This window comes from Labeo rohita, chromosome 2, assembly GCF_022985175.1.
Source record: "Labeo rohita strain BAU-BD-2019 chromosome 2, IGBB_LRoh.1.0, whole genome shotgun sequence".
Classification (NCBI taxonomy): Eukaryota; Metazoa; Chordata; class Actinopteri; order Cypriniformes; family Cyprinidae; genus Labeo; species Labeo rohita.
In genome coordinates this window covers 38,793,198-38,901,545 of record NC_066870.1, presented here as the reverse complement: position 1 = coordinate 38,901,545, position 108,348 = coordinate 38,793,198, and the positions used below count along the sequence as shown (strand labels likewise).

Genomic DNA, 108,348 nt, shown 5'->3' with positions numbered 1-108,348 from the left:
GATTCTTAGATTAGAAATCAAAAGAATTGCATAGATCTTAGTGCAATAAATGTTATTTTTCCAAAGTTTGCGTGCCTGTAACTCAAGACGAATTAAAGATATCTCAATAAGATTTAAGAATCCAGTTATTAACTAATGTTTCTGTCGATATGTTCATTTTTAAGGCGGTTCGGATCCATAGTTATGGCATATTTAATGACAGCATGACTGCTGTAAAACATGATTTGTTGTGGAAATGTTTCTGATGAGTTTATCTGACCCTTTTTTTCTCTTTTATAAAATGATTAAGCAATCTTTTCTTCTATATAATGAAGTATGTCCGAGCGTAACGGATTATCAAAAATGGAGTAAATGCAGGGCAGGACTTGGTTCTATCGTCAGATTGGATGTTGAGATGTGGGTGTGGCTCTCAAAAGTAGAGCTGATTGGATTGTAAGAACAGGGGGGATTACTTTAGGTTACTCTTGACCAACTCATTTATCACATTGATTAAACTGAATAAATTTGGTATAAGAATATAAAGTGAAAGAAAATATATTCATTTTGTTGTTATTAATAACATTAAGTGTTGTTGTCTAAAAATCCACAGGCCCAAATGTGGCCATAGTTGAAGAAACGTCCATGTATAATGGTTAGTTTTAACATTTGCTTCTCTCAATCCAATGTGATTCAGTCAGTATAAGTTAGCAAACACACATCTTTGGGATCCATCAACTCATTCCCAGTGTGACCCAAAAGCGCCACAATTACTTCCATAAGTGCCGTTGGATTGCGGTTGTTGGGCGAAAGAGAATTTCTCCCAGATCTTTGAGCCTGAAGGCACATTTGTGACGTCTCCAGCTGGTCTGGCTTGCGGTGGAAGATTGTAGCCTTCATATATAAATAAAAAACTTCCCTCATCCGACAGTTTACTGTAATGCTTTAGTCCGTCCTGCGCGCACACACGTGTGTGTGTGTGTTTACGTCCATGTTTCCCTCCACAAACCCCTGTCCCGAAGCCCCTGTTGTCATGGAAACACAGTGTTTTCAACATAAAGCAATCATTACCATCAACCCCAACTTTCCAGAATCATACAGGAATCTGATGTGAAACAGACCAGTCAGACCTAAATCACTATTTTATATTAATCACATTATTGCCTCTTTAGATTAAGTTGTGTATTATTATTGTTATTACTAATCAAGTCAAACATTTTGAAATGCTTACATCAATGTGAGATCATTTATCGTGTATGGCACAGTCCATTGAAAACTCACATTCAGATCTGACTCCAATATGTCTGTAAAGCACTTTACACATCAATTACTAATGGATAAAACCATATGGCAAAAAAAAAAAAAAAAAAACTGTCACTTTGGTTTTTTGTTGTTTTGGTTTTAAGTTACAGTTATGAGATTTAAACTCATAATTCTGGGAAAAAAGTTACAGTTGTGAGATGTAAACTTGTAACAAAAAAGTTACAGTTGTGAGATTTAAACTCAGAATTCTGGGAAAAATGTTACAGTTGTAAGATTTAAACTCAGAATTCTGGGGGGAAAAGTTACAGTTATGAGATGTAAACTTGTAACAAAAAAGTTACAGTTGTGAGATTTAAATTTGTAACAGAAAAGTTACAGTTGTGAGATTTAAATTTGTAACAAAAAAAGTTACAGTTGTGAGATTTAAACTTGTAACAAAAAAGTTACAGTTGTGAGATTTAAACTTGTAACAAAAAAGTTACAGTTGTGAGATTTAAACTCAGAATTCTGGGGAAAATGTTACAGTTGTGAGATGTAAACTTGTAACAAAAATTTACAGTTATGTACACATTTTATAATGTTGTTCAGTGTCAGTGTTTCTAATTTCTGTGTGTGTGTGTGTGTGTGTGTGTGTGTGTGTGTGTACTTGTTTTTGCTACATTGTGGGGACCAAATTTCCCCACAAGGATAGTAAAACCTGAAATTTTTGACATTGTGGGTACTGGCTTGAGGTCCCCATGGGTACAAAAGCTTATAAATCATACAGAATGAGATTTTTTGAGAAAGTAAAAATGCAGAAAGTTTTCTGTAAGGGTTAGGTTTAGGGGTAGGGTTAGGGTAAGGGGATAGAAAATACAGTGTGGACAGTATAAAAACCATTGCGCCTATGGAGAGTCCCCACAAGGATAATAAACCAGACATGTGTGTGTGTGTGTGTGTGCGTGTGTACCTGGTATTTATCACATTATGGGGACCAAATGTCCCCACAAAAATAGTAATACCAGTAAATTTTGACCTTGTGCACAAACACCATATTTTCTAAGAACAAATACCAAGCTTATGTAGAAAATAAAAAAAAGAGTACTTTTTTTATTTCAGTGGTCAAAAAGTAGATGTCCCTTTACATTCATTCAGCTCATACATATTTCTTTCAAAAAGGAAAATTTCAACAAACAGTGTTGATATTAGATTAGAAATCAAAAGAATTGCATAGATCTTAGTGCAATAAATGTTATTTATCCAAAGTTTGCGTGCCTGTAACTCAAGACGAATTAAAGATATCTCAATATGATTTAAGAATCCAGTTATTAACTAATGTTTCTGTCGATATGTTCATTTTTAAGGCGCTTCGGTTCCATAGTTATGGCATACTTAATGACAGCATGACTGCTGTAAAACATGATTTGTTGTGGAAATGTTTCTGATGACTTTATCTGACCCTTTTTTTTCTCTTTTATAAAATAATTAAGCAATCTTTTCTTCTATATAATGAAGTATGTCCGAGCGTAACGGATTATCAAAAATGGAGTAAATGCAGGGCAGGACTTGCAGGGCAGTTGTGAGATTTAAATTTGTAACAAAAAAGTTACAGTTGTGAGATTTAAGCTTGTAACAGAAAAAGTTAAAGTTGTGAGATTTAAACTTGTAACAAAAAAGTTACAGTTGTGCGATTTAAGCTCAGAATTCCGAGGAAAAAAAGTTACAGTTGTGAGATTTAAACTTGTAACAAAAAAATAAAATTGTGAGATTTAAACTCAGAATTCCCGGAAAAGTTACAGTTGTGAGATTTAAATTCAGAATTCTCACAATACAGTTGTGAGATGTAAACTTGTAACAAAAAAGTTGCATTTGTGAGATGTAAATTTGTAACAAAAAAGTTGCAGTTGTGAGATTTAAAATTGTAACAAAACAGTTACAGTTGTGAGATTTAAAATCAAAATTCTGGGAAAAATGTTACAGTTGTGAGATGTAAACTTGTAACAAAAAAGCTGCAGTTGTGAGATTTAAACTTGTAACAAAAAAGTTACAGTTGTGAGATTTAAACTTGTAACAAAAAAGTTACAGTTGTGAGATTTAAACTTGTAACAAAAAAGTTACAGTTGTGATATTTAAACTCAGAATTCTGGGAAAAATGTTACAGTTGTGAGATTTAAATTCAGAATTCTCGGGAAAATGTTACAGTTGTGAGATGTAAACTTGTAACAAAAAAGTTGCAGTTGTGAGATTTAAAATTGTAACAAAAAAGTTACAGTTGTGAGATTAAAACTCAGAATTCTGGGAAAAAAGTTACAGTTGTGAGATGTAAACTTGTAACAAAAATGTTGCAGTTGTGAGATTAAAACTCAGAATTCTGGGGAAAAAGTTACAGATGTGAGATTTAAACTTGTAACAAAAAAGTTACACTTGTGAGATTTAAACTTGTAACAAAAAAGTTACAGTTGTGATATTTAAACTCAGAATTCTGGGAAAAATGTTACAGTTGTGAGATTTAAATTCAAAATTCTCGGGAAAATGTTACAGTTTTGAGATGTAAACTTGTAACCAAAAAACTGCAGTTGTGAGATTTAAACTTGTAACAAAAAAGTTGCAGTTGTGAGACTTAAACTTGTAACAACAAAGTTACAGTTGTGAGATTTAAACTTGTAACAAAAAAGTTACAGTTGTGATATTTAAACTCAGAATTCTGGGCAAAAAGTTACAGTTGTGAGATTTAAAATTGTAACAAAAAAGTTACAGTTGTGAGATGTAAACTTGTAATATATAAACAAAAAAGTTTAAACTCAGAATTCCGGGGGAAAGGTTACAGTTATGAGATGTAAACTTGTAACAAAAAAGTTACAGTTGTGAGATTTAAAATTATAACAAAAAAGATACAGTTGTAAGATTTAAACTCAGAATTCGGAGAAAATAGTTACGATTTCAAGAGGTATAATATAAACATTTTTATTCTGTTATTTCTTATAGAATGGAATATGGCATTAAACTTTGTTTATTCTGCATGCAATAAACACCTATTTATACAGTATATTATATTGCAGGATTGATTAATGCTCATGACTTTCAAAAAAAAAAAAAAATAATAATAATCAAAATGACAGTACAAAAGCAAATAAAAGTATTTTTCCTGAAACTCTCTGTAGGTGTTTGAGGTCACAGAAGCTGCTGAAAAACTACAGTCAATCTGATTCAACTCCTGTTGAAGGTTTTGAAGCATTTTAGTCACTGTGTGTCTGTTCTTTTAGTGTCGTAGAGGCCTGAAATCAAACATCAGAGACACAGAAGGGCATTGTGGGATACGCTGGAGAGACAAGAAGGAGACTTCCCTCCACTTTGTTCAGGTGAGACTCACTTTTTTCTCATTTAAACAGATATATAGTAACATGTGGAAAAACTGACTTCAAGCACTAAATAAGCACAAATAGTGTATTTCTCAAACCAAACATGGTCTTGTTTTGATGGAGTACGATATAAATGAGCGCAAGAGAGTTAACGTGAGGTTAATGACATTTAACCACACAGCTGCTAATTAACTGAAGCTGCGTCTCATTGAAATAAACTCGTCTTTATGATTATGATTGATGAGAGTCATCAGCGCTGTGAATTACGGGCTGCATTTGAGCGTTGTAATTATGAACAGATATAGACGGGCGGCAAAACGCAAAATTATGCACATAAAAAAAACAGCAGAATCATCAAAAACATTAATTAAAAACAGAAGGATGAACCTCGACTGAGGGGAGGAATGTTTGGGGATCGTCGTCAGAGAGTGACGTTAATTAATAACAACAGACATTTAAACGCTGACAACCTTCTACATATTTATCTCAGGTTTCATATTTATGATCATCTGAATTCATCTTGCTGGATTCTACATGACAAACATAGTAAGTGATCACAGATGTCATTGAAATAAAAGATAATGAATGTGTATGGTCTGAGACTGTGTGTGCTTTTTAATAAAAAATGATTAAGCCTGTTTCCGCCCCAGGATAAAAAAAATAAAGGTAACTGCGGCTTTTTATCTCATTATTCTGTCATGTTTCTCACCATTCAGAGATGTTCTCAAAGATTCTCATTTGAATTGGGAAAATCTTAAATTGCTAGACATAAACTCAGAATTCTGGAAAAAAGTTACAGTTGTGAGACTGTTCAAAAAACTGTTCATTTGTGAGATGTAAACTCTGAATTCTGGGGGGGAAAGTTACAACTGCGAGAGAATTCTAGGAAAAAGTTATAGTTGCGAGATGTAAAGTTGTAACAAAAAATGTTACAATTGTGAAATGTAAACTTAGAATTCTAAAAACAGTTACAGTTGCAAGACATAAACTCTGGGGAAAAGGTTAAAATTGTGAACAAATGTAAACTTGTAACAAAAAAATGACAATTGTGAGATTTAAACTCAGAATTCTGAGTAAAAAGATACAATTGTGAGACGCAAACTCAGAATTCTGGGGGAGGGGTTGCTTAAAATTGTGAGATGTAAACTCAGAATTCTGGGAAAAAAGTTACAAATGCGAGATGTAAACTTGTAACAAAAATCAATTGTCTTACAATTGTGAAATGTAAACTGAATTTTGGAAAAAAAAAAGTTACAAGTGTGAGATATAAACTTAGAATTCTGGGAAAAAAGTCACAGTTGCGAGATGTAAACTCAAAATGTTACGATTGTGAAATGTAAACTGATTTTTGGGAAAAAGTTACAATTGTGAGATGTAAACTTGTAACAAAAAAATTACAGTTGCGAGACATAAACTCAGAATTCTGAAAAACGTTACAGTTGTGTGAAGTAAGATTGTAACAAAAAATGTTATAACTGTGGGATTAAACTCAGAATTAAGAGAAATTTGTTAAAATTGTGAGATACAAATTAAGAATTTGTAGAAAAAAAGTTACATTTGTGAAATTTAAACTCATAAATCTAAAATAAAAACACTAAAAAGAAAAACAGAATAAAAAATATTTTTAATACGTGCTGGAAACAAGCTCCCACAGACATTAGCCATAACATCACAGTAACTGTTCTTTAAAAAATGTTTTTCAGAATCAGATATATGTTCTTTAAATCCATTGTTTTACAATTATTGCAAGTCACTTATCATAGTAGTCAAGTCTTCTTGCACCAAAATTATAACTGACTTTATTCATGCTCATTTTTCTCCCTCTGTAAGAAGGCGGCATGTCTGGGGTACAGCTCTGATGCCTCAACACGCCATCTGTGAGGCTTTGATTAGTGAAGAGAGAAGGTAAACACACCTTCATCCTCACATCTGAAGAGCTTTGATGGATAATCCTCCTCTCTCCAGGACTGCTGTTCCACAACCGAGCTTCAGGACCAGAGTCTGGGAACGCAGAGAGAGAGTACTGAAGAGGAGACGACAGGAAAAAAAAAAACAGTGAAAGAGGAAAGTAAGTTAGTGGAGCGCAGCCATCAAGATTAAACACAGCAGAGAGGGAATACCGCGGTAAACTCCATGGTAACACAGCAGAGGAAAATCCCCCAAACAATGAGAGATTAATGAGAGGCGCTGCTGAGACGCAATCAATCAGACGTCAGATAAAAAGAGAACGTGTCACGGTTTTATGTGCACATTCCTTTACGTTTAAAATAAACGTGAGTCGGTAAATATGGATGGTTCTTTACAAACAGCTTATTGGCTCATGCTTAAGTTTGTAAAAACAAACATACATGTTGCTTTAACGTAGTCTTACTACAATTTACATTAAGCTCTTATTTGTTAGTTAATGCATTAGTTAACAATAACTAACTGTGAGCATTATGTGTTTTTCAGGATTAATAATCTTTGTTAATGTTAATCAAAATATAGTTATTTATTGTTTGTTCATCTTAGAAACAAAAAAAAAAAAAAATAGAACTGTGAATTCTAAGTTCTAAGGGAAAAGTTACAATTGTTAGACATAAACTCAGAATTGTGAGAGAGAAGTTACAAATGTGAGATTTAAAAGACAATTGTGAAAAATGAACAAAGAGATTCAGAATTCTGGGGAAAAAGTTATAATTGTGAGATGTAAACTTGTAACAAAAAATGTTACAGTTGCGAGACGTGAACTCAGAATTCTGGCAAAACATTTACAATTGTAATATGTTAACTTGTAACAAAAAATGTTACAATTGTGACGTTAATGAAAGATTTTGGAGAAAAAGTTACAATTGAAAAACAAACTGAGAATTCTGAAAAAGTTACAGTTGTGTTATGTAAGATTGTAATAAAAATGTTACAACTGTGATATTAAACTCAGAATTAAGAGAAAAGGGTTAAAATTGCGAGATACAAAAAAGACAATTGCGAATGTAAAGAGCTTGCATATATATATATATACACACACAAGTTTATTTGCAAAAACAGAGAACTCCATTTTTTATTTTCAAAAATCATGTTTTTTATTATATCATGTTTGTACTGTTTTATTGTGTTAGCTGTATTTTTTATTTTTACTTAATCAAAATAACTCAAATAACTTTTATTATAGTTGTATGTATGAATATTATAGTTTTCATTAATAATATTAATATTAATAATAATAATAATAATAATTATTATTATTATTATTATTTATTACAGTTATTTTTTCATTTTAATTTTGGTTAAAGTTTTATTCATTTTGTTGTGTTTGGTTTGTTTTATACACATTCATATACACATTATACATGTATTATACAGATGCAAAAGCCTTTAAATCCAGCTGAAGTTTTTCTTTAAAAATAGCATCTCTTTCTGGCTACTTTGTATAGGTACTGGTACTTTTGATTGGCTGGAATTGTAGGAGCATTCACTATATATAATTCATATATACATACATATACTTTTTTTTCAGTATTTTTTAAATTATTTTAGTTGGTTAGTTCACCATGCATTAAATAATATTAACTAATAAAGCTTTTTTGTTTTTTTAGTAGTACATGCTGAAATGAACTAAGTGCCTTGAAAGTACAGTTCATTGTTAGTTCATCTTAACCAATGAACTTAGTATAAAGTGTTAGCAGTTAAAATGAATAATGCACGGTGTGGTTTGATCTGTGAAACTGGTGTTGGTTAGCTACTGTTTGTTTTGCCACTTTAAAGAGGATCTGCTGGACAAGGTCACACACACACTGAGGTCAAAGGTCAAAGTGTGTTCTGAGGGCTGATTCTGGAGGGTTTGTGAAACCGATAGTGTTTCTCGCTCACACACGGATCTCTAACGAGGCGTTACACTCCTAAAATCAGCTCCAGCTCTTTTACAGCATCTCAAACACATCAGCTGCTGTAAATCACCACAGTAAACATGATTCTGCTCGCTCTTAAAGCATCTGTCTTTGCTCATCAGAAGCGAGGAGGAATCGCAGAAACCGACAGGCAGAAGTGTTGCGAGTTTCTCTCGAGCTGGAGTCCAGCGGTTTCACAGGATGTGGCTTTCCAGAAAACATTCAGTTCGAACAATAGAGACAGGAAAAGTGAACAACAGCGTTTGAAAGCAGCGGATCGGTATGAAGTCACCACTTCAGAGGCTTCGCCAACATCTCTGTTTCCACACATTCACAGCTGCCAGCGGGCGAGAGACAGGCACACAGACTGAGGGAGAGAGAGAGACAGGAGGAGGCGTCTCACTCCCACTCAAATCCCGTCTGATTGTAGCCAAACCAGAAGATTAAAGTGCTTTGAACTGAAACTCAAGCCAGTCAGCGTGCTTAAAGCTCGCCTTGTTTAGCTTTTTTTATCTCTCCATATGGTGACACCATTTTCATTCCTCTGCGTCTGTGAGACGCAGCGTTTACAGACTTTTCTGCATCTTACAAAGACGTGTTTTACTCTGTAAATAGCATGTGGATTCACTTTAACACGACTAATGCACGATGAAGTCAGTAAAACATTTTTTAAAGGAATAGTTCACTCAAAGCTACTTTGATCAATATTTGTTTACATTTGCATTAAAGTGATTGCAGCGTTGCATACATTTAAAATGTGCAAAATCAAAATAATGCAAAGCAACATAACATCCGTTAAGAACTAAAGAACAGTGTAAAAGTTTTTTTGAACTGCTCAGACATTGTGCTGAACATCGCGGTTTGTGTTTCACGGAAGAAAGAAAGTCATGTGGGTTTGCAGGAACATGAGGGTGAGAAAGTGATGACAAAAGTGTCATTTTTAGGTGGGACGATCCCTTTAAAGAACGGCGTCTCTGTCTCCATCTGGATGAGAGCTAAAGTGAATCCACATGCTGTTTCGACAGTAAAACTTCACTGAGAGCCTTTGTAACATGTAGAAAAGTCTTCGCAAATGTTGCATCTGACAGATGGAGTCTCGGTTCTTCATTTGAGAGGAATGGAAATGCTCTGGTCATATTTATATGTTACAGACACTTTTATCCAAAGCAAACATGTGTTGCATTGAAACATGCATTTGATCAGCTCATGCATGGGAATGCATTTAAAAGTTATTATTGATAGTCATTGCTTGAAGGCTGATTGTAAGACTTGCAAGATACAACTATTAGAAAATCTGGAATCTGAGGGTGCAAAAAATTAAAATATTGATAAAATTGCCTTTAAAGTTGTCCAAATGAAGTTCTTAGCAATGCATATTACTAATCAAAATTTACAGTAGGAAATTTATAAAATATCTTTATGGAACGTGATCTTTACTTGATATCCTAATGATTTTTGACATAAAAGAAAAATTGATAATTTTCACCCATACTAGTGCTACTTAAGACTGGTTTTGTGCTCCAGGGTCACATAGCTTTTGAAAAGACTTACAGTTTTCCTATTAGATGAAACGGAAATTAGATTCATGTAGAGTTTTTAAATTTAAGTTTTAATATTTTGAATCAGTTTTTATTATTATTATTATTTTTTTTTTTTTTCATTTTAATTTTAATTACATTTTTAGCAATGTTGCTCTGTGTTCTTGTCATTTTCAGTAGTTTATAGTATAGTATAGCATATAGTAGTTCAGTTTTATTTAACTAATAACCCTGTTTTATATGACAGGTGATTAAACAATAAGAGGAACTGGTGACATCAGCTGAAGAGCGAAGTGGTTTGAGAGCAAGTTACTATTTAAACATTATGAAGTAAAACATTAAATGCATATATACAAACATATGATGTCTGTGTGTGTGTGTGTGTGTGTGTGTGTGTGTGTGTGCTACTTATATGTAATCTCCAGAGCTGCGTAGTAACTGATTACATGTAATCTGGATTACGTAATCCAATTCCAAAAAGTAAAAAATCTTATTAATTAGATTACTTTTTAAAATGACTCGTAATCAGACTACAGTTACTTTTTAATGGATTGCATGATTATTATTTACACAGTAGCAATGAATTATTTATAATTTATTGATTCTCCCTAATTCCTCCTTTGCATTTTTAAATTGTAGTTTGTAAAATAGCCTACTGCTTATATGCATTTATATAAGTCTTCAAGTTTTGTTGACATTCACACAAAGATCAGTCATTATTCAGGAGGCAACACAGCATTTGACCACTGGATTTACAAAAATCACTTCATGTTTATTTATTTATTTATTTTTTGTATTTGAATTATCACACTGTAGGTTAACCAAATATTTCTATGTCTTTGGAAAGCTTTTGTCTTTCAAAAACATTCAAATGCACAAATTTGCACAAAATGCACAAAACATTTTTTGTCATCTGATCCTCTTTCACCTAATATATTTACTTAAAGTAAAATAAATGAATAAATAATAATAATGTTCTGTTTATGGTCAGATGACATGCAGGCATACAAATAAAATATTACCTTTTTTTAATTCATTTTAAATTTAATTTTTAATTGATTTTAACTTTTTTAATTATTTAATTGATTATTAGTTTTTCATTCAACTCATAAAACCCCTGCAGTTTCTTTACAGACACCTGTTTGGGAAAACCTTGATGTAATATGTGACCCTGGACCTCAAAACCATGTGATCTTCAGACCAAAGAAACTGCTTTTTTGGGTTATTATGCACAATCTGTGTTCTTCAGTTCATCCCACTACATCGAACAAGGTCAGAAATGAACCAGAAGTGACATAAATGCAACTTATATTCACTATTTTAAGTTCTTTTGTTTTTATAGCTGTTATGCAACATTTCGTATATGTGATCCTGGATCGCAAAACCATAAGTATCATGGGTATATTTGTAGCAATAGTCAAAAATGCACTGCATGGTTCAAGATCATGTTCCATGAAGACATTTTATAAATTTCCTACTGTAAATATATCAAAACTTAATTTTTGATTAGTAATGTGCACTGCTAAAAACTTCATTTGGACAACTTTAAAGGCGATTTTCTCAATATTTTCCTTTGTTTGCACCCTCAGATTCCAGATTTTCAAACTATACATCAATGTAAAGCTTATTTATTCAGCTTTTAGATGATGAAATTGACCCTTATGGCTGGTTTTGTGGTCCAGGGTCACATATATATCATGTTGTTAATGGAATATGTTTGCTCACTCTTATGTAATATGGTACAATATTACACTATTTAAATCAGTTAGGTCAAAAGTCATCTTAAAGTAATCCAAAAGTAGTCTGATTATATTACTTAAAATGTGTAATGTAATGGATTACGTAATGTAATTTGGAATCAGTAACGGATTACACTTGGTAAGTAATCTACCCACAGTAATCACACAAAAAAGTAAATGTCCTCCACAAAATACCATGCAGGTTCGAACAGGAGGAACTGTAATCGTTCTAAAATCAGGATCTGTTTGATGTGGTCTGGATTTGAGAATCCTAATGGAAATCAGATCCGAGTCCAAACCTCGTCGACCCTCCCCTCTCTCCCTCTCTCCCTCTCTCTCTCTCTCTCTCTCATATTTCTCCAGTGAGGCTCGGCGCTGGATTCTCCTGGAATCTCCGTCATGGTTTTCCGCGGATTGCTCCATGATCTCCTGTGGGAGCAGTAACTCCTGCTCTTATATGAATCGCTGGAGCGCGACTGTTTCAGATGTTTCTCCTCGCGCGTCGTGCGCGTCTGCAGCGCGCGGCGGCTCGGATGGATGTTTTCGGACTTCAGTCTTAAAAATCTGGACAAATGAGAAACTTCATGTGTGATTAATCTCAGGAAGGAAGATACTGAGGGAAAACTGCATGCATTCTGCAGGAATAATGGCTGTGTGTGTACTGACGACGATGATGATGATGGCGTTTGGTGAGTGTTTTCAGTCTTATTACCTGCTGTTTATGGTTAAAGATTTCATAAGAATGTGAAAATACTATGGAGTTTGAGAACAGAATGATAATATCATGATTATATGACGTAAAAATGTCGTCGTGCTGTCTATTGATACATGTTCAAAGAATAAAGGTTACAGATGTTTATAGTAGTTACAAATGTAACTTTAAACAAGTTCTGAAACTGACTTTACCTTTAATCTTAACTCGGCAGCTTTTGAATGCTTCGTAAAGATTCAATGAGAATAGATCAGAGTTCATGTTAATGTAAGGATTAAATCAAACATGGGTTGTTTGTTAGAAAAAAAGTGTAATAGAGTTTGATCTGGAATTAAATTCAGCAACAACAGACCTGAAAGATTTGTCAAAACACTTGTTACAGATTCTGTAGAAAGTTAATTAAGTTCAGTTTTATGGACATTAATTGACTAAATCTTAATTAGAACGCTGTCAGGAATGAACATTTCTTATTAAGTTGCAATATTTGCGTCCTTTGATTTTCAGATTTTTATGTTTCAAAAATAAAGGTGCTTCACGATGCCATAGAAGAACCTTTTTTGTCTAAATGATTCAACAAAGAACCTTTAACATCTGAAGAACCTTCAGGTTGTGGCGAAAGAAGGTTCTTCAGATTATAAAAAAAAAAAGGTAAGAAAGAGATGGTTCTTTAAAGAACCTTCTTTGTGGAACCGAAAATGGTTCTTCTATGGCATCGCTGTGAAAAACCTTTATTTTTAAGAGTGTTTTAGTGTTTCTGAGGGCAGTAATTAAAATCTAGACAAGAATGTTTTAAAAATATGTGAATCTTGACCACAAAACCAGCCAAATTTTTGAAAATGAGATTTATACATCGTCTGAAAGATGAATAAATAAGCTTTCCGTTGATGTATGGTTAGACAATCTGGAATCTAAGGGTGTAAAAAAACTAAATACTGAGAAAATCACCTTTAAAGTTGTCCAAATGAAGTTCTTAGCAATGCATATTACTAATCAAAAAATTAAGTTTAGATAAAAGTTTTAATAATAGCTTATAATAATAGCTTTAATAATCATATATACAGTACATATATATATATATATATATATATATATATATTTATTTATTTATTTTTTATTTTTTTTTAGGAAAGTCTGATTAATAAAATATAATAATTTTTTTTAAAATTAAGTTTTAATATATTTATGGTAGGAGATTTCCAAAATATCTTCATGAAACATGATCTTAATATCTTAATTTTTGGCATAAAAGAAAATTTGATCATTTTGACCCATACAATGTATTTTTGCAACTTCTGACTGGTTTTGTGCTCCAGGGTCACATATATGAAATGTTGCATGACAGCTATAAAAACAGAAGAACTTGCATTTCGTCACTTCTGGTTCATTTCTGACCTTGGTAGATGAAGTGGCATGAACAGAAGAACACAGATTGTACTAGTCAGAATATAATAACACGAAAAGCCGCTTCTTTGGTCTGAAGATCACATAAAGTCTCGCTGGACTGCAGTTGACCCGTTTCATCAGCTGGAAACGTTTGGCAGCGGCTTCAAACGGAGGCCGGAGATAAAAAAGATATTTTCATGCGCGCTTGATTCTCTCCAGTGTGTTTAAGAGAATCTAACGTTCAATTAAGTGGCGCATTATAGCAGCCTTTCCCAGCAGCCGTAAAACCCCGCCGTCAGGCCAGATTAGAGCCTGCTGTAAATTTATAGGGGGAAAAACCTCAGGATCGGGTCAAAGACGAGCCAGAACGGCACGCTCGGCGGCCGCTCATGTGGAGTTTGTTAGACATTAAACAGCGTCGAGCTCACGGTGAATGTTATCTGAGCTCGACCAGAACCGCACTTCATCACATACTGAGAATGTGCAGAACATCTTAAAGAGACAGTTCACTCAGAAATGATGCACTCAACCTCACGTCTTTTAGTGAAAGTTTAGACCCCAGTCATCTTTAGAAAATACTCCTTTTTTGTGTTCCACAGAAGAAATTCATACAGGATCATTTTTAAATGAACTGTTCCTTTAATGCATCTAAACTTGCATTTATTAATTTAGCAAATGCTTTTATCCAAAGTGACTCACAAACGAGCAAAACAACAAACCTTTGGTACTTTCTGACATCACTCATCAACATTTACATCTATTGACTGGTCAGAAACTCAGTCTGTCCTTCACTGTGAGACAATTTGGAGGAAATCAGATAGATGCTATTAAACGGCAGTGGAAATTGACATAAAAATATTGTTTTTGGCACAGAAAATTGGCTAAAATTAGATAACATTATCTGTGAAAAATAAATAATAAACAAAAAAGGGTTTAGGATGACATAAAGAGTTTATTAAGTTCAGTTTTATGTATAGTTTCATGTTAGAAATGAAGATTTCTTATTAAGTGTCAATATTTGCCTCGAGGAATTATTTTTGGGGTCCATTTCATTTTTACACTACATAATAAATACATAACGTCCGTTAATTGACTACGGTAATTAAACCACTTTAAGATGATGTAATTATTCCTTTTCAACCGTCAATTAAACGTTAGATTTTTAATGTTTTTTAAAGAAGTCTTTTCTGCTCATCAATGCTGTGTTTATTCACAGAAAAAAGGGAGAAAAAAACTGTAATATTGTGAAATGTTATTGCAATTTAAAATATTTTTTTCTATTTAAATATACTTTAAAATACAATTTATTTCTGTGATAAAAAGCTGGATTTTCAGCATCATTACTACATTTCCGATTATTATCAATGTTAAAAATAATTGTGCTGCTTATTTATTTATTTATTTATTTATTTATTGGAAACCTGTAATATGTTTTTCAGGATTCTTTGATGGAAAAAAAAAAAAAACGTTAAAAAGAACAGCATTTATTTAAAACAGAAATCTGTTGTAACAATATAAATTACAATTCAAATGTTTGGGTCAGTAATTTTTTTTCTGCTTTTTTTCTTCTTAAAGAAATGATTACTTTTGTCAGCAAGGATTTATTTTATTTTGTTTTATTTTATTTTATTTTATTTTATTTTATTTTATTTTATTTTCCTGTGGCATAAAAAAATAATAATTTAATATAATAATAATCATAATAAATATAAAGATATTTTTTAAAAAAGTTGGAAAGTCTTGTTTCCTCAATGGGATGTTTTACAAAAAAAAGTTAATTTACTTGTTTAATTTTTTTTTTTAAAGAAATTATTACTTTTGTTCAGCAAAGATTTATTTATTTTTTATTTTATTTTATTTTATTTTATTTGACTTTATTTTATTTTATTTTATTTTATTTTATTTTATTTTATTTTATTTTATTTTATTTTATTTTATTTTATTTTTCCTGTGACATAAAAAAATCTTCCATATAATATAATAATAATCATAATAAATAAATAAATAAATGATTTACAATACTTATGTGTGTGTGTGTGTGTATATATATATATATACACACACACGCTTTCCAACTTCCCCCCCAAAAATATATATAATGTTAATTTAATTTAAAATATATGTTAATTTACTTCTTTGATGAATAAAACTAAGAAACTATTATTTTTGTTCAGCAAGGATTTGTTACATCGAAAAAAAAGAAGATAGTAAATACTTGTATTATTAAAAAACATTCCTGGTTTTAATAAATGCTGTTCTTTTGAACTTTTTATTCACCAAAGAATTCTGAAAAAAGTATCAAAAAAATAAATAAATGATTTCTGAAGGATCATGTGACACTGAAGACTGGAGTAATGATGCTGAAAATTCAGCTGTGCATCACAGAAATAAACTTTTATAAACTACATTTTAAAGTATATTAACATTTTTTCTGTATTTTTGATCAAATAAATGCAACTTTGTTGAGTATAGGAGACTTCTTTAAAAAAACATTTGAAAATCATACCGATCCCAAGCTTTTGAAGAGCAGTGCAGTTTTGCGTACAGAAATGAACATTTCATATTAAGTGTCACTATTTGCCTCATTTTTACGCTTTATATTAGATAGTGTAGATAGAATCTAAAAATCAATCAATCAATCAGAATGACCCCTTTAAGATGACAAAATGCCAAGTTTCAAACAGTCAGTTTTTATGTGTGTAATTTGATGTTATGTAACAGCATATTTGTTATTAATGTCTCCTGGAATAGATTTTCAGGGTCATTTTTAGGCTTCATGTTAATTAGTGTCTGCAAACTGGCTAAAATGATCTAAAAATCTGGGAATAATAAATAATAAATGAAAAAAAGTATAGGGAGGCGAGGAGTCATTATCCTGGTCTAAATGCGTGTGCTGTGATCTGCTGTGCCAGTCTATTCTTATCCACATCAAACCCCTTTCCTCCATTGAATCATGCCTCCATTAAAACGTCTACAAGCTCATAAACTTGTATATATAATGGGAATTAACGAGAGGGCAGTTAAAGCGGCCGTCCGGAAGAACGGCGCAGACGAGGCCGTGTGGTAAAACGCTTTGAGATGGAATGATGTTGTGGACCGGATCCGGAGCGCTGTGTGTTTGTCAGGCGGCCCGGAGCTCTTACCTCATCCGTGGGCTCCGGCCAGCTGGAAATGTTCTCGCGGTCGACTCTCCGGAGCGCTGCGGACGCTTTGATTGAGATACAGTAGAAAAGCGGCGCTGGGAACCAAACGCGCTCCGCGCTTGGCTTCGCCGGGAACGACGGAAGGATAAAAATGCCATGAATTAGCGTGAGAAAAAAGTCCATTCATTGATCCCACTGCAAGAACATTAAATCCAGAACTAGTTTCAGTCGTCTTCTAGCACTTCAGGAACAAATTAAATACATTTACACTAGCGTTTGAAAGTTTGATGATTTTGGAAGTAGTCACTTCTGCTTACAAAGCTGCGTTTATTTATTTAAAAAAATGTTTAAAAATTATGAAATATTTGTAACATTTCAAACAGCTGTTTTCTATGTGAATATGTGTTCAACTGTAATTTATTTCTGTGATGCGCAGCTGAATTTTCAGCATCATTACTCCAGTCTTCAGTGTCACATGATCCTTCAGAAATCATTCTAATATGCTGAGTATTGTACTATATATTATATTATATTATATTATATTATATTATATTATATTATATTATATTATATTATTATATAGTGGCAATATTTGCCTCCAGGAATGAATTTTATTTTATTTCATTTTATATGTATTTTTTTAATTGTATATTTTAGTTTAGTTTTTTATCTTGTGGTATAAAAAAGCTTCCATATAATTGAATGTAAAATTTTTATGTGTGTGTGTACATATATATATATATATATATATATGGACTTTTTCTTGCAATTCTGAGAATTTTTCAAAATTGTCAGAAAAGAAGTCTATAGATATAAAAGTCTAAAGATATAAAGTTCTGCAAGGAAAAAAGTCCAAATTATGAGGGAAAAAAAAAAAATCTTTTATTTTATTTTATTTTATTTTTATTGTATTTTTTATTGTATTGTATTTTATTTTATTTTACTTTTTATCATGTGGCATAAAAAAGCTTTCATAAAATTTAATATAATAATAATTATAATAAAATATATATATATATATATATATATATATATATATTAAAAAGTTGGAATGTCTCGTTTCTGCCAAAGGATAATTAAAAAAAAAAAAAAAAAAAGTTAAGTTAATTTACCTTTTTCTCTTCATAATTTGTTTTTTTTTCTTGCAGTTCTTTGAATATAAACTATTATATTATATTATATTATATTATATTATATTATCTGTAAAATTGCTAAAAAAAAAAGTAAAAAAATAAAATTATGTTAATAATAAATAATAAATGTAAAAAAAAAAATATTTGGTCCCTTCAAGATGACGTAATTACCCAGACAATTATGTAAGTTAATTAAGTAATTTGTCATGTATATAGTTTTGTGTTTTGTATGTAACAGCAGAAATAAACATTTCATATTAAGTGTCAATATTTGCCTCCTAATAATAATAAAATGTGTCCTTTCTGAATTAAAGTATTAATTTCTTTTTTAAAAAATGATTTATTCATTCAGCTTGTAGAGAATAATTCAGAGAACAGATAAAGTGGTTTAAACGGCACATCAAACCTGATCTCAGATCTCAGAGGTTTAGTAACTTGAGAAGGACTTTAACCTTTATGGGTTTAACTGTAACAGCAGCTGAAAATTCAGCTTTGTTCACAGAAATAAATTGCATTTTATTATACGTTCACATTGAAAACAGCTTTTTGAAGTTGTAATAATGTTTTACTGTTTTTTCAGTCAAACAAAGGCAGCTTTGGCGAGCAGAAGAGACGTTTGAGCTCCAGTGTATTTGTTTTGCAGGTGTTGAAGCGTCATGCGAGAGGTTTTGTGGATCAGAGTGTTTTAATCGTCAGGTTCTTCACTGTCAGTGTTTGCGTAACAGGACGCTCTGGGTTTGGGGCGTCTGCGAACATGCGGTCGGTCAGAGCTGATCTGCGCGCAGGTGCAAACGCAGCTGATGTTCTCAAGCTGCTGCTGCAGAGAGAGAGAAGGAGAGAGAGAGACTTAAATATGAGAGAAGCAGTGGAGCGTTACTAATGTTTCCAGCTGAGCCGCCTGAGTTTCCCTGGAGAACAGAGTGTTGTGTTATGATCTGTACAAATAAACGCCGCCAAACAAGCTTTTTCACTGGCACTGACACTTCCATCGAGAACTTTTAACATCCAAGGAACCACTAAAGGTTATTTGCAGTGGAAAAATCCACCTTAGGTTTTTCTAATCTTCTTTATGCTAAGAAAAAAAAGGTTCCTTTAATAACTGATCACTGAAAGGTTCTTTGGGGAATCCAATATTAATATTATTTGTTATTTTATAAATATTTTTTTATTATTTATCATTATATTATATTGTTATTATTATATTATATGGAAGCTTATTTCCACCACAGGATTAAAAACAAATGAAAAATGTGATTGTGGCTTTTTTCCCCTCATTTATTTTATTTTATTTTATTATTTTTTTATTTCATTTTTATCCTGTGGCATAAAAGAGTTTTCATATAATTTAATATAATAATAATTATAATATATATATATATATATATATATATATATATATTTTAAAAAGTTGGAAAGTCTTGTTTCTAGTCTTGTTCCAATCATACTTTGGACTTTTTTTAACTGATCGCTGAAAGTTTCTTTGGGGAACCCAGTATTAATATTATTTATTATTTTATCTTTTTTTTATTATTTATCATTATATTATATTGTTATTATTATATTATATGAAAACTTATTTCCACAATAGGATTAAAAACAAATGAAAATGTGATTATGAATTTTTTCCCCTTATTATTTTATTTTATTTTATTTTATTTTATTTTATTTTATTTTATTTTATTTTATTTTATTTTATTTTATTTTATTTTTATCCTGTGGCATAGAAGAGTTTCCATATAATTGAGTGTAATAATAAATATATATGTTTTATAAAAAGTTGGAAAGTCTTTTTTCTAGTCTTTTTCCCTCATAATTTAGACTTTTTCTTGCAATTCTGAGGATTTTTAAAAAAAATTGTGAGAAAAAAGTTGGAAATAAACTCAGAATTGCAAGAAAAAAAGGCCAAATTATGAGGGAAAAAGTTGCAATTAGCTTTTAATTTTATTTTATTTTATTTTATTTTATTTTATTTTATTTTATTTTATTTTATTTTATTTTATTTTATTTTATTTTATTTTATTTTATTTTATTTTATTTAAAAGAGCTTCCATATAATTTAATATAACAATAATTATAATAAATATATATTTATTGTTTCTGCCATAGGATGAATTAAAAAACAAACAAAAAAATTAATTTACTTTTCCCTCTCAAATTTCAAGAAAAAGGTCAGACTTGTTGAATATAAACTCAGAACTGCAAGAAAAAAAGTCCAAAAAATTGCAGTTAGCATTTTATTATTCTGTTTTTTTTTTTTAACTTTTTAATTTTTATTGTCCTGTGGCATAAAAAGCCCCTATATAATTATACAAATTATTATATAATAATTTAATAATAAAAAATAATAATTCTTAACAACAACAAAACAGTTAATTGACTTTTTCCCCCTCATAATTTTGACTTTTTATATAATAATAAATACATTTTATAAAAATAATAAAAAAAGAAGAAGAAAAAGAAAACAGTTAATTGATGTTTTTTCCACCCTCACATGTGGACCTTTTCTTGCAATTGTGAGAATTTTTCAAAATTGTCGGAAAAGAAGTCTATAGATGTAAAAATCTAAAGATATAAAGTTTTGCAAGAAAAAAAGTCCAAATTATGACAGAAAAAAAGTTACAATTAGCTTAGTCAAGAAATTAGAAAATCAGAAATGTAAGATATAAAATGTAATTCTGAGTTTATGTATCACATTTCTAACTTTTTTACATCTCAGAATTGCGAGGAAAAACTCTGAATGGTGAAATAAAAAATACTAAGCAAAAAATGCTAAGCACTAAACGGTTGGGTTTCAATAATATGACATTATTTAATTATTAGTGGGAGTGAAGGCAGATGGTGATGCTCTGACAAAAGTTTGAGCTCTTCCTGATGATTGTGAGATTGTTGTAATGGAGTTTGTGCGAGATGTGAAGTGTTTCGTGGTGTTTGTGTTGCAGCGCTGGAATACGGAGCCGCAGCCCGAGGCTGTCAAAGACTTTGATTTCCGAGGCTTTAGCGCTCACATTCTGGAGGTTTTTCTGCTTTCATCTGGCGTCCTCATGCAGCTCCTGATCGCCGGCCAGAAATCTGTTTGCTGTTATCCAGCCATCCGCTTTATTTGCCTCATGTGTCATTATATGAAATATGAAAATGAATTATAATAGCTGATCTCAGTCCAGCAGCGGCTCGTTCCCACATTCATTAAAGCGCTTTATGGGCTGTAATGTTGGTCTGTTTCTGCGCGCCTTCATTCCTTCATTCCGCTGATGTTTTTGAAGGCTGATCACGTGATCTAAACATTGTGTAGGAATCACTGCGGTGTTTATGTGCAGATGTTTTTGGACAGAAAGAGCAGAGCTGCACACGTGTGTGGAGCGAGTGAATGTTGTTAACCCTGTGTTGATGTGATCAGGTTGTGTGAAGGGCTCGTCTGACGCTCGTTCTCCTCGTCTGGCTCTAGAGAAGAGTCTGGTCTGGCCGTCCAAAGACATACAGTGTCTTCATCTGCTCAAACACCTGCATAACGGCGCCCGCATCACTGTACAGATGCCGCCCGACATCCAGGGACACTGGGTGTCCACCAGGTCGGATTATACAGCTTTGATTAGACTAAAGATTTGTTTTTTTTTTTATTTGGGAAAATAAAAACAGCACCTAAAAATCCTCTTACAAAATTCCAAAAGTCATTAATCAGCGCAATTCTTTTATCTAAACCCCTTTAAAAGCAACATTTACATTTAAAAATAAATGTGAAAAGTTGTAAAAATTTTAAATTTAAAATACTTGCTTACTTGTCTCTGAATGGCATAAAACCTTCTTTATAATTTAATATAATAATAATATTTAATATGTATATATATATATATATATATATATATATATTTTAAATTGGAATGTCTTGATTAAAAAAACTTTTTTCCCCCCTCATAATTTGGACTTTTCCCTTGTAATTCTTAGAATTTTTCATAATTATATAGTACGAAATATAAACTTAGATTTGCAAGAAAAAAGTCCAAATTGTTTGTTAGGGAAAAAAATAAATAAATTGTATATATTGTGTATATATATATATATACACACAAAATATACATTTTACATGTTTGCTTAAGAATTTTCTTAAGATGATTTTTAGATGCTATTTTAATTCCCCTCAAAATCAGTTTCCTCTAATTGTAATTTGATAAATTTTATTGGATATTTGGTAGCTGAATTGTGTTTTTGAGTGAATTATTAGCTATTTAATATTTATAATTTATTTTACATAATATAATTTAGTATTTTTCAGTATAATTATTTTGTAAATCTTTATTTATTTATTTAATAAATTATTATTTATTTATTTAATAGAATGTGGAATATATTTAACATTACTTTATATTATGTTATAATATATTAATATATTATATATTATATATATATAATGAAAAATCATTTCTTTATTGTTATTTTTGTAAAAATATTATTTAATATTATCCTTAATTATTGATTTATAAATCATATTTAACATTTTGTATTATTTTATTAAATATTATTTGGTATTATTTAATGTAATTATTTTGTGCATTTTTTGTTTTATAAAATGTTATTTAATATTAATTTATACTATCCTTGTTTATAGTTTTATGAATGTTATTTAATATTATGTTATAATATTTTATAAAATGTAATTTAATATTACTTAATGTTATAATTCTTTACTCTTTTATACATTTTATTTAATATTTAATTATTTTATAAAATATTATTTGGTATTATTTCATATAATTACTTTACTTTTTTGTTTGTTTTATAAAATGTTATTTAATGTTACTTTATACTATCCTTGTTTATAGTTTTATGAATGTTATTTAATATTATGTTATAATATGTTATAAAATGTTATTTATTGTTTCATACATTTTATGTAATATTTAATTATTTTATAAAATATTATTTTATAAATATATCATTATTTTACTTTTTTTGTTTTATAAAATGTTATTTAATATTACTTAATATAATAATTCTTTATTATTTTATACATTTTATTTAATATTTAAGCATTTTGTGAAATGTTATTTAATAGTTTTTATTTTATAACATATTATTTTAAATAAATGTGAATATTAAATATAATGTTATATAATTATAATATTAATAGTGAATAATGAATTTTGGCATAAATCAGTGTATTTTATGTGTCTCGTGGCAGCTGTGAGGTTCGTCCCGGTCCGGAGTTCATCACGCGCTCGTACCGCTTCTTGCCCAACAACACGTTTCAGGCGCATCAGTTCTACTACGCCGACAACCACTGCACCACGCCGAGCTACACGCTGCTGGTGCGGGGCCGCGTGCGTCTGCGTCAGGCGTCCTGGATCGTGCGCGGCGGCACCGAGGCCGACTATCAGATCCACAGCACGCGGCTGGTGTGTCACTCGGCCTCCGTGGCCCGAGATCTGGCTCAGCGGCTCAAGCGCAGCTGCGGGGATGTGGGCTCCTGGCTGCCCAACGTCAGCTACGAGCTCTGGAGCGACGAGGGCGGCTGCGATTGTTCACGAGCGCTGAACTTCGCCATGCACGAGCTGCAGCTGCTGCGGGTGGAGAAACAATATCTGCACCACAACCTGGAGGAGCTGCTGGAGGAGCTGTACCTGGGCGACATTCACACCGAACCCACGCAGAGGATGTTCTACAGACCGTCCAGCTACCAGCCCGCGCTGCAGAACGCACAGGTCAGACCGTTTAGCTTCTTACAAACCGTTCAAACTGTGAACAGCCTGCAGTTCAGCTGTGTTTAATTAACCAGTACTGGTTTTTGGACGCTGTTGTTTGAGATCTTGAGAGCAGTGTGTGTGATGTAACACTGATAATGGTTCCTTAGATTGTCCAAAAAGTTCTTTAGATGATTGAAATGCTGTAGGGAAAATAGTTTTTTTTTTTTTTTTTTTTTTTTTAAGAACGGCTCACCGGAATGGGGATGGGAACCAGAAATGAATCTTTATGTTTAAATGCTATTTAAAATAATTTAATGTAACTATTATGTATTATTTTATAAATATTATTTCATACTAATGTTATTTATTATTGTCTGAAATATTGAATATTATTATATATTATTTTTAATGTTATTGAATATTAATATAATTTCTTGTCATATCAAATATATGTAAATAAAATATATATAAATATGGATTATTTTAAATTATTATTTAATATCATTTAATATTAGTATTGTTTATTACTGCAAAATGCATATTATGCACTATAATTATTTATATTTTGTATCATTTTTGTTAGACTTGTAGTGACTTTTTTATTAGTTTCTGGGGCTTTTTTTCCAAATAGTATATATATATATATATATGATTTTTGTTTGGTTTTATTTATTAATGTCTAAAATATGTAATATTATTATTAATATCATTTTATAAATATTGTTTAATATTAGTATTATTATTGTATAAAATATTTAACATTTGTATGTATTATTTTTAAAATGTTATTTAATATTAGGTATATTTGTTTATTTTATATGAATAATATTTTATATGCTTATGTATTCATATAGTTATTTAATATTAGTATTAATTATTATTGTTTAAAAAGATTGACTATTGTTATTTATTACTTTTAAATATGTGATATTATTTAACATTAGAGTTTAGAGAATTTATTATTGTATGAAATATTTAATGTTATTATTATTTATTATTTTCTAAATAATATTTTATATTTTTATTTATTAAATATTTAATATATTTTTTATAATTTTAGTTCAGCTTGTAGTTTTTGGATTTGTATTAATTTCAGTTTTTTATAAATTTGTGTTGTTTTTTTTGTTTTATTTGTTAATGTTTAAAATATTTAGTATTATTTATTAATATTTTATAAATATTATTTAAAATTAGTATTATAATTGTATTTAATATTTGTATGTATTGTTTTTAAAAATGATTTTTTTTTATTAAACATAATTAATACACTTTATTATGTATGAATATAGTTATTTAATATTAGTATTAATTATTATTGTTTAAAATATTTACTGTTGTTATTATTTTATACTTTTAAAATACTTAATATTATTTTATATTAGAATTATTTATTGTTGTATGAAATATTTTATGTTATTACTAATATTACTAATATTTAATTTACAAAATATGTAAAAAAAAAAGTTAAACTTTTGATTTTGTTGTGTTTTTGAATTTTTATTAATTTTTTTTTTTTTTTTTTTTTTTTTCCCAAATAGTACATATTTCTTATTTATGAATTGAGTTTTTTAGTTTTATTTAGTTTAGTTATTGTAGTACCTTAACTTCAAATGAAAATGAAAATGATTGCCTGGGCAGCTAGTTAAAATAAAATAAGTTAGTTTTTTTATGTTTTATTTCAGTTAATGTTTTGTGTTATTTCAAGTAACAGAAATATTTTGTATGATTTTAGTTTTAGTTAACAATAATAACCCTGCTTCTTGTGTTTTTGTTTTGCTTTAAAAATATGAAAACATTTTTAAAAGTGCATAAACTATACAAAAAGCTTTCAGCATCACATTTTCGGTTTTTTGTCAAAATAATTTACAAAATCATCAAATGTTTATAGATCTAGTTGTAAACTGACTTTAATGCTTGTTGTCTCTGCTGGAGCTCACGGAGATCCGAGTAGGTTTGTTCTCTGAGCTGAAGATCCGGTTACGAGCAGATGAGATGAACTTTGAGCTGGAGGTTTGAGATTTACGAGCTGTTGTGAACGGGCTGCGGTTTAAGTGCGGGTCGGTGATCGGCGGGTTATCGCTGCACGTCTCTGTTTACATCTCAGACGGAGCGCGGCTTTCTCTCGCTCTCCATCAGGATGTGATGTGAAATGTTTAGCTTTCTGCTCGAACGCTCCTTCGTTTGGCAAAGCTTTACGGGGAGACTCGCAATAATAATGATAAAAGAGAAGACGGCGGCCTCGCTCTCCTCTCGCATAAACCAAAGCTCATTCTGGATCAATTAATGTGGCAGCGCTCGACGTAGAATAAATATCAGTCACATCTGAGGCTCAGTCTCAGAAGAATAAAGCAAAAAACGGTCCATTTTGTTGATCTTTGTCATTTAGAAGCAGGGTTGGATGAAATAGTGGATGATATTAATATTGATTATAGTGTAGATGAATGTGGAAAACCCGTCTGTTTCCGCTTTCTAGACTTTGTGATCAGAATTGATGTCTGTTGAAAACTAGTCCGGATGATTCACAGACAGAACTACTGTAAATATACAGTACTGCGTATGGATGTATCTAGTTTACATGATGCTAATCACCTTTAAATAAACTCTTTTAATGATTTACAGCTGCTAAACACATCCACAACATTACACTCGGGCCTGATTTTTAATGCTTTAGAAAGAAGCCAGTTTGAATGTTTAAAAAGTGTCATTTACAGTTGGTAGAAGTTGAATGTATCATTTAAAGTTTAAAAAGTATCATTTACAGTTTTTAAAATGTGAATGTTTTATTTACAATTCGAAAAGTATCATTGACAGATTAAAAATATCATTTACAGTTGTTAGAATTTAAATGTTTCATTTACAGTTTAAAAAGTATCATTTACAGTCTCTCACATCAAAATTGATGCTGCTAAAAACAAGCATATATTTTAAATGTTTTAATGCTTGTGTGTGTGTATATATATATATATATATACACTACCGTTCAAAAGTTTGGGGTCAGTACATTTTTATTGTTTTAATTAATACTTTTATTCACCAAGGATGTATTAAGTTAATAATTAAAAGTTTATTAAAAGTTAATAATAAATAATTTACATTGTTATAAAATATTTATATTTTGAATAAACACTGTACTTTCTAAACTTGTTATTCATGAAAGAATCCTGAAAAAAAATAAATAAATCACAGGTTCCAAAAAATATTTGGCAGCACAACTGTTGATATTATCCAACATTGATCATTCTAATAATAAATCCACATATTAGAATGATTTCTGAAGGATCATGTGACACTTAAGACTGGAGTAACAGCTGATAAAAATTCAGCTTTTCATCACAGGAATAAATTCTATTTTAAAGTATGTTAAAATAAAAAACATTATTTTATACTGTAAAAACATTTTGCAATATTACTGTTTTTTTTCTATATTTTTAATCAAATAAATGCAGCCTTTAAAGACTATTACAAGTCTTACTGACCCCAAACTTTTGAACGGTAGTGTATATATATATATATATATATATATATTATTATTTTTTTTTAATTATAACTTTTTTGAAGATGAAGTCTTCTGCTCACCAAAGCTGTATTTACTTGATTAAAAGTACAATAAAAACTGTAAAAATAGTGAAATATTATTATCTTTTCGAACAGCTGTTTTCTATGTGAATATCTGTTAAACTGTAATTTATTTCTGTGATGCGCAGCTGAATTTTCAGCATCATTACTCCAGTCTTCAGTGTCACATGATCCTTCAGAAATCGTTCTAATATGCTGATTTGCTGCTCAACAAGCATTTGTTCTCTCTGTAGCTCTCTCAATAAAGTCCTTCTGAAGAGAATTAGTGGTGCTGGGCATTAACGTAAAATGTTTTTTGTAAAAGAAGCTTTAAACAGAGCTTTTCTGTGGATCAACAGCACTTTTAAGAGAAGAGAGGACACGCTGCTTGTTTTTGTGACACACAATGAAATTTTAATATAGAAATTCCTCTTTATGGAAAGATGTTGGCTTCTTTGATGTGCTGTTAAAATGGTTTGCAGAATCAGCCACAAAGAGCTTTAAAAAACAGAAGAATCAGCCGCAGTTTTCCTTCAGAATTCAGTCCCATCAGGCCGCAGACGGCGCGATGCGTGACGTGATGGGAGTCTGACTGCGCTCGTTAACGGGTCGCTCCTTATTTAGCCGCTCGACGGACGTGATTGCGGTTCCCGCTCCTGTCCCAGAAATCTTTGGGAGTGTCAGTGAGCTGATTGGTGGTTTTCTGGGCGGATCAGAGCCGGGCGTCATGTGATTGGTTGTTTTTTTGCACACGTGTTTTCAGTTTGTGTGCGGTTGTGTTTTATTGATTGTGTATTAATAGAAACATAACTAGTTTAGTCTGTTCATAAAAATCGAAGTGTTTTGCGGGGAAAAAAAGCTCTTTTTGTTGGCCATCATGAGGACGTTTCAGAGACTTTGTATTTATAAAAACACTTCACTTTAACAGTATTCATGTCCTTTTAATTACGCTTATACAGAATACTATATGAACAAACTGTTTGAATCTATCAGTTACTTTATTTTTTTACCATTTATATAAAAAAATGTATTTGAATGCATTATTTACAGTTTGAATTTTTCACTTACAGTTTAAAACGTATCATTTACAGATTAAGAAATATCATTTACAGTTTTTACATTTTGAATGTATCATTCACAGTTTAAAAAGTATCATTTACAGATTAAAATGTATTGTTTAGTTTTTAACTTTGAATGTATCATTTAGAGTTTGAATTTATCAATTACAGTTTAAAAAGTATCATTTAGAGTTTTTACACTTTGAATGTATCATTTAGAATTTGAATATAAAATTATTCTCTCTCCTCAAAATTGATGTTGCTAAAAAAACAAGCATAGATTTTAAATGTTTCAAATGTTTTTCATTATCTATTTATGTTTTTATATCATACATATCATACTGTAACATTTGTAGCATTTATTTTTTCCAAACATAAAACATAAATTCTAAAATAAACCTCAGTATATCAGACTGGAAAAAAAAAGTACCAGATTCTCACATGTAAGCATGCATTTAACATGCCTTGAAATTGACTGCTTAAACCGCCTGATTCTGTTGAATCAGCTGGATCAGACTGGTTCATTTAAAGCGGCTGAAGCTGATTATCAGATCAGATCATCTTGTCATGTGACATGTAATGGCGTTTCACATCTGTTTTCAGAATCACGATCTCAGCTGCATGGCCTGCCGTATCATCTCTCGATCAGACGAGTTCCACCCGCCCGTCCTCCCGCCGCGGCCCGACCTGACGGTGACTCTGACCGGCCACTGGGCGTCCCGCCGCTGCGAGGTCCGGCCCGAGGTTCTGTTCCTGACGCGCCACTTCATCTTCCACGACAACAACCACACGTGGGAGGGTCACTACTATCACTACTCTGACCCGGCCTGCAAACACCCCACCTTCAGCCTGTTCGCCCGCGGACGCTACAGCCGCGGCCTGCGCTCCACGCGCGTCATGGGCGGCACTGAGTTTGTGTTCAAAGGTCAGAGATTTTCACTCACTTAACAGCAAAACTGTATTTTTTTAAATTATGTTGCACCAAGCATTAAAAATCTGTATCACTATGCAATAAAATAAATTAATTAAAAAAAGAAAAATCTTAAATCTTAAACATAAAAAGTCTAAATTTTAACAGTCAAAAACTAAGAGATTTATAGATTTAGACATATTTTATTTATAGATTTTTATTTATATATATTTCTCTAAAAAAAGTTTTTAGAAACGTATACCATGATGTAAAAAATAAATAAATAAATAAAGCATCTTACATCATAATGGTTCTATACATAATTCAAAAATCTTAACCATCTGAAATATAGTTATTTATTTGTAGATTTTCATATTTATAGATTTTTTAATAGATAAAATGCAAAAAAAAATGGTTGTCAGAAAATTAAATCTTAACAGTCAACATAGACTTTATTAAAGAAAATTTGTTTTTTAATTATCTTAAGATAAAAAAAATTGTCCTGAAAAAATATCTGTATCCACTATACATATAATTTAAATGAATAATTAAAATTATATATATATATATATATATATATCAATTTTTACACAAATATTTTACACAAAATATTTGTTTTTAATTTTTTTTTTTTTTTTGGAGCCCAGGTGTTTTTATTTTTTTATAAAAAGGTACATTTATGCTAAATAAATATCTTACATCATAATGGTTCTACACAGTAAAAAAAATCGTAAATCTAAAATCTCAGATTTTGAAACATATTGAATCATATTTATTAATAGATTTTCATAAATATTTAATAGATATTTGTTTATAGATATATATAATGCAAAAAATTTATAACAGTTCTAAAAAAAACCTAACAAATATAACTAACAAAACAAAAAAAACTAACACAGACTTTATCTTAAAACAAAAATATTTTATAAAATATATTGTATATATTGTATATAAATATATATATAGGTATATATAAATGTATGTGTGCGTGTGTGTGTGTGTGTAATAAATAGAAACAAAAATCCAAAATGCAAGCGCTTCATCTTAGTTATCTTATTTTATTTATTTATTTGGAGCCCAGGTGCGCTGCCTTTTTGTTTTGACAAATGTGCATTTTAAAAATGTATATCTAATAAATAAATAAATAACTAAATATCTTACATCATAATGGTTCTACACATAAAAAATCTAAAATCTGAAACATTTCAGATTTTGAAACATATTTATTATTAGATTTTCAGAAATATTTTATAGATATTTGTTTATGGACATATATATAATGCAAAAAAAGTAACATTTCTAAACATTTTTTTTTAAAAGCTAGCAAAAAAATTAACACAGACATCTTATAATATATTGTATATAAAATACATATAAATTATATATATATAATAAATAGAAACAAAAATCAAAAACGTAAGCACTTTATCTTAATTATCTTTTATTTATTTATTTTTTATTTATTTTTGGAGATCAGGTGTGCTGCCTTTTTGTTTTGTTTTTTTACAAATGTGCATCAGTGTACATCTAATAAATAAATAAATAAAAATTGTAATAGTTGTAAATATATTGTTAACTAATTGTGTGTGTGTGTGTGATGTTCCAGTGAACCACATGCGTGTGATGCCGATGGATCTGGCGACCACGTCTCTGCTGAATGTGTTTAATGGAAACGGCTGCGGCGTTCAGGGCTCGTGGCAGGTGGGCGTGGAGCAGGACGTCACTCCGACCAACGGCTGCGTGGCGCTGGGGATCCGCCTCCCGCACACCGAGTACGAGCTCTTCCGGATGGAGCGGGACGCCGAAGGCCGATACCTGCTGTTCAACGGCCAGCGGCCCAGCGACGGATCCAGCCCCGACCGGCCCGAGCGACGGCCCACGTCCTACCAGACGCCAATGGTCCAGTGCTCCGCCGGCGGCCCCAGGTCAGAGGTCGGCGTCGCGCATCGGTCGCAGCGCCTCAGCGACGGTTGCCGGGCCGGTTGCCGTGGCGACCTGATGGCAACATTAATGGCAGCTGCGGTTTGGAGTTTGGCGTTTTTGGGTTTCTTCGGCTGAGACACGCACAAACCGATGTTTGTGACCCAGAATGCACTTGAGATTTCCGTCAGACGGGACGGGACGATTGAGAACTGCTGCACAGGAATCGCACTTTATGAGAACAAAGCACTACGCTTTCACTCCCGACGGGACTTTACATCCTAAAACACGCCTGTACATGAGATCTAATGGAAAAAATCACCCAGAAATAAAGATTCTGTCATTATTGATTCATTTGTTTATAAAAACATCCATAAAATGATTGTAATGCATTCGTTATGGGGGAAAAGTAATAAATATAGACGTGTGCTGGTTTGTTTCCATAAATGTTTGACAGAAAATGAACAGGTTTGAAAGGACAAAATGATGACAGATCTTTCATTTCTGTGTTTTTCTTGTATGAGTGACACGTGGACGTTCATATATGAGGTATTTTTATACGTGAGTGAGTTTGAGACGACGATATGAACATTTTAAGGGCTACGTGGAAGGAAAGGGAAATATTATAACTGTAGATAATCACTGCTGACTTACACTTCAACCTTTGCTATCGAAATTTCAAAAGTCCTGAATCACAATGTAAAAAAATAATAAAAAATCAAGGTTGAAAAAATAAAAATCTCAGATCCTTTCCAAGCCAAAGACCAAAGATTTGTTTTTTCTCTCCCAAAAACATTTCTCTTCAGATACTTTTTTTCTATCACCAAAAAAATCTCTGATCCAAAAACTTTTTCTTCTGTCGTCCAGAAAAATCTTAACGAAACATTTCTCATCCAAAAATTTTTTTAATAAAAAAAATAATCTCATCAAAAAACATTTTTATGTCATGCAAAAAATTCTCATCAAATTTCTTTTGTCATTAAAAAACACATTTTATCAAAAAAAAAAAACTTTTTCTAAACATTATCTCATCAAACATTTATCTCATTCAAAAAATATATTAATGGATTTTTCAAAATCTCATCAAAACATTTTTTATTTCATCCAAAAACATTTTTATGTAATCCAGAAAATTCTCATCAAAAATCTTTTTTAATCTCATCCAAAAGATTCTCTTCAGAAACATTTCTCATAAAAAAACTCATCCAAAGGCATTTTTTCTCATTAAAAAAACATTATCTCATTCAAAAAAATACATATCAAAAGCATTTTTAAAATCTCAACAAAAATATTTTATCCAAAAACATTAAGCAATCCAGAAAATTCTCATCAATTTTTTTTCTCATTAATAAAACGTTTTTAATCTCATCCAAAAAAATAAAAAAATAAATAAATAATAATAATAATTTCATCCAAAAACATTTTTATGTAATCCAGAAAATTCTCATCAAAACCTTTTTTAATCTCATCCAAAAATTATCTTTAGAAACATTTATCTCATAAAAAATAAAATAAAATAAAAAACTAATAATAATTATAATAATAATATTAGTAATAAATTATCTCACCCAAAAGCGTTTTTCTCATTAAAAAACATTATCTCATCAAACTTTATCTCATTTAAAAAATATATCAGAAGCTTTTAAAAAAAAAAAAAAAAAAAAAAAAAAAATTTCATCCAAAAACTATGTAATCCAGAAAATTTTCATCAAAAATCTTTTCGTATTAAACACCTTTTTTTTAATCTCATCCAAAAAAAAATTGTCTCACCCACATTAAAAAACATTATCTCATCATTATCTGTAAATTATCTTATGCCTTTGGTTCAGGAAGGATCCGAGACGCTGATTTTTCCTCCTTGACATTGTGGTTGAGGTCTTCTCAGAGTTTGTGACTGATGCTGTTTAGGCCAGTAGACGTGGACCATCACTGACCCTTCAGGAACTTACTGACGCTCATCCCGTCTCAGTCGCAAATGATGAAGTGCTCAAATACCATCAACGAGGAGTTTGCAAAGCATTTTAGCTCACAACCTTTCTACAGACAGTTGAATTACACACTGAGACTGAAATGAGAATCACTTTTGGCTCGTTTCTGTGAAACTGATGGAGATTCATCCAAACTCACAGCACTTCATGAATCGATCAGGATTTACTGAAGGGTCAGCTGATGTTTAGTCGTTCTAACATTGTTGAGGATCATTCTTTTTCATGTTTTCGTTGTGTATAATGATGATGAACTGCAGTGTTTGTTTCAATCCTGAGAGCAAAACAGGAACCAGAAAGAGAATTTAACAGCATAAAAGTCTCTAGTTTTATTTTGAAACTAAATGCACAAAACACTTGTTTGAGAGTGTAAATAATGTTTTTATATCTGCAATGTTTTGTTTTACGGTGTCTGTTAAACTCAACTGTGTATTAAGATCCACTTTTATCAATCACACAGTCCAAAAACTGGATTGTACAAATGAAATAAAGCAAAGTGTGTTTTAATCATTACATTCTAAAAAAAAAAAAAAAAAAACAGGATGAAAGTGACAAATAAAATTATGAAACTTAAACATGACTGTCTGTCTCTGAATTTGTGCTAAAAAAAAAACTTTTTTTTAAAAAAATTTAGAATTTAGAAGTTTAACTTTTACTCGATAAATAAATACTTTTTTAAAAGCCTTTTGGCAATACAGATTTCCTTTCTATGCACCAATATATAATATGTAACAATAACAAAATGAATAAATATTTAAATAAATGAAAACAGGAAGCACTAATGTGCTAAAATTACTAAGTGGACATAAAAAATAAAACCAAACTAAAATTTTAGCCAAATAATATGTATGCGTGTTTTTTTTTCCATATTATGATAACTGAATTGAAATAAAGCTTAAACAAAATATAAATATTAGATGAAATATTTTTCAGTTAGTTGCCAAGGCAGCATTTCTAATTTTCAGTTAGTTAAAGCACAAAATTACACACTGGACATAAAGAAAATATAAAACGGAAATAAAACTAAAAATAAAAATGAATTAAACCTAAATAGTAATATTTAAAAAAAAAACAAACAATAAAAATGACAAAAGCACATTATAAAAGCACTGAAGCACTAAAATTATTAACAGGACAAACATAGAAATTACAACTATTAAAAAAAGATCATAATAAAAAAATCGAATTAAATTAAGAGAAAGTACGTTAATAATTAATAAATGAGATAATCAGTGTATATATATATACACACACACACACACACATATACATATGTATCTTTTTTATGTATCTCTTTTATTATTATATTATTATATAATTGTTTTTTTTTTTTGTTGTTGTTTTTTAATAAATAGAAACAAAAATCAAAAACACAAGCACTGTATCTTGTTTTTTTTGGGGGGGCCCAGGTCTGCCAACATTTTTCTGTTTTCACAAATGCATATTTAAAAAATGTATATCTATGCAAATAAATAAATAAAATAAAGTAAAATAAAATAAATTAAAACAAATAAAAAAATAAATATCTTACATCATAATGGTTGTACACATTAAAAAAAAAAAAATAAAAAAAAATAACATTTTAAAATCTTGAAAGAGATTTTATTTATTTATTGATAGATTTTCTTGAACACGTTATAGATATTTGTTTATAGATATATATAACGCACAAAAATCTTAATGGATCTAAAAAGACTAAAATCCGAAGTCAATGTAGGCTTTATCTTATTACAAAAATATTTTTATGATATGTGTGTGTATGAATATATACGAAAAAAAAATAAATATGTATACCAGTTAAATGTGTATGTCTACATACATACATACATACATACATATATATATATATATATATATATATATACACACATTTTGAAATTGCAGTCTTTTATTTGTGATTTCATATGTATATAGATAACATAATTCTAATTTATTTTTAATAATGTTCACCCATCAGTACAGCCAAAAGAGAAATTTTCTGCATAAGTTTGCATGGATTCATTACTAAAAGCAACACTAAACGTGCAGGTTTGAGGAACAGACGAATGAAACACACACAGACGGGAGGTTTAATTTTTTTCTTTTGTTTTATTTCTTGAATGTGGTCTAGTATGAGACAGTAAAGTGAAGACATCAGTGAATGTCTGTGTGGATAAATGCTGCTCTGAGAGAAATTACATTAATAATATAATTAATAAATGATAATTACAGTAATAAAACAGTCTGCGTTGGTATTGTTAGGAACAGAAACAGAACGCATGTACAGAAGGAGGCACGTGTGTCTCTGGTGAAGAAGGGTCGACGCGTCCGGCGTCCACAAACAGACGCTCGAAGCTCTTCCTTCGTCTGGACGAACGATTAAAACCACATTTACACTTTCCATTGAGTTTGAGTGAAACGAAACGAGTTTGAGGGAAGACTTTCAGATCTCGCTGGATTCCTAATCAAGCAGTTCATGGCTCTAACATCCGTCCGGCCGTCCCTCAACAGAAAACAGCAAATGAACCGAAACAAAGAGAGATGGAGTCGCCGGCCGCGCCGACCGCCCGTGACGCTCCCGTCCTCCGCCTTACAGGACGAACTTGCCCAGGAAGAATCCGATGAAGATGGCCGCGATCACCACCAGCAGCGAGGGGAGGGAGCCGGCCTTCGACTCGCGGCCCATCGCCGAGCTGGAGTTGCTCGTGACGTGTTCGCTGCGCTGGAACTTCCTCAGTCTCAAACCCTCGTCCTGAAACACAGAGACAGAACCTCCTTAGTTCCTCTGCTAACCAGTGATGCACTGATCTCTGAACAGCTCATTCTCCAATTAAGAGAACAATTAAGGGAATTTTTCCTTTTTTTCATATTGGAACTAAAAAGCTGAAAGTACCAATAATTTGCACAAAAAAAAAAAAAAAAAAAAAAAAAAAAAAAGTTATTACTTATTTTTTATTATCATAAACTAAAACTTATAAAATATTTTTGTTAATTTAAATAAACATTAAATAAAATATAAACACGATGACAAAAAAATAAAAAATAAAAAGAAATAAAAAAATCAGTTAGCTTTTCAATTTTTCATTTTAATTTGTTAAAGCATTAAAATTACTGACTGGACATAAATAAAGCTAAAACCAAACTTTAAAATAAAAATCAATCAATCAAACAAACAAACAAACAAACAAACAAACAAATAAATAAATAATATACTGAAAAAAAGAAAAAAAATTAAAAGAAAAGCAGACTGGATATAAAAACCAAAGTAAAGATAAAGATAAATTAAACCTAAATAATAATATTTAAAAAGAAAGAAAAAAAATAAAAATAACAAAGTGAGTAAATATTTAATTAAAATTAACAAGAAAATTGAAAGTACTGAAGCACTAATATTACTAAGTGGACATGAATAAAAACTAAAACCAACCTAAAAATAAAAATAAATGAAACCTAAATAATAATTATTAAAAACAAATACAAATGTCAAAAGTACAAAAAAATTATGAAAAAATAAAATGAGAATTTAAAGCCCTAAAATGACTAGGTGGACATAAATAGTAACTAAAACTGAATTAAAAATGAAAAATAAATTCAACCTAAATAAATAAATAAAAAACTTTTTGCCAAAAAATAAAAATAAAAAATAAAATAAAATAAAAATGACCAAACAAATAAATAAAAAAGAAAACTGAAAGCCTTAACAGCACTAAAATTAAAAACAGGACATAGATAAAAACTACAATTAAACTAAAACTAAAGTTAAAAATAAATTAGCCTCAATAATAAAAACAAAAACTAATAAAAATGACAAAAGCAGATAACAAAGCTAATAAAAATTAAAAGCAACAATGAATTACTAACTGGACACAAATAAAAACAAAAACCTAACCAAAACATACAAATAAATTAATCTTAAAAAAAAATAAATAAATAAATAAATAAATAATAATAATAGTAATAATAATAATAAATAAATGACAAACTTTAAATCTGAAAGTACAAAAAAAAAAAAAAAAAAAAAAAAAAAGAATAAAAGAAATATGAATAAAAAATATAATAGTATATAAATAATACTAAAATAACACTAGCACTGATGAATCGGTCACAATAAGGAAGAATATAGAGAATTACAATTTTTGATTTAATAGATGCTTGTGTCTGAAGTGATATAGTAAGTGAATAGTAAGTAGGGATGCACGATATTATCGGACTGATATCGGAATCGGCCGATAATGACTTCAAATGTAAATATCGGCATCGGCCCGATATGAAAAATTATGCCGATATGTTTTGCCGATAAGATGAATATGTTAACTCACATGTGCTAAGGGTGTGCTAGGGATTAGATCACGTCAGCAGTGTGGCTCATTCTTGAAGCAAAGTTTTGACTGAATGAGGAGTAGATTCACTGTTTTGTATCGCTGCATTTAAACTGAGAATACACATACAGAATGATGCATAGCAATAGCACGTGCAGTGGCAGCAGCGGCTATAGGAGAAAGCGCGCCGTTGTTCCATTTGGGATAATTTACTGTTGCCTGTTTCATATCCAGTCACTAGATCGCTAAATGCACATTTTAAATGGTTTTATGGTGCTCTTTGTTGTATTTTGAAACCCAATGGCTGTGTTTGCACATGACATGATCTGCATTTAAAATAAAAAGTAATTACGGCGCGCGGTCAGTGAATTCTCTTTCTTCGGCGGCGCAACGGCAAAACACACTGTTGCTCATATGAAACATTTTTCGTGAATATGACACAAGTGAGGTACAAAGCATTCTTTATAAGTTAAATAATTGGTTAGCAGGCAAATGTTAGTAGCGACCATACTTTTGGATTCATGCAGTTCGAGCCAATACATTTAAAGCCATAAGCGGCTGTGTGTCCTGTTTTCCCGGTTGGTCACGAATTGCCACAAACTTAATAATATTTATAGTTTCTTTTCACAAATCATCACCGTCTCACCCTTTAATTTCGCAGGTTTGTTTTCTTGTCATTTACTTTTAATCCATGTTGTCGGATCATTTATGCGCGAACTGCGTGTGGGAAATAAAAGATTTCGTGGCAATAAATTAAGAATTCGTTAATACGACTTTTTAATTCGTTCCCTTATTTTACAAATTAATAAATTAATAAAACGTAGGAACGAATTAACAAGTTGTAGGAAATAATTATGTTCGTGTCCCGCAGCCCTGTCAGAGCGAAGTGCACCATATAAAATAATTAGAAATTATAATTAAACATGACTTAGTGACTACATTTCTATTACTTTCTTTCCATGTTGAATGCCTTTGTATTGCAGGGCTCTAGACTGATCAAAACTGTCACTTTTTTTTTTTTTTTTAAATGTGCAAGTTAAAATTTGACGTGGTCGCACTGCTCCATACAGCGCGGGTTACAGAGTTACAAAGCCGTGGCATATTCAGGATTTCACTGATCACGCAAAGAGTAGTTTTCGTTGTGAGCGCTTCGGATGTAGAGCCTGGTTTGTATTTGTAGTGTCAGCACGAGCCAGGTGGTGACGGCAAAAAGGACGCGACTATTCTGGAAACGATGGCGGACGGAGGATTTGGTTTTCGAGTAGGGTAAAAGACCGCTTGTTAAACCAGAGAAGGTAAACATGTTGGTATTCTTGTGCAAAAAAAGTGTACTGTTTTGCCAGTTGGTCACGAATTGCCACATAACTTAATATTTTTATTTTCCCAAATCCTCACCGTCTCACCCTTTAATTTCTTAGGTTTATTTTCTTGTCATTCACTTTTAATCCATGTTTTCGTATCTCTTACTGTGATAAATTGCGGGTGGGAAATAAAATATTTCGTGGGAATAAATTAACAATTCATTAATACTACATATTAATTCGTTCCCTCATTTTACAAATTAATAAATTAATAAATCATAGGAACGAATTAAGAAATTGTAGCAATGAATTATGTCCTGTTCATGTCCCGCAAAGCACCCTCACAGTCACCCAGTTTAGTTCTACTTTTCTGTTTTCGTTTTGAAATGTTGTATTCAGATTGCGAATTCGAAAGTGAAAGCATCCGAAGTTCGGCTTATAACATAGCAAAAGTGAACTTAATTTACAAAATTCAGATCATAAATAATGCTAGTCTACTGATGAAAAAGAAGGGATTGAATGTAAACCACTCATTACTATTTATTTAATCCTAACGAATAAGTTATTGTTAAAAACTAACTTTCCAAATAAAATGATATATATCGGTATCGGTATCGGTATCGGCCAAAATGAGATGAAAAAATATCGGCATATCGGATATCGGCAAAAATCCAATATCGTGCATCTCTAATAGTAAGTAAACAGTAAATGAATGTTGACGCTCTGATGAAGCGTTTGGTATAAAAGCATGATCCGATTTTTCCTAGCTTTACCTTAAGCTGGCGATTCTCGTCGCTCAGCTTGCTGACCTCCGTCTGCAAGCGTTTGCACTCATCCATGACCTTCTTCATCTCCGAGTCGTCCAGAGCAGAGCTGACGGATTTCGCTGCCGCCGACCCTTCCACTTTGGACGAGTTCAGAACCGGCACAGATTTAGACACAGAGTCAACGTCGTTCTGGAAGAGGACAGGAAAAAAATCAGCACTTAAAAATCTAAAAAAAATATTTTAAATAAGACAAAACAACTATTTTAATTCACCCCTTCAATCATTTTATTTTGCCTTCAAAGACCAAGATTTAAACACTCTGGACGACGAAGCCTCATTTTTAAAAGTGTGATTTTTAGACCTGGAGAAGTCATAGAAATAATAATTCCTTTAAAATTATAAATAAATATAATATATCATTAAGTAAAAATAAGTAAATAAATCAATAGAATTTAATAGTTAAACTTTTTCTTGAAAATCCTTATCCTTAATTCTGATATCATTTTATATATATATATATATATATATATATATATATATATTTTTTTTTTTTTATTGAAGTTTAATATTGTTCAGATCATGTATGTAACTATATTATCACACAGCTGTTTATATAAAGTTGGGTAGATTTTATTTGGTGTTATTTTAGTATCACATTTTTGTTATTTTTCTATTTTAGCTTATTTAGATTTAGTTATTTAGTACTTGTAGTTAAACTAAATGAAAATGAGAAATGTTGTCTTGGCAAATTACATGATTATAGAAACTTCAACAGTTTGAGAACAGACGCCGCAACAGAGTTTGACACGAAACACTGAACACGTCACTCTTAAAGCTCAGATCTCCTGAGACCAAATCAAAGGCTTGAAATCGAGTGGTGAGACTCGCTTCAGCGCTTAAGTGAAATTCAGGGCGTCTGGGCCGAGATGAGACGCTCCTCAGGCCACAAGACGGGAAACACACGCCGGCCTCATCTGACTGAGACGTGACAGAACGACCAACGACGGAGCCAGGACTGACGTGGGCGTTAATGACATCACACGGCTGACAGGGCGCGGAAGGGCTGAAACTGCCATTTGCATTGTGGGTAAAAACAGAAAAGATTGAAATATAACACATCCACTTACTGCTGCACAGTTCGAGGAGTAAACCTCAACGCAATTTTCCGAAAAAAACAGTTTGACCGACATTTTGTGATTATATTTATGATTATTAAAATTTTCATTTTGAAAGAAGTCTCTTCTGCTTATCAAGCCTGCATTTATTTGATCCAAAATAAAGTAAAAATTGTGAAATATTATTCCAATTTAAAATAGCTGTTTTGTGTAATGTCGTTTTAGTGCCACATTTAAAAAAAACAAACAAAAAAACAAACAAACAAAGATTACGTAAAAGTTGAAAAGGTTAAGTCGAAACATTACGAGAATAATGTCAAAATACTATGAGAACAAAGTTGAAATATTAGAATAGTCAAAACATTGAAGTTAAAATACTGAGAATAAAGTCAAAATACTGTAAGGATAAATTTAAAATACTACAAAAATAAAGTTGAAATACTACAAGAATAAAAGTCGAAATATTGAAGTCGAAATACTATTAGAATAAAGTTTCAATACTACGAGAATATAGTCAAAATATTACTCGAATACAAGTCAAAATACGAGAATAAAGTCAAAATATTGAAGGTAAAATACTACGAGAATAAAGTCTAAATATTAATGTGGAAATACTATGAGATTAAAGTTGCAATACTACGAGAATAAAGTAGAAAAATTGATGTCAAAATACTACGAGAATAAAGTCACAATACTATGAGAACAATGTTGAAAAACTTCGAGAATAGTCAAAATACTACAAGAATAAAGTTGAAATATTGCAGTCGAAATACTACGAGAATAAAGTCTAAATGTTCTCTAAATATTTCACCTTTAATATTTCGACTTTATTTTCGTAATTTTGACATTATTATTGAAAAATTATGACTTTAATCTTGTAATATTACATTTAAAATCTAAAGCGTGGTTGTAGTTTTCTGTCAGTATCTGTTCAAACGTAAATTGATTGCCGTGATCAGAGCTGAATTTTCAGCATCATTACTCCAGTCTTCAGTGTCACATGATCCTTCAGAAATCATTCTAATATACTGATTTGCTGCTCAACAAACATTCTTTTCTTCAATTCTTTCCACCATTATTATTTCAGTTTGCATTTTTGCAAAATAACAGTGTTTGATTGGATGCACGACCTTTGACATCAACAACACAACGTGTGAAGTGTTTTCTCCCGATCCTGCTGACCTTTGACCTACCCTACTGATGTCTCTCTGCTTTGACCACACATCCTGCTCTCTGCTCTGACCCTCACTGACCAACACAGGCCCACAGGCCTTGACCTCTGACCCTGCCGTTCTGACTTCCTGGACGTCGCGCCAGTTGCTAAAGCTGCCTGAGGTGGGAGGGAAGGGCGGGCGTCTGGAAAGCGAAGCTGGGGCTGAAGCAGAATGGAACCAGTGGAGCAGGCTCCTCTTCTGAGGACTCTGAGACGCCACAGCAGAGCGGACGGGAGTTCAGGAACAAACAAGAAGTGACAAATTGTGTGTGAGTGTGTATATTAGGGCTGCACGATTTGGGGGAAAAAATACTTTGATTTTTCTGATGATTTTACTGATCAAAATTGTGACTGCAATTTAAACAGTGTAAACTGTAATAAAATATTATTAATATTATTATTTTAATATTAATTAATAATTAATTATTTATTCCATTTACATTTAGTTCAACTTGATATACTAAAATAATTAAAACTAAAATAAAATGAACAAAAACTGCACAAACATACAAAGCAACTAATAAACAATGACAAAACACAATCAAATGACCAAAACATTAAATGTAAAATTTAAAACAGAAAACAAAACAAAAAAAACAAATAAAAAAAAATAAAATAAAAATTCTAAATATTGAAAAAATAAATAAATAAAAAGAGCTACTAAATTTTGTAGGGCAAAACATTAGTTTAATTTAATTTCAAAATAAATACTAATTAAGAAAAAAGTAACAAAATTAATATTTTGAAAAAAAAAAAAACATAAAAAAAAAATTCTAAATACTGAAAAAATAAATAAATAAAAAGAGCTACTAAACTTTGTAGGGCAAAACATTAGTTTAATTTACTTTCAAAATAAATAGTAATTAAGAAAAAAGTAACAAAATTAATATTAATATTTTGAAAAAAAAAAAAAAAAAAAAAAAAAAATATATATATATATATATATATATATATATATATATATATATATATATTATTTTAAAATATTAATTATAATATTTTTATAGTGCATGATAATTAATTATAGTGCTGGGCAATGATTAATCGCATCCAAAATAAAAGTTTTTGTATACATAATATGTGTGATTAATCATTGCCCAGCACTAATTTTACGTTTTTATTTATTCACATTTCTGGGTTACTAACCTCATTTAAAAAAAAATGTTAAACCATCAAGCCATTATTTTGGCAGAAAACCGCAAGAAGCTTTTAAATCTTCTCTTTTGTTAGAAAATGGTGCATGTTGCATTTTCCAGTGCATTCTTAAAGCCACATCTTTAATTTGATTTTATTTTGATTAATCGTGCAGCCCTAGTGTTTATGTGTTGGTGAAAAGCAGCTACACACAAGCTAGTTAAGGGAGAAATACGACATTAATTCTGAAAACAGAACCGCTTAAGCTTCAAAACGTAACTTCAAAATGAAGAATCTCCAAATAGCTGTAATATAAAAGATGCTGTAAGTGATTTCAGATGTTTTCAGTCAGACTGAATCAAAATCTCATCCTCCTCTCTAAAACCACGCCCTCCAAAGCCGTCAGCCAATCAGAATGAGCAGAGTGATTGACAGGCAGGGAGTGTTTGTGATTGGCTGACTCAGACTCCTGTGCTGCTCACACCTGTTTCACTGATAGCCGTCCAAAACAATCACTCACAGCACCTTACAATGAGGGAGAATGTTCTGAGTTGAGCACATTCTGCTAGCAAAACATAATTATAATTACATTTACAGCAGCGTATAACAGGGTGGAGTGAACTGCAGACGCTCCCACGCGCCCCTTTCCTTCCTGTTCGTCTCTCTGTACTCACCACTTTATCGTTTTCAGACGGCAGCTCAAAGACGCATCTGAGTTTGGAATCCATGAGCTCATCGGGTTTCGCGTCTTTCCACTGAAACACATGAAAAATAGGCAATTCATCAGCCACAACTACTACCAGCTGCCCATACACATACCACACACACACACACACACACACACACACACACACACACACACACACACACACACACACGCACACGCACACACACACAGCAACTCACTGACTGTGTTCCAAAACCTAGTGAGCTGCCTAACTAGACAGCATGTTTGAGGATCACAAGCATGATCGATCAAAATTGATACTCAACAAAAAAAAATGCAAACTTGCAAAATATTTTGTCCAAAGTTTCAGTTTAATTTAAACTATTTCATATGTCAGGTTTTAAAGAGTTAAAACAGCTGTGCTATGGAGGGTGTTTGCTGCCATCTGCTGGTGTGAACACGCAGTTACAGCACTGAATAGCAGCTTCACACACACTTGCATATGCGGTTTATGGGACGTTCCAGTGGTGTAATGGTTTTTCTACTGTACAAACTGTATTTTCAGGGCTCTACGCTTATGTTTCTTATTAGGAGCACTTGTATTGCTAACTTTAGAAACACAGTCAAAATTTCAGGAGCACCTTCTAATCAATAATCAAAAAATCTGATAAAAAATTAGCCTTCCCATTATGGTGATATTTGACTCCTTAAAGGGGAGTTTTATTTTTACCTTTGTAATGGCATTTTATGTCATTTTATATGTCAATTTTTGAAGAAAAAAAATTATAAGCTAAAACAACAGAATAAGAACAATAAGAATAAGTTACTATTTAAATGAAATCAGAATTAACAACATTAATTTGTACTACAGAGGTGGCACAGAAAAAGAAAAATGGCTTGTAGGTGTATTTTTATGTTTAATGAGGCTCAAATTCATAAATTCATGTTGAGATTAATGTTTTAAATGTGAAAGTTTGAATACAGCAATATTAAATGATTTAAACAACTAAAAAAAGATACTTAGAAATTAAAGTAAATCTGCCAGTAGGTGGGGCAAGTCACTGATTTAAATACTGAATCATTCATTCATTTGACTTGTTGGAACAGCTGATTCATTCGGGAATAAAGCAAGTGACTGTCTTTATGAATGGGAAACTGAATCACTAGATTTGTTTAAAAACACACGTTCGTTTATTAACGAACCACCGCAGTTTAAATGGAGATGCACAGTGGCTCAGTTGTGACTTGTTTGAAACTATTTTTTGAAATCAACAAAACCAGGCAATAGTGTTATAGTCAGACGATGTAAGTCACTTTATATTAACTTCTTGTTTAACTGTTAAATCAATATTTTATTTAAAGGAGAAGTCCACTTCCAGAACAACAATTCACAAATAATTTACTCTCCCCCTTGTCATCCAAGATGTTCATGTCTTTCTGTCTTCAGTGTTTTTGAGGAAAACATTTCAGGATTTTTCTCCATATAATGGACTTCACTGCTGCCCTGATTTTGAACTTCCAAAATGTAGTTTAAATGCGGCTTCAAATGCTCTAAACGATCCCAGATGAGGAAGAAGGGTCTTATCTAGCGAAACAATCAGTCATTTTTTTCGAAAAATAAAAATGTGTATACTTTTTTAAACACAAAAGCTTGTGTAGCACAGGCTCTGGGATGCACGTCCACGATGCTATGAGTTAGTGATGGGCCATTCTTGAACGACTCTTTCATTTTGAACGAATCTTTAATGTGACTCGTGAAGGAGTCGTCGTCTCAGGGAGTGATTCGTTCAGTCGCGCATGCGCAACATCCTATTAGGTTCTGCACTGGAATTAGTTCTCCTGTTTCGAGTCTTCGGGTTTTTGGAGTGGTTCGTTCATCTTATGAGGCTGTCACGTGATGAACGAATGACTCAAACCCGAAAACTTGTCAGATAAGAGGTGAGGTGAGCTAATCATAGACTAAAGACCCAGGTAAACAATGAATGAATCTTTTCTGTGTCTTATAGCATTATAGTTTTGTCTTGTTTGTAGTGTGATCAACGTTTGTGTAAGCAGTAGATGTGCTTGGGAAGTAACACGGAACATTTTAATTATATTTTGCTAAAATGAACGAAATGACTCGAAAAAAAGATTCGTTCATTTTGCTGAACGAGACTCAAAGGTCCGAGTCGGTAAAATGATCCGAACTTCCCATCACTACTATGAATCACGTGTAAGTTCATCGTCTGTGTACTGAGTATGGTGAAAAACTCCTTCTTATTTTCTCCTACAACTTCAGAATCGTCCGACATCGTTGTAGCTTTTTGTTTGTAAACAGCGTTTGACTTACTTGCACTTTCTTAGTGTTTGCATGTTCGCTTTGTAAACACTGGGTCTGTAGTTCCAGCTACGTTCAGCTTGACATTTCAACATGATTCAATAGTACGCAGCGTCAAGAACGCGAATCCCAGAGTGTTTTTTTGTGTTTAAAAAGTATACAGATTTTTATTTTCCGGAAAAAAAAAAAAAAGAGCGATTGTTTCGCTAGATAAGACCCTTCTTCCTCATCTGGGATCGTTTAGAGCCTTTGAAGCTGCATTTAAACTACATTTTGGAAGTTCAAAACCAGGGCACCAATTATATGGAGAAACATGCTGAAACGCTTTCCTTAAAAAACATAATTTCTTCACGACTGAAGACAGAAAGACACAAACATCTTGGATGACAAGGGGGTGAGTACATTATCTGTGACTTGTTCTGGAAGTGGACTTTTCCTTTAAACTCTCTTAAAAATCATTAAAAGCTGTCACTTATCTTATTTCATCGCAAAGTTCCATTATAATCAACAAAGCTCTCTACAATGCAAAATCAATCTCTTATTTACACTTTGTTTATCAAGGGACTCGTCAGATATGTCTGTGATACATTACTCAACGGAAACACAAATATGCTGATGGGGTCAGTCACACTGCTGCTCCTAAATATTTTTTCCATAGTCGCATGCAGTAGTTTTCAGTCGCTGTAGAGCCTTGATTTTCTATTGCCCTACTCCAACCCTACACCTAAACCACCCGTCACAGGAAACCACTGGCAACTTTTGAACTTCAAAGAACAGTTTAGTCTGTTTAAGACATTTGGTTTATGGGGACACAGGAAGTGTAAACTTCAAACCATGTTTACATTGTAGTACCCGTGTCTTTATATACACTTGTGTCCTCATAAACCATATATATCAGAACGTATACACAGAGACACACAATAGGATGTTTACCATGGCTTCTGTGTCTGTGATGGCTGCGGGGGCGAAGATGGTCTGTACCATGAACTTGTGTTTACTTTTCTCATTGGGGTCGTAATCAAACGGCTGCAGCATAACTGTGACATAAAGACAAATATTAACACATAAAACATGACAGTAGAAGCATTTCTAAACTAATCAGTATAGACACATTAGTGAATCTTCCATATATGAACAATAAAGCATCATAAAAGTCGGCTTCACATGATCCTTTGTGTGAGAGACAGACAATTTTAAGTCAATATTCACTGCCACATTTTTGAGTTTATGAGAAGTACCAATGTCTGACTCATGCATGAATCATTTTTATGAGTCTCATGTGTGCAATCTGAATGATTCGTTTACAAATCAGACTGAAGTTTAACTCACTAAATTAATGAAAACAGCAGTCAGTGGTTCGCATTAGTGATGATTTTTAGTAAATAACAGCTTAAATTTGGGTCTGTCCTTCACACAAATCATCATATGACCTCAAAAGATTTGAAGTATGAGAAACAATCATATGAACTACTGCTTTTTGAAGCTTTAAACTTTTTGTCTCTATTCATGATATTGTTTGAAACTATTCGCCACATTCCAATTTCCTCTTTTTGTGTTTGCAAATAAAGAAGAAAATCACATGGGTTTGAAACAGCAAGAAGTTGAGTAATTAAATGACAGATTCAGGGTTGAGTCAACTAATAAAGTAAAATGGAATAGGAAAAACATGCAAGAAGATGAGAGTTGAACTTCTTTTAACTTGAGCGCCGCATTTTTATAATGCCGTTTCATGCATGAGATGCTGCGAGTGCAACAGGCAAACATGTCCATGTTTACATAGTAAAAATCACGGAAAAACAGTGTAATCGAATAAAAAACCTGTGAAGAACTACTACTGTATGTCAGATATTTCATGTTTGCATCATGGTGACAGGCTCAAAGCTGCTGTTCATTTTTTTTTTTTTTTTTTTTTTCTTTTAATATATATATATGTATGTAAAAAAACAAAGTCGAGAATCAGTCAAACAGTCTGAAAAAAAAAAAATGAAATAATAATAATAATAATAATAATAATATTATATATATACATATATATACACACACACACACACACACATACATATATATATATATATATATATGTATAATAAAATAAATAAAATTTTAATTTAATAAAAAAAAAAATAAATATATATATATATTTTTTTTTTCTCCATATCGCCCAGCCCTACTTAACGCATTTAAGAGCCACAAAATGGCATTAATTGTTAGATTTTTTATTTCTATTTTTTTTTTGTTAAAATTGACAGAATTTGAAAGCTGAGACTTGATAGTAACAAAGTAACAAAAGCATGTCACATATCAACTAAAAAAAAAGCGCAGACTAAAAGATCTCAGTTCATCAAAATAAAGATTGATATTGTCAACCCCGTTCTAGCACGTCATTGTTTTAGTCTACGATTTCAACCATACAAAACAAAACAAAAAAAAATCATTTCCAGCCATTTATTTTGAGCTGCTGAGCTTCAGGCGATCACAGCTCTGGTGGACTGACCTGAAATAGCGAGCGTGGCCCCGGGGTCGATGATGCCGCTGTTCGGCCGTACGCAGTATCTGCGCGGCGCTGTCGTCTTCACTTTGAAACATACTTTCTTGTCTGACGGATTCTTTAGTTTCAGGTAGGAAGTGACGACATCTGTGAAAGGACCTGAGAACGAGAGGAGAACATCACATCAGAAGATCACAAACATTCACGGCATTTTTTATTTTTCGTGGAACTATCTATTGAACTTTTAGATAATCTTTTTTTTTTTTTTTTTTAAAAAGGTTTGCATATGCAGTTCTTTAAAGTGCGACCATTTCATTCGCATTTGCGACTGAAAACTACTGTGTGCTTGATTTAATACAGTTAAATAAAGAAGTTAATATTAAGTGACTTACATTGTCTGACTATAACACTATTGCCTGATTTTGCTCCATTTCATCATAAAAAAAAATAGCTTGAAACAAGTCACAATTCACTATTCAAACACAGCGTTGTTTTGTTTGAGTGAACGTGTTTTAAAGGAATCTAGTGAGTCAATGAATCAATTTCCCATTCATAAAGACAGTCACTTGATTTATTCCTGAATGAATCAGCCGTTCAAACGAATCAAATGCATGAATGATTCAGTAATTCAATCAGTGACTTGCCGCAACCTACTGGCAGTTTTAGTTTCATTTTTAAAGTATATTTTCAGTTATTTAAAACATTTAATATTTCTATATTCAAAATTTTATATATAAAACAATCTTGAAATGAATTTATGAATTTAATTGCACTCAAGCCACCTCTGAGCCTCATTACACATATGAAAATACACCTACAAGCCACTTTTGTGTTCTTCTGTGCCACCTCTGTAGTACAAATTAATTTTAATAATACTGATTTCATTTGATTGGTAATTTATTCTTGTTATACTAGTCCTTATTCTGTTGTTTTAATTAAAAATTTTAAAAAGCTTATAATTTTATAACATACACTTTAACAGGGTTTCTGCAGGTTTTATGAGGGTAAATTTAAGACCTTTTTAAGACCAAAAAAACCAAAACAAAACAAGGGAAAACAATACAGCAATATGTTCTCTAAGTATAGTTTGAGTTTTACTTTCACTTTCAAATTAGTGAATTCTGCGTCAAGGAGTTGTTTTTAGTTTTCCTCTTTTTTCACTTTCCTTCAGTTTTAAGTAGCTTGTAAAAACGTTGTGCGCATTTACTTTCACTTTTAAATTAACGAGATTAATGTAACATAACAAACTTTTATTAACAAAATGAATAAAAATACAAAATGTTATATATAAAATAATGGTTTAATTCACGGAAAAGCGATTTAAGACTTTAAGACCTGTGGAAACCCTGTTTAAGGAGTCAAATATCACCTCGTAAAGGAAAGGCTAATTTTTGTTTCGATTTTTTAATTGATTAGAAAGTGCTCCTAAAATGTTTTGTTTTGTATCATACTCGGCTTTTATGGCTCATGCAGTCTTGAAAGAGTGAAAATAAGAAGCATTATTCAGAGAATAATTCTGATGTAAATCACTGAGATCTTTATAACCGTACAGCAGATACTGACATAAAATGATGTAAATATCAGCGGTCACTCTATATCTCTAATAATATGTCAATAATGATGAGACTAAAATGATCCAAACATATACTGCAATGCAATCCAACGATGATTGAGAGATGAACAAACAAACGTTCCTCAAAAGATGCGAGATGGAGGCTCGTGAAGATCATTCCTCCACTGAGAAAAAATGAAAGTAAAGCTTCTGGAAACAAACATTCCTCAAAAAATCCTGATGATCAGTTTTGAGACTAAAATGATTGATGGAGAATCAAGTAAAGCCAAGCTGCTGCAGCTCAGTAAGTGTTCATCTGCAAATATTACTCTACAGTCATTCTGATGTGTACTTGATAATAATCAGTCAAGATTTGACAGCTCAAACACACTAAGCACAAGCTGAAGGTGGATGTTTGTACAATTATCAAATACGACAGTAGGGTTGTGAAATAGGTTGTGAAAGACTGTTTTTGCACTTCATGCAGACGGGCCTTCACATTACAACGTATGTGTGAAAGAAAGACAATAAGTGAGAGGAGACGAGGTGCCAACACTTCAAACAAAGGCAGAGATAAACAGATTCAAACACGCTCAAAGTCTCTCCGAAACAAACAAGCACAAAGACTCCACTGTATTTTAACCAGTCACAGTCGGCCGCCTTTATTAAATCACATAATTGCTAAAGTACCATGAAAATCACAATTTACTGGCCTTTCAAACAGCGCTATTTTTGAAGGTCGTTCAGTGAGACATCAATAAAGGACACACATAAACCTCCATCACACAATATACTCCCACAATCCACCGGGAAACTCAACACATGGTCCAAATGCACTAAAACGAGCAATAATAGCAAACCGTGGCCCTTGAGCTGATTTACACCATCACCTGATTTAAAGACCTGTCTGTGTCACTGGTTTCTTCTGTGCAAAACATACTGTATATTAGAAGCATCTGATCCATAAATGTGGCAAACATGGAGGCTCAGAAAACGATGTTAAAGTTAGAATGTGTGCTTGAATTGCACTAAAATTCAAGGATACAACAGAGACAGTGTCACGGCAGAATAAATAACATCAACCTGCAGTCTGATGGATGACGCATGAACGTAATATGTAAGAAGAAAGCAGGTTTAAACAGAATCAGAATGAGCTTTATTCACCAATGTGCACAAACACACAAGGGTGTGTCTTCCATGTCAAATCAACCAAATTTAAAAAAAAAATAAATTTAGCACTATGTTTCACGGAATGGCCCACAAGGAATCTGTTGTAATTTCCAGGAACTTTAGGTACATACAATACCTGAATCAATATTCAAAGGATGCTGGAAGTGGGACTTTTATTATGACAGCATAATGTACAATGAAACCCGTTTTACTTTTTCCCAAATTTCATTTTTTCCGTTTTAATTTTTCTCAACTCCTTTTTAATGATTAATTTAAATTGTATTAATGAAAGAGCATGTTTAATTAAAATCATGAAACATACACAATTTCACATCAATTCAATAAATGTTTCACAAAAATGACATGTTTAGGGGCCCATGAAATGTTTTATTTTTTCCTCAATGTAAGTTTTATTATCAAATTCTGTGTTTTTGCATGTGTAATTATTTAAACGCATACTTACTCAATTTATTCAAATTTATTCTAAAATAGCCTTATGAAAGGTTTTTGTACTCTCAGAAATTCCGTGTTGTGTATTTAAAATGTTTTGGTTATCAAATGAAGGCATAAAACATTAATTTCACTTATCTTATAATTATTAAAAAATTAAGCAAATTTTTTTGGCAAACAAAGAGGAAAAGTTAAATTAAAACATTTAATTTAAAATTAAAACATGGAAAAAATGTTGTGTGATTATACCCTAAAAAATAATGTTTGTTTTATTTTAGTAGTAGTAGTAATAATAGTAATATATATCTGGCACAATGTCTTCAAGTTAAACCGGACTTTCATTTTGACGGGTTGCCATGTCTACAGACATTTCTGTGTGTATGTGACATAACGTCCTTATTTAGTGAGACGACAGACGCTGAAATCACGACGAGCGTCACGCGCACTTCAGTGTGTGTCGTAAACAAAACCACTCGTCTGCTCCATTCATTAAAACAGAGACAGGCAGAGCATGTAGGATTCACATTTAAATTGTATTTTTGCGCCGTAATATTTACAGATACTAGTCCATATTGCGGTTTGATTTACTTTTGTTTAATTCATTCAAACTTTGACAAATTCTGTGACATTCCGCGTTATTCAGTAATTTTGCTTTTATGACTGGATTCCGTGATTCCGTCCGCATTTTCCGCACAGCAGAAAACATACGGCCCTAACATGCCACTAACTTCAGTAAATCCAGCTGTTAAATCTTATGCGTGTACAGTTTGATATAGATCTATATCAGCTTCATGTCATCTGCTGGTCACCCTGCTCTCTAAGATATCAGTCGACCTCTAGTTTAATCTACTTAGTAAAGGTACAAGATGAAGACAGAGCCCTGAAATGCGTCTACAGTTCAGAATTTACACAGAAATGCTCATTCAAACAGCAAACGGGGCAATTTGGTGCAACAAGCAGCAGCGGCATCTCACAATCAAATCCCGCCTCAGCTCTTCCGATGGCCTTTGGATCAGATGAAACGAGATGACGCGCAATTAGACCTCAAAGCCAGGATCTTATGACCACGCATGTCGCATATTAGTGGATTAGAGGAGTCCTGCAGGATCAAGCGCAGGAATGGATGTATTTTTGTAAACACCGTACAGAACGCCAGATGCTCGACCTTGGAAATTAAGTTCCGCAGAACTTTTGAGAAGGAGGATTGTTGTGTGAGCCATGAGAACTCAGATAACATTAGAGAGCGTCGGAGGGAGTCATATGAGTTTCCACTATATTGAAATGTCCAGACAGAAATCTAATCAGAAAAACAACAACAAGGTGTCTTCAGGTCAAATGTATACATAACCCTTCACAAACCTGATTAGATAGCCTTCTGATTTCAGACTACAAAACAGTGAAAGAAACAGCTCTATTCAAATATTAGATGAAAAACTGGGAAACTATTAACTGGAAATAAAATTAATAAATTAAAACAGGATTTTTTTTTTATTTTTAAATATTACTATTTGGGTTTGAACAAAAACTAGCTTAAAAAAAGAAAAGACAAAAGCCAGTAACAAAATCACTAAAAACTAAAGTTAAAATAAATGAAAGTATAAAAAGCTAATTTAAAATAATAAAGAAACTACTTTAGTACATAAATAATAGTAAAATGACAATATATAAATTTCAGTAATCAGTATTTAAAAAAAATATTTTTACATACTAATATTTAAAATAAACAAAAAAGGACATAAAATTACTAAACATTTAATTAAAATTAAAATAAAAAATGTAAGTAATTTAAAATATACAAACATAAATAACGCCAAAATAACAGCATTTAAAAATAGCAAAAACAGAATATAAAAAAAGTAATAAGTTGAAATATAAATTGAAATATAATGCTGTCAAACGATCACGATTAATCACATCCAAAACTTTGTTTTTGTTTACATAATATATGTGTGTTTGCTGTGTATACATTTATTATGTATATATAAATATACACACACGCATGTATATATTTAAAAAAAAATGCATTATGTTTATATGTTAAAATACTTATAATATAAATTATATGAATATAAATATATACATATATAAATAAAATATATATAAATAAATAAATAAAAATATACTTTGAAATATACATACTGTGTGTGTATTTATATATAAATAATAAACAAACACATTATGTACACAAAAAAATATGTTTATTTTGGATACGATTAATCAAGATTAATCGTTTGACACCTCCAAAATTAAATCTAAATAGCACTATTTAAAATAACTAAAAAGCATGTTTACTAAATTACTAAAAATGTAACTAAAATTAAAATATAAAATGAAAGCATAAATTTAAAAAGTACAACACTGCAGAACAGTACAGCAGTTTCACTACTGTGATTACAAATCAACAGTTTGCTAAGCATTTTAGTTACACGGTCAACATGTTTACAGAATTTGTTTACCTGAATAACAGCACACTGTTCTCTTTAAGTCCTTGCTTATGGTAAACAATTATTCGGAGACATCTCTGTATCTCAAGATCAGAATTTGCCAAATGAAGTTACTAGAAAATGAACGGATGAAGCTCTCTTCACTGCACAAAATTCTGCATGAACGGTTTAATTTTGTGTACACAAGGCATGCTGATTTTAAACCAGCAATACAACATGACTAATCAGCAGACTGGTTCACCTGGACAAATATGTACATGAAGCACTTGAAAGAAATACAGTGGATTTTACTGTAAAAGTAATTTCAAGTCAACAACCTGCAAAAGCATCATTTCAGCTGCACATTTGAAAACACTCCAAACACCAGCTGATTCCTGCAGTTAACTCTATACAAACCAGTATGGTTAAACTGATATTTACTCCACAGACATTAAGCTGTGACTGTGTCTGGTGCATTGACATCTCAGTGATCTTTGGAAAGCCTTCAAGAAAACTAAGTCGTAAAATTTAGCCTCAGAAAACATTTGCATCATGTGAAAGCAGAAATCAAAGTATCGGGTCAAACTACGTTCATTTCTAAAGTCAATCAGACACGATACTGCTCAATGGACACCATTATGTTCATTTTCCATTTCATGGATTGGAAAAGCATTTACACCTATGTCATTTAATAAACATCATTTATTACACGGCTCTCAGGAATACCTGACTCTGACTGGTCAGTCACATCTTTCTGTGTATCACTGTATGATGGACCGTTTTCCCAAGCAGTGGTAAAATAAACAGCAGCTGGTCATTTATTACAAAATAACAAAAATAGTATGATCAGAACTCTGATGTATGTTTAACTGAGTTATACCTTACACGCATCTATCGTTAAAAAAGCAAACTTATAACCACCATTTTGTTTAAAGGTGCAATAAATCATTTCTTCTTAATGATTTCCTTACAGCAACATGTTCATTTTCCAATGCCAGTGCAGAAAAATATATAGGTCTACGGTTATGTTAGTATCACCAACACATTATTATATTTTTTTTTAAATATTTTCAAGACAACATGAAACATTTCAGGCATTTCTGTTAATATTCTCAATTAAATTTTATTTTTGTATTTTTCCATTTTCACTTTAATTTAAAAGTCGTAGTATTTTTGTTGTGCTTTTTTTTTTTCTTTTTTTTAAATGTCTGTACATTTTTATTTATTAGTTTTTTTTTTTTCATTTTAGGTTTATTTAGTTTGTTATTTTAATATTTTAAATATTTTAAATTCGATTATTCTTATATTTTCTGTTGTCAATTTAATTTGAAAGTTTTAATGATTTTGTTGTGCATTTTTGTCATTTCTATATATATTTTTTTAAACTATGTCTAAACATTTTTAGGTATTAGTTTTAGTTATTTTAGTACTTCAACTTAAACTAAAAATGATGTTAGTGATTTAAACAAACTATTATAGTTTATCATTACAGTTTTTGTTAATATCTTAAATTTTATTTTTAGATTTGATTTTAACTTTCATTTAAGTTAAGTTCAATATTTTTTTAATATATAGTTTTAGTTTTAGTTAACCAATAACCCTGATGGTGATTTGACAAAGGTACTATTTATTTCAATTAAGTGTAAAACATTTAAGTGTTAAAGTCTATCTTTAAAGACACATAAAATGAAATAAACTAAAAACCGACCCTTTTTATTTTCATACACGGTTTCATAGTGAGCGATTCATCAGACATTTCCCCCTCAAAACTGCTCCACGCTGTGTGGATTGACAGCCCTCCCGTCTTCATATTTAGCCCCTGGACTGATTTCATCCGCAGTCATTGCGGCAGGACATCCCATATCCCGATAACAGTGACAGAATAAGGGCACTCACGGGACAGGAGAGTCTTTTCCTTACTACGAGAGTAAAATCTTCCTTAGGCGTAGCTCTATAAATAATACAGAGACGCACAGAAAGAAAACCGACATCAGGGCTCGGCCATGTACGCTTTTCACTCACACTTACGAGAGAAATTTACTGTGTGTGAATGTGAATAAATTCAGTTTGTACGAGTGTAGAGCGAACAAATGCGTCACTGCTGTGATTCACAGCTAAATCAAAATAAAAAAGAAATCATGTGCTGCAAGAAAAGTATATAAAAAAAGTATTATTATTTTAATATTTAGAAAACTTCTTTATATTGTTATTAACAATGCAACGAGTATTTATATATTAGTTCGCATTTATTTATACCGTTTAATTTATGCTATTTTCATTTGAATCCAAATCTAATGATTATAGGTAATGTCAAAATGTACAAAACGGAAATATAATGAGATGCATATGTAAAACTCGACTCATTTTAATATGACATTGTGTATTAAAAATGCAACATTCACGATGATTTAATGAAAGCGTTGAGATGCAGTGCAACAGCTAAAGATGCTGATTTAATCATTTTAATTATTTCGAGTAATAGTTCTTAAAATTACCTTTTTGTTTTTTTTAATGAAATCAACACATATTTCAGCTCGATAATGTTTTATTTACTATTTTGCATTTTGGGAGATTTTATGGTACTAAATTATATTCATGGAGTAGTTATGATCCTTGTGTGACCAAACTTAAGTCTGTGCTCCAAAGCATTCAAGATTTAAGGAGGTTTAAGTTGGTGATTTCATTTTTAATTAAAAAAAAAAAAAAAAAAAAAAAAAATGGTTGACAGTATTACCTGTTAACCACTGGTAACCACAGTATTGCCTGTTAATCATTTTTTGAGAACTGAAAATGACAGTTAAACCGTGGTAAATCTAGAATGCTTTCATGAACGCATGAAATTTTTCCAAAACATGTTTTACTCTAAAACTCTATGAAAAGCAAAACCATAAATCTAAATATGTTGTGTTCCAAATTTTAAGTTGATTTCAGAAACAGCTTTGGGTTTTTTTGGGCGCAGTACTAAATGTTTCTACTACATAAAATTTGCTTCCCACCATTTTTGACCACGAACAACACAGGATTATTTAACCTTTTCGAATCATGTCTATGATTTTGTGTGTGTGTGTGTGTGTGTGTTCAAAAAGCATGCGTCAAAAAAGTAAAAAAAAAAAAAAAATGACCAATCAGCACCAAAAAGGTTAAGCGCAGACTAGACTGTGGTTGAATCAACAAGGCTTTTAGGCACAAGTATGTTTTCATTTTGATACATTAACATTAAAATTTACTGATACTAAACTGAACCCTGAGTGCTAGCGTAGAGCGCTGGAAACGGATAGAAACAGGAGGAAGACTAGAGTGAAACAGGAATCCCGTCGGGCCAGCGGCGGCTGATGGCAGCTGTATTTAGCTCAGGGATTCTCTTCCTGTCACCTCATTTATTTATTGGGTTACAGGCCCAACCAGCACATCAACACATCCCTCTTCTTCCGCTAGAGCCAGTCAAGACAACATGAAACCGCATTAGGGACTTGACTGGATCCAACATTTCAATATTAATAGACAGATTTGTGTAGTCCTGCAGCATTTGTGACATGAATGATTCTTCAAATCATGCGTTGATACTTTACTAAGTGATCAAATGCATTATTTTCAAAATTCTCATAGACGCATAATGAATGAGGAATCACCAACGAAAGCTAAAACAAAAACTACATAAATACATTTTCAACTGAACATATAAAAACATTCAACTGAAACAAATATAAAAGCATAAGTGGAAAAAAGAAACTGAACTAAAAAGTGAGAATTGCAAGATATAAAGTCAGAATTGTGAGAAAAGCCGCAAGTACCTTTTTTGTTTATTCAGCGGTGGAATTTGAGAAAAAAATAAAAATAAATAAAAAATAAAAATTTGCAACAGAATTGCAAGTTGTAAACAATTCCGAGGGAAAAAGTCAGAATTGCAAGATAAGCTCATAAATGAAAAAAAAAACTTATTTGTTTTAAAAAAAAAGTCTGAATTGTGAGATAAAAAGTCAAAATTACCTTTTTTATTCTTTTGTCCTGTAGTGGAATTATTATTATTCATTCTAAATTATTATGAATAAATATTATAGAATTTTTTTAATTATACATGATTATGAAATTTCAACTACCCTAGATGACAGCAGCGCTACAGCGGACCAGAGGGAATTCAGGACACAGAGACGAATCAGCAAAGATCTGTTTCTAATCATCATCTCATGCTGCCATTTACAGTCAGGAGAACATGCCTAAAAAAAACATAATTAAGATCTCGAACAGTCGATTCAGCTGTATGTCAGAGATGCCCAGGGCCTTTATCTGAGCTACAAAGATGTTATGAAAGACTGAAACCACTGAACATCCAGAGAGAGAGCAGAAAAATAAAGCCTTTCACATCACTGCTCCTGCTTCTGAACATATATTGTATTCATTTAAGAAAATCAAAAATCAACTCCCAGCATTCAAAAGTTTGGGGTCAGTAAGATTTTTTTAAAATAAATTAATAGTTTTATTAAATAAGGATGCTTTGAACTGATCAAAAGTGACAGTAAAGACATTTATAATGTTACAAAAGATTTCTATTTCAAATAAATGCTGCTCTTTTGAATTTTCTGTTCATCTGTGAATCCTGAAAAATAAAACGCATCACGCTTTCCATAAAAATATTGCACAGCACAACTGTTTTCAACATTGCTAATAATCAGAAATGTTTGTTGAGCAGCAAATCAGCATATTAGAATGATTTCTGAAGGATCATGTGACATTGAAGACTGGAGTAACGATGCTGAAAATTCAGCTGCGCATCACAGAAATAAATTACATTTTAACAGATATTCACATTGAAAACAGCTATTTAAAATTCTAAAACTATATCAGAATTTGTACTGTATTTTTAATAAATAAATGCAGCAGAAGAAACCTCTTTTAAAAACATTAAATAAATCTTACCAAGCACAAACGTTTGAATGAGTGTAAATAAATCACAACATCTGCTACAAAGCAAAACTGTTTAAATAATTTAAAGAGAAAAGTCCCAAATTCTCCAGTGAGTGAATGAATTACTCATCTCATGAAATACTGCAAATGACGTCACCGAACCATAAAAATTATTCATTAGCCATTTCTAAGGATAAACTTTTCCACATTAAAACATTTTACACAAAGAAACTGTTTAAAGTGACCCTAAGCCTGATAAAAGCTGCTTTACTTGTTGTGTTGACATCAGATAAATATCCAAATACTAATTTCGCAACAAACTCATTTCTACAACGACACTGGAACCACAAACTACTGCTTCTGCGTGATGCTGCATCCACAACATTACAAAAACATATTCACACAAATGTAGAAGTAGCAACAACAATGTCTCAAAGTCACATTAGCACATCCAACCCTTATCAGAATTACAAAACCCACATCTGACAAACCGAGTTTTGACTCAACTGGATGAGCCGAGACGTCCTGCAGCATCTCCTCCTACTCCTAGAGTCTCCCAAAAACCATCACAGAACATCCTACACTATAAGAGTCCTGAAACACGCAGGTAAAATCATTAGCTGTATCACAGCACTGGTTACTCATTTATCCAGGACGCCGCCCTCACAGGACAAATACAGAGGAATCTATGAGGTTTTCTTTCACCTCCATAACCTGTAACATGCATGTTTCGTAAGAATGTACTTCCTGTGCTGTAATGCATGAATCACTCACATGTTCAACTTTGAAGTACTTCAGAATAACCATGGTGCATCAGTGTGTTGATAAATGATTCCCAAGGTCCCAATATCAAAACATCACGGTATTACCACCTGACACCATCACTGTACCATGGTACTACTACTATAATATTTTTCTGTAAGGGCAATCAGTCAAGAAAATGAATTAGATGGCAGGATAAGGTAACCACACCCTTACAAAAACTACTTCAGTCGTACTGTAGTACAGTGATGCATTATCTGGTAATACCATGGTACTTTGAGATATACCATGACACTGAAATTCATGGTACTCCAACACAGGTTTTTTTTTAAACTTGGGGATGCAAGGGAATGTAAGGGCTCCACAGAAGTGAAAAAAAAAAAAAAATTAAAATGTAAAAAAAAAAAAAAAGAAAATAATAATAATAATAATAATACATTTAAAAAAATTAAAATGTTCTAATTAATTCAATAAATAAATGAAATTAAAAAAGCAAAACAATGTCATTTAAATAAATGTATAATATAATTAAAATAAGTAAATAAATAATAAAAATTAGGATAAAATAAATAAATAAATTAAATAGATTTAAATAAAAATTAGGTTAAAATGAGGTTACAATAATAAAAACAGATTTAAATAAATAAACAAATACATACATAAAAATGCAGTACTATAAGTAATTTAACAAATAAGTGAAAAGGGACAGCTCAAATAATGTTATAAATATTAAAAAAATAAATGTAAACCATAAATAGTACTACCAAATAATACTTTTAGATATAGATTGGGTCTTTACACACACACACACACACACACAAAACAGAGATGCCTTTTACATTTTAGGATAAGGAAAACTCTCACAATGATATTATATTATAAATACATTTATATTATTAAATAATACAATCATTTACTATTATATTATTTATTTATTTGTTCCAAAGCATTTTTTTTATGAAAACATAAAAATTAAAATGTAAAAAAAATAAATAATAATAATAATAATAATACATTTTAAAAATAATAATAATAAAATGTTCTAATTAATTTAATAAATAAATTAAATTAAAAAAGCAAAACAATGTCATTTAAATAAATGTAAAATATAATTAAAATAAGTAAATAAATAATAAAAATTAGGATAAAATAAATAAATAATTTAAATTGATTTAAATAAAAATTAGGTTAAAATGAGGTTCCAATAATAAAAACAGATTTAAATAAATAAATGCATACATACATAATTGGATTAAAGTAATTAAGAGTAAATAAATAAAATTAGTTAAAAAAAGTAAATAAAGAGTAAAAAAACACTTTACTAGTGCTTAAATAAGATTAAATAAATCATAAAAATAATTACATATTTATATAAAAATAAGTAAATAACTTAATAAACAACTAAATACATAAAACTAGATTCAAATAAGTAAATAAACAACTGCAAAAAATGCAGTACTATAAGTAATTTAACAAATAAGTGAAAAGAGACAGCTCAAATAATGTTATAAATATTAAAAAAAAAAAAAAAAAAAAAATGTAAACCATAAATAGTACTACCAAATAACACTTTAGATATAGATTGGGTCTTTACACACATACACATACACATATATTTGTTCCAAAGCATTTTTTTTTCTTATGAAAACAAAAAAAATGCTCTAATGTACCTGAAGGAATACCACGGTAATGCCACTGTACTGTCCTTAAATCAGGGCAGTACCATACAGACAATTATATAATAAATACACTCTTACATAATAAAGCACGGTGATAGTAACATGATTACTGATGGTATTAGATGGTAAACGTATGGTACTTTGATTTATACTATGTTATTGTGATTCATTCACTACTCCATGAGGTAGTACTATGGTACATGTCCAAAAATCAGTGAATTTACTGACAAAACGTTATGAAAGTACTATAGACACCATAGCACATGAAAAAAGTCAATACTATATCGAAGTGTTACCGCTTAAAACAATGACAATACCATGGTACAGTCACTGGACTTCATTGTAAAGGTTTGTTTCTTTATTGAAAGGCATCCACGTAAGCACCGGACACCTTCATTTCTATTTTACCCGAGTAATATGACCTGGCAGTGCGAACCAGCCGTGCCACACAAAACCCGAAGAACACCCGCTCCACTTCGCCTCAGTGTCGCCGGTGAGCGTTGTGTTGTGTGACAGAAACTCGCGAGCAGGAGCGGCCGCCTGTCAGTCACTCGAGCTCGGGGATCCGGAGCGGCCCGCACTCCCTTCTTGCATTACGGCGTAACAAACCCGCTTACAATTCACCAAAACACACTGACTGTCCTCGTTTCTCACTTACCTTTGAACCTCAGGTCGTTGGGGGGATCTAGGATGAGGATCTGCTCCAGTTTGGACATGTTTTTGGCCGGTAAGGTGACGCTTGGTTTCGGAGAGCAGCTGCGCGCGGCTTCCACTGAGTCACTGAGCCGAGCGCGAGAGCGCGCAGCGCGTTCCCGTCTGCTCTCGTTCGATTTTTTTTTTTAAAGTAAACTCAATTTGTTATGTCTTCATTGGTAAATAAATTTAATATATGCTGTAATCTCGGCCCCGTGGCTACTGTACTCAAAACAGTCTTACAGCTGAAGATTTTGAGCTTTTTAATTTTTTCTAAAATTACTTAACATGTGGTCAGATTTGCTTATTATAGATCAGGGGTTTCACATTTTTATTGCCAAGGCTCAGAAAAATGCAAGGAGCCTCTCGCTTTGGATAAAAATAAATTATATTAATATACGTAATAAAAAATAACAAGCTTACGCTTAACTGTGATGGAAGAATGCCTAAAATAAAGAAAATAGACAATGCTTTTACACAAAATTATATTTAAAAAAAACCCCACAAGAACACAAGACATTCATCTTTAATGCGTGACAGGACTTTTGTTTGCGAAAATGCTGTGCGTGTCGACTCACCACGTCGGGTTTACGTCATCACGCCGCGTCGCCGCTACTGCTGTACACATGTGAGACGAAGCACACTGGTAAGCTCAATATGACATTTTTTATTTATTATTTATGTGTTAATTAAATATTTTATGATTAACAGTGCAACTGTGGACCGGGCTGATTGATCTAGTGACTCGCTGATTGATTGATTAATTAAAACAATCGACTGATTGATTAAAACGCGATTGTCGCTCGTATTATTATCAACTTTTCACGTGTTTTATTGATTGTAACATAACAGTACTGTGATAATATAGTGTTATTCTTTAAAATACCATGAAAATACCCTGGTAACAAGATTTATATAAGTACCATGCTATCACCTTGTGCTCTGGGCATTTACCATGGTAATACCATGGTTAGTAAGTATTTATTTATTGATTGATTGTCATGTAAATACCATTGCACGTTTATATAGTAATTTATTATCTAGGGTTAATAAAATACAGAGTTAGCAATATAAAACAAAAAAAAAACCTCTGTGGCAGTGCTATATTAATACCATGGTACTTTGTAAGGTACCATGGTATTAATATGACACAGTACTTTGTAAGGAAGACCAAGGCTTCTTTATGTTTTCACAGATGTATTTTCATGTATGGATCTTTTAATTTGTAAAAATGGAAAAATAATAATAATAAAAAAATAAATAAATAAATAAATAAATAAATATATATATATATAATGTTCTAATTTCATTAAATAATTAATTAAATATATAAAAAAATGTGATTGAAATAAATTCATAATATGATTAAAACAAGTAACTAAAATACTTTAGTAAATAATAAAAATGAGGTTAAAGTAAATAATAATTTAATAAAATTATAATAAAATAAAAATGTATTTAAGTAAGTACAAAATTGTGTTAAAGTACTGAATAAGAGTAATTACACAATAAATAAAATTAGATTAAAAGAAGTAAATAAAGAGTAAATAATTATTTTAACAGTGCTTTAATAAATAATTAAATAAATAATTTTAAAAAAAGATTAAATAATCGCAAAATATGATTTTGATAATTCCGTATTTAGATAAAAATAAATCAATAATAACTTATTAAATAAATAAAAAATCAGTACTATAAGTCATTTAACAAATATTTAAAAAGACATAAATAATATTATAAATATAAATAAATAAATGTAAATGATAAATAGTACTTCCAAATAATATTTTAGATATAGATATAGATTGGGTCTTTACATGCACAAAAAAAAAAAAAGAAAAAAAACTGCAGAGATACCTTTATAATTAATATGGTCATTTATTATCAAGGTTTAATAAAATACAGAGTTATCACTACAAAAAAGCCACTGTGGCAGTACTATATTAATACCATGGTGCTGTGATTATAACATGGTACTTTGTAAGGAAGACCAAGGCTTGTTTGTTTTCACAGATGCATTTTCAGGTATGGAAGTACTGCAACTTCACCGTCAGATCTTTTAAGTTGTAAAAATGGAAAATTAATAATAATAATAATAATATATATATATATATATATATATATATAGTGTTTTAATTTAATTAAATAATTAATAAGTCATTTAACAAATAAGTAAAAAGACATAAATAATAATATAAATATAAATAAATAAATGTAAATAATAAATAGTACTTCCAAATAATATTTTAGATAGATTGGGGTTTAGATTAGATTATAGACTGGGTCTTTACACGCACAAAAAAAACAAAAAAACTGCACAGATAGCTTTAAAATTTTAGGATATGGGAAACTCTCACAATGATATAATATTATTCCCATGCATTTTTTTTTATTTTTAATATATTTTTAATCAACTTTTCATGTGTTTTATTGATTATAAAATAACGGTACTGTGGTAATATAGTGTTATTTTTTAAAGTACCATGTAAATACCCTAGTAACTTGTTTTATAGCATATCCTTTTTGGGCATTTACCATGGTAATTCCATGATTAGTATTATTTGATTGTCATGTAAATACCATTGCATACTAATATGGTCATTTATTATCAAGGTTTAATAAAATACAGAGTTATCACTACAAAAAAAGCCACTGTGGCAGTACTATATTAATACCATAGTGCTGTGATTATAACATGGTACTTTGTAAGGAAGACCAAGGCTTGTTTATGTTTTCACAGATGCATTTTCAGGTATGAAAGCACTGCAACTTCACAACAAATCAAAGTGATGGTTGAGAAGATGGAGGTCAAAGGTGAACGGCATTTTAAGGGTGGACAGAAGAAGGGTCATAAACGGCCCGTGCCGGACGGCAGCGCTGACGGCGGGACCAAGAGACAAAGACTGGACGCCACGACGGTGAGCTACTTCCGCCGCGTCGGTGATCGACTGAACGAGGGATTCACGGAAGAGGAAGAGCAAGGTGAAAAGAGATCACATCTGCAAAACATGAGTTGACCATTTTCTGCTCACCAAAGCTGCATTTATTGATCTAAAATACAGTAAAAATAGTGAAATATTATTAAAATTTAAATCAGCTGTTTTCTATGTGAATATCTGTTAAACGGTGATTTATTTCTGTGACACAAAGCTGAATTTTCAGGGCCATCGGTGTCACATGATCCTTCAGAAATCATTCTAATATTTTGATTTGCTGCTCAACAAACATTACTGTTTATTAACATTGTTGAAAACACTTGTGCTGCCCAGTATGTTTGTGTATTATGTTGGGTTCATGTCTCTCTCCTGCTGTTCAGCTCTGTTTGTGGAGAACGTGCTGTCGGAGGTGAAGGGTAAAGCGGCGCTCGTCTCCACACATATGACAGGGAGTCATGCTCTGGAGCGGCTGCTCTCATTGGCCAGTCTCGCTCAGGTGGCAGAGGTGCTGGCCGAGCTGGGAGGAGAGACGGGGTCAGAGTTCAGAAGTGTGTCATGTGATCAGTGCGGAGGTCATGTGATGGAGAGCGCGCTCAGACAGGCCCACCGCTGGACGGGTGAGATTAAAAATAATATTTATATTATTTTTCCAAAATAATCGTAATAATAATAATTATGATTATTATTATTAATTATTTAATTGAATATTTATTATTATTTTACAAATAATAATAATACGTATTATTATTATCATTGTTATTATTATTATTATATTTGTTTAATTTAATATTTATTATTTTTTACAAATAATAATAGCTATTATTATGATTATTATTATTATCATTATTATTATTATTGTTATTATTATATTCATTTAACTGAATATTTATTATTTTTCCAAAATAATCGTAATAATAATAATTATTATTATTATTATTCATTTAATTGAATATTTATTATTATTTTCCAAATAATAATCATAGTTATTATTATTATTATTATTATTATTATTATTATTATATTCTTTTAATTTAATATTTATTATTATTTTCCCAAAACCATTGTAATAGTAATAATAATAATAATTATTATTTATTAAATTGAATATTTATTATTATTTTCCAATTAATAATAATACTTATTATTATTATTATTATTATTATTATATTCGTTTAATTGATTATTTATAATTATTTTTCCAAATAATAATAATAGTTGTTATTATTATTATTATTATTATTATTATTATTATTATATTCATTTAATTGAATATTTATAATTTTTCCAAAATAACAGTAATAATAATAATAATAATAATAATAATTAGTGGTAGTAGTTGTAGTAGTAGTAGTATATAATAATTAAATATTTAAATATTTAGTGTTATTTTTCCAAACAATAATAATAACAGTAATAATTGTTAGTATTATTAACAATATTAATTACCATTATTACACTACTATTATTATATTTGCAGTTATTATTCTTTTTTAATTACTGTTAATTTTGTTCTTCTTTTTTTCTTTGGCTTTCTTCAGCATTTGTAAAGACGTTCTTTGCGAAGCTGTTTTGGAACATTATGCATTGTGAGAAGTGTCCTGTTTTGTCAAAGAGTGTTTCTCATGGTCTCATTTGTTTTCTAAAGAGGAGAGCCCTGCGGAGGAGGACGCTGACGCCACCGAGGAGGACGAGGAGCGTTGTGGGATGCTGGAGGCTCAGGTGAAGCGCCTGTGTGAAGTCGTCAGAGAGAATATCGTGGAGTTCCTGAAGGATTCGTACGGATCGCATGTTCTCCGGACGCTCATACAGGTGCTGGCCGGATCTCTGACTCAAGACGCACCTGCTGCTCAAACAGGTCAGAAACACAGAATCCTCAGCGCTTCATCACGCCATTTTCTGCCATTTTCTTCTGGTTTTGCGTTAGTGTTTAAGAGGTGATTTCTAGGGAGTTTCTGGATGGTTTCTCACTGTCTGAAGTGTCCGCTTCCGCTTTTTTTGTTTTCTTCAGTGTGTTGCTGCTGTTTTTATTTAATTAATTATTATTTTTTTGCCTCTGTTGTTAGCAAATAATCTTAATAATAATAACAACAAAAGCATCTGATAACATTTAAACAAATTTTATTTGCTTCTCATCAGCAGAAAAACACAAAAAAACTTTAGAATATTAATAAAAGCTTCTTTTTTTGATTCTGTAATAAAATAAAATAAAATCGTGTCATAAAAGCATGTTTTTTTTATATATATTTGCTTGTCAACAGCCAAAAATGCAATAAATAAATAAATGAACAAACAATAAAAACATCTATTTTTTTTCATTTGCTGCTTTTATCAGGCAAAAAAGCACATGAAAATCTTAATAGAAGTAAAAGCATTTAATGATTTATTCTTTTTATTTTTTTTCCCATTTGCTTCTGTTATCAGCCAGAAAACACAAAAAATATATTCATAATATTAAATGCATCTAAGATTTTTTAATTGTTTATTTTTACATTTTTTTTAATTGCATCTGTTATCAGCCAAAAAGCACACAAAAAATCCTAATAATATTTTTTTTAAAAATCAAACATTTTTTAACTTTAAAATTTTTTCATTTGATTTTATCAACCAGAAAGCACAACATTTATTTTTATAATAATAAAGGCATTTGATAATTTATCATTATTGTTTTTCATTTGCTTCTGTTATCAGAAGAATTGTAATAATAGTAAAAGCATTTGATTATTTATTATTTTTTCCCATTGCCTGTGTTATCAGCCAAAAAGCCCCAAAATTATATTTATAATATTTAATGCATTTAAGATTTTTTTAATTTGTTTTTTTTCCAATTACATGTTCTTAATAAAAATCTTAAATCAAAAATCTTAATAAAAATCTGAAAAAATACCAAAAAATACAAAATCTTAATAGAAAAAATTGATTTTTATTTTTACTTTTTATTTTTTCATTTGATTTTATCAGCCAAAAGCACAAGATTTATTTTTTTAATAATACATTTTTTTAAATAATTTGCCTTCTATTATCAGCCAAAAAAAACACAAAAGAAATCATCTTAATAATAATAAAAGCATAGATTTTATTATTTTAATGTTTTTTTTTTTAGCTTGCATCTATTATCCAAAAAATGCCTAAAAAAACATAATAATCATAAAAGCATCTGATATTTATTTGTTCTTTATTTTTTCTCCATTTGCTTCTGTTTTCAGTCAAAAACACAAAAATGATCTTTATAATAATAATAAAACCATGTGATAGTTTGTGTTGCATTGTTTGTATTATTTTGGTTTGATTTGTTTGTGTTTTCAGGCAAAAAGCCCAAAAAACCCAAAACGGAGGTGCTGGATTTCGAGATTCCCGTCTCGTTCTGGTGGGAGCTGAAGCATCTGTCCGACTGTCTGATGGAAAACGTGAACGGTAACGATCTGAACATCTAAACGCCTTCATACGTGTGTGTGGTGTTGCTGCTCTTCATCTGTGGTGTGGATTCTCAGTGTGCGTGACCAACCCGAGCTCCAGCGCCGCTCTTCAGACGCTGCTGACCGTCACTCACAGGAAGAGGCCCATTCTGTGCAAGCAGCTGATCAAGGGCATCATGGGATACCTGACGTCGCTCAGCTCGGCTCCTGGAGTCAGGTGAGGAAGAGGATGATGATGATGATGACGGGTCAGCGGGTGGCTGTTGTGATGCTCATAACGTGCGTTTCTCCTTCAGCCCGCTGCTGGTGTTCTTGAAGGATCCGTCCTGCAGTCATCTCATCCAGACCGTCTTCAGCTTCTCCCATAAGGCTCTGCTGCGAGACGTCTACAAGAACCACCTGAGAACGCAGCTGATGCCTCTGGCCCTTCATCGCATCGCAAACTTCACCATCCAGAGTCTGATCGCAGCTTCAGCACACTGCAAAGTGGTACGGCCCTTCTCAGGCTCCTTCAAGAGTCTCACATTTGCCTTGATCAAATGTAAGGCCATAAAAAGTCTTCATAGAATAACAAAGGTCTTAATTAGCAATTTAAGTGCTTTTAAATTTGGGGAGTGTGATTATTACTTACACATTTACACCATTTCTACCTTTTTTTTTTTACTAAAACTAAAACTGAAATAAAAAAATATATATTAAAAAAAGATGAATTAAAATTTAACTGAAAATAAAAATATAAAAATACAGAAACATTTCAAAATATTAATTTAAAAAAGTATTAAATGTTAATAAAAACTATAATCTTGTCTTGATACTAAAATAACATTGAATGCTATTAAAATAACACTTAACAGTGCCTAATAAAAATTAGATATTCAACAAAATTGCTAAAACTTTAATTAATATTAAAATAAAAACAAAATATAAAAATACAGAAACTTTTTTGAAATATTAATAAAAACTTTAATAGTATCTTGATACTAAAATAACACTTAATATTACAATAACACTGAACAAATGATAATAAAAACGACAACAAAATAAATAAAACCTGAACTAAAATAAAAATACAAAACTGTTTTAAAGTAATGATAAAAAATATATATATTATATTATTAATATTAATAAAAACTATAAGTGTCTTGATACTGAATGATATTAAAATAACACTAAACAGTGCCTAATAAAAATGAGAAAAAGAACAAAATTGCTAAAACTTTAATTGAAATTAAAATGAAAACTAAATATAAAAATAAAGATTTTTTAAAAATATTAATAAACACTATTATAGTATCTTGATACTAAAAAACAACACAATAACTAAAAAAAACTGAACTAAAATAAAAAATGGGAAATATAAAAATACAAAACTTTTTCAAAGTAATGATAAAAAATAAATATTAAATTAGTAAATATTAAAAAAGCATAAGGGTCTTGATAATAAAAAACACTGAATGCTATTAAAATAATACTAAATTGTGCCTAATAAAAATGAGAAAAAGAACAAAATTGCTAAAACTTTAATTGAAATTAAAATGAAAACTAAATATAAAAATAAAGATTTTTTAAAAATATTAATAAACACTATTATAGTATCTTGATACTAAAAAACAACACAATAACTAAAAAAAACTGAACTAAAATAAAAAATGGGAAATATAAAAATACAAAACTTTTTCAAAGTAATGATAAACAATAAATATTAAATTAGTAAATATTAAAAAAGCATAAGGGTCTTGATAATAAAAAACACTGAATGCTATTAAAATAATACTAAATTGTGCCTAATAAAAATGAGAAAAAGAACAAAATTACTAAAACTTTAATTAAAAGAAATACAGAAACCTTTTTGAAATCAATAAAAACTATAATAGTGTCTAGATACTAAAATAACACTAAAATATTAAAAATAGCACTTAACAAAGGATAATAAAAATGAGAAAAAACAACAAAATTACTAACATTTTAATTAAAATTCAAATGAAAACAAAATATAAAAATACAGAAACTTTTTCAAAACATTAATACAAATTAGAATAGCGTAAAATATTGTTATTATTTCACTTCAAAAGCAGATGATTCGGTTAAATAATAAATAATAAATGTGAGCACTGAACCTTTTAAAGTCAGACGAGGTGTCGTTGCACATTCAACAGGATCGCAATCAATTAATACCACACATTTACACCATTTATACCATATACTTTATGTCTTTAGTCTAAATAGTTATTTTGGTTCCCATATTTCTCTCTTTCTGAATGAGGAGCAAAGTAGTAAAGAGTAGACCTTTCAAAATAAGAGTCCCAATGTATTTCAAGCTTGTTCATGATTAAAAGTTTCTCATTATGCAACAAATATGGCTATTTTGGTTACGTAATAACAGAATCTAGCATTAAAATCAACATGAACTCTTGTATTTTCTTTCTAAACTGTCAGTCACAGGAAGGAAAGACTAAGAACGTTATTTAACGCATTCAGTATGTAGATATTTTACTTTGCTTTGCTGTTGGATTTGAGCTGTTGTCATTAAGGAAAATTATTTTGACACCTGATTTATTTGTAGATCGTATGGGTTTGTTCTCTAATGGCATATGGTATTCATTTTATTTCTGCAGGTCTTTAAAAAAGTCTTAAATTGGATTTTAGTCACGAGTTTTGCATCTTCTTTCCTTTGAAATGTGTCTTTCCATCATGTGCTCAGTTCCTGAAGATCTTCGATGAGCTGATGGAGGGGTTCGAGGCGATTCTGGCCGCGGATCACATGGGTGTGGTGGTTCAGATGGTGGAGAGCTGCGCTCACTGGGAGGAGAAACAGAATGAACTGCTGCAGCGCCTCCTGCAGGTACACATCAGCTACTGCACTCGTCTCAATCAACTGTTTGTCTAAATACATATTTTAAAAAATAATGTCTAAATAAATATTTCTAAATATTTTTTTAGTTTATCTAAAATATTCAAAACTAAACTGAAAAAAAAAATAAAAAATAAATACATTATAAACATTAAAAAAAACAACATTAAAGTGAAAATATAAAACATTTTTAAAATAATAATAAAAACTATAATTTAGTTTACAGTAAATAATAATAGTTCCCCGATACTAATAGGCTAATAAAAATGACAGAAGACATACAACGAAATTACTAAAATGTTTACTGATATTAAAATGAAAATTCTTCGAAATGCTTACAGTGCTTGAGGTACTTGAAATTGAAAATATCAATATTCCTGGTACTTAAAAAAGTGCTTGAACTATTGAAAAAGAATGCATCTATGAAATAAGTGTTTAATTTGGTCAAAAAGCGCATATCTTTTCATGCAAAATTCAAGCAATTCGTAAAACATCATACCTTTTTCGCTTATTTTTGTTCATGTCAGAAAACAATCAAGCCAAGCCAGTAGTAACACTGACCTTGTCGTGTAAACATGGCTGAAGATGTGAAAAGAGCAACAGATGAACCAAATCAATCGAGTCATTTGCACTGGATTCTGTCCGATTGATTCCAACTTGTGACTTCAATCATTCATTTCAAGCGATTCACTAGCAAAAACCAGATCAGATTAAAAGAGTCATTCATTTTCAAATTTCATCATCACTTGTAACGATTTAAAAAAAAAGCATCGCAAAATGATTCACTGTTTCGAAACACTCCAGTCATGTCGTGTATCACGAATCATTCGTTTCAGATCGGGACTTCAAATGGTGTTTTGCAAGTCATTTGATTTAAATGACTTCACGGGTTCGTGAATCATTTTGCGAATTAACTGATTCAAGTCAAATGATTCGCAATCCGTGCTCTGAGTCCTCATCGGAATTAGGACTAGATCAGAACTTCAGAATGTGGATCACGAATCACTTGATTCAGATTGGGATTTCGGAGCAATTCCGCCAATATTTATTTATTTATTTTTTTTTTCTTAAACAGTAGAAAACATATAATCATTAAGGCAGTACAGTTATAAAACAAACAAAAAAAAGAAATATGCACAAATACAAATCCCTAACCAATAACTGTGGTTTTACTATAGTAAAAGTGTAGTATACTTTGTAATACTTTAGTAGTAATACTTTTTTACATTTTTATTAGTGTAAGTTTATTTTTCTACATCTCCTTCTTTAGATTTTGAAATAGGAGACATTGTTTGGTTAGTGAAATCTTTGATTGAAGTCCTTGAAAATCCAAAAAGTAGTGCTTGAAAAGTCCTTGAAAGTCCTGGAATTTCATTTTAAAATATCGCTATGAACCCTGCAAAAAAGACTCTTACACTCAAAATAACACTGAACTTAATTTAATAAAATATTAATAAAGAAAATTACTAAAACTTTAACTAAAATTAAAACGAAAATGGAAAATTTGAAAATATTCTTTATTTTAATTTTTTTTAAATCAAATATTAATAAAAGTAAACTAAAATAACACTAAATAATATTAAATAAAAAAACACTGAACAAAGGCTAATGAGAGTGAGGAAAAAACACATCAAAATCACTAAAACTTTAAAATTAAGATGAAAATGAAAAAAATAAAAAATCTAAATATTAATAGAAACTGAAGTGTATGGTTTTAGCACCAAAATAAATGACATTCTACAGAAATGTCCACTTTTGGTATGGCAAGATGTCTTAAAATGTATTTCTTTTTCTTATGTTTAAACGTGGACCACATTATTAGATTACCTTTTGACTTTATGAATACATATAAAGTATTTACATATAAAGTGCATACATTTTTTGTCACTGGTGTTACCTTCTTTGGCAATATTACATTTTTTTTTTTTTTTTTATGAAATATTATTTCTCTATTTTGCAGTTGCAGAAAAATAATGAAAATGCTAGAAATTTATTTCAAAATCAACAATGTTTGTTAAGCGGTAACTCCAGTGACACAATTCCAGGGACCACTAATTTTATTATATATTTTGTAATATTTATTCAGCATTTAGCTTTTTCATGCCATTTACATCATATATTGAATTGTTATGAATACATTATTGTATTTTAAATGGTAGAAAAACCTGTTTTGACCTCAAAATAAAGCACTTTCCCTCTGTACGTGAGTGTGGGGGTGAGCAGTTTTGTTTTGCTTAGAATTCTATATAATTTAAAAACAAATATTGCCACATTAATGCCTCAAGAAGGTGTAATTGTTCAAATAACATTGTTTCATTTTAAAATGTGTTTTTCAAGTGTAATTTTTCTGTATAGGGACAGAAAAACTGACATTTTCATAGAACCTTAATTGCAAAGCTACTACCATGTTACTCGTACTACTTCTGTAGTGTACAGTGTGCACACTAAACAGTGTACAAAGGATGACAACCTACACAGAAAGCATCAACTTTTTATATTGTTTGTTTTTGCATACTATTCCTCATAAGTATTTGGCCGTGTGCAGTATGTGCTGTGCAGTAAACAGCAGTTTAACAGATGTTGAACTTCATTTCCCATCAGGCATTTCACTGCAATGAACCGGCGTCACTGCAGGTCTCCTGTCTGCCTCTCTTCCTGTCCCTACTGACGTATGAAGTGTACTACAGCACAGAGGCAGCAGAGGGAGACGCCGTCAAACAGGTGCTCAATCTCACACTAAACAGCATGTTATTCAGTTTGCAGTGAAGGCTGCAGTATTCATACTAGCTTTAGAGCGTCTGTATTGTGCACAGTATGTGCAATTGTCAAAACCTGTAACCGAAACACGGCTGCACGAGATACCGTATCTCACAATGCAGTACACGTTTGACTTGACCTCAGGGTTGCCAGGTTTTCACAACAAAACCTGACCAATTGCTACTCAAAACTAGCCCAAATCTAACTCTCATTTCGAGAGGGGTCCACTGTTAAAAATCTCATTCTAGGGGATGAAATACACGTTTGTTTTTTGTTGGGGTTCCCCCTGGTAAATTCGTATTTCAGGGGCTAAATATGATGTTATTGGGGTCACTTCAACCCACGGACATCAAAAACAACCCACAGCAACAGCGGTAAAGTAGCCCAATTTCACAGGAAAACCATGGATATGGCAACACTGCTTGACTTTTCATTTCCAGTGTGGCAAAAAAAGCAAGAAGTCACAAGTTTGACTGGTTAATTGATAATTTTCTACACATAAAAATGCATTATTTGAAATTTAACTGGATGCTGTTTACCGGGCTGCATGATAATTTTTATGTGATTATATTATGATGCAATTTTTATTTTCTGAAAAATTAGTAATTTTCAAATGATTGGAGTGATTTTATATTTTATGCAGTAGTACATCACCTATAAGAAAATTTAAATACACACACACACACATATATATATATATATATATATATATAGTGTCACAAAATATATGTCATAATATATTTAAATGGGTCTATAGAATTGTTTGATATAGAATTACAATTTTATTATAGAATTCTATAGGAATATATATATATATATATATATATATATATATATATATATATATATATTCATTCCTATAGAATTCTATAATAAAATAAATAAATGTGTTTAATGAGTTTATTTGACAGAAAACCACCATAGTAAAAGCTAGATGTAAATGTTGTTAAACATCTGAATATTAAAAAATGTGTGTGTGTATATATATATATATATATATATATATATATTTAAATATATTTAAATATATTTAATATATTTAAATGGTTCTATAGAATGTTTATATAAAATGTAAATTATTATTGTATTTTAATAATTATAACAATAATTATTATAATTGTTATAACATATATTACTATATAATTCTATAGGAAAAAATATATATTTTTTTTATTATTATAATATAATTATTTTAATATAATAATAGTTTTCATTTTATATAAACATTCTATAGAACCATTTAAATATATTAAATGTATTTAAATATATTATATAAATATATAAATATAAATATATACACAAATAAAAACAAATTAAAACAAATAAAATATAAAACAAATTATTTCCATACTCTGGTGGTTTTCTGTCAAATAAACTCGCAGCACATTTATTTATTTATTTAAATACATAAATCACAGCTTTTATGAATTGCAAATAACAGACAAACTGCAATATTCATTTTATTTTAATTTATAAAGTTTAAATGTAGCGGTCACTGAATTAATGATAAGGTCATGTGGCAACATTGTATCAAGCTACTGCTTGAAATGTTTCTCATCATATGTGACCCTGGAGCACAAAACCAGTCTTAAGTAGCACGGGTTTATTTGTAGCAATAGCCAAAAATACATTGTATGGGTCAAAATCATTATGATATTAGGTAAAGATCATGTTCCATGAAGATATTTTGTAAATTGCCGACCATAAATATATCAAAACTTCATTTGGACAACTTTAAATGCGATATTTTGGGTTTTTTTGCATCCTCAGATTCCAGATTTTCAAATAGTTGTATCTCAACCAAATTTTGTCCTCTCCTAAAAAAACCATACATCAATGGAAAGCTTATTTATCCAGCCTTATTTTCCCAGCCTGCGCAGCGCAGTCTGTCCATATGTTATCACGGATCTCGACTGGTTCAAGCTCTGGCCGGATTCAAAGACCGAACCGTCCTGATGAACAGCCTTCACGGCCTCAGCTCCGCCGACCTGCTGACCCTCGGCACCGACCGCATGGGCAGCCACGCGCTCCAGATGCTGGTGACCACGGCCAGCGATAAGGGCCGAGGAAAGATCTTGAGAAAGCTGGAGGTAAAACATCACAAACTCATTTGATTTCTCAAACGATGATGAGACAAATCTCACGAATGAATCTTCCTCACAGGAGCTTTACGTTCAGCTGGCCTGTTCCAGCTGCGGCAGCCGTTTGTTAGAGGCCGTGTGGAACAGCGCCAACGTCAATCAGAGACAAAGCATCGCTGAGAAGCTAGGTGAGATGACTTTTACATTTCATTTTACATGCTTTGCATTGGATCCTCTGTAGTGAATGGGTGCCGTCAGAATGAGAGTCCAAACAGCTGATAAAAGCATCACAATAATCCACAAGTAAACCACACCAGTCCATCAGTTCACATGTTGAGAAGACAAAAGAAACCGATCCATCATTGAGAGACTCTCATGCTGACGGCACCCATTCACTGCACGTGATCCTCTGGTGAGCAAGTGATGTAATGCTACATTTCTACAAAATTTTTTTGCAACTCATGTTTCATAAAATATGGTATGCGCTCATGCCAGAGTTATGTGAAGTCGTCTTTGCACAAGTTGATCCGTGAGAGCGGCTCATGTTCTGATCAAAGTGTGTTTTGTCGTCTCTCCTCTCTCAGTCCCCAGCGAAAGTCAGCTCCGATCCGATCAGTTCGCACGGCACGTTTGGGCCAAATTCGGTCTGACGAACTTCATGAGGCGACGGGGCGAGTGGCAGGAGGTTCAAACGGGAGAGTCAAAGAAAAGGAAGATGTTTAATGATATTCTGCAGTAACTCAGAGACTTTAAACTTTAAACTGTAATTGTTTCCTCTGAACGACGCCGTACGAGAGTCATTTAAGTGACTGAGGAATTTGCATTGAATCATCGTCGAAGTTGCATTTTATAAATAAAAACATCCAAATGCTACAGTTGTGTATCTTTATGCACGCAATGCGCATTTGACTTGACCTTCTGTTTCTGGTTGAAAATAGTGTCGAAAACTTGGACAGTTCTGACTTTTTCTTGCAATTTTGAGTGTAGGTCCCAATTCTTGTCAATTCTCTATTCTACAATTCTTGAGTTTACATGTCGCGATATGTCGACAAATAAACTCAAGAATAGCAAAGTATAACTTCCAAAATATAAAGCTAATATGTTGCAAGTTGTACATTGCAATTCTGAGTTTATATGATGCAATTCTTGAGTTTTATTTTGCATTTCTGAGCCTATACGTTGTATTTCTTGATTACATATCTCACAATTTATACTCAGCAATTCTGAGTTTTATGTGGCAAGTATTGAGTATCTCTCAATTTTGAGTTTATATTTCACAATTCTGAGCTTATGTCTCACAATTCTTGAGTTTATATGTTGCAGTATGTCGACAAATAAACTCAAGAACTGTGAAGTATAACTTGCAACATATCAACTTAATATTTTGCAAGTTATACATTGCAATTCTGTCTCACATTTCTGAACTTGTACGGTACAGTTCTTGAGTATCCCTCAATTTTGAATTTATATGTTCCAATTCTGAGTTTATACTTAACAATTTTGAGTTTATACGTTGCAATTCTGAGTTTATATTTCACAATTCTGAGCTTATGTCTCAAAATTCCTGTCGTAATATGTTAACAAATAAATTTCGACGTATGAACTCAGAATTGTGAAGTATAACTTGCAGCATATAAACTTAATATGTCGCAAGTTACACATTGCAATTCTTGAGTTTATCTTGCATTTCTGAGTTTCTGCATTGCAATCCTGAGCTTATGTTTCACAATTCTTGAGTTTATATGTCGCAATATGTTGACAAACTCAAAAATTGCGACGTATAAATTAGAATTGTGAAGTTAATATGTTACAAGTTATACTTCACAATTCTGAGTTTATATGTCACAATTCTTGAGTATTGGCAATTTTGAGTTTATATGTTGCAGTTCTGAGTTTATGCATCACAATTCTGAGTTTATATATCGCAATTCTTGAGTGTCTTGCAATTCTGAGTTTATACGTCGCAATTCTGAGCTTATGTGTTGCTATTCTTGAGTTTATATCTCACAAGTTATACGTTGCAATTCTGAGCCTATAGACCGCAAGATTGAGTTTGATGTTGCAATTCTGAGTTTATATTTCACAATTCTGAGCATATGTCTAACAGTTCTTGAGTTTATCTGTTGCAATATGTCGACAAACACACTCAAGAATTGCAACATATAAACTCAGAACTGTGAAGTATAACTTGCAGCATATAAACTTAATATGTCACAAGTTACACATTGCAATTCTTGAGTTTGTATCCCGCATTCCTGAGCTTATGTTGCAATTCTTAAATATATATCTCTGATTTATACATCCCAATTCTGAGTTTATACGTTGCAATTCAGAGTTTATATTGCAAAATTCTGACTTTCTACATTGCAATTCTGAGCTTATACACCGCAAGATTGAGTTTGATGTCGCAATTTGGACTTTATATCTCATAATCTTGAGTATTTTAAGTTTAGTTCTGAGCTTATGTGTTGCAATTTTGAGTTTATATTTCACAATTCTTGCAATTCTGACTTTATACGTTGCAATGCTGGGTTTATACATCATAATTCTTAAGTTTGTATCTTATATGTTGCAATTCTTGAGTTTATATCTTGCAATTTATACATTGCAATTCTGAGCCTATTCTTCACAATTCTGAGTTTCTACATTGCAATTCTCAGTTTGTCTCACAATTCTTGAGTTTATATGTCGCAATATGTCTAAACTCAGAGTATAAACTCAGAATTGTGAAGTGTAACTTGCAACATATAAACTTAATATGTTGCAAGTTAAATATTGCAATTCTTGAGTTTGTCGCATTTCTGAACTTATACGTTGCAATTCTTGTTTATATCTCGCAATTTATACGTTGCAATTCTGAGCCTATAGACCGCAAGATTGAGTTTGACGTCGCAGTTCAGAGTTTATATTTCACAATTCTGAGTTTTTGTCGCAGTTAAGTTTTTATCTCACAATTCTCGAGTATCTCAATTTTGAGTTTGTCCCAAATCTGAGCTTATACTTTACAGTTCTGAGTTTATATATCATAATTCTTGAGTATTCACAATTTTGAGTTTGTTGCAATTCTGAGCTTATGCATGGCAATTCTGAGTTTATATATCACAATTCTTGAGTATCTTGCAATTTTGAGTTTATACATTGCAATTCTGAGCTTATGTGTTGCAATTTTGTGTTTATCTCTCAATTTATATCTCACAATTCTTGAGTTTACGTCACAGTTTTAAGTTTATATCTCACAAATCTTGCAATTCTAAGCTTATATTGAGTTTATATCTCGCAAGTTAAACATGGCAATTCTGAGCCTATACTTTACAATTCTGAGTTTATACATTGCAATTCTTGAGTATCTTGCAATTGGAATTTATTTTTCACAATTCTGCGTTTATGTCTCACAATTCTTGAGTTTATCTGTTGCAATATGTCGACAAATAAACTCAAGAATTGTGACATATAAACTCAGAATTGTGAAGTATAACTTGCAACATATAAACTTAATATGTTGCAAATTATACATTGCAGTTCTTGAGTTTGTATCTCGCATTACTGAACTTATACGGTTCAGTTGTTAAGGTTATATCTCGCAATTTATACTTCACAATTCTGAGTTCGTCCCAATTCTGAGCTTATACTTTACAATTCTGAGTTTATATATCACAATTCTTGAGTATCTTGCAATTTTGAGTTTATATCTCAATTTATAAGTCACAATTCTGAGTGTATATCTTACAGTTCTTAAGGTTATGTCGTAATTTTGAGTTTATATCTCACAATTGTTGCAATTCTGAGTTTATACATTGCAATTTGGAGTTTATATTTCACAATTTTGATGTTACAGTTCTTTAGTTTATACATCACAATTTTGAGTTTATATTTCAATTCTTCCGCTTATACGCTCTAATTCTTGTATCTTGTAATTCAGGTATCTTGTAATGAGTTTATTTATTGCAGTTCAGAGTTTACATCTCACAATTTTTTTGAGTCTGTTATTTTGCAATTCAAGTTTATACATCACAATTCTTGAGTTTATGTTTACGCATTGCAATTCTGAGTTTGTATGTTGCAATTCTTACATGTTTACGTTGCATTTCTGAGTTTATATTTCACAATTCTTGAGTTTTTATGTTTGAGTTCTGAGCTTACTCTGAGTTTGTACGTTGCAATTCTTACATTTACATGTTGCGATTCTGAGCTTGTGAGATAGAATTGCAAGGAAAAAGTCTGGATTGAGAGATAAAGTCACAGTTCCCTTTTTACATTTTTTTTATTTTGTGGCATAAATGAGCAGACAAAGAGTCATTTTTAGTAGATGAAGGATTTTCATTGAATCGCCTTCGAAGTTGCATTTTCTAAATCACAACGTTAAAACTGCACACGGTGTTTAATTATTTGTGCACATGAAGCGTCTGCGGCGAGTTGTGCGAAAGCATCTTCAGAATGAGGTTTGATGTTGTTCGCTCAGTTTTGTCCCACTGGGTGAAGGTCAGGTCGCGCTCGCGGGCCGCGGATACGGAGCGCAGCTGCGATCTCCCTCTATCTGTGTGGGAGAGACGGAGGGGAGGACCGTCAAGCGGCCGGAATCCGATCACCGGGGCGACGTGACATTCAGCTGGCAAATTCTCCCGATGCAGTCAAAACCAAAGCGCTGATAGAGCGCCGAGCGCAAGGACCTGGGAACTTCGCGCAGGAGAATGTGAGATCTGCTCTAGTTGTGATTTCTGAGCGATGGCGTCATGTGGAGATCAGTGAGGACCCATGTGACGCTTCAGTGATGAGAAATCTGTGACTTACAGTGTCTTTCATTTTTTGTCTTTTTATTTTTTATAAATTTTACTTTTAGTGTCTCTTATATTTTTTTCTTTCTCTCTTTAAACTTTAACTTTAAGCATCTTTTACTTTTTAATGTCATTTACTTTTAATCTTTTACTTTTTGCATTCTTTTTTCTTAATGTTTTTCTTTCAGTGTCTTTTTTTTTTACCTTTGACCTTAGATTTTACTTTTAGCATCTTTTTTTTACTTTAACTTTTTAAAAATCCTTTACTTTTTAATCTTTTACTTTCAACATCTTTTACTTTTTAATGTCATTTACTTTTAATTTTTTACTTTTAGCCTTTTTTAAAAAATTTTTACTTCTGTTTTCTTTTACTTTTTAATGTTTTTCTTTCAGTGTCTTTTACTTTTACTTCTTAAAAATGTACTTTTAGCATCTTTTTTTTATGTAACTTTTTAAAAATATCCTTTACTTTTTAATTTTTCACTTTCAGCATCTTTTACTTTTTAAAGTCATTTAATTTTAGTCTTTTACTTTTAGCATTTTTTTTACTTCTACATTTCTTTTACTTTTTAATGTTTTTTTTCAGTGTCTTTTTTTTACTTTTACCTTTTAATATTTTACTTTTAGCATCTTTTACCTTTTTAATATTGTTTACTTTTAATCTTATACTTTTAACATTTTTTTTTTTACTTTTTAATGTTTTTCTTTTAGTGTTTTTACTTTTTTTACTTTTTTAATATTTTACTTCAAGCATCTTTTTTAATATCCTTTACTTTTTAACTTTTCACTTTCTGCATCTTTTAGTTTTTTTTTGTTTGTTTGTTTGTTTGTTTGTTTACTTTCGTTTTTGTTTTTCACTTTTTAAATTCTTCACTTCAGCATCTTTTTTTACTTTTATATTTTGCCCTATACTTTTAATCTTTTACTTTCAGTGTCATTTACTTTCTTACTTTTTAATCTTTTACCTTAAGCATCTAGGGTTTTTTTTTTTTGTGGGTCTCTTCCTTTACTTCTTTTACTTTGAGGACACATTGAGGATGAACAGAGTTTTTTGTAATCTACTAAATCAAACCTGTTTGATCAAACCATTAGCATTTAACTGTGATGCAATGCAGAACCCTTCAGCAACCTCCTATGAAACACTGGCATCGTTCTCGTGTGTTTTGCACAAGCAAAAACCACTTAAAATAATTAATATTAATGCTAATTACGTGCAACTCTACCATCAGTAATAGAAATGTGTTGTCTTGCAGGTTTTATGCGTAAAAGCACACCCAAAAGCAAGCGTGCATGACTGCGGTTTGTTGTCGCAGGCCTGTGTGGTGCCGGTCATCGGGAATGATTTTCCCAAAGGGTCGCAGTGATAGGGATTTCCTGAGCGCTCATTAGTGAGCTGTTGATGGAGAATGAAGCTAATGATGGATCTGCAGCTGTGAACGAGCTTCAGTCGAGTCATTCCAGCTGCTCTCGCCGTCTGGACTCGCTCAATTACACCATCACAGCTCACTACAGCTTCATTAATATTCACACAGTAATATCTGACATCAGTGTTTGTGTGAGTAAAGTGTGCTTCCGTTTGTTTACTATTCAGCCTGCTATGTGAAGGTCAGAACAGCAAGATAACCTATCAGACTCTTTCTCATTTCATAAACAGGTTTTTTTCTTTTGTTAGGCTATTGTTGTGCACCGAAGATGTTTTGTGACCTTTGTCTCTCCAAATAACCTCATTGTTTTTTTTTTTTTATTTGAAATCACATCACTAGTTTTCTGTAAAGTTAGATTAGATCCTAGAAAAAGTCATTTTCATGTTTTTAATTATTATTATTAGTAGCAGTAGTAATAGTATCCACATCACTCAAGCTCCTCTACTTTTTAAGAAATTTGTATCAATATTTTACTAATCTGCGTTACCATGGAAATGGTACTTTAAATTCTTTTAGTGGTCTCCTCCCACTTAGTGGGCGGTGTCAGGTGTCATATTACAAATGTGTTACGGTCTTTTAGAATCAGAACTTTTTAGAATTTTGACAAAATACATACAGGTATCATCGGAAAGGTTGGAGTCTCAAGATTCCATGTTTAGTGATTATTTTGTGATAGACGTAATACTGAAAGAGAAATGCATAAAAAATCAATGAAGTTTTGATTTCACCCAGTGGCTGTTTGTGGTATAACACCCTAAATAAATTCTCACAGAAACCTTAATTTTTTTTATATCAACTTCAAATTTGGAACATAATGTATTTAGACATAAAGCTTTAATTTTACAGCAATTTTGGATTTAAAATTATTTTGTAAACTATTTATTTTATATAAAATAAAAAAAATGGTACAGTGCATTTAAATTTCTGTAACTTTTTGATACATAAAATATTAAAGTGATTCCATTTCTGCAATAATCTTTAAAAAAAGAGTCCAACCTTATGTCTGTAATCCAAAGTGTTCATGAATTATAACAATTTAAGTTTGGATAGTGCACTTTCACCTGTTCAGAAAAGGGGGGTCACACTTAGGGGGTAAATCAGTGTACTATTTCTAGGTTTAAAATGTTTTTTGACGGCTTCATCTAATCTCAAATATCATAGTGTTTCTTATTTCATAAACAGAATTCAGGAATAACTTATTTAAATAATAAAGTATATAAAGTAAATATACACACACTACCGTTCAAAAGTTTGGGGTCAGTAAGACTTGTAATAGTCTTTAAAGAAGTCTCTTATGCTCATCAAGGCTGCATTTATTTGATTAAAAATATAGAAAAAAAAAACAGTAATATTGCAAAATGTTTTTACAATATAAAATAATGTTTTTTATTTTAACATACTTTAAAATAGAATTTATTCCTGTGATGAAAAGCTGAATTTTTATCAGCTGTTACTCCAGTCTTAAGTGTCACATGATCCTTCAGAAATCATTCTAATATGCGGATTTATTATTAGAATGATCAATGTTGGATAATATCAACAGTTGTGCTGCCAAATATTTTTTGGAACCTGTGATTTTTTTTTTTTTTTTTTTTTTTTTTCAGGATTCTTTCATGAATAACAAGTTTAAAAAGTACAGTGTTTATTCAAAATATAAATATTTTATAACAATGTAAATTATTTATTATGAACTTTTAATAAACTTTTAATTATTAACTTAATACATCCTTGGTGAATAAAAGTATTAATTTCTTAAAAAAAAAAAAAGAAACAATAAAAAAAATATATATATATATATATATATATATATATTAATGGTTCTTAAAACCGTTCAGCACAACAGTGAAAAATAAAGCAAAAAGCTCCAAGAAGCCATGGTTTACAGTGAGTTTATAACCGCTATGGAGTGTAAAACCCCCTTAGCTGTTATAAATTCACTGTAAACCACGGCTTTACTGGGTTTATTGCTTTTATAAAACGGTTACTCCATATACAGGTTTCACAAAATAAAACAGAGCAAATAAGTGTAATGATATTAATAAAAATGTTATTCTTCCGCCAAGCAATGTAGTTCCTCAGAAACAGTTGTGGTTGCAACAAAGTGGTTGCCAAGAAACACAGACATAAACAAAGATGTGTGTTTGTAGAGTCATTTACAACAGCTTCAAATGCGGCTCAACCAATCAGAATCAAAAACCTAAACTATCTGTTTTATAGTAATCGTTCTAACCTATTTTAAATCTCATCTGTGTCAGTGTAACATCTTAGTGTTTCTTATTTCATAAACAGAATGCAAGAACAACTTAGATTATCTTTCTTTTCTATTTTTAGCTGCTTTTCCAACGAACCATTCTTGTTGCTCAAACGTTCCATTTTGACCCGGGCAGCACGGATATACGGTTTCATTTTCCACTGTAAGGCTGATAACAAAGCTGGTAACAGAAATGCAGCAGTCGTTGCCTTGATACGCAAGTGTTTGCATACGGTATGAGATGTAAATAGTGATCACCAACACATACACCACTGCTCAAAAGTTTGGGGTCAGTAAGACTTGTAATGTTTTTTAAAGAAGTCTCTTATGCTCATCAAGGCTGTGTTTATTTGATCAAAAATACGAAAAAAAAAAAAAATCATATTGTGTAATATTATTACGATGTAAAACATTCTATTTTAATATACATTAAAAATCTAATTTATTTGTGTGATGCACAGCTGAATTTTCAGCATCATTACTCCAGTCTTGTGTCACATGATCCTTCAGAAATCATTGGTTATCAGTGCTGCTAAACAGTTGTGTTGCTTAATATTTTTTTGGAACCTGTGAAACTTTTTTCAGGATTCTTTGAATAAAAGTTTAAAAGAACAGAATTTATTTAAAATAGAAATCTTTTCTAACTGTTAAAAAAGATTTCTATTTTAAATAAATTCTGTTCTTTTAAACTTTTATGCATCAAAGAATCCTGAAAAAAGTTTCACAGGTTCCAAAAAAATATTAAGCAACACAACTGTTTCCAGCACTGATAACCAATGATTTCTGAAGGATCATGTGACACAAGACTGGAGTAATGATGCTGAAAATTCAGCTGTGCATCACACAAATAAATTAGATTTTTAATGTATATTAAAATAGAATGTTTTACATCATAATAATATTTCACAATATGATTTTTTTTTCATATTTTTGATCAAATAAACGCAGCCTTGATGAGCATAAGAGACTTCTTTAAAAAAACATTACAGGAAGTGGACTTCTCCTTTAAAACTGGAGTAACAGCTGATGAAAATTCAGCTTTGCATCACAGGAATAAATTATGTTTTAAAGTATATTAAAATAAAAACCATTATTTTATATTGTAATAACATTTTGCAGTATTGTTTTTTTCTGTATTTTTGATCAAATAAATGCAGCCTTGATGAACATAAGAGACTTCTTTAAAAAAAAAAACATTGTCTTTCTGATGCCAAACTTTTGAGCGGCAGTGTATGTTAACAGTTCTTAGAACCGTTTGGCAAAACGTTGGAAAAGTGGCTATGAAGATACTTTGTGACCTTTCTCATCTCTCATATTGACCATTTATTTTTGATCTGAATTCACTGAATTATTTTTAGGTTTTTAAACGTAAAGTTAGATCTTACAAAAAGGACAGTTGTCATTTTAACAGAATCGTGTACGGGCAAACGTTTTAGCGATTTAGCGATCGGAATATGTAATGCGGAATCGTTTTTCTATTGCTGTGGTTAACTGGAATTATTTATTTTTTTTGCGATTACTGAAACATATCCTTTATATGTGTAGTTTTGCTAATTTTGTGCTGATGTATATTTATAAAAAACTATTAGAATTACACCTTCATGTATCCGCCTTTTTCTCCTTGTAGGAGTGGGCGTGGCCATTTGTACATTTTATGGGTGTGGCTTCCGGTCTCATCCACGTCCAGCTATTATTAGCTGTACAAAACAGCTTGTTTTGCTGCTTGGCGTGTGTACCATCAGTGACGGGGAATAACGGCATTACCAACTGCATTATTTTTTTCAGTAACAAGTAATCAGATGAATTACCGTTTCCCCTGTTACAACACTGTTACCGTTACTGGCAATGAAATGAGGCGTTACTGTAATTTATTATAATATTATAATTTAGTTTTTCAGTTCATCTAAGGGGATGCACACCATACCTGTATTTGACAAACCGTAAATTCTAGTGTGAAAGCACACGACTAGTTGTCGCTTTGTCTCACACAAAAGATACAGAGCAAGAGAGTCTTACATACCATGCAGAATTGACGCGCTACATGTAAACAATATTCTTTGCTGTATTTTCCTCTCAAAATAACAGAGTTCCTTTAGAATTCTTCAGCTTTTAAGAACCGCCGCTTTCTCCAGTAGTAGGCGGAACTAATACACAAACAGCAATCTCATTGGCTGGCGCTCACCTATGATCGTCCTTGTTTTGATTTCAGCAAATCAGTTCGAGCGAACGCAGACAAGTAAAATTCGTGGTAGTTTTGTTATCTTTTCAGTATTGTTTTTAGTTTTTCCCCTTTTCTTAAGCACCACCACCAATCTTAAGTTCAGTCAACATGACAAACATGCATTCAGACATGGCTATTCTAAAGTTCTGATTACTAAAGTTTAAAGCTAAATTATCATCATGTAATATTACAATGCTTGACTGACTGATGCCAAATGTACTTTCAGATATTTCAAAAAACTGTGCCAAGCTTTATATATCTGGTGAGTAAACAAAAAATCTAATTCATTTCATTTAAATTTCATTCAACACATTTGAGAAAAAAGTAACATAATAGTTACTTTCCCTGGTAGTTGCTTTTATAATGATGTAACTCAGTTACTATTTTTACGGTTTACCATATTATTTGAATGTATTACATTAATAATGAACACACTGGTTTGCAGTGCAAACAGTTTTACCGTTTACTGCACTTTGTTACTCTTCTCATTATTTCCCTATAGCAGATAATGAACTGGAAGTCTCACCCGTACTTCCACACTGAAGGAAAAGGTGGATAGCTGAGTTAAACATGTGTAATGGGTGTTGAATGTAAATCTGCAGAGTTTTGCTGTGGGCCTGATCATCTGCCAGGAGAACAAGTCATTTAAGAGCGCTCCAGCCGTTTGTTTTGACTCAGGCCGGCTTTGGGGGGTTCGGGTCTTAAGCGGCGGGGTCAGATGACCCTCCAGACCTCCTGAATTCACACTCGGCTTTTGTCTTCTCAGATTTCGCCGAACCAGACGGAGTACTTGAGTGTTTTGTTGGTGGTTATGATCTTTAATGTATCTCTCATTCCTCCACCCAGGGGTATCAGGCTGCTTCTTATCTGCGTGTGAGGCGTTCTCTATCTTTATTATGAGAACACGAGGAACAGACAGCTGTCCAATGAGAGATCGGCGCAAATCAGACACACAAACGCCCACAAGCCCTCCGAAGGCCACCAGCAGATACAGTCTTAAGACATATTGAAGGAGCACTGGGCCGATACTGTCGGCGATGAGACTTATATTTCCAAATAATACATTTTGAGAGACTTAGGGTTAGGGCTAAAATCTATTGTTTTCAAAAGGAAAAGTCCTGTAGGCATGGTTTGCATGGATAGATATCAGGTCACCTGATGTGTGAGTCAATGGGCGTCAAGCGCAGGTCATGAAATCGCCAACCCGGAGCGCGTCACGCGTCCATTAAGCCGCCGGCATGCGGTCTGCATCCGAAGGCCATTTCCTGCGAGGCGCGTTCGCGGCACACAGTCACTCGAGCGCTTCACCGCGCGTCACTCACAGGAAGCCTGATCTCGAATAGAGACGCTCGCGTCCGCGTCCGCGCTCACACTCACAATGGAAGGATGCCCAGTGTTATTGCAGCTCCGCAGCTCATGATGACGGACGACTGGAAGCTCATTTACGCTCCTCTCAGCCGTAAATCTATGGCTAATCAGCCTGCCATCAAAAGGCTTGAGACGACAGATATTTGATTGAGCTTTAAAGTCCCACATTTACCCCCAAAGTTATCCAGCGGGCCGAGTCATTCATTTTTGGAATAATGTTTTCATTTTGCGTGTAGAAACTGTTTTTGAAGTAGTAAGACTGAGATAGTATTTTCTTACTCCAATACTCTCTATAACAACATGCTGAAATAATCTTTGTTTTATTTGAAGAGTTTATTTGCAAAAATAGATAACACACAAAATCACGTTTTTGTTATTTTGTTATGTTTTAGTTGTATTTTTATTTACTAAAGGGGAGACACTGCAGGCAAAAACGCTGTTTTTTCATGCACCTGTCAAGTTTGAGATTTTAGGCTTTTTGGTTTTTCATAAAGTGTTTTTTAAGACACTGTTAAGTGTTTCTTTTATAGCACTTTATCTATTTGTGTCAATAGGTTTCAACTACAGTACATATTTTTAAAGGCCGTTTTCTCGAAATACGTTTTTTCTGCTACACTGAGCCATAAATCTCCACTTCAGCAGCACTTACACACACCACACCAAACATTTTTATTCCTCTCTGTATCTTGAAGGTTTTTACAGAGGAATTTGTATATAATTTGCTTGATTTTATCCATTTTCTTTTTTGTTGTTGTAAAAAATATATATATATATATATATATTGTTTTCTGTCCGTTCTAAATTTGACAAAATGAGATACCTATAATTCCCTCCGTAAAAACATTTGACTTTAATATGTCCAAAAAAAAACTGCCACTGACTTCATCCAGTGTTTAGATTTTTGTTCTAGAAATGTATGCAAATTAGTGCATATTTCAGTTAATAATGCCTCATTTGCATATTTAAACCTAACATTTTAGAAAACTTGTAATGTAAAAAATGTTTGACATTATCAATGTGATTAATCAACTGGGTAAGTAAGATGATAATTAGTTAATTTACCCTGCAGTGTCTTGCCTTAATCAAAATAACTCAACTGCAATTTGAATGAGATCAATTGGAGAAGCACAATTTAAAGAAGTGATCTGTTTTTGCAAATTAACTCTTCATTTACAAATTTCAAAAATCAGTTTTTAACTAAAGTTTACATCTAATTGTAAACATCCAGCAGCAAAACTCACTGTAATGCTTCCAGAAGTTTACAGATCTCCATATAATGCATTGCTATTGCAATGTGTTTGATTGCTAATTTGCTCAAGAGAGAAGGTTATAAGCCTTCGGTTTTGATTTCATTTATTTTCATGTACATTTATGCATTTGGCAGATGCGTTTAATTTACAGGAACTGAAGCAATTCATCAAAGAGCCAAAAATATTCATAATATACTGCCAGGTTTATTAGACAGCTAGATTTCTATTTGCAATTGTCCATTTATTTATTTATTTATTTATTTAACAGTTTTCTTTAATTTACTTTACAGTGTTTCCTACTTTGTTTTCTGTAATGAAAATATAAAAAAATAAAATAAAATAAAATAACCTGGACTGCTTAAGTAGCACGAGTATATTTGTAGCCAAAAATACATTGTATGGGTCAAAATTATCAATTTTTCTTTCATGCCAAAAATCATTAGGATATTAAGTAAAGATCACGTTCTAGAAGATGTTTTGTAAATTTCTTACCGTAAATATATATAAAAAAAATATTGTCCAAATATTGTCCTGTCTTAACAAACCGTACATCAGTGGAAAGCTAATTTATTTAGATGATGTATAAATCTCAGTTTCATAAAGTTGTTTTATTATTATTATTATGTTTATCATGTTTCCTAATTTGTTTTCTATAATGTAAAAATGTATTTTAGTATTAGTTTTTTTTGTGTTTTTTGTGATTTTGTAGCTGCTTTGGGGTAAAAATGGTGCGTCTGAACACAAAATAACAACAGGTTTAACTACAACTAAAACTGAAACGACAACAACAAAAAAATGGTACTTGAAATAAAATAAATGTCTGAAATAAAATCACATTTTTTTAAGAATGTTACATTTCTTATTTTAGTTTAACTTGATGTACTAAAAAAGTAAACTAAAGTAAAACAAACATTATATAAACAAATACAAGAATACCAAAAACTATTAAAAACGACAATGGTCTGAGCACATCATTAGTTTGACTAGTACTGGAGATAATTGACTTCATACACCCGAATGCCACTTAGAAGTATTAAACTAATGCACTGCAACATTTGCCCCGAGTTTACACATAAAAGAGCTGACGTCAGCGTCCCGTAATGAAAAGGCCATGGCGCCCACCTGAAGCCGAATATTCCCTCACTTCTGCTGAATCAAAACACCAGGATAGACTTTCATGCAGGAACGGCACGCTGGCTGACCTCATGACGTGAAGAGCGAGAGCCTTTGTGTTCTCCAACCGGACGGAAATTTGATTAGTAACCTTGAGAACGTGACAAAGAGGTCACAATAGTCCTCATAATCAGAGATGACGGCTAAACGTGCATCAGAGATAACACACATGCGGCTCATAACAGTGTTCTTTACTCAGTCTTACGCATATTTTCCTGTAGCTCGACGGGCAGATCGTGGCATGAGCAGCGGCGAGGTCACAGTTTCACAAATCAGAGATTGCTTTAAATCACTTCTTTCAATGTTGCATGTGTTTTTGGACTTGATTTGGTAGAAATATAAAAGCAAGGCATGGCAGTAAATGTTGCATGCATGCAAAATCTATATTTTTCTCAGTATTTTTGTCTTTTTGTTTTCATCTTGCAGCTTCGTCAGTTTCCATGCAGATGTTACATATGCATGTTTTTGGACATGATTTGGTAGAAATATTACACAAAACCAGTTATGTTCAACCACGTTTTTCCAATTTTCCAATTAACTGAGTTTCTGCAGGTCTTTAAGTCCTTAAAAATATCTTAAATCAGAGCAGTAAGTCTTAAATTCATAAAGTTATGGCATTAAATGTTGCACGCATGCACTGCAAATATTACACAAAACCAGTGATGTTTTTCTCATTTTTCTGAATATTCTTGGCAGAGAAATGGCAAAAGTAATGGCAAAAACACAGAGTTTTCTTTATGCTTGATGAAATCAAACATTACTTTATACAATTATCCATGCTTTAAGTGTTGCACATGTTTTTGAGCTTGATTTGGCAGAATATGAACAAATACTACAAGAGTATCATCATAGATTGCATTAACTGGGTTTAAAGTCTTAAGTTCTTAAAAAGATCTTAAATGAGAGCAGAGAGTAAGTCATGGCATTAAATGTTGCATGCATGCACTGCAAAAAATGAATATCTTCCTTAGTATTTTTGTCATGTTTTCCTTTTGTTTTCATCCTGCAGCTTTGTCAGTTCCCATGCAGATGTTGCGTATGCATGTTTTTGGGCTTTATTTGGTAGAAATATTACACAAAATATAATTTTTGTGCATTTTCTTGGCAAAGAAATGGCAAAAGCAATAACAAAAAAACAGGGTTTTCTTTATGCTTGATGAAATCAAACATTACTTTATACAATTATCCATGCTTTAAGTTTTGCACATGTTTTTGAGCTTGATTTGGCAGAATATTAACAAATACTACAAGAGCATTACACAAAATCTGTGATGTTCGTCAATGTTTTTCATATTTCTACAGTTTATGGCATCAGCAGCGATGAGGTCACAGTTTCACAAATCAGAAATTGCTTTAAACAGTTATCGATTCTTTAAATGTTGCATATGTTTTTGGACTTTATTTGGTAGAAATATTACACAAAACCAGTGATGTTTGTCCACACATTTTTCCTATTTTTACATGTTTTTGCACATCATAGATTGCATTAACTAGGTTTTTTGCAGGTCTTTATCATAAATCGCGTTAAATTTTGCATGTATGCTCTGCAAAAAAAAAGAAAAAGAATATATTCCTATATCTTTCTATATTTTTGTCTTGTCTTTTTTTTACATCTTGCAGATGTTGCATGTTTTTGGGCTTGATTTGGTAGAAATATTACACAAAACCAGTGATGTTCGTCCTCATGTTTTTCCAATGTTTTACGTTTTTGCGCATCATAGATTGCTAGATAGTAACTGGGTTTCTGCAGGTCTTTGAAGTCTTAAGTCCTTAAAAAGGAACTTAAATTAAAGTCTTAAATTAATAAAGTTTTGGCATTAAATGTTGCATGCACTGCAAAAAAATGAATATCTTTCTCAGTATTTTTGTTTTGTTTTCCCTTTGTTTTCATCCTTCAGTTTCGTCGGTTTCCATGCAGATGTTGCATATGTATGTTTTTGGGCTTGATTTGGTAGAAATATTACACAAAAGCTTTTTTTTCATTTTCTGGCGCAAGCAATGGCAAAAACACAGGCTTTTCTTTATAATTAATGAAATCAGACGTTACTTTTTTTTTATCCATGCTTTAAGTGTTGCACGTTCATATTTTCCTGGCAGAGCATGACATGAGTAACAGCAAGGCCACAGGGCTTTTTTGTGATTAATGAAATCATGCATTGCATTTCAGTTCTTCGAATGTTTTTGGACTTGATTTTGGCAGAAATATTACACCAAATCTGTCATATTTGTCATGTTTTTCTCATTTTTACATGGCATGAGCAGCAGCAAGGTCACAGTTTTACAAATCAAAAATTATTTTAAATAGTTATCTGTACTTTAAACGTTGCATATGCTTATGAGCTTGATCTTAAATAAATATTACATGAAATCTTTGATGTTTTTTCTACTTTTAACACATCTTCCTGGCAAAGAAATGGCACCATAATTCACTTTAATCACTTTTCATGCATATGCATGTTTTTCCTGCAGGAATATTACAAAAATCTGACGTTCTCCTCATGTTTTCCTCCTGTTTTGGTTCTGCAGCTCATCAGGCACGAGCAGGTCAAAGGTCACGTGTTTGATTCCCAGGTAACACGCACTCATAAAAACATCTATCTTGAATGCATTTTTTTTTTTCCCCAGCATCATTTTGTGGCTTCATTGAGGTGTTGGCGTGGCGCTTGAGCGATTTAGCGTTTAAAAAGCGTGCTCGGATGGCTCCGTAATGCGATAAAGCCCCGGAATAAGAGGAAACAGCTCCGCAGACGCCAATGTGTTGACATCTGTGACGAGGCTTTTGATGTCACCGGTTCGACGGCGTCCGTAATCGGAATGTGCTATTGAGGAAAAAAATAAAACAATGTACGGATCGTTTGGTTCCTTCGGAGCTCCAGCTTGAGTCCATTATTGATGTCATCTTGATCCAATTTAATGAATTTCAGAGGGTTCGCCCAAAGAAAGGGCCCATCCGGAGCAAAGCGGGGTCATTTTTCTCAGCATTTCATCCCGATTTTTGCACCAACGCTCTCTAGTTAACGAAGCTGCCTGGTGCATGTGTTTAGTCCTCAGTGCATCTCAGATGATTCTACATGTTAACATATTGTTTCTCCTTCAGTTTGGTACTAATAATTTCTTTACTTAGTCTTAAAAAGGTCTTCAGAAACACTGATTAAACAGACATCAGTCATTCAGAAGTGTTTTTGGGCTTGATTTCGTAAAAATGTTGCACAAAATCTGTGCTGTTTTCTTCATTTTGACATATTTTCCTGTAGATCACTGCATGCTTTAAACAATTATCTGTTCTTAAGATGTTGCATATGCATGTTTTTGGACTTGAAATATTGCACAAATTCTGTGATATTCATCCTCATGTTTTCCTGCAGATCATTGCATGTTTTAAACAAACATGTTCTTAACAGTTTTCAGTCCTTTAAATGTTGCATATGCATGCATTGAACTTGATTTTGGACAGATTACACCAAATCTGTGACACTCGTCCTCATGTTTCCATTTGTTTTCGTCCTGCATCTTCATCAGTTTCTTTGCTCATGGCACGAGCAATGGCAAGGTCACCGTTATCTTTTCTTTAAATGTTGCATGCGTTTTTGAGCTTGATTTGGTAGAAATATTGCATACAATCTGTACTGTTTTCTTAGTTTTGACATATTTTCATGCAGATCATGGCATGAGCAGCGGCAAGGTCACAGTATAACAAATCATAGATTGCTGTAAACAGTTTTCTGTCCTTAAGATATTGCATATGCATGTTTTTAGACTTGAAATATTGCACAAAATCTGTGACATGCATCCTCATGTTTTCCATTTGTTTTCGTCCTGCATCTTCATCAGTTTCGTTGCTCATTGCACGAGCAATTGCAAGGTCACAATGATCTTTTCTTTAAATATTGCATGTGTTTTTGTGCTTGATTTGGTAGAAATATTGCACAAAATCTGTGCTTTTTTCTTAGTTTTGACATATTTTCATGCAGGTCATGGCATGCTTTAAACAGTTTTCTGTTCTTAGGATGTTGCATATGCATGTTTTTGGACTTGAAATGTTGCACAAAGTCTGTGACATTCATCCTCATATTTTCCTGCAGATTGTTGCATGTTTTAAACAAACTTGCTCTGAACAGTTTTCAGTCCTTTAAATGTTGCATATGCATGCATTGAAGTTGATTTTGGTGGAAATATTACACCAAATCTGTGACATTTGTCCTCATGTTTCCATTTGTTTTCTTCCTGCATCTTCATCAGTTTCTTTGCTCATGGCACGAGCAATGGCAAGGTCACCGTTATCTTTTCTTTAAATGTTGCATTTGTTCTTGAGCTTGATTTGGTAGAAATATTGCATAAAATCTGTGCCGTTTTCTTCATTTTGACATATTTTCCTGCAGATCACGGCACGCTGTAAACTGTTTTCTGTCCTTAAGGTATTGCATATGCATGTTTTTAGACATGAAATATTGCACAAAATCTGTGACATTCATCCTCATGTTTTCCATTTGTTTTCGTCCTGCATTTTCATCAGTTTCTTTGCTCATGCCACGAGCAATTGCAAGGTCACATTTATCTTTTCTTTAAATGTTGCATGTCTTTTTGAGCTAGATTTTGTAGAAATATTGCACAAAATCTGTGCTTTTTTCTTCATTTTCCCATATTTTCTTGTAGATCATGGCATGAGCAGCAGCAAAGTCACAGTATGATAAATCATAGATTGCTTTAAACAGTTTTCTGTCCTTAAGATGTTGCATATGCATGTTTTTAGACTTATTTGGAAATATTGCACAAAATCTATGATGCTCACCCTCATATTTTTATGCAGATCATTGCATGCTTTGAACAGTTATCAGTCCTTTAAGTGTTGCATATGCATGCATTGAACTCGATTTTGGTGGAAGTATTACGCCAAATCTTTTTCATTTGTCCTCATGTTTCCATTTGTTTTCGTCCTGTATCTTCATCATTTTCTTTCTTGATGCCATGAGCAATGGCAAGGTCACAGTTATCTTTTCTTTAAATGTTGCATATGTTTTTGTGTGAAATATCGCACAAAATCTGTGCTTTTTTCTTAGTTTTGACATATTTTTCTGCAAATCATGGCATAAGCAGCGGCAAAGTCACAGTGTAACAAATTATATAGTTATCGGTCCTTGATATATTGCATATGCATGTTTTTAGACTTGAAATATTGCACAAAATCTGTGATGTTCATTCTCATGTTTTACTGCAGATCATTGCATGCTTTAAACCACTTGCTGTGAACAGTTATCAGTCCTTTAAGTGTTGCATATGCATGCATTGAGCTTGATTCTGGTGGAAGTATTACGCCAAATATTGTTCATTCATCCTCATGTTTTCCATTTGTTTTCGTCCTGCATCTTCATCAGTTTCTTTGCTCATGGCACAAGCAATTGCAAGGTTAGAGTTACCTTTTCTTCAAATGCTGTAGATGTTTTTTGGCAGGAATATTACACAAAATCTGAGACGTGGCCCATCCGGCTGAATGCATTTATTTCGTGCATTAATCCATTGAGATGTGGCGTATCTCTTTTAAGTCGGCCTTCATGCAATTTCTCCCTTTATGTGATTGCAAATGAATGCCGAGTCCTCCGAATCTCATTGGAGACTAAACAAGAAACAGGTTGTACTCGCTCTAAACGTGCTGCTGATAAATCTAGCGCTAATGCGTCTCCTGAGATCTCGGGCCGTGCAGAAACGCGTGATTCATCGCGACTCCCGTGGATGGGTTGGGTTGCATAATAAACTGGTTACCAATTTGTTTTCTAAATTAAAATCCGTTTACCTCCACCCTCTCTCGACCCCGGACCCCGTCCCAATTCTTTAAATCTAATTGACTTTTTTTGGCCGATTTGCACGCGGCTTTGATCCTCCCGCGCGCCGCTGAGGTAATGCTGCGATCGCTGCCATGTTGCATCGGACGATGACATGCATCACGACAGGGGAAGTGAGGTTGCGGCCTCCGATCGCCACGGGCTGTTTAGCGCGTCAGCCTTCATCGAGTCTGGCAGGAATGAACTCTGGGCCGCTTTATATGCAGTTACTGAGGTGAAGGGGTGAAAGTGCAGCGTGGATACGGATGCAACGGGATATTTTTGCCATTTGAAGAGAACATCAGAGAGAACATGAGTTCAGCTCTTTGTTCTCTGATAGTTTGCCATAAACGCTCTGATATTCGCCTGATAAGACGATTGTTCTCTATTGTGCCTCTACATATAAATGAGAAATGGTTTAGATTTAATGCTCAATAAATGTACACTGTAAAATAAAATGTAAAATGTGCTGGTAATCTCTGCTAGAACATTATCTATTCATTTTACAGACATTATTATCATTAATACTAAAATACAACCTGCAGTGCAAAATTCAAAATATAGGTAAAACAGAAATTCAAGTCAAAAGTTTTTGAAGAGTAAGATTTTGAATGTTTTTAAAGAAGTCTCTTCTGCTCACCAAGCCTGCATTTATTTGATCCAAAATATAGTAAAATTATGAAATATATTTACTATTTAAAACATCTGTTTTCTATTTGAATATAATTTAAAATGCTATTTATTTCTGTGATTTCAAAGCTGAATTTTCAGCATCATTACTCCAGGCTTCAGTGTCACATGATCCTTCAGAAATCATTCTAATATTCTGATTTGCTTCTCAAAAAACATTTTTTATTATTATTAATATATTGAAAACAGCTAAGTAGATTTTTTTTTTTAGGTTTCTTTGATGAATAGAAAGTCCAGAAGAACAACATTTATCTGAAATAGAAATCTTATGTAAAATTATAAATGTCTTTATCATCACTTTTGATCAATTTAAAACATCCTTGCTAAATAAAAATATTAATTTCTATAATTAAAAAAATAAAATAAAATAAAACAAAACAAAATAAAATAAAATAAAAATAAAACTGCAAGGTCCAAGCTTTTAAATAAAACCACATCCCAGCTTTTTATTTCAGATAAATGCTGGTTGTTGGATCTTTCTATTCATCAAAGAATCCTAAAAAAAATACTCAACTGTTTTAAAAATTGATAATAATATAATGAGAAATGTTTGTTGAGCAGCAAATCAGTATATTAGAATGATTTCTGAAGGATCATGTGACACTGAAGACTGGAGTAATGATGCTGAAAATTCAGCTGCGCATCACAGAAATAAATTACATTTTAAAACATATTCACATAGAAAACAGCTGTTTTAAATAGTAAAAATATGTCAAAATTTAATAACAATAATCATAAATGTTTGTTGAGCAGCAAATCAGCATTTTAGAATGATTTCTGAAGGATCATGTGACACTGAAGACTGATGATAATGAACATTCAGCTTTGATCACAGAAATAAATTACATTTTAACAGATATTCACATAGAAAACAGTTCTTTAAAAAGAGTAAAAATATTTCAGTTTTTTACAGTTTTTGCTGTACTTTGGATTAAATAAATGCAGGCTTGGTGGCTTTGTATCGTTATAATTATTACTTATTTAGTATAAAGTAAAACATTTATAATTTTTTTATGCCAGTCTAACATCGGACCTCTGTCTAGGACTTATTTATTTATTAATTTACTTACTTACTTAAATTCCTTTTTGCGTGTTTTTTTTAATGAATTAATTTATTTATTTGAAAAGAAATGTTTGGAAATCTATTTTTTGCAGACACACTAAAGTGAAACATAAATAATTTAAAAAATCTTAAATTAAATGAATCCACTATTTATATTTAAATAATCTCTAATACTGTCCTCTAACGTCTTCAGTCATTTCTGAATGTGTCCACTTTAAACTTTTTAAAAAGGCATATTTTCAATATTGTGTTGGCTGAACAGTTTTTACAAGGTTTGTTTTCTCATTTTATGCAGTTTATAGTAGATATCTGATATCTGTTGAATTTTAAATTTATTTATTTTGCCTTTTCCATTTCTGCTGTTTGATTAATTGCTTCACTTTTCATAAATGCTGCAAAAAAGTTACTCTGATTAATTTATTTGCCAGTTATTAGTAATAACTGATGTGCCAAAGTTTAAAACTAAAAACCATTACATGTTCTTGCTGCTATTCTGTGGTTTAATGTTAAACAGGGAAACGTTGACAGGACGTGATACAGCCAGAAGCTCAGAACTGAGCATCAAGAGCGGCACAAACCAGGAAACAAGTGTTTTTACAAGCTTTTCCGCATTTCAAATACAATAGCTGTCATCAGCCGGCACTTTCAATAAGAGTTTCATCTGGACGAGAGCCAGATCTTTGACAGGAAGTCACATTACGACAGGCATTTAGAGCTCGAAATAGAGTACTGCTAATTTAGGACAAAAAAAGAATTTTATTGTTACAGCACACTATACATCATATAAAACTATTTTAAACAACATTTTTATTATTCTTGTGTAATTATTACACTTTTATGAGCCCATTATTTGAGAGAGTACTAAATGCTTATTTAAAAGTTTTTTTTTTTTTTTTTCGATATTTGTGTGTGTGTATAATTGTTATATTCCATATTTTATAGAATATATTTAGATATTTTGTAATTTTTATAAATTTATTTATATTCATTTTTATATGGTTATTTATTATATATAGAGAAAATATTATATATTTATTCAAATGCTTATGCCATTTATTCTTACATTCAGACAATGAGCTAAAATGCTTTTTTTGGCCCTCTTTTACTGCCGACTCGGATCTCATTCCCCGCTCTCACGTGTCGGTGGCAGCAGAACTGGCTCTGGTTGAGGTGACAGTGGAAACAGAAGCATCATCTCACACTCGCTGGCAGAGCGACCCTCTTAAGAATGAATTCCTTCCTCTGGCTTTTAACACCTGCTGCTGGGAGTCACTGGGGGCCCGAGCGGGAATGAGGGACGCAGGAACACCTGGGTGGCCGTGAGACGCAGCTGCTGTGAAGAAGACAGAACCACACACTGAGCCTTTACACTGCAGCGTAATCTACTAAAGCCTGTTATGAAAACACGCGCGTACAGTGCGCTCACGCTAACCAAATGTTAGACACTTCACTAATTAGTCCATAAACCGAGCGATTAATCATGCTGCTCACATTTACTGCTGCCGTCAAAGTGCAATTATTGCCGACGGTCACACGCTTATGAAAAAACACATCCCAGCTGACAAATGTGCTAACAACATTATTTCTGAATGTTGTCGGAATGTTCAAAATGTTTTAACTTTAAAAACATTCAAAATATCATTTTAATACTTCTTTGCATGAATATAAGTTCATGCATCTCCACAAAAAGCACGGTAGCACCTGTTTTATTAGTTTTCTGCTATATAAAGCCCCATAATATTTACACAAAACAGCAGCTGATGAAAATGTTAGCATTTAGTTATAAAAACGTTATTTCTAAATGTTCTCTGAACCTTCAAAAAATATATTTTTTGAAAGTTTTATTTAATTTTTTTTTTTTTTTTTGTTCTTGATGCAACATTCCATTTCCATTTTTTTCCCGAATATTATGGCAACAATAGTTTTGTAATCTGAACATTCTGAAACAATATTTTCAGAAATGTAGTAACATTGTTTCTTGTTTATGCAAATGTTAAGGCAAAATTTCATTTTGCAAACATTGTAAGAATGTTACTTTGAATGTTCTCTGAACATTCTGAAACAAGTAATATTTTAAAAAAACATTGATGAACATCCAGCTAAACAGTTTTTTTTTTTTTTTGGAAAAGTGATGTATAACTTACATTTTTGTGCTAATGTTTTGAGAACATTATTAAAAACCTGATAATAGAACGGACGTTCTATTCATGTTTGTTCATAACTTAAGAGAACTTTGTCATTGAAACTTGACACAACATTCTCTGTTAGCTTGGATGGTACTAACATGGTAAAACATTCAAAATAACATTTTAATACCTTTTTGTTATTTCTTTGCGTGCATATAAGTTCATGCATTTCCACAAAACAGCAGCTGACAAAAATATGAAAGAACGTTATTTCAAAATGTTCAGAAATGTAGTAACATTTAAAACATTTTACTTGTTTCTTGTTTATTACTTTGAATGTTCCCTGAACATTCTGAAATGTAATATTTAAAAAAAAAAAAAAAAAAACATTAGATGAACATCTAGCTAAAATGTTTTGGGAAAAATAAACATTCCATGAGTGATGTATAAGTTATATTTTTGTGCTAATGTTTTGAGAACATGATAACATGGATGGATGTTCTATTAATGTTTCGTCATAACTTTGAGAGAACCTTAACACAGCGTTGTGAGAATGTTCCCTGTTAGCTGGGATGGTAACATGGTAAAATATTCAAAATACCATTTTAATACCTTTTTGTTACTTCTTTGCATGCATATAAGTTCATGCATTTACATTCCATTTTGCAAATGTTATGGTAACAATAGTTTTAAATGTTATCGGAACATTCTAAAACTTTTTTTTTTTTTTTTTAAATATAGTAACATTAAAAAAAGTTACTTGTTTCTTGTTTATGCAAATGTTAAGGGAACATTCCATTTTGCAAACATTATAAGAATGTTACTTTGTTCTCTGAACGTTCCGTTCATGAACATCCAGCTAAAAAGTTTTTTTGGGGAAAAAAAAAAAACAAAACAAAAAAACCATCCATGAGTGATATATAAATTATATTTTTGTGCTAATGTTTTGAGAACATGATAACTGAACAGATTTTCTATTAACGTTATTGGAAGAATGTTGGGAAGAAACTTTGAGAGAACCTTGACACAACATTGTGAGAACGTTCCCTGTTAGCTGGGATGGTACTAACATTCAAAATACCATTTTAATACCTTTTGTTGCTTCTTTGCATGCATATAAGTTCATGCATTTCCACAAAAAGCAGGTTGCTCCTGTATGTTTTAGTAGTTTTTTGCTATATAAAGCACCATAGCATTTACACAAAACAGCAGCTGACAAAAATATAAAAGAACATTAGCATTTACTTATGAAAACATTATTTCTAAATGTTCTCTGAACCTTCAAAACATCCAGTTTTTTGAAAGTTGAATTTTTATTATTATTTTTGTTCTTGATTACGCAATGTTTACTTTTGAGAACATTATGGGTAAAAATTTTATCTGAACATTCCAAAACAACATTTTCAGAAATCTAATAACTTTTTTTTTTTTAAGAAAGTGTTTTTTAATTCTTTTTCTTTTGCAAACATTATAAGAATGTTAGTTTGAATGTTCTCTGAGCGTTCTGAAAGAAGTAACATTTAAGAAACGTTATATGAACGTCCAGCTAAAATGTTTTCGGGGGAAAAAACATTCCATGGATGATGTAAAAGTGATATTTCTGTGCTAATGTTTTGAGAACATGATAACTGAACAGATTTTCTATTAACGTTATTGGAAGAATGTTTGTTGATAACTTTGAGAGAACTTTGCCAGAACATTCTGAAAACGTTCCCTGTTGGGTGGGATGGTACCAACATCTTTTTGTTCATTCTTTGCATGCATTTCCACAAACAACATGGTATCTGGTATGTTTTAGTAGTTTCCTGTTAACCAAATGTTGTCGATTTTCCTAATTAGCCCATTAATTAATCAGTTAATCTGCTGCTCATTTACCTCTGGTGTTAAGGTGCAATTCAATTACTGCTGACAGTCACCTGCCTACAACATGACTTGCTGCATGATGCTAACATGGTAAGTGTGCAAAATACCACAATAATAATTTTTGCATGCATTCCCGTCAAAAGCATGACATTTTTTCTAGTTTTCTGATTGTCTGCCCCTGAGTTGTCTTTGTCTGTTGCTTGATGTTCTGGAGTATTCACACTCTTTCACCTCTGAAAATAGCAGCTTATCGGCCGGTGATCTGCCGCAGCGCCGGTGGGGGAAGCCCGAGATGCCCAGCTCAAACTCCAGACAAATCTGCCATCTGGAAGTCTGTCACGAATACCAGCATGTGTGGACGGAGTTCAGGCGCTGAACCCAGCAGTTCACACCCGCCTCGAGCCCTTATCGCCAGCATCGCATCCTCCCCCTCAGACACGGAGCACGAGAGGTGGGCTCGCTTTTGTTCCTTCATTCGGGCTCATTGATTCATCCAGGAGCCGCGCACCGAGTCGCGCACGGCCGGGCTTGTGTTCTGATGATGATGAGCGCACGGGAATTTTCCCAGTTCAGAGAAAGGCTGAATGTTCTCGTCTCGCTGTCTACGTAGGGAGCACCCTTCAAAGGCAGCACACTGACACAAACATAGACAGCAACTCACAGTTTCCAAGCCTTTAGCATAAACTGACAGTGATACTGTAACAGCACTCACAAAATATGTGAACAGTCATTTTGGATGGAACTATTTTTATTAATAATGCATGCTCAATATTGAACTTTGTGCTGTCAAACGATTAATCGCGACTAATCGCATCCGAGTCTTTGTTTACATAATATATGTGTGGGTGTATTCTGTGTATATATAGATACACATACACACTCATGCATACAGTATATATTTTTATTTATATAATCGATTTTATATTTACATTTTTAAAATATGTAAATGTAACACATTTTTCTTAAATATATACACATCCATGTGTATTTATTTATAAATTGTTTACACAATATATTTGATATTTTTTTAATGCAATTAATTGACAGCATTAATTGATCTGAAAAAAAATTAAAATCTTTACTAAAAAGCTTTAAAAAAAAAACGTATTTTATTTCAGCTAGCTGCCTCCTTGCCAACATTTTGTTTGTTTTTGTTTTCATTTAGCTTAAAGTTCTTGATGTACTAAAATAACTAAAATTAATACGCACTGTATAGACGTATTTCAAAAAAGATAAAAATTACAAAAATAAAATTATAATAAAGCTTACAAAATTACAGAAATTACAAAAAAAATTGCTAATAAAGGAACAAAAATTAAAGTGAAAACAGAAAATATAAATACAAAATCTAAATCAAACAAGCTTCCAGAATATTTTTTAGAACAACCAAGCAACCAAAAATCTTTACTCAAATCATTACTCAAAATAAGATGTTGACTAAAAAAACGAAAATATTTTTGAGAATCTTTTTTGTTTTTGTTTTTTTTGTTTTCATTTAGCTTAAAATTCTTGATGTACTAAAATAACTAAAACTAAAACTTAAAAAAAAAAATCACAAATAAAATAATAAAAGCTTACAAAATTACAAAAAAAAAATAAAAAATACTCATACAAACTCAAAAAATGGGAAAACTTGAACAAAAATTAAAGTTAAAACAGAAAATGTAAAAAAAAAATCTAAGTCAAAATACTAACAAAAACAATGTTTATCAACATCAAACAATGTTCAATACTCAGTGATACTAAAATAACTATTTTTTGCATGATTTGTTTTTCCTTTTCAGTCATCTTGAAATTATTATTATTATTATTATTATTATTATCTTGTCTTTGGAACAAGCTTTCAAAAATATTTTTGGAACACCTAAGCAACCGTAACCGTAAAAAACTTATTTTATTTATTTAAACTTGTTTTATTTCAGCTAGTTGCCTCCTTGCCAACATTTGTTTTTTGTTTTGTTTTCATTTAGCTTAAAGCTCTTGATGTACTAAAATAACTAAAACTAAATAAAATAATTTAAAAAAATTCATACACACTATATAGCCATATTTTTATGATAAAAATTACAAAAATAAAATAGTACAAGCTTACAAAATTACAAAAAAAAAGTGTAAACTTGAACAAAAATAAAAAAACAGAAAATATAAAATAAAATAAAAATGTTTATCAACATCAATGTTCAAAACCCAATGATACTAAAATAACGACTTTTTGCATGATTTGTTTTTCCTTTTCAGTCACCTTGAATTATTTATTTTTTAAAGTTATCTTATCTTTGGAACAAGCTTCGAAATAATTTTTTTCCTATATCAAGCGTGAACGCCGTGTGTGGAGAGGCTCAGAAGCGTTTGTGGTGGTCTGGCGGAGGTGGTTGATCTGTGTTTGTGCTCCCGATCCTCTGTCTGAAGGCCTAAGCTTCTCGTCAGCTCGCGTCAGTCGTGTTAATCTGCAGACGGCGATGACTCTCTCTCAGTGTGATAGCGCGGATCATTTCTCCTGCAGCTCCGGGCCGCTCTGAGGCTCGGGCGGGTCTGAACAGGCCCGTATGGAGGAGGGTTCAGCGCGGCCAGAGAGAGAGAGACATTCCTCTGGTTATCTGCTCTCAGCGGGAGCTTTATCTGCTCTCATCTGCTCTCTTTCTGTCTCTCTGTCTGACTCTCTGAGCTTCTGATGTGCTGTTTAATGGTGTTTACAAGGACAATCGTCAGCATTATATGATTGTTACTAGTTGCTGTTCAGAAAGCGACTGATCAAACCCCAGCGTGAACCACTGAAGTATTGAGAAGCGAGTTCACAATGCTTTTTAAATTCTGATTGGATTTGAATTGAGAAAACAAACAGGATGCAGACGTGCAACTAGAATTTGAATCTCAACTTCCTGTACAAATCCGTTCAAATTCCAAAACATGGATTGAAAGGAAGCCAATTCTAAATTCAGAATTTCTGAATTTTGAAAAGATCCAGAAGCGGGACAATGACGCTATTGTCTTCCATAGAGCTCGTTTTTAATTTGTTTCATAATTGATGAATTTATATTCAATATTGACACTGTAGAGCTGCTTTACATTTCATAGATTGTCCAGAAGAGCTGTTTGGACAAAACTCCAGTCCTTCAGTATATGTTTTATATTTTTCCCTTTTTTTTTGTGTTTTTTTGTTTTGTTTTGTTTTTTTTTAAAAGCTCCATGTGTTTTACAGTAATATTTACCAGCATCTCAGTAACAATCAGAAGTGAGCAATCTCTCCACAGGACGCTTGTGATCTTATCAGTCTGAGGAGAGTCTGAGCGAGAAATCCTGATGTCTGACAAATCCTGTGAGTAGGAGTAAGGGACTTTTCTTTATTTTAGTTATTTATTTAGTTATTGTAAAATAAAACAAGTACTTTATTTTATTTATTTATTTGTTGTAAAATAAGTACATTTTTATTTGATTTATTTATTTATATTTATATTTACTTATTTATTGTAAAATAAATTTATTTATATATTAAGCAAAATAATGTGTATAAAACAGGTTTATATATTTATGTAAAATAAGTACATTTATTTATTCATTTATTTAGCGAAACGTTGTATATAAAACAGGTTTTTATCTGTTTATTTATTTATTTAGCAAAATGCATAAAAAAACTGTAATATATATATATATATATATATATATATATATTATGTATATAAAAATAAAATGTATTTATTTATTGTTAAATAAAATGTTATTTATTTATTGCTAAATAAAGTACATTTATTCATTGTAAAATAGGTACATTTATTTTATGTATTTATTTATTTATTTATTGTAAAATAAGTGATTTATTATTATTTATTTAGCAAAATAATGTATTAAGTGGGGTTTTATTTATTTATTTATTTATAGTAAAATAAAATAAGTTGTGTATTGCAAAATAAAGTAAGTACTTCCTTTATTTTAAAATAAGGACTATTTATTTATTTAGCAAAATAAAGTAAGTACTTTATTTATTGTAAAATAAGTACATTTCTTTCTTTCTTTAGCAAAATAATGTATATAAAACGGGTATATTTACTTTATTTATTTTATTTATTTATTTTAAAATAAGTTCATTTTATTTATTATATATTTGGCAAAATAATGTATGTAAAGTGGGTTTATTAATTTTTATTTTATTTATTTATTTAATTAATTATAGTAAATAAAATAAGTCATTTATTGCAAAATTAAGTAAGTACTTTAATTTAAAATAAGTACATTTTATTTATTTATTTATTTATTTGGCTTGTGTTCTTTTTTTCAGTGCAAAAGTTTATACAACATCAGGAAAAAAGGTTCAAAATCCACCACTGTGTTGGTACCCTTTCAAAAGGTACTAATATGAACACTTTAGGTACTAATCTGCACCTTCAGGGGTAAATAAGATACAAAGGTGCAGCAGTGGTCACTTTTGTACCTTTTTTCCTGAGAGTGTCCTGCCCTTTGCCCCGCCTCCTTGTCTGTGATTGGCCAGACATATGTATAGCCCCGCCCAAACACAGCTGAAACATACAGAATATCATACTACTGTATAACTCTGCAAAAACTATAAGAGTAGTGTGATACTCTGAAATGCACAACAATGTTTTAAATGAGGTACATGAATGTTTAATTGGTTGTCTCTCAATCATCATTGCATTGCATTATATGCTTTGATCACCAAACATAGCATTTACATCTCATCCTACTAAGACATTATTAGAGATGTAGAAATGATGACTGATAGATTTATTTGATCTTATTGTTTGGCTGTGTTATTATGAGAAATCAGTGACTCCTCAAAAGATTTTTTCTGATCAATCGGTGTGAGCAGTAGCTGTGATGTTTGATTGAAACGGAGCGGCGCTGCGGTGTGATGTGAGGCCTCACGTGTGTGTGTTTTCTGTCTGTGTGTCTGTCTGTTGTTCTCTTTGACACCCGAAGCTGCTGCCGTTCACCCTCATCGGTGTCACGGGACGATCTGCTGAGCTGTTTTGCACAATGCCGCCGCACACCTGCGGGGCTGGAGGTCGGGGGTCCGGGGTCTCTGAGCTCCTCACAGGTGCGTCCCGCTCACCTGTCACTCACCTGCTGCCTTTGATTGCAGCGAGCGCTCCTGACGCTTCCTGTGCAGCTTAACATTCCTGCGCGAGGCCCTCCGTCAGCAGACGTTAAAAGGCAAGCGTTCGCTCGAGGGCAGCGTGAGTGTCAGCGTGACTCTCTGGAGATTAGCCGCGCTTTCTCTAAAGCTTATGCTGAGTGCCACTGCTGCACTTGTGTTTTCGGGCTTTGTGATTTTGAACTTGTGCACAAAATGGTCTAAATAGTCCTGCACTGCTTGTGTTCTGGACATCAGTGATTCTTCAATTGATTTTAATTTTTTTGTTTTTTTCACTTTTGGCAACAAGCAGCCACCTAAAAACCAAAAAAAATGTATTGTATTGTATTGTATTGTATTTTATTTTATTTTAGACATCGGTGATCCCTCAAATAAGTTTATTTATTTATTTATTTATTTACTGATTTATTATTTTTTGCAACAAGCAGCCACCTAACAAACATTGTTCATTATTTTGATTTATTTTTTATTCCTTTCTGACATCAATGATTCCTCCCTTTTTATTTATTTATTTATTTTATTTTATTTTATTTTTTTGGGGGGGGGGCTTTTGACTTTTGGCTTTTGGCAATAAACAACCACCTAAGAGCCTTTATTTACATATTTGTTTATTTATTGTAAACATGCTTATTTTTCAAATTTGTGATGACATCAATGCAACAACAACAGCATTTTATTTTATTTTATTTTTTTAACAAGCAGCCACCTAACAGCCAATTTATATTTAAAAAAAAATTATAATATGAATTAATATTTCTAAAATTATTATAATAATTCATAATATTAATTAATATTAACTATCATATTAATTCATATTTAATATTCCTTCCAGACATCAACAATTCCTTTTTTTTAAAAAAATAATTAATTTACTCTGATCAAAATTATAAATGCAACACTTGTGTTTTTGCCCCCATTTTTCATGAGCTGAACTCAAAGATCTAAGACTTTTTCTATGTACACAAAAGGCCTATTTCTCTCAAATATTGTTCACAAATCTGTCTAAATCTGTGTTGGTGAGCACTTCTCCTTTGCCGAGATAATCCATCCACCTCACAGGT

General features: G+C 31.6%; 3 protein-coding genes across 5 annotated transcripts; 2 read left to right on the top strand and 1 right to left on the bottom strand.

Annotated features, from left to right (window-relative positions):
- The first annotated feature begins 12,094 nt into the window (after positions 1–12,094).
- On the top strand, positions 12,095–33,849 carry LOC127154730 (protein APCDD1). 2 transcript variants are annotated; one of them, XM_051096486.1, is made up of 5 exons: positions 12,095–12,409; positions 21,534–21,657; positions 23,265–23,784; positions 28,983–29,304; positions 30,896–33,849. In XM_051096486.1, the coding sequence occupies exons 1-5, from the start codon at positions 12,349–12,351 to the stop codon at positions 31,345–31,347; spliced, it is 1,479 nt and encodes a 492-aa protein (XP_050952443.1). In that variant the 5' UTR covers positions 12,095–12,348; the 3' UTR covers positions 31,348–33,849. The 2 variants fall into 2 exon arrangements, with proteins under 2 accessions (XP_050952443.1, XP_050952435.1); XM_051096478.1 differs by having other exon boundaries at positions 21,486–21,657.
- A 1,413-nt stretch (positions 33,850–35,262) lies between these two features.
- On the bottom strand, positions 35,263–62,251 carry vapal (VAMP (vesicle-associated membrane protein)-associated protein A, like). The gene is made up of 6 exons (XM_051136288.1): positions 62,091–62,251; positions 48,501–48,653; positions 46,940–47,043; positions 43,697–43,777; positions 39,567–39,749; positions 35,263–35,925 (listed from the first exon to the last, which is right to left on the bottom strand). Exons 1-6 carry the CDS (start codon positions 62,146–62,148, stop codon positions 35,764–35,766), a joined length of 741 nt encoding a protein of 246 aa, XP_050992245.1. The 5' UTR covers positions 62,149–62,251; the 3' UTR covers positions 35,263–35,763.
- Positions 62,252–62,661: 410 nt separating this feature from the next.
- On the top strand, positions 62,662–77,036 carry LOC127181497 (nucleolar protein 9). Of its 2 annotated transcripts, none has more exons than XM_051136279.1 (12): positions 62,662–62,771; positions 64,866–65,107; positions 65,442–65,678; positions 66,707–66,916; positions 68,365–68,472; positions 68,550–68,691; positions 68,771–68,963; positions 71,176–71,316; positions 73,927–74,046; positions 75,954–76,172; positions 76,246–76,351; positions 76,748–77,036. In XM_051136279.1, the coding sequence occupies exons 2-12, from the start codon at positions 64,915–64,917 to the stop codon at positions 76,900–76,902; spliced, it is 1,824 nt and encodes a 607-aa protein (XP_050992236.1). In that variant the 5' UTR covers positions 62,662–62,771; positions 64,866–64,914; the 3' UTR covers positions 76,903–77,036. The 2 variants fall into 2 exon arrangements, with proteins under 2 accessions (XP_050992236.1, XP_050992228.1); XM_051136271.1 differs by lacking the exon at positions 62,662–62,771 and adding an exon at positions 62,984–63,094.
- Positions 77,037–108,348: the final 31,312 nt, after the last annotated feature.

Excerpts from the sequence above, each read along its gene's own strand:
- LOC127154730 (XM_051096478.1), top strand. The coding sequence starts at position 12,349 with ATGCATTCTGCAGGAATAATGGCTGTGTGTGTACTGACGACGATGATG. Across the intron at positions 21,658-23,264 it reads GGACACTGGGTGTCCACCAG|CTGTGAGGTTCGTCCCGGTC; the intron begins GTCGGATTATAC and ends GTCTCGTGGCAG. Across the intron at positions 23,785-28,982 it reads CCGCGCTGCAGAACGCACAG|AATCACGATCTCAGCTGCAT; the intron begins GTCAGACCGTTT and ends ATCTGTTTTCAG.
- vapal (XM_051136288.1), bottom strand. The coding sequence starts at position 62,148 with ATGTCCAAACTGGAGCAGATCCTCATCCTAGATCCCCCCAACGACCTG. Across the intron at positions 47,044-48,500 it reads GGCCACGCTCGCTATTTCAG|TTATGCTGCAGCCGTTTGAT; the intron begins GTCAGTCCACCA and ends TTTATGTCACAG. Across the intron at positions 35,926-39,566 it reads ACGAGAATCGCCAGCTTAAG|GACGAGGGTTTGAGACTGAG; the intron begins GTAAAGCTAGGA and ends TCTGTGTTTCAG.
- LOC127181497 (XM_051136279.1), top strand. The coding sequence starts at position 64,915 with ATGGTTGAGAAGATGGAGGTCAAAGGTGAACGGCATTTTAAGGGTGGA. Across the intron at positions 65,679-66,706 it reads ACAGGCCCACCGCTGGACGG|AGGAGAGCCCTGCGGAGGAG; the intron begins GTGAGATTAAAA and ends TGTTTTCTAAAG. Across the intron at positions 76,173-76,245 it reads AGATCTTGAGAAAGCTGGAG|GAGCTTTACGTTCAGCTGGC; the intron begins GTAAAACATCAC and ends TCTTCCTCACAG.